The sequence below is a fragment of the Schistocerca gregaria genome, chromosome 2 (assembly GCF_023897955.1).
Source record: "Schistocerca gregaria isolate iqSchGreg1 chromosome 2, iqSchGreg1.2, whole genome shotgun sequence".
Lineage (NCBI taxonomy): Eukaryota > Metazoa > Arthropoda > Insecta > Orthoptera > Acrididae > Schistocerca > Schistocerca gregaria.
In genome coordinates, this window is record NC_064921.1 from 61,037,614 (window position 1) to 61,159,509 (window position 121,896).

The window sequence follows — 121,896 nt, forward strand, 5'->3', positions numbered from 1 at the left end:
AGAGGCAAGGCTGGAAGTGAGAAATTCCTGGAAGGTTTGGAGAAGGTGATTTTGAGGAAGAGGAGGTGGGTCCCGCTGTGATGGAGGACGGAACTGTTGCAGGCAGGGTTCAATTTGGATAGTGTCTTGGGGAGTTGGATCATTAGGAGTGGGATCAGGATTGTTTTTCTTCGTGGCAAAGTGATATTTCCAGCAGAGACTACGAGTGTAGGACAGTAAATCCTTGACAAGGGCAGTTTGGTTGAACCTGGGAGTGGGGCTGAAGGTGAGGCCTTTGGATAGGACAGAGGTTTCGGATTGGGAGAGGGGTTTGGAGGAAAGGTTAACTACTGAATTGGGGTGTTGTGGTTCCAGATTGTGTTGACTAGAATTTTGAGGTGTTGGGGGGAGTGGAGCTGGAAGTGGGAGATTGAGTAGATGGGAGAGACTGGGTCTGTGTGCAATGAGAAGAGGTTGAGGTTTGTTGGAAAGGTTGTGGAGGGTGAGTGAGTTGCCTTTCCGGAGGTGGGAAACCAGGAGATTGGATAGTTTTTTGAGGTGGAGGGTGGCATGTTGTTCTAATTTGCGGTTGGCCTGTAGGAGGATGCTATGTACAGCCGGTGTGGATGGGGGGGAGGAAACATTGAGGACTTTGATTTGGGATAGGAGTTGACGTGTGTGTTCATTGGCCGAGTCGATGTATAGGTGAAGGATTAGGCGGGTGAGGGCTATGGATTGTGCTGTTTGGAACTAGTATAAGGACTGATGGAATGAAGGATTGCAGCCAGAGATGGGAACTTTAAGTGTGAGGCCTTTGGGAGTAATGCCAAATGTCAGACAAGCCTGAGTAAATAAAATATGGGAGCGTAATCTGGCTAGGGTGAAGGCATGTTTGCGGAGGGAATGTAAATAAAATTTAATGGGGTCGTTGTAGGGATGTTGTGAGGTTGACATAGTATTAGTAGGTGGAAAGGGTAATATGAGGTTAAAGTGAAAGTAAAGAGAGATTTATATAGGGAGAGATAAGGGTGTGAAAAAAGTCAAAAAAGTGTTGGTTTGAGATGAGCTATGTTGATCATGTGCTGAACTTAGGTTGGTGAACAACAATGGGTGCAAAGGTTGGGTCGTTATGTTGTCTCCAGATCACGTTAAAGGGTGGGGAAATTCAAAAAAATTTCGAAAAAAGTTTCGAAAAATAATTTGCGAAAAAATAAAATTCGAAAAAAATTTTCGAATAAAATCTCGAAGAATATGTGTGTAAATGTATTCAAAGGACTGGTTATGATAATGAGGCTAACAATTGTTTGATGAAGAAATAATAACGTGTAAACCTGTGGGAAGCTGCTAAAAAATGATCGGTTTTGTGGGAAAAACGGGAATGGAAATAAAACGAAAGTTGTTGGAAAAAAACTGAGATGGTTGTGTAATGGGTGAAAGGAACTGAAGCTGTGAAATAGTATTCACGAGTTTACACGAAATGTTTGTAAACTTGGAACAATGGATTTTATAGCAGCGGTTATGTTGAAAGCGTTGAAAATGTTAGGTTATGGTTTGGAAGTAAATTACGTATTACTGAGTATAATTAGGCAGGATAAAATGTATGGTAGATTACGGAAAAATGGAAGACGAATACAAAGTGGAACTTCTTGTACAAACGAAAAGAGAAAGTAAGACGATAGAGAAGATTTCGAAATGCAACAGAGACAATAACAAAAGTAATTGTTGGGTTCAAATTAATGATGATGTAAATAAAATAGAAAGAAACTTCCACATGGGAAAAATATATTAAAAACAAAGATTCCAAGACTTACCAAGCGGGAAAGCGCCGCGCCGGCAGACAGGCACATGAACAAAACACACAAACACACACACAGAATTACGAGCTTTCGCAACTGGCAGTTGCTTCGTCAGGAAAGAGGAAAGGAGAGGGAAAAATGGAAGGATGTGGGTTTTAAGGGAGAGGGTAAGGAGTCATTCCAATCCCGGGAGCGGAAAGACTTCCATTAGGGGAAAAAAAGGACAGGTGTACACCCGTACACACACACACATATCCATCCGCACATACACAGACACAAGCAGACATATTTAAAGGCAAAGAGTAAGGGCAGAGATGTCAGTCGAGGCGGAAGTACAGAGGCAAAGAAGTTGTTGAAAGACCTCACCCGCCTAATCCTTCACCTATACATCGACTCGGCCAATGAACACACCCGTCAACTCCTATCCCAAATCAAAGTCCTCAATCTTTCCTCTCCCACATCCACACCGGCTGTACATAGCATCCTCCTACAGGCCAACCGCAAATTAGAACAACATGCCACCCTCCACCTCAAAAAACTATCCAATCTCCTGGTTTCCCACCTCCGGAAAGGCAACTCACTCACCCTCCACAACCTTTCCAACAAACCTCAACCTCCTCTCATTGCACACAGACCCAGTCTCTCCCATCTACTCAATCTCCCACTTCCAGCTCCACTCCCCCCAACACCTCAAAATTCTAGTCAACACAATCTGGAACCACAACACCCCAATTCAGTAGTTAACCTTTCCTTCAAACCCCTCTCCCAATCCGAAACCTCTGTCCTATCCAAAGGCCTCACCTTCAGCCCCACTCCCAGGTTCAACCAAACTGCCCTTGTCAAGGATTTACTGTCCTACACTCGTAGTCTCTGCTGGAAATATCACTTTGCCACGAAGAAAAACAATCCTGATCCTACTCCTAATGATCCAACTCCCCAAGACACTATCCAAATTGAACCCTGCCTGCAACAGTTCCGTCCTCCATCACAGCGGGACCCACCTCCTCTTCCTCAAAATCACCCTCTCCAAACCTTCCAGGAATTTCTCACTTCCAGCCTTGCCTCTCAATCTTTCTTGAAAAACCTTAATCCTACTCCCAACATCACCACAGCCGAATCCCAGGCTATCCGTGATCTGAAAGCTGACCGATCCATCATCATTCTTCCAGCTGACAAGGGTTCCACGACCGTGGTACTTGATCGTTGGGAGTATGTGGCTGAGGGACTGCGTCAGCTTTCAGACAACTCTACATACAAAGTTTGCCGAGGTAATCCCATTCCTGATGTCCAGGCGGAGCTTCAAGGAATCCTCAGAACCTTAGGCCCCCTACAAAACCTTTCATCTGACTCCATCAAACTCCTCACCCCACCGACACCTCGCACTCCTACCTTCTACCTACTTCCTAAAATTCACAAACCCAAACATCCTGGCCGCCCCATTGTAGCTGGTTACCAAGCCCCCACAGAACGTATCTCTGCCTACGTAGATCAACACCTTCAACCCATTACATGCAGTCTCCCATCCTTCATCAAAGACACCAACCACTTTCTCGAACGCCTGGAATCCGTACCCAGTCTGTTACCCCCGGAAACCATCCTTGTAACCATTGATGCCACTTCCCTATACACAAATATCCCGCACGTCCAGGGCCTCGCTGCAATGGAGCACTTCCTTTCACGCCGATCACCTGCCACCCTACCTAAAACCTCTTTCCTCGTCACCTTAGCCAGCTTCATCCTGACCCACAACTTCTTCACTTTTGAAGGCCAGACATACCAACAATTAAAGGGAACAGCCATGGGTACCAGGATGGCCCCCTCGTATGCCAACCTATTTATGGGTCACTTAGAGGAGGCCTTCTTGGTTACCCAAGCCTGCCAACCTAAGGTTTGGTACAGATTTATTGATGACATCTTCATGATCTGGACTCACAGTGAAGAACAACTCCAGAATTTCCTCTCCAACCTCCTTTGGTTCCATCAGATTCACCTGGTCCTACTCCAAATCCCATGCCACTTTCCTAGACGTTGACCTCCATCTGTCCAATGGCCAACTGCACACATCCGTCCACATCAAACCCACCAACAAGCAACAGTACCTCCATTATGACAGCTGCCACCCATTCCATATCAAACGGTCCCTTCCCTACAGCCTAGGTCTTCGTGGCAAACGAATCTGCTCCAGTCCTGAATCCCTCGACCATTACACCAACAACCTGAAAACAGCTTTCGCATCCCGCAACTACCCTCCCAACCTGGTACAGAAGCAGATAACCAGAGCCACTTCCTCATCCCCTCAAACCCAGAACCTCTCACAGAAGAACCCCAAAAGTGCCCCACTTGTAACAGAATACTTCCCGGGACTGGATCAGACCTTGAATGTGGCTCTCCAGCAGGGATACGACTTCCTAAAATCCTGCCCCAAAATGAGATCCATCCTTCATGAAATCCTCCCCACTCCACCAAGTGTGTCTTTCCGCCGTCCACCTAACCTTCGTAATCTCTTGGTTCATCCCTATGAAATCCCCAAAGCACCTCCCCTACCCTCTGGCTCCTACCCTTGCAACCGCCCCCGGTGTAAAACCTGTCCTATGCACCCTCCCACCACCACCTACTCCAGTCCTGTAACCCGGAAGGTGTACACGATCAAAGGGAGAGCCACATGTGAAAGCACCCACGTGATTTACCAACTGACCTGCCTGCACTGTGATGCTTTCTATGTGGGAATGACCAGCAACAAACTGTCCATTCGCATGAATGGACAAAGGCAGACAGTGTTTGTTGGTAATGAGGATCACCCTGTGGCTAAACATGCCTTGATGCACGGCCAGCACATCTTGGCACAGTGTTACACCGTCCGAGTTATCTGGATACTTCCCACCAACACCAACCTATCCGAACTCCGGAGATGGGAACTCGCCCTTCAGTATATCCTCTCTTCTCGATATCCGCCAGGCCTCAACCTCCGCTAATTTCAAGTTGCCGCCGCTCATACCTCACCTGTCTTTCAACAACTTCTTTGCCTCTGTACTTCCGCCTCGACTGACATCTCTGCCCTTACTCTTTGCCTTTAAATATGTCTGCTTGTGTCTGTGTATGTGCGGATGGATATGTGTGTGTGTGTGTGTGTGTGTGTGTGTGTGTGTGTGTGTGTGTGTGTGTGCGCGCGAGTGTACACCTGTCCTTTTTTTCCCCTAAGGGAAGTCTTTCCGCTCCCGGGATTGGAATGACTCCTTACCCTCTCCCTTAAATCCCACATCCTTTCATTTTTCCCTCTCGTTCCCTCTTTCCTGACGAAGCAACTGCCAGTTGCGAAAGCTCGTAATTCTGTGTGTGTGTTTGTGTGTTTTGTTCATGTGCCTGTCTGCCGGCGCTTTCCCGCTTGGTAAGTCTTGGAATCTTTGTTTTTAATGAACTAAACAATAGCACGTACCAAAAACAAAGCTGGGAGGATAGCCAGATCGATGTAAAGAAGTCCACCAAGAGGTAAGGGAAGGGAAGGGACAGGGGAGGAGAGGAACAGGGATGGTAATGCAGTCTGGAAAAAGGAAGGAGACTGCACTAGCTCAGGGCCCCATGCACGCCACACATATACCCACAAAAGGGGCTGTGTGCCCCCTGGGGGGTAACTATTTGTATTGGTGTTCATGCAGCACACTTTAAATATAAAGAAACTGATACCTAACATAAATTATCAATTGCAGCATATTAATTAAATGCTAAATAAAAGTATACATTTATCAAAATCGACTGTCTATTGGAATGCTGCAGAAATATTAGCATTGCTGTGCTCACTTTCACAGAACCTTTTTGTCACAACGAAGTCTCCAGCGGCGGTCCACAGATTTGGAGCTGAGTATCTTGCCAAAATTCTGTATGGCTATGCATTCCATCGCCATCGTTTTGCGGGAACAAATCTGTTGACATTCGAATCAGGTGTAGATACCAGAAAACACACTTTCGCAAACCACCCAAGATCTGCAATGAATGCTTCCCCCAGTGGAATCGATGCAAACAGATCTAAAGTACACAGTAAACAATAGATTTACAGTGTTTGCAAGATGCTCGTAAATTCTTCAATGATTCTGACACGTTATTCAACTCCCACTAGACACATGCATCTCGTGACAGATTCCCAATCGACTTTATTGGCAAATTAATATTTTCTTTTAATTTATATAACTCCCTTAGACTCAAAACTAACAACAAATATCACCCCTCATTTAATTCCAGGCGGTGAAGGTGCATACACAAATTGTTACTCCTTACAGCAATAAATTATTTCCCCAAAGTATTCTCAGATAAGTAGATGAACATACATCTGTCTTCCTAGGTAAGTATTGTTAATTAATCTCACCCCTCATTTAATTCCGTGCGGTGAAGGTGCATACACAAATCGTTACTCCTTACAGCAATAAATTATTTCCCCAAAATATTCTCAGATAAGTAGATGAACATACATCTGTCTTCCTAGGTAAGTATTATTAATTTTCATTTTTCCAAATTTCTCCAACCTCCATGCACCCAAATTGTTTTGACCATAACTTCTGATTTGGAAATTACAACAAACATAAAACCATCCTAAAACTTAAGCCTAACACATACATACCCATAAATAAATCCCTTCTATACTCTCAAAAATCTAATTTATATGCATACTGTGCACTGATTCTTGACTTGGTACCATTCACCAAATAATTGAGTTCTCCGACCTTCTTGCACCCAAAAGTGTGTCTAAACTATCTCTTTATAATTGCAGAGACATTACGCCCAAAAAAATATCCTTATGTGACAAAACAACAAACAAGCTACAATAAAACGTTGCTAATTACTCCTCAATTTCGTACTCGTCCACAAATAATTCATTAAATGCTTCTTTCACCCCGATTTCATTTTTTCTCCCTTCTAGACCTCTCACTATCTTAAACTTCTCTCAAGTCCACAAATGAGGCAATAACGATCGTAATGTTCTATCGTACCTACGCCAATCTGTTACAGCAAAATCACATTTCTCCTTACAATACCATTCTGTCCAAATATCACCTTCTATATTAGAATCAAACTCACTGTATGCTCCCTTAAAATTAATTATATTAGTAGCTACATCATCATTATCATTAAATAAAGCATTACTTTTTAGTTCCATGTCATTACAAACATCTTCACAAACCACTTTCGGCAGCATCACATTGTACAACTCACTACATAAAACCGCATTTACCTCCGTCGAAAAATCAGCAATATAAGAACCGTTCATAGTTTCACTACCCTCACATAAATTGTAGCTACAGCATCATGAAATTTCAGAACCAGCAGTGCCATAAATTCTGCTGTGTTTTGATTTAAACCTGAGCATAATACCTTTCCCTCTCCTACACACTCCTGCACTACATTAATTTCAGATTGCACATCAAATTCATATCCATACTCATACTCAAACTAACATTCAAGATCCACAGGTCCATCGCCATTAGTAGAAAAATGTACACAGATTCCTTCCTCTGAAGTATCAATACCAGCAGCTTCAACTTTCATAACTTCAACACATAAAACATCGTTACTACCTTCCTTCAAAAATAATTCACCAATACCTGCCAATACACACACAAATTCATAAACAGCTGACAAGACTAATGCTACGCCAACCTTATTAACCTCCTTAACAACTTTCGCTGTCACAATATCACCTGGAACATCATCACCTTCATCACTATAATCATTACCACTGGTTAGCACCTCTTTAGAATTTTCTGTACCATCTAACACCACCAAATTCAGCTTCACCTCAGCCACCTTTTGGCACAGAGAATCTTTCATTATATCAACATTCTTTCGTCTCACATTCATAAAACAAATAATTTTTTTCCCTAAATCTTCATCATCACCTTTATCGTTATCTTTCATTATCTCAGGGTTACGCCTTTCATGTATGATCTAATTTGAAAATTTACGTATTTGATTCTCGTCTCTTACTAATTTCATTTCAAAATTCTAACATCTTTCTGCCGATTTATTAACACCTATCACATTTCCGTTTACTTGCATCCTATTCATCGCTGGTTTATTTTGCTATCTCCGGACCTGAGATGCAGCGAAACCTATTTTCCCGATCTCCCATTACACTGGCTCATTTCGCCAGATGTCAGTTCCTCAGATCTACGTTCTTGGTCTTGGTCCCTGCCCTGAAGGTATCTGTTCCCATTATCTCTTTGAAATTTATCATTGGACTGTTTCCCTTATCAAAACTGCTGTTTGCGTTCTGTTGGTAACTTCCCAGATGTTTTTTCATAGTAGATACTCTGACTGTAGTTATGATTTCCACTCTGAAAATTATTTGTCTGCTTACTTTGCAGTTTAAATTTCAACGTCCATTCTAATTTTTTCTACAAAGTCCAAAAATTCGTCTATTGAGTTGCTAGGACTGTGCATTAGATCCCACAGCAAATTTTCCCGTAACTGCCTTTTCAACATCGTTATTTCAGTAAGCACTCCCAATGGATGTTTCACATGCATTAATCTCACAGTTACACATTTACAAAATTCTCGCATCGATCGGTTCCCGTATTTAAATGTTGGCCCATTCAAAAACTCATTTTGGAGTCATGTTTGCTTTGCTTCACTCCAGAACTTGTTCAGGAAATTGCTTTCAAATATTTTGTAGGTAGTAAATGTATCACTGTGTATATTTGACCACGATTGCGGCTCAGCTTCCAAATGTCTTTTCACGAATTTTATCTTCCCCTCATCGGACATTCCCCTTATAAAACCATCGCTGTGTGCTGTTAGAAAATTTATTTGGTGATATTTCCCGTCGTCTCCGAAACATTTGACTGATCCCGAGTTCATCCACGGAACATTGATCACTGTAGAGGTTTGATGTGCAGCAAAAAAATTCATTTCACTTTGTATTTAATTGATCGGCTTTTTAACTTCACTATTTTCAATTTTAATGCCAGATTCTAATTGTTCCTTTATTTTGTCTACCACTTTCTCCCCTTTACCTATTCGAACGGATAATTTGCTAATAGCCTCTGTCATTTCAGCCGTTAGAGTATCTTGCCTTAGAGTCAAGTATCCCAACTTCATTCGAAATTTTGTCCATTTCATCCCGAATGGTTTTTAATTTTCCGTCTATCAATTCCTCGATTCCACTAGCCATTTTACCTGCTTCGTCTTTCACAAGCTACTTTGGATTGAACCAAATCAATTTTTAAATTTGTCACCCTTATCGGTTTTAACAGAATCAATTTTTAAATTTATGAGACGTTTTAAGAGAATACATTTTGGATCCCAAACCTGTTATCATTTGCATTAATAGTGACATCATGTCTCCTCCAAATTAATCTCCCTTGCCTGATTTCGGACTCTTTGCCCTACTAAATTCACCACCGATCATGCTCTCCTGCTCGGGCTAAGTGGCTCGCTAGTATTTTCGGACCCACGCAAACTGACTGACTGCTTAATATTAACGACATCTATTATTGGTGATCGAACTACTGAACCATACATAATCTCGCTATCACTGGCACTTAGCTAGTTGTGTAGATCCTTCTGCCATGGTATTGCTGCTGATGTTGCAGTTAAAGCCAACGCTGAAGATGTCATAGCCTCTGCTGTGGTACTGCAACTGCCACTGCGCGATGAAGCTGCTGCTGCTGACTGGAACCACGTCCTTTTGATGTCACCTCTTCTTCCACGTTACTTTTTTCATCACTGCTAACCACTGCTAAAACTTGGTGCACACAACTGTTGCAAAATTCGTAGCTCAGGGCTCCCACGCAAACTGCCTAAATTGACACAGACTTGGGACCTAGGTCACAGAATGTCGTTAACTGTGAGAATTACAATTGTATTTTCACAACTATTAAAGAAACCTAATATTCAGTCCTGAACTGATCTCATGTTTAACTTTTGCGAGGTTCTGCCTATCAAAGTTCACATAATACCGGGTTCGGGGGTAAGAATAGGCCCGCGGTATTCCTGCCTGTCGTAAGAGGCGACTAAAAGGAGTCTCCAAAGTTTCGGCCTTATGTGATGGTCCCCTTGACCTGCCATTTTCAAAATTTCCGTTGTTAGTGTGTGCCATTTGGGGAAGGACACCTTACGTGGTGTTTTTCTATTGGTCCATCGTGCACCTCCATCTTGCATGCTATCTATTGTCGTGTGGAGGGATTTACACCCCATGTCTTCTGGGTTGCCTCCTCGTCTTGTGCGCAATCCCCTTCTTAGCGCCCACGGCAACTGTGGACCCTTTCAACACACAAAATCCAGCACGGTAGCCAGTCCGTTGTGGTGGGGTCGTCATGTACCCTCTTGGTGGTAGCCCCCTGACCACGCAGGGATCGCACTACAGATGCCAGAGCTGTTTCCTCCCCATGCATGCCAAGGAGTATGTGCCCATCTTGTCTGGGGCACGGGGACTCCGGGCAATGGGATATCGGCCAGGTACCCGTTGCTTTGGCTGGGTGGCGCCCTTGGGGAGAGCCCTCGTTCAGAGTAGGTGGCATCTGGGCGGATGTGGCGCAATGAAGCGCAATAAATCTCACCAAGCTAGTGGTCGCACTGCCACCAGCGTCTCTAAGCGAGGCAGAATTGAATTCAATGCTGCACAACATGATCCTCAGTCGTTCCCCTCGTTGGCTGCGCCGTGGGAGGGACGCAGATCTAGTGCCAAGCAGGAGCCTTATGTACCACAATACCTTGTCTGCAGCAGGACTGAGGGTGACTCCTTTCTTTCGACAAAGCCTATGTTTTTTGTGGAACACCTGGAGGATAAGTTTGGGGAAGTGGCGGGGTTGTCTAAAATGAGGAATGGGTCCATCCTCCTCAAGACGTCCTCCCCAGCCCAGTCACGGGCGTTGCTCTTGTGTGATAAGCTGGGAGACGTCCCTGTTACCGTCACTCCCCACAGTAGCTTAAATATGGTCCAGGGGATTATTTACCATCGCGACCTCTTGTTACAGTCCGATGACGAGCTGAGAGCTGACTTGGAACGACGTGGTGTGCATTTTGTCCGTCGTGTGCACAGAGGACCCAAGACCAACAGGGTGGCCACCGGTGCCTTTATCTTGGCCTTCGAGGGTGCTGTATTGCCTGAGAAGGTCAAGGTAATGGTTTACCGTTGTGACGGCAAGCCATACGTCCCTCCCCCGATGCGGTGCTTCCAGTGCTGGAAGTTTGGGCATATGTCCTCCCGTTGCCCATCCAGCGCCACATGTCGAGATTGCGGACGCCGCTCCCATCCCGTTTCTCCATGTGCGCCTCTGCCTGTCTGTGTCAACTGTGGGGAACACCACTCTCCTTGCTCGCCGGACTGCCCCGTTCTTCATAAGGAGCGGAAGATTATGGAATTTAAGACCCTGGACCGGCTTACTTATCGCGAGGCAAAACTGAAATTTGAAAGGTTGCATCCTGTCCCTCTTCAAACTTCTTATGCTGCACCCACGTTATCGTCGCCCTCGCGGGCGGCAGTTGTCGCCTCATCTGTGCCGCCTTCAGTGGGCCCTCGGGGCTGTACATCTCTGTCTGCCCCCCTCGTGTCTGGGGGCAAGCCTTCCTCTGTTGCCCCCTTAGCAGTTGGGGGCAAACCCCCTTCTGTCATTCCCCCCGCACATGCTTCGGGAGTGACATCTGCTCCAAAACCAGGGGGCTCGATCCCTCCCCCTCCCCCTCCCCCTCCGCCGGCGTTGTCTCTGCTGGCTCCTCTCTCGCGGAAGGGGTCCCTCGGGGCCCTCTCTTCTTCCGTTTCTTCTGCTACCCCGCTGGATGTCAGCCAGTGGCTGAAGGTTCCTCCACCTGCTGGTCGTAGGGCTTCTGCGTCGTCGTCAGCCTCCGACGCTCCTTCAGAGAAACTCTCCCAGCCCTCTAAGCCAAAGGACAGATGCGAGAAGAAGGAATGGAATGTGTCCAAGAAGAAGGACGCTCCGGCAGTTTCAGTACCGCCTGCTGTCAATAGTTCTGACTCTGGGGATGAGGTGGAGATCCTCGCCTCTGCCGCAGATCTCGCCCTCACGGAACCCTCGGGGGCCTCTCCTATGGACACAGCTGACTCTCGCCCAGTGGCGGCCGTTGACTCTGCGGCGCCGTCTTCCTCTTAGTCGCATTCACGCCCTCCCAGTCCCTTCCTGCTTCCATTCTCCAGTGGAATTGCGGCGGTTATTTCCGCCACCTGCCTGAGCTCCGGATGCTTCTGAGTGTTTCCCCTGTTCTCTGCATTGCTCTTCAAGAAACTTGGTTTCCAGCAATGCGGACCCCTGCCCTTCGCGGTTATCAGGGTTACTATAAGAACCGCGCTGACTGTCACCGAGCTTCAGGTGGTTTGCCTCTTTGTTCACCACTCTGTCTGTAGCTCGCCAGTACCCCTTCTGACGCCTTTAGAGGCAGTCGCTGTCAGGATTGAGCTCTCGCTGGCTATTACTGTTTGCTCTGTTTACGTTCCTCCATATGGGCAGCTCCCCCGACATGTCTTGGCTGCACTGCTGGCTCAACTCCCGCCGCCACTGCTGCTTCTGGGCGATTTCAATGCCCACAACCCTCTATGGGGTGGGACTGTCTCCGATGACCGCAGTCGCGCTGTGGAGCATGTGTTGGCTCAGCTCGACCTTAGCCTCTTGAACACCGGGGCTCCCACGCATTTCAGTGTGGCCCGTGGCTCGTTCTCAGCTATCAATCTCTCTCTTTGCAGCCCCGGACTTGTCCCATCCCTTCACTGGAGAGTGCATCCTGACCTGTGTGGTAGTGACCATTTTCCCATCTATTTGTCACTGACCCAGTGTCATTCCTCTGGGCGCCTGCCCCGCTGGGCTCTCAACAGGGCTGACTGGCTGGCTTTTACTTCCGCTGCCAGCATTGCTTCTCCCCCACAGGGTGACATTGACGAGGTGGTCCGTGTCTTGACCTCGTCAATTATTTCTGCGGCCGAGACTGCCATCCCCCGCTCTTCTGGACTCCCTCGGAGGAAGGGTGTCCCCTGGTGGTTGCCGGAGATTGCTGAGGCTATTCGCGACCGTAGGCGGGCTCTCCTGCGTCATAAGCGGCACCCGTCTCTGGAGACCCTCATCGCCTTTAAGAAGCTCCATGCATTGGCCCGTCGTCTTATTGCACGGCGTAAGCAGGAGTGCTGGGAGAGGTACATTTCCTCCTTGGGCTCCCGTGTCTCCCCGTCGCTCGTGTGGTCCCGCATCCGGCGGATTTATGGATACCAGACCCCTATGGGTGTCCCTGGAATCTCCCTGGACGGCGCTGTCTGCACGGACGCTGCCACCATTGCTGACCACCTTGCCACACACTTTGCTACGAGCTCTGTGACTGCAACTTACCCTCCTGCCTTTCGCTCTCTAAAGGAGCGCGCCGAGCGGACGCCGTTATCATTCCACACACGTCGTTCTGAAAAATACAATGCTCCTTTCAGCGAGAGGGAATTCCTCGCTGCCCTGATACAGCGCCAGGACCGGACTGCATCCACGCGCAGATACTGAAGCACCTCTCTGGGGACTGCCAGAGACACATCCTCACCATCTTTAACCGCATTTGGAGTGAGGGCGTGTTCCCGTCGCAAGGGCGAGAGGGTGTTATCGTCCACATCTTGAAGCCCGGTGCGGACCCTCTGGCGGTGGACAGCTATCGTCCCATTATCCTCACCAACGTTTTGTGCAAATTGCTCGAACGTATGGTGGGGCAGCATTTGTGTTGGGTCCTTGAGTCGCGCGGTCTCCTCGCTCCATCCCAGGGTGGCTTCCGTCAGGGCCGGTCTGCTGCGGACAATTTGGTGCGGCTGGAATCTGCTATCCGTACTGCCTTTTCTTGCTGTCAGCATCTCGTTGCTGTATTTTTTGATCTGCGGAAGGCATATGATACAACATGGAGGCATCACATCCTTGCTACGTTGCACGAGTGGGGTCTTCATGGTCAGCTCCCAGCTTTTCTTCAAAACATTTTATTGCGCCGCTCTTTCCGGGTGCAAGTCGGTGCCGCCTCTAGTTCATCTTATATACAGGAAAATGGGGTCCCGCAGGGCTCGGTGTTGAGCGTTTCCTTATTTCTAGTGGCCATTAATGGTCTGGCTGCAGCCGTGGGGTTGTCGGTGTCTCCTTCTTTGTATGCTGACGACTGCTGCATCTCATTCAGCTCAACGACTACAGGAGTCACTGAACGCAGGCTGCAAGCAGCCATTCGCAAGGCGGCATCATGGGCTCTGACTCATGGATTTCAGTTCTCTGCGGCCAAGACTCGAGTTATGCACTTCTGCAGGCGTTGGACGGTCCACCCTCATCTGGAACTTTACCTCGACGGTCACCTACTTGAAGTGGTGGACACTAGCCGCTTCTTAGGACTCGTCTTTGATGCCCGGCTCACATGGGTTCCTCATATTACTCAGCTGAAGCAAAAGTGCTGGTGGCACCTCAACGCCCTCCGCTGCCTGAGCCATGCGTCTTGGGGTGCAGATCGCAGCACGCTGTTGCGATTGTACAGAGCCCTTGTGCAGTTCAGGCTTGATTATGGGAGCCTGGCCTATGGGTCTGCATCACCCTCAGTGTTGACATTGTTGGACCCCATACACCACTGTGGGGTTCGGCTTGCAACTGGCGCTTTCCGTACAAGCCCCGTGGATAGTCTACTGGTGGAGGCCGGGGTTCCCCCGCTGCGGATTCGCCGCCACCTACTGCTTGCCGACTATGCTGTCCACGTGCATTGCTCACCAGGCCATCCCAATCATCGCCTGCTTTTCCCTGCCAGGGTCCTCCCTCTGCCTGACCGGCGACCTAGGTCTGGGCTTTCCATTGCTGTCCGCGTCCAGTCCCTGCTGTCGGAACTGGGGTAGTTCCCTCTTCTGCCGCCCTTCCGGGCCTGTGCATCCACGCCTTCCTGGTGTATGACCCGTCCGTCCGATCGCCTGGACTTGGCACGGGAACCGAAGGACTCGGTTCCGCATGTGGCCCTCCGTCACCGTTTTCTTGCGCTCGTCGCCTCATTTTCAGGCTGTGAGCCTGTCTACACTGATGGTTCCCTGGTGGATGGTCGTCCTGCCTACGCTTTTGCTCACGCTGCCCATGTTGAACAGCGCTCCTTGCCGGCTGGCTGCAGTATTTTTACTGCAGAGCTGGTGGCCATATTGCGCGCTCTTGAGCATATGCGTTCCTGCTTGCTCAGGTACGTCCATCGTCATCTGCAGTGAGTCCCTGAGCAGCCTCCAGGCTATCGACTGCTGCTATACCCCTTCTCCTCTGGTATCCTTTATTCAGGAGTCTGTTTTTGCCATTACCCGCTCTGGTCGTTCGGTGGTCTTTGTTTGGACGCCAGGTCACGTTGGCATCCCGGGGAATGAACGTGTCGACAGGCTGGCCAAAGGGGCGGTCGACGCCCCCACTTTGGCGATCGGCCTCCCGGCTTGTGATTTGCAGCTGGTGTTGCGCCGTAAGGTGCTTCAGATGTGGCGTGACGAGTGGCGTAGCCTGACTTCGCCAAATAAACTGCGGGCTGTTAAGGAGACGACCGATGTGTGGCGGTCCTCCCTGCGGTCTTCTCGCAGGGACTCTGTCATCCTGTGTCGGCTCCGCATCGGCCATACCTACCTGACGCACGGACATCTTTTGCGTCAGGAGGATCCCCCCCTGTGTCAGTGTGGGTCCCGGTTGACAGTCGCCCACATTTTGTTGGAGTGTCCCCACCTGCGTACCCTCCGGCAGACTTTTAATCTCCCGGGCACGTTGCCTTTGGTTTTATGCGACAATGCCTCCATGGCTGACGACGTTTTAAATTTTATCTGTGGTAGTCCTTTTTATGGTTCCATTTAGGGGGGACCTGTCCCTTTCCCTTTCTGTGTATCTTGTCCTCGAGTGTCTCATTGGTTGCAGATTTTAATGTGTGTATTCGGATGGTTGACTCTTTCCCAATTTTTGTTCCCATGGTCAGTCAACCAGTCTCCGTCCCTCTTCTTTTCTTCCGTTTCTTTCTGTCCGGTGTTAGTCTGTACTCTTCTTGTCTCTAGTGTTCGCTGCCACATTGGTGTTCTTTCAGTGACTGGGGGGAGGGGCGTCTCCTCCCCCCTTGGGGTTTTACTTGTTCCGTAAATTTTGTTTTGCCTGTTTTTGGAATGGGGGACTGATGACCTTAGCTGTTTAGTCCCCCTTAAACATCCCAACAACAACAACTTTGCAGAATTTGAATCCAATTCTAAAACTTTCCAGAGTTCATATTCCACACCTAACGCTTTCCAAAATCCAATCTTGTTCCAACTCTGAGAGGATTCTTATCCCTCAACTAACATTTTTCAAGCTCCTATCCCATTCGAACACTTTCCAGGATTCTTACACCTCAATTAACACTTTTAAAATTCCTATTCCGGACGAGCCCCCAATTGCGAGCTAACATCTCAAAGATGTTCGGGCTCAAATGTGGTTCCTCTGCGTCAAAATGTCTGGGCTCAAACTCATCTAGGGTTTGAACCGCACGTGTTGCATTACACCCCTAAATTAGACACTTGTGACTGTTTGGTTAAAATGTATGGCTGATGGCAAGTTTGTGAAATACAAAGTTAATATAACATATAATAATAATAATAATAATAATAAACTTGTGGTTACTATAAATATTGGAAATATACAAAGTAGATCCTAAATTGATACAGTTCCTAAACATAGTAAGGAAAAATTGGAAAACCACACTTAATATCCAAACAAATTCAAATAATATCACATCACAGCCAATACAGATTAAGCATGGAATATACCAAGGAGACTCATTAAGTCCTTTCTGGTTCTGCAATGCTCTGAACCCACTATCCAACATGCTAAATAATACAAATTATGGATATAATATTACTGGAACATACCAACACAAAATCACACATTTGATATACATGGATGATCTAAAACTACTGGCAGCAACAAATCACCAACTCAACCAATTACTAAGGATAACAGAAGTATTCAGCAATGATATAAATATGGCCTTTAGAACAGACAAAATGTAAGAAAAATAGCGTAGTCATGGGAAAACACTCTAAAGAAGAAGATTACATATTGGACAACCACAGCGACTGCATAGAAGCAATGGAAAAAACAGATGCTTATAAATATCTAGGATAGAGACAAAAAATAGGAATAGATAATACAAATATTAAAGAAGAACTAAAAGAAAAATGTAGACAAAGACTAACAAAAATACTGAAAACAGAACTGACAGCAAGAAACAAGACAAAAGCTATAAATACTTATGCTGTACCAATATTGACCTACTCATTTGGAGTAGTGAAATGGAGTAACACAGACCTAGAAGCACTCAGTACACTTACACGATCACAATGCCACAAATACAGAATACATCACATACATTCGGCAAGAGAAAGATTCACATTAAGCAGAAAGGAAGGAAGAAGGGGATTTATCGACGTAAAAAAACCTACATTATGGACATAAAATAGAAAGAAACTTCCACATGGGAAAAATATATTAAAAACAAAGATTCCAAGACTTACCAAGCGGGAAAGTGCCGGCAGACAGGCACATGAACAAAACACACAAACACACACACAGAATTACTAGCTTTCACAACCGATGGTTGCTTCTTCAGGAAGGAGAGGGAAAGACGAAAGGATGTGGGTTTTAATGGAGAGGGTAAGGAGTCATTTCAATCCCGGGAGCGGAAAGACTTCCCTTAGGGGAAAAAAATGGACAGGTGTACACTCGCACGCGCGCGCACACACACACACACACACACACACACACACACACACACACACACACACACATCCACACACATCCATCCGCACATACACAGACACAAGCAGACATATTTAAAGGCAAAGAGTAAGGGCAGAGATGTCAGTCGAGGCGGAAGTACAGAGGCAAAGAAGTTGTTGAAAGACAGGTGAGGTATGAGCGGCGGCAACTTGAAATTAGTGGAGGTTGAGGCCTGGCGGATATCGAGAAGAGAGGATATACTGAAGGGTGAGTTCCCATCTCCGGAGTTCGGATAGGTTGGGGTTGGTGGGAAGTATCCAGATAACTCGGACGGTGTAACATTGTGCCAAGATGTGCTGGCCGTGCATCAAGGCATGTTTAGCCACAGGGTGATCCTCATTACCAACAAACACTGTCTGCCTGTGTCCATTCATGCGAATGGACAGTTTGTGTTTGTTGCTGGTCATTCCCACATAGAAAGCGTCACAGTGCAGGCAGGTCAGTTGGTAAATCACGTGGGTGCTTTCACACGTGGCTCTCCCTTTGATCGTGTACACCTTCCGGGTTACAGGACTGGAGTAGGTGGTGGTGGGAGGGTGCATAGGACAGGTTTTACACCGGGGGCGGTTGCAAGGGTAGGAGCCAGAGGGTAGGGAAGGTGGTTTGGGGATTTCATAGGGATGAACCAAGAGGTTACAAAGGTTAGGTGGACGGCGGAAAGACACTCTTGGTGGAGTGGGGAGGATTTCATGAAGGATGGATCTCATTTCGGGGCAGGATTTTAGGAAGTCGTATCCCTGCTGGAGAGCCACATTCAAGGTCTGATCCAGTCCCGGGAAGTATTCTGTCACAAGTGGGGCACTTTTGGGGTTCTTCTGTGAGAGGTTCTGGGTTTGAGGGGATGAGGAAGTGGCTCTGGTTATCTGCTTCTGTACCAGGTTGGGAGGGTAGTTGCGGGATGCGAAAGCTGTTTTCAGGTTGTTGGTGTAATGGTCGAGGGATTCAGGACTGGAGCAGATTCGTTTGCCACGAAGGCCTAGGCTGTAGGGAAGGGACCGTTTGATATGGAATGGGTGGCAGCTGTCATAATGGAGGTACTGTTGCTTGTTGGTGGGTTTGATGTGGACGGATGTGTGAAACTGGCCATTGGACAGATGGAGGTCAACGTCTAGGAAAGTGGCATGGGATTTGGAGTAGGACCAGGTGAATCTGATGGAACCAAAGGAGTTGAGGTTGATGAGGAAATTCTGGAGTTGTTCTTCACTGTGAGTCCAGATCATGAAGATGTCAGATACATTATGGACAGGTAGACAATCTAAGAAAATTCTTTATAGAACGAGCAGAAACTAGCAAAATACACAAAGCAATCACTCATATAAATACTCATATAAATACATCAGCTACACCATTGCAATTTCATAACCACTTCTACAACCCTTTAGATCACATAACATCAACAGATACGAAGAAAGTAAATTGGAAAAAGAAAACACTACATGGCAAGCACCCCTATCATCTAACACAGCCACACATCAATCAAGATGCATGCAACACATGGCTAAGAAAAGGCAATACATAAAGTGAGACGGAATGATTCATTATTGCAATACAGGATCAAACAATAAACACCAGATATTATGGCAAGCATATTATTAAAGATCCCAATACCCCAACAGATAAATGCAAACTTTGCAAACAACAAATAGAAACAGTAGATCACATCACAAGCAGATGTACAATACTAGCAAATACAGAATACATCAGAAGACATGACAATGTAGCAAAAATAATACAACAACAACTTGCTGTACAACATAAACTAATAAAACAACACGTTTCCACATACCAGTATGCACCACAAAATGTACCGGAGAATGATGAATACAAATTATACTGGAACAGAACCATTATAACAGATAAAACAACACCACATAACAAACCTGACATCATACTCACCAATAATGAGAAGAAATTAACACAACTAATCGAAATATCCATACCCAATACAACAAATATACAGAAGAAAACAGGAGAAAAAAATGAAAAATACATCCAACTGGCTGAGGAAGTCAAGGATATGTGGCATCAGGATAAAGTTCACATTATACCAATTATACAATCAACTACAGAAGTCATACCACACAATATACACCAGTACATCAACACAATACAGCTACATCCAAACATATATACACAACTGCAGAAATCTGTAATTATTGATACATGTTCAATTACCTGAAAGTTCCTAAATGCAATGTAACATATACCGTACAATTAAAAGGAAGTCACTCTTGATCAAGGTCCGTGTCACTTTCCATTTTTAACCAGACATAACGTCTGAGAAAGGAAAGAAATAATAATAATATTGGGAACTAAGTTAATGACCCATAAATGATGTAGGCCACACACTTGCAATTTTGTTAGAATAAAGTTTATTCAGAAAGCAATCTAATAATGAAAGTGGTCGTATTTAGAGTTACTGCTACACTCTAGGGCATATCATTTGACACAGTTCGATCATTCACAATATCATAGCAAATTATAAGTTCGGTACTACACCTCGTTAACTATTAGAAAAGTTAGAGTTCATACCAAGCGCAAGGCTGCTCATCGCTCAGAGACTAAGTCCTGTGATACTACATAATGCGAAATTTTCTAAGTTGTTTCACTTCCTAGCTGCATAAAGACTGACTGACTGTCTGCTTTCACATCTCAATCCGAACTGTACCCTTTGGTGTCTCCAGCTGAACTGTCCCCTTTGGTATCTTGACCAGAACTGCTCTCTGCCCACCTCCAACCATGTTTTTTGTGCGCCGAACATCCTCTCTCAACTGACTAGCACAGTTCCATATCCTGAAGCTGTCTGTCTGATTGGCTACAGCTTATTCTACATTACTTTACATTTTAACATATTTAAATAATCAAAACTTGACCACTTTCACATTCTAAATAAAGTAACTATACTGTCCATTACATAAAACATGTTAATTTCTTTTACATAAAACCAATACAATTTCCTTCTTAACTATGAATGTCACGGTCAGTAGCCTTGCACCCATGTGCTTTCTGATAAATAAATAAAGAACAAAAGTAACTATTATGCACTAAACTTTACAACAAATATTCTGTTACCTAATGATTCAATAAGGTGTCATGCTGTCATTGTTCAATGTGTTTTGTGTGGAGGAAGTGATGAATTTAAATTTACTGTATCTTTTAAACAAATAAACTTACAGAGTTGATATTTACAACATTTCTCATTTTAATGATGTGCTTCTATATGAAATGTTGATCGTTAAGATCGACCAAAGTATTTAGTTTTAGCATTCAGGTCTTTGTTACAAAACTTATTAATTTCACTTTAACAGTACATCCTAAACTATTATAGATATGATCAATATTAAAGTTGTATTGGGATCACCATGAAAATTTATGAAAGATGGTAGATAAAATAACTGTGGCTTAATTCCCTGCACTACTACAGAATTAAATAGTTTTCATAAATGTTCCACTTTATGACCAATCTTACGTTTGCCATATTTAACATCTCTACGTCTCCTTGGACACAAAGCCTTCTACTGGGTTTCCCTATGACATAGGTTCTTGTCTGTCTCACTCGCACACTATAGCACTTAGGCCTCAATGGACAATAGACGCCTGTGAGTTTCCCCATCTCATGTTGAATCTGCACCCTTTGTGGCATCCAGTCCTGGACGACAGGGTTCGCTCAACAATTCCTGAATGCTGATTCTTTCGACCATATACTTAAAGGAGAGCAAATTGCTTGCTAACTCACAGGACAAATACCTTCCTTCTAGCTACCACCCCATTTCTCTCACCAGGTGTGTTTGCAAGGTGGTGGAACATATGATTCATGCTTGGCTGGTATGGTGGCTCGAGTCTTGCAATTAACTATAGTGTGTATTGTAGCGCACCATTCTGCAGTTGACCATATTGTCACTTTGTCAATCCATGTCATGAATGGTTTTCTGTGGAAATACCAGACTGTGGCCATGCTTTTTGATTTGGAGAAAACCTACGGCACCTGCTAACAGACTGGTATCCTCTGTACTATATACATGTGGGGCTTCTAAGGCCGCATGCCCTGTTTCCTTCATAAATTTTTAAAAGACGTGAGTTCTGCTTTGTCGGACACCTTTATTCAGGAAAATGGCATGCCTCAGGGTACTGTCCCGAGCATCATCCTCCTTACTGTCGTCCTTAAGGCTCTTATGACCTGTCTCCCACCGGGCAACTCCGCCTAATTTTCGTTAACGATTATGCTACCTAATGCCATTCTGCATTACCTCATTGAGTGTCGTCTTCAGCATTGTCTTGATCATCTTTACTCATGGAGCACTGACAATGGCTTTTGCGTTTCCACTGACAAAACTGTATGAATTTCTGGTGGCACAATTGGTTCCTTCCACTGCCACTGCCACTGCCTTTATATCTTGAGCCTGTTGCTCTTCCATTCATTGAAACTACGAAATTCATGGGTCTTATTCTCGATAGGAAACTTTCTTGGCCCTCTCATGTGTTCTACCTGGCTATCTGCTGTATGCGGACCCTCAGTGTCCTTTGTGTCTTCAGCGGTACTTTCTGGGAAGTGGATCGGACCACGCTCACCCATTAGTACTGTTCCCTTGTTCGTTTGAAACTAGGCTAAGGGGGTTTTGTTTATGCATCTGCATGTCCGTCCATATTACACTGTTTCAATACAATCCACCATGGTTGAGAGTCTGTATGCAGAAGGTGCCAGACAACTGTAATACCAATGTGATATTCTTCTCAGCAGATATGCGTGCCATTTGTCTACCATGCGTGGCCACCCATTCTATGTCTCCTTCTCCGATGACTCCTTTGATCACCAGCATGAGGTGCCTCCCTCTTCTCTTTTACCTTCTGGAGTTCGCTTTCGACTATTGCTCCAGCAGCTTAACTTCACACTACCTGTCATGTTCCCAATGGGTGTGAACCCTTCACCACCTTGGCTTCACGCGGTGGCCCATGTTCACCTTTGATGTCATTGGCCACCTGAGGGCACTACTCCAGCCTCACTCTATCGCCATAGGTTTCTTGACCTTTGCACGGAACTCTGTGATTGTACGTTTGTGTACACTGATGGCTCTCGGACTGATCGTGGTGTCTAGTGTGCCTTTGTTATTGGCACCGATGTTTTTCATTATCGGCTTCCGAAATACTGCTCAGTATTTACAGTGGAGCTCTTTGCCCTGTATCAGGCCATGCAGCACATCCGATGACACAGGGTTTTCCATTGTGTCCTCTGCTCTGACTCTTTCAGTGCCCTTCAGAGCCCCTGTGAGCTGTACACAATCCATTCCTTAGTGCAACGGGACCAAGAAAGCTTTCACTTGCTCACTCTCGATGGAACTACTGTGATGTTACTGTGGGTCCCTGGTCATGTTAGTCTGATAGGAAACAATGCTGCTGCCAAGGCTGCAGTCCTTGTACCTCGGCCCTGACTAGTTCTTCCATTTGTTCTGACGATTCCTGTGTTGCCATTTGTCAGCAGGTGTTGTCTCTTTGACAAGACTACAGCTCTTCTCTTCATGGAAACAAGCTCCAGGGAATTAAACCTCTCCCAGGGGCTTTGACAACCTCCTCCCAGCCCTCTCGCTGTGAGGATATCATTTTAGCTAGGTTGCATTTTGGGCACTGTTTTTTTAGCCATCACCATTTGTTAAGTGGCGATTCCCCACCAGTTTGCGCTCATTGCTCTCAACCTGTGGTGTTCATCTTTTCCTGGTGGAATGCACTTTTTTTAACCACTTACATTCTAATTTATGTGTTCTGTCAGTTATCAGCCGTTTTAGCGAACAATATGCTGGTGGATAACTGAGAGATCTGTTTGTGCACAAAATCCTGCACTGGCAACACTTTCGCAATTATGGACAGTGTAGAGGCAGCATGGCTAAATATTTCTGCAGGGATTTCCAGCTACTTGTTGAGTCTCTGCCTCATTGAATTTCTGCACTATGCTGGGCAAATCGATGTGTGACACGACATTAGGAGGTATCCGATGACTTTTGTAACCTCAGATGTACAAACTCATTTACTTTGAAAGTTTTTTCTAATTTTTTATAGTGCTATTTGCTGAATGGATGACTCACATAATATATAAAATATATTAATGCACTAACAATAGAATTCTCAGGAAGTAAATGGATTTTGTCCTTACATTTGTATTAGCATATGATGTTTTGTTCCTGTCTTGCCCTTATGGATTATGAATATTTTGCCTTTTTAGATTACATACTGCCATCAACAGGCATTTGAAATTATATTTAGATGTGTCTTTTCGTACTCTGTTGTCTCTATAGGGAGCCATGTACATTTATTGGTCCCTCTACTTAAGTATGCTGGTTTCTGTTGTAACTGAGATGGTTGGTAAATTCTGAGAAGTTCTGTGCTTAAATGTGCCCATCTGCTGCCCAAGGTGGTGAGTGGCAGTCTATTCTATTTCATTGTTGTCATTTCAGGTTGCTAGTTATATGAAATAGTTGCTGTTTATCTTCTATGTTATTGCTTGTCATGGAGACTGCTGCTGCTTACCATCAACAAATACAAGTTTTTCATCTTTTACTAGCTAATCAAATAAACATTTATCTCATTAGCTTGCTATCAATATTTTTTAAGAATTAGCAGGGATTCCCAGATTTGTTTGGTGGGAACTTGTTGAATACCTTTCCATCAGAGTACATAACTCCATTGTGAACTCTAGGTGACCAGGCAAAGTCTACATGAAAATTATTTTTAAACAAAGGGAAATACAGTATAGAATATGGAGAATATTATAAAAAGGATAGTTGCTACTCACCATATAGCAGACCGAGTGAGGTGGTGCAGTGGTTAGCATACTGGGCTCACATTTGGGAGGACGACCATTCAAACCCATGTCTGGTTATCCTGATTTAGATTTTCTGTAATTTCCGTAAATCACCTCAGACATATGTCAAGATGATTCCTTTACAAGGGCATGGCAGACTTCCTTCCCCGTCTTCCCTAATCTGATGGAACTGATGACCTACCTGTCTGGTCCGCTCCCCCATATCATTCAGTCACCATATAGCGGAGATGCTGAGTTGCAGACAGGCACAACAAAATGACTGTCAAACAAAGCTTTTTGTCAAACAGGCCTGTGTCAGAATTAGGAAAAACACACACACACACACACACACACACACACACACACAGAGAGAGAGAGAGAGAGAGAGAGAGAGAGAGAGAGAGAGAGAGAGAGAGAGAGAGAGAGAGAGAGAGAGAGAGGTGGCACAGTGGTTAAACACTGGACTCGCATTCAGGAGGACGACGGTTAAATCGCGCGTCCGGCCATCCTGATTTAGGTTTTCCGTGATTTCCCTAGATCGTTCCAGGCAAATGCCGGGATGGTTCCTTTCAAAGGCCACGGCTGACTTCCTTTCCCATCCTTCCCTAATCCGATGACCTCACTGTTTGGTCTTCTTCTCCAAAGCAACCCCCCCCCCCCCCCCCCCCCCCACACACACACACACAAACAAAACCATAGTCTCTGACTGCCAAGGCCAGACTCGAAATTATTTTTGTGTCTTGAATTGCAATTGCAGATCTCAGGTCAACAAAATGGTGTTAACTATTTAACATCATCTTAAAACAAAAGTTGGGAAAAAACATGAAATAAAACTGGAATTTTTTCTCTTAGTCTCTCGTCTTCTTGGAACTCAATGTCATTGACGAAATTTGCTGTAAGCTTTTACAATTTTCTGTTCCAAATGTATTCCAGTACTTTTTGTTTAATCATAGAACAAGGGCAGTAGAAACTTTTGACTCTTGTGTGCTGTATTGCACTCAACTTCGTGGCACATGGCCAAGGTACTAGTGACAGACAGGCATATACATCTTGCAGCTTCCTGCTTTTGGTCCACTGGGGAACCACGACTAGAAGGCCTGTAACTACAGACAGTATATTCACTGACTGATAATTAAATAATGTATATACTCCATGTAACGAACTGATATTGAAGAATTGCTTACGATAATTATTGATAGGAGACTATGTCAAAGTAACATTGGCTGACACCAGGTTTTGATTAAACATTACCTCATACATTGAAGTTCTGGTCATACCCCATAATGTGAGACTACTGTGTCCACACTATTGTCAGACCACAATAAATAATAACTGCCATCTTCTCTGTAACAGACTACAGTTTCATTCTTGTTTGCCTGATATCACATAATTGTGTATGCATAGGTAGTTTCAAGTCATTTGCTGTGGACACACATGCCATTGTGCTCGTGTAGACTTCTTTTTAGTTATATGCACTCTTCTGGGTGTTGCAACATTTACAAGCTGCAGTGTAGTTGTTTGTTCCCTCTTATGGCTGTGCCATTCTGAGGAAGACAATGAAGCATGTATCGTACAAGTGAAACTCCCCATTGCATCCCCTCAGATTTAGTGGTAAGTTGGCTCATTGGATAGACTGACAAAAACTGAACACAGATCAAATACGAAAAAAGGAAGAAGGTATACTAAACTGTGGGAAAAAGAAGCAAAATAGAAACAGTGAACGGTCCAAGATCAACATGTCAGAGAGTTTATTAATAGATATTCAGCCTTGCAACTCTTGTGATTTATCTCAGGGTCCAACTGTGCTGTGTCCTATACTTCTTTGGCATCAAACACCTTTTTTTCTGTGCAGATTTCTATATGTGAAGTGGTATAAAACAAAACATTGCTTCTTTACTTAAATAAAGTATAGATTGGTTGCTATTAACTTTGTATATTGTCACAAACTTTCATAAACAGTTATACATTACATGGAAAGTTATTACTCCCAAAACCAACTGACACTGCTACCTCAAAGACATTTCATTCACATGTATGTGAATAGTATAAAATAACAATCACTTACATACATCATACTTGCCTTCCTTGGTGCTGGACATCTTCCATGGTACCAGAGCTGCTCTGTTCCTTCTTGCTCCACAGAGATTATAAATGCTGTCCAGGAGGTAGACTCCACACCTATCAAGTGATACTTTCCCACAGTATGTGTAGTGTGCACATATCCCACGCCTCCCCTATAGAATTTAAAACACAAACCCACCAACAACACATCAAATTACTACAAAAGTTAACAAAATTTACCAGTTATGTCCTCGACACTCATGACAAAGCACATCTTGTATCCTGTTCTGCAAATTCATAGCCAACTTACTTTTTTCCATCAAGTAGTTCATTGTTTGGTCTTATTTTCCATTTCTACATTGTATAAACCTTTCTCTTTTCGTGTTGTTGGCTCTACCAAAAGTAATGCTTTGGGGTGTGGCATTCCCTTGACTCTGTATGGGACAGCATACTTGGGGGAAAGAAAGTTTTACTCATACCTTTCTTACGGTTTGAACTCGTATGATGGTCATCAGTTAGTACTAGATCTCCAATATTAAATTCCAGTATTTGTGGCAGTATGTTATATCATTTCACTCATACTGTCTATTGTGTTTTTCTGCACTTGTTGATGTACCCCTTCTATCATTCTAATTTCAGCCTGAGGCCAACTAAACAATTTTAATAAAGGTTCTACTATAAATGGTTTATCCATTATTTCCATAGGTGACAATCCTATTGTGAAATGTGGTAATTCATTAATTAACCTTTGGAATTCGGAAATTAATTGTGGCCAACCTCTATTCCCCGTCCTACACGGCCTAGCAATTTCTTTCAATTATGCATTCTCAAGGGTTTCTTTGTGGGTGGTATTTTGAGATTTCCCATGCTAAAATCTCTTTAAAGGCATTACTCACAAACTGTGGGCCATTGTTTGTCAACAATCTACATGGCTTTCCTATATCCGTGAAATATTCCCATAGACATCTAATCACCATCCCTGTGTTGGCATACTTAATTGTATAGAATGTAACATATTTAGACCAACACTCAGCTAGTATAAATATTTAAGTTAGCCCCCTCTGCTCGTTGATAACTGGCAAAATCAGCAGCCATGAGGTCATGTAATCGTTTAGGCAGCATCAGGTATAACTTACACATTATCGCTTTTTTGTAGTCTTTCATCTTTTGGCAAGTTTTACATGTACGTCGTAAAGACAGTGCTTTTTTACTTAAGTTCTTAAAGTGGGTGTATGTATTGTGTATTAAACCGGGGACCTCGAAACGACGGAGAGGCTTCGTCCTGCCGTAGCCCTCAGTGCTTCACAACCCCACAACAGGCCACAGCAGTCCACCCACCTCACCGCTGCCCCACACCGAACCCAGAGTTATTGTGTGATTTGGCCCCCAGTGGACTCCCTCCCCGTCCCCCTGGTAACAACTCATACAGTGTAACATAGTGTAACTGAGGCGGAATAAGGGGAAGCAGCCCACATTCACTGAGGTTGATGGAAAACTGCCTTAAAAACCATCCACAGGCTGGCCGGCACACCGGACCTTGATGCTAATGCAGCATGCCTTCCCGCTCAGGAAGCAGAGCGTTAGACCATGGGCAGTTCTTAAAGTAGTAAAGTTCTACCATATGTGAATACATTTTTGTGCCCCAAAGTGTCCATACCCTTCATGAATAAATATACTTAATCTCCAAATCCATTTAATTTTTTGCTTCAATAAATTGAATAACTAGGATTATTCATGGGTTGATCTCTAATATATTTCATAAAGAATCTTGCTAGTCTGACAAATGTTTCAATTATTTCGTACTTTTGGGTTCTGGATATTCTTTTATGGCTCTTATCCTGTCTGAATCTGCTTTTATTCCACTAAGGCCTACTAAGCGACCTAGAAACTTAAGTTATTCTCTCCCAGAAAATGATTTTGAAAGTCTTTATAGTGATTCCTTTAACACAAAACCTTTCTAATGTTCTAACCAGTAAATTACAATATTCTTCCCATGTCTTCGACACTAGGAGTATGTCATCTCCATAGATTATTAGTTCTTTCAATAAATCTTTAACCCAGCACAGCTTCCGATGCTCTTATGAATACCAATACTGAGATATTTAATCCAAAGGTTAACACTCTGCATTGGTATGACTTAATAAAAACAGTAAATTTCTTTGAAGTCTCGTCAAGTCTGACTTGCCAGTACCCAGATGTGAGATACATCGAGCTAAAATACTTTGCTTGCTCGAACATCTTTAATATTTTGTCTATACTGACTGGTCGATCTTTTCCAGGTTCTACATGCTTATTTAAAGAACATGCATCCAACACTATATGTACTCCCCGCCATCGCTTTACTAATAATGGATTACTGCATAAACTAGAACTTCTTTCTATTATTGCTCTTCCTAACATTTTAGTTATCTCTCCTTGCATGGCTGGTCGTATACTTAATGCTACAGGATAGAGTTTACAGAAAAAAGGCAATTCATCTTTGATCTTAAAACTATATACATAGTTACCAAGTACTCCAGGTTTATCTGAGAAAACTTCATCAGTATATGGCATAGATAATTTTTCTGTAACTCAGTTAACAGATCAGATTCATAAGCTTTCATTTTAATTAGTTATTCCAGCATACTTTGTGTATCCAAAGTGTCTTCTAAATCCATCACATGTTCTTTGCTACAAGGCAGATGTTATGTCTTGATATTAGAAATACTTGGTGCAGATATGTACATGTTAGTATCTGTGCTGAAAAATCCATTATTACTTTAAATCTTATCAGCCAGTCGATACCTAGTAACAACTGCAAGTTTACGTTAGGCACTACTAAGCATGTCTGCATAAACATAAAATTGCTTAATGCTATTGGTAATCTCACTTCGTGCTTAATTTTTCTTTGTTTGCTCCCAGTTATTCTTACTACATACACTCCAGCTACCAACAGTATTGGATACACACTCTGATGTTTTAATACATCAAACAAAGACTCAGACACAAAAGAAATCTAACTTCCTGAATCTATGTATGCACACTTTTCCTGATTGCCAATTGCTCCTGAAACTATTAGTTTAGTAAACTCAGTACCTGTTTCTTTGTCTTCTTCATTGAGTAACCAATTTCAAAGTGGTGGTACCTCAATGAAGGCAATCAATAGTCAATGAAGGCAATCAATGTTTTTTTCGTATGGTCCTACACTTAGTTGCACACCTCCTGAATCATGACCCCTTCACCATGATGTTGATCGTTTTCCATTACTATTGTTGTTTGGTTTGTTGAAAAAGGCTGCACTACTCTAGCACCTTCCCTTAGGCCGCTATTTGCAAATGTGTGCGTGTCAACACTTCATACTCCCTCTTTGTTGTTTAGATTTACTATTCTATTGTTTACCTGACAGTAATTAACCTCTATTTTTTCTGGTATTTGGGGTTAAATTTACCTCTTTCCTGGCACATATCCTCGTGACTTGGATTATTGCACTCATTATTCATCGTATCTAGATTTTCAACCTTGAATACTAATTCCTTTCTCACATTTCAATCTTACCGATATCTTTACTAGACATACTTCGTCTGTTGTGTTATCTAAATACTTGGATCTTGTTGGATAGCATTCTATATACTTTTTGAAACCATCCCATGAACTGTTACTCACGTGTAATAATTCTAGTGTCAATTTCTCTTCTAATGCTTTAGACCAATATTTAAGACTGAATTTCTCCAGTAAATTGTCCCACGAGGTAAACTGTTCAGAGTGGGTGTTTCTCCACTCGGCACAGCTTCCCCTAACACGTGGCTCATAATGAAATTATCTTTCTAGTCTTCCCACTTTTGTGGTAATGACCTGGAAAATACTTGCAGGAAGTACATTGGATGTGCTTCCCCATCTGGTTTAAACTTTGGAAAGTGCTTATAAAAGTTTATTCCACTTCCTGATTGTAATTCCTCTAATACGGTGTTGCACCAAAATGTTTACCTTTAACTTGACTTTTTGTTAATTCCCTTCTACTTTTTGCCAGTTCATCCCATAGTCTTTTAAACTCATACGTGTTATTAATGACTTCCTCCCCGGAAAGCTGCCCATTTCATACAGTGCATGAAGTCTCGTGAAATTTTGGATCTAACTATGTTTGTGTTTTTTTTTTTTTTCTCCATACCTGAATGTATCTCGTGTGTATACACGAAATCTCCATTGTCGTTTCTCTGCTTTAAAATTTCTATGTGCGTTTGCACATCTGATCTTCCATATTAACCTCTGTCGACATTTTCCTTGTTCTCAATGGGATAAATAAACTCACAAATATTACTGAATCCCCACACTACACCAACAAAACCAGTGAAAGACTGGTGTAGCTCACTGTAGTCATACTGCTTGCTGGCAATTATGTGGTCGTCAACAGTTGGTTTAGACTGTCTGCTGGCCTCACGGTGGTGTAGACTGTGTTTGGGTGATGGATGAATTGTCAACGGCTGTGTGCTGTCTGGACATCACTGGCTGCACGCTGGTTCTTGGCCAGTCACCTATGGCTGCAGCTTCGCGTTTCGTCAGTTTGCGTGGATGCTCTTAGCCCAGGCACATTAACATTGTTGTATATGGTCCCTGTTGCACTTGGCAAGAAGTCTTGTCTTTGTTGATTTATTATGGAATTTCTTCCTTTCAATTTTTTTTTTCTGCCACTTTCCACTTATAACCATATGATTACCATGCTCTGTGTTTATTAATGGTTGATGACTGCTGTATTTAGCTTGTGTGGCAATGTTTTGATTATAGACCTATTATTCCATACAGCTACACCTAACTCCTTAATACTCCCTTATTAGATTGGTGTAGAGATTCAACCTTGAAACTCTTGATTTATCTCAGGGTACAGCTACACAGTGCCCTGTTCTTCAGCATCGCACTTCTTTCTTCCATGCAGATTTCTATAAGTAAATGGCTATAAAACAAAATATTGCTTCTCTACTGAAAGTACAGATTGGTTTCAGTTAACTCGGTATATTGTCGCAAACTTTCATAAAGAGTTACACTTTACATGGGTAGTTACTACCCCCAGAATCAACTAACATTGCTGTCTCGAAAACATCTCATTAACATGTAAGTTAACAGCATAAAACAACAATCCCTTATATAGCTAATATTTGCCTTTCTTGGTGCCAGAGGTCTTCCACAGTACCAGAGTGCCACTCCTTGCTCCATAGATATTACAAATGCTCTCCAGTAGATAGATTCTGCACCTATCGAGTAATACTTTCCCACAGTATGTAACCTGATGTGCACTATTTGCAATTAGTTTGTAAACATCTTTACTTTGAGCTCTATATTTGACATATGTGATATGCACCCTTTCGTGAATGACTTGGATCTCTACAACGTGCAACACTGACTTAATTACTGTGGTGCCATTGTCATGCAGTCACAGAGTTGGACTGCAAAGTGGGAGATCCAGGTTCAAATCTTCCTCAAGCTCAACTTTTTTGCCCCACAAAACTATAAACTGTCTGTCCGGTCACTGACGTGTCTGTTCACTGTATTCAAATTTGTGTCTAGTGTTGTGTAATGTCCACTTGCAATAGCAACATGTAATGAAGGGACCTCCAGTACATGTTATGTCCCTTGTGATTCATTTTGGGATTCTTGAATTCCTTTGTTGTAACATAGTTCACACCCGTTTGTTGTTTTCATTTCTGTGAGAGGTCTAAGAAGCAGCTCGCGCATACTTTCACTGTTTATCACTTTTACCTGTGACATTAATACATTCTTGCTGTGTGACATATTTTATAACCAATATATAGTATGACAACTGAAAGTTTCTCTATGTTTTACATCTTGAGTCTGGACTGTTCACTCCTATTTCGCCGCCCCCCCCCCCCCCCCCTCCTCTCTCTCCACAGTTCAGTACACCAACTTGTTTTCATGCTTCTTGCTCTGCCAAATCTTATTGTTTTCCCTTTGCTTTTTTATTCTTTGTGGTTGGCTAGATTTCCCTGTCAGGAGGTTGGACAGGTTACAGAATGAATTGAATTGTAAAAACAATACATTTGAGACGTGATGCAACAGTGTTCAACTTATGTAATTACTAAAATGCTATGATGAAAATGGTGAAATGTTCCATGACACCAAAACAGTTAATAGATGTTACAGTAACACACACACACACACACACACACACACACACACACACACACACGTTGTTTGCTCCTGTACTGCACAAGAATATTTGTGTGGTTAGTGCCACTTTATTTGCTGTATCAACAACTTTCATAATATATAAAAATATATTAAGCCTTAGTTGTTAACGTGTCTCATAGCAGGGTATAAAATTTCTCAGTGTTTAATTGGCACACATACATTATTAATTAGATCTGAGCTATGCTTCATTTGCGATTTGAACTTGTTGCTGTGTGGACATTGCTGGTTCAGCTCTGTGATGATATTGTTTTGCTTGTGCTCACATCAACCATATTCCCACAGGCAGATATTACTGTAAAGGGAATATTTTTTCCCTCCTCCTGATAGACTGATATTACTTTAAAACAGTAGGTTTTTATGTAATACTCCTTACTTTTCAAATATGTCATTATTTATAGGAGGATACTAGTGGAGGGATACCTCATGTCGCAGAGAAACAAAAGAATAGTACAAGTGGCTTTAGATCAGTGATGACTATTCCTCTGATTCTTATGTACTTGAAGAACATCAAGTATCAGATTTAGACCATTACAGTGATCCTGAAATAGTAGTGAATGATATTCTCAACATACCCGAGAATGACTGTAGGGGAAATGACGACACCAAAATCAACACAGCTTATCATAGCAAGATTAACTGTTTCACTTGGGAGTCCCAGAGTGCCCAATTGTGATACTGAGACACCACACAAAAATACTGTGTGGTTGTAATTAAACTTTTGCTACTTGAAACAGAGTAGAAGGAAAAATATTAACCGTATGGGTGCCCAACTTTATAGGAATGATGTTCAGACTGTGCACTGCAGGATTTGCATTGTTAGTAGTGTTAGTGTCATGACTTGCCATTAGGCACCAATATTGGAATGATCACCTAAGATTAAAACAAAAGCATCAGTGTGCATAACAGTGGCAGACAGTAGGGATGGGCTATGATTGCGCTCGAGAAACGCGTGATGCGAAGGCAATTTCTTGGGTACGCTCAAGAAATTGACAGTGCCGCGCTCTCTGAGAAATTGCGCAAACCTTCAGTACACAAAGCACTGAGCCGCAGCAGTCATACTCGTCGTACGTACGTGCTCGAAAAACTTTGAAATTCTATGATTGATATCAACTGTACTACCGTTATTAATGTTTACTGAAGTATTAGTATATGTCTCATAAGACAAAAAATCATAGAATTGTTGTTTAAAACAAAGCACAGAATTCTCATAAAACAGAGGATTTATTCTTACGAAATAAATTACGTTGTACATTCTGCATGTATGCTTAAACGTAAAAGAGAGGTACTATAGCCTTTTATATACAGAAACTGCGACATGAGTTTACTTACAGAAGAAACAAAGTAAACAAAAGTTGTTCAGCAGAAGGCATTCTTACACCGCATTGCTACACTGCCATCGATTTTTGTTTAGAAATATGATTTTATTAACCAATTGGCCTCCTAGTCTGCTTCTTCATTTGTTTATTAGTAGTCCTGTTTTCGAAAATATTCTTTCACTGGGAACAGAAGTTGCAGGTATTGCAAGATATTTTTTTTGCCACGACAGATAGACCTGGGTAACTGTTTCCATTTGTTTCCCAGTAGTGTAAAGGATTATTCGTGCGTTGTAGGTACGGTTCTTCCAAATATCGTACTTCCAGGTCTATGCTATCACAACCGCTTTTCATTAGATTTTTATTGGAAACCTCTTCATCGAAAGAAGTCCATAAGGAACTACTGGCGTTTTGTATGACATGGTACTCGTGGCTAGTGTTGTTAGCAGTCGAATGAGTAGATCGTACGGTCTCTACCACGTTTGTGCACTCTGTAATTAGGCTTGCAACGGCACGTTTTGAATGAATGGGATTCGTAAATGGTAATGTTTTGAATCTTGGGTCGAGAACTGTGGCAATGGCATGTGCTTTGTTTGCTTCTATGAAGCCTAGCTGGGCTATTAGTGAGTTGTGCACACGTTGCTGTAGTTCTTGCACTGTCGTGGTAGCCCACTTCCCATTGCATACGGTTATGATTAGCTGTTTGATTATTGAAATAGCTTTCGAAAGAGAGGTGTAGTTTTCAGTTGAGATTTCAGTTGAGATTTCACTTGTTACCACTTCAAATGGCTCTAGTACACATAAACATTCGCTCAAAATTCGCCACTCGTCAGCTGTGAGGTTCTCTACACCTAAATACAAAGTTGATAAACAGGCTGCAATGCATTCCTTTTGCTCCACTAGACGTAGCATATAAAACGTACTGTTCCATCAGGTTTTGGTTTCCTGAATCAATTTATGAACAGGTTTTTTCATTAGTTCTTGGATCTCATGGAGTTTTTCATTAGCATTGCAACTTGTTTTAAAATAGCTAACCATTTTTCTGGCCTTTTCCCGCATTATGCAGAGCTCACTGTTGCTGTTCAAAGAACTTTTCACAACTAAATTGATAGTGTGTGCTAAACAAGACATGTTGCATATCTATGTTGCCACTGTGAATAACTTGTACGGCCACCGTCATGTTACTGGCGTTGTCAGTTGTGATGCTTACAACTTTGTTTTCAATGCTCCATTTTGAAATCACGTTATCTAACGCCTCACTAATATTTAGCGCTGTATGCTTTTCCGGGAAACGGAATGTCTCGAGAGCTAAAGCTTTCAGACACCAATTAGTGTTAATGAAATGACCAGTTACAACAATATATGCCTCACTATTGAGTGAGGTCCAAACATCGGTCGTTAAAGAAACACAAGTAGAGTCCTCCATGGCCAAGTTTACAGCCTCTTTCTGTTTATGGTAATCGTCCTCAATCATGAGGTGCAACTTTTTTCAATTTGGTATCGAGTATTGTGGGTCCAACAGTGAAACAAAATGTCGAAAACCAGTGCCCTCGATGATTGAAATCTGTTGAAAATCGTTTGTTATGGCCACTAGTGCTTCATCTAGCTGGTGTTGCCGTTTACTTCCCTGTATGAAGAAAAACTTAAGATTTAGATCAGTGCTCCTGTGAGAGAATACGTTATGCTCGACAAGTAGTCCAATAAAATTACATATTGTATCGTGCAAAAGCTAGGATAGTATAGGTTTGATTTTGGGGTATGTTGTTTTTTTTTAAGCGTTGCGGACCGCTTCGGACACTATCTGAACTTTTGCATGGCATTCACGTTTTGTACCACACATACCTGGATATTTTGTCTGCCTCACACTATTAGAAGAATGAACATGTGTATCCACGGACGTCGTTGTTTTATTGCTCGATAAATTTTGCAGTTTAAGATGTCTAATCATGCCTGTTGTATTTTTTGATACATTAAGGAGATTTTTACGACAAATGTTGCAAGTAATGTTATCTCCATCCTCTGTAAAGTATTGCCAGCACCATGACGTTCGTTTTAGAGTTTCCATATTGATTTGAATAACAACTTTACTCGAATGAAACCTGAGACATACTAGTTACAAGTACAGCGAGCGTGTTTGTCTAGCGGCGGCATTCAATTCATAAAACAGCGGCACGGCGTATGTTGTCGCAGCCAACTGGCGCGCAGCGGCACACGCCGCCAAGCCATTTCTCGTGAGCTTCTCGAGAATTGCTCGAGAACTAGAGGCTCGAGAAATTCTCTGTGCGCTCGAGTTGCCGTGCCTCGCCATCCCATCACTGGCAGACAGTCAACATGGGTGTGCCCAAGATGAGCAGTGCCTTACTCATAAAGATGTTTTACAACAGCAACAGTGTTGCTGCTCTTCACGAGTGTTACATATTGCTTGGGAGGTCACTCAGTTACATTTGGGGAAAATGTAATCACTGGCCAATCATTCCAAACTGTGTGGCCACTGAGATCATCAGATTTGGCTGTGGCATTACCTGAAGGACAGAGTTTATCAACTGGACACTAACACACATTGTAGGTTGAAGATGAGCATAATGAGGGAGGTAGCCAATATCCCACCAGAGATTTTTCAGGTATCAGTAGAGAAATTGCTAGTGCCGGGGGGCGGGGGGGGGGGAGGGGGTCTGCCATGAATGCAGATGGTCATCACATTAGCAACGTTAGTAACCTGGAATGTAAACCTGGTATGCAGTTAACAAATGTTATGCTCTCATGTGAAAATTAAAATGTGTTTCTTTGAATGGTTTAGCCACTATTTCTCTTCAGCATGTCCTTACAAATATTTCCACCAAGTTTCATTGTCCTACGATAAGTCATTTTTCATGGGGGCCTTTTCCAGTAGTGAAAGTTTAATTATAACCACTCTGTCTACCAAACCTACTAACCATCAGCAACACCTCCACTTTGACAGCTGCCACCCCTTGTATACCAAGAAGTCCCTGCCATACAGCCTAGCCATCTGTGGTTGTTGCATCTGCAGTGATGAGCAGTCCCTCTCGTAAAAGCCTTCACTGACCAAAATTATCCATCCAACCTTGTATGAAAACAAATCTCCCATGCCTTATCTTTTCAGTCTCCCACCACCTCCCACAGTCCAGCCACAGAGAAGCATTCCCTTCGTAACTCAGTACCACCCAGGGCTCATACCCCTGTAATAGACCTAGATGCACAACCTGTCCCATACGTTCTACCACCACCTACTCCAGTCCGGCCACTAACATCACCTATTCCATCAAAGGCAGGGCTAACTGTGAAACCAGTCATATGGTCTACAAGGTAAGCTGCAACCACTGTGCTGCCTTCTATATGGGCATGACTACCAACAAGCTATATGTCCACATGAAAGGACACTGACAAACTGTGGCCAAGAAACAAGTGGACCTCCCTGTTGCTGAACACACTACCAAACATGATAGCCTTCAATTTAATGACTGCTTTACAGCCTGTGCCATATGGATCCTTCCTACCAACACCAGCTTTTCTGAATTGCACAGGTAGGAACTTTCCCTGTAATATATCCTACAGGCCTGTAATCCTCCTGGCCTCAACTTTTGTTAGTTCCTGTCCTTACCCATCCAGCCATCATTCCACCATCACACCTAGTCTTTATTTCTCTTTTCCACTACTTGCCCCCCCCCCCTCCCACCAGCAGTACTTCACTATCTGCCACCCCCACCATACTTTCCCCTCCCCCTCCCTATCCCTCTACCTGCTCCACCTCTAGCCTCCTCCTTACCCTCACTCAGTCACCACTCCCATCATGCACTGGTGCTGCTGCTTGTAGTGTGGTTTCAATCGCCTGAGACTGCAGTCGTGCTCCTGCTCTCTCTCTCTCTCTCTCTCTCTCTCTCTCTCTCTCTCTCTCTCTCTCTTGGCTGGGAGGGGGGGGGGGTGGGTGGTTGCTATCTTTTATATCTGATGAAAAGTTGGTCCAATAGCTAATAATGTAACAGCCTTCTTTCAATGCGTCTGCCTGCCACTCAGTGCCTCTTCCTTGTGGTAAGAAGCAATCTATCCACTTCAATTGTTGTTGCAGCTTTTTTAAAAAGTATCTGTGGCTGGTTGCAATCTCACTCTACAATATTTAATGGAATAGCAGCCACAGAGTGAAACACATGATCCTGCATGGATGAAATAATACTATGAGATTGTGTAAAAGGTTAATTGTGGTGGAAGTGAAGCTACGATTCAAATCCAGAGGTCTTATTGGCCAGCCCATGTGATGATATTACTTGACATGAAGCCATTCACCAGAGTAATGTAATGTTGACGAAATTTAATCTGTGAAGAGAATGTCTGGGCCAATTGCATCTGAAAAGTTGTGTGTGGTTGCCATAACTAATCTCTCTCTGTGAGTGTACTATCTACCACTTTTCTTCCAGATATATGTTGAAAACATTGTGTGTGCAAAAGTTATCATTAGAGAACTATCTGAAGTGAGGTGAATACATTGCAGTACTCATTATCTGTGCAAGTGGGTATTAAAAGATTGGCATTTCAATATTACACAAATCCTGAATCTCTATACTTAAAAGCTTCAGTTGTGCATGGTAATATAGCATCCATACCAACCTGAGTGTGTCAAGTTCTGCCAGCAGTTGCTGATGAAAGATCCTCAGTTTTTCCCATTTCTTTAGACAGAACTTTATTCTGCCCCTCTGGGTATGTGAGCTAACAGAACATGAACTGTTATGCATAAGAAAATATGCATCAGAGTACTGAATATCCAGTGTATAATGTTGAGACTGTGTCTGGTGTGCTGCAATATCTGGGCTACTTTTATTTTGGTCTCCCTGTGTATAACTGTAGAGAGAGCTTACCTAATCAGAAAGCAAAGGATGATGTACAGAAAATTAGGCTGAAATATGAAATGGTATCACATAATTCCAAAATGACAGCCCTAAATAATGATCCATCATGAATACTTCTCCAAGTTGCAAATATTACTGCTGCTGTTTGTTCTTAGTTTGTCAACATGGTCAATGTTTCAAGCTGCACATTATTCATTCACATTTTTAAAATATTTTCTCATAATTGGTTATTTCATTATCAAAGCATACAAGAGCTGTGATCAAGCAAGACGCAGATGGGGAAAAAAGGGGGGGGGGGGGGGGGAATTGCTGTTTAATGTTGTCACAAAATCCTAAACATTTTCCATGCTAATTTTAATTAGGTAGTCTTATAAATAGATAGTAAAGCCAATGCTTCTGTCTGCTTCCTTCCCTTAACTTCTAAATGAAGTTAAAGAGGATTGTCCTAATATACAGAGTGTTTCATGTGAAGCCTCAGGAAGAATGCAACTTGCTTGGAAGATTTACCAGCTGTTGCTCACCCTGCAGCTGCCACAAGAAGCTCCCCCTGACTGTTCCATGTATGACATGTATGCTGAGACTAGGGGATTCCCCTGCCCACATGCCATGGGCCTGTCCTTTGGCAGTAGCACTGTTTTGTCGAGTGTACGGATGTTTTGAGTTTTTTTTTGTCTAGTTTCCACCTGCTAAAGTATATACATAGAAAGATCCAAGAGTATTTCTTGTGATGAACTCTGCAAAAACAATCTTGTGGAATGTCAGCTTGTATTCATATGAAAATTTCCCAGTGTGCGCGTTCCAGATGACTATGATACACAGATCAGTAAAGAAATTTTGAGAGACTGGATCAATGTTAGACAGCTAAAGGTCTAGAGAATCCAGTGTTTCAACTGAAAAAAGTGAGGTAGGAGAGGTCTCAAAGAACTCTTTGAGAAAATTGCTGCATTGTTCAGCACTTCAGACTAGTGTGTCAGTGGCATCTGCTCACAGAGATGTGGCCAGACTCAAACTGAAACCATACATTGACTGACTAACTCAGATATTGTTGCTTGACATCATTATTGCTGCTGGCTGTTACAGTCTGTGTATGCTGGGTAAGGTGATCCTGAAATACTTTTTTTTTATGCAACATGGCTACATTTGTCATGGTATGTAAATTCACAAAACAAATGATGATGGAGTTTGCTACCTCAAAAGTCTCTGCACAAGGTGAAAACAGGAGCATGGTGAGCAGCTGGTGCAATACGAATTATTGGACCAGTCTTTTTCCCTGAATTGATACCCTTTGATAGGTATGTGAACCATATACTGCATCCTTTGTTTTAAGGAACTAACACCTAATGGCAAGATCCACATTATTTCATGAAGCAAAATGCACTACGATACACTGCCAATGCTACTATGACACTAATATGAAGTGTTTTTGATAAAAGGATAGCTGACTGGTCTTCTATTTTCCATACCTAGCTTTGCGTAATTTTTATCTTTAGGGGATGTTAAAAGATATATGCAAACAATCCCGTCATTCAAAGAGTTAAAAGACAGGGTTCAGCTAGTCATTTTCCAAATTTTGACAGCTAAATGTTTGATAATGTGTTCAGAATGTGCCAGGCTGCTCTTGCCACAGATTGATATCATTCTGAGCAACTGCTGTACATAAAGGCAAGTTTAATTTAGTCACGATAATGAAAGAAGCTGAAGAAAATTAAAATTTGTGCCACTGCTGGGACTTTATCCCAGGTCTCCTTGCTTACTAGGCAAATGTGCTAGCCATTACACCACCGGAGCAGTATAGCTAAAGCTGCACGAACTACTCTAGTCCAATTCCCTCCTAAAGGAAATGAAATCATCATTGTTTACACTAAACTTGGGAAGCACACACAGCCGTCTTGTGGCATATGCAGGTGTAACAGCCGATAAATGTTCTGTGTGCTTGCTCCCAAGTGTCGTATGCGAGACCCCTGTACGTTAAGTAAAATATGTATAATGGCTGTTTATGTGTAAGAGGTCCTGATGGCCTAATTTTGCCAGGTTAAATAAAGAACTGAAAGATAATGGAATTGGTAAGTAATTTTTGATATGATATGTTTTACCATTTTATGAATGTTAAAAGGCAATATTCCAAGTTTCTGAGAACAGAAATTGACAGGAAATTACTGTGTTGCCTTAATAAATAACTTTAACAAAGTACATTATTTCTGGTGGAACTATGAAAATATTTATTTATATATATAGCATACGAATCTGCCTTTTGTATGCTGCCTGCATCACCATGTACACTTTTACTTTACAGAGTATTTTCATGATTCTTGCCTTTATATTGCAGGATTCATTTTCTACTGTTTACAACAACTTAGACTTTTGCTGACACTTTAATCACTTGTTAGCAGGTTATTTTACTCAACCACTGTTCTGTTTGTCCAAGTTCTGGTTTACTCCATTTTTTATCCCCACCATCAAGTCTAAAGTTTCATTTTCACTTTTACCATTCATGTAGATCTTTTCTACATACTTGTTGAGAGTGAATACCCCCTTTTCAAAAAGTTTTTATTGTCTGACGACTTATTTATTGCAGATTGTCATGCTAATCTGTCCTGTGCAAGGCTCTTCATCTTTGTGCAACAACTACAGTCTACATTCACTTAAATCAGCTTACTGTATTTGTCTCCCTCCACAATCTGAAACCCCCACACTTCTCTCAGTCACCAGATTTTTTTAAAATGCCTCGGGACCTCTCTTATCAACCTACCCATTTTTAGACAATTTGTGATAGGCTCTTTTCTCTGCAGTATCTCTTCATAAGCTATTCAATCTACCCATCTGATCTTCAGTATTTTTCTGCAACACCACATTTCTAAACCATCTGCAGTAGTTGGTCAAAAATATGGAAACACTGTGAGAAATGCATGCTTTAACAAAAATACAGATCCTAGCCAAGCCTGCAGGTTGCCCTGTTGTATTTACCCAGATGACATTTATGGTCAGTGTCCTCAATACGTTGCAAGTATCAGTTGTGGTCAGAGGAGTATTCTGCAGAGTTGTGAGCGCATTACATCTGAGATAAACAAATTCAAATGTGGGAAAATTGTTGGTGCCCATATGGTGGGTCCTTTTGTAACCAAGGGAGCTGAAGTGTTTAGCGTTTCAAGAGGCACCTCATCAAAGAATTATACTGCATACAGGGAAAGTAGAAAAACATTGTTCGCTGAATCTTAATGCAGATGACAGTGTGTGTTGAGTGATAACAATGGACAGTTACTTAAGAGGATGACAAACGCAAAAGCCACTTCAGAACTGTATGTTGCACTTGGGAACTGTCAGCACCAAAACAAAATGAATGGGCTAATGTTTTTCATGCCGAATTAAAGCGTGAAGTAGACGTACAAACTTCTCACTTCTTTTATATGAGATTCACAGCTGATCATCTTGGCTGGCTGGCTGCTTCTCCGTAGAATGATGCTAGGCATGGGAATGTTTAAGCCTCTCTCTCTACTTATTTCAGAAGTAGATACACAAACTTTACTTTTTGTCAACCAATGCTATATTTGAACAGAATAAAATTCTCACTTTCTACATACATATACTCTTCCAGAAACCAACTCTCTCCGTCCATCATAAATGAATTTAATTACATTTATAAAAGAGTTGGCTTAATTACTATGACTCTACTTCACATGAATCATAAAATAGGTCTTGTCTCTAACAAGGCGACCGTGTGTCACTAGTGTCGCCATAGGAGCGAGAGAGACAGCTGAGGAGCGAGTGAGACCGCACAGCACTGCTCTGAGCTGGACTGTCCCGCAGTCAGATCCAACATAAACAAAATAACAGAGGAAGTGCACCTCTGTAAAAGAGGTCGATGAGCGGTAAAACAAGCAAACCATTTTCCGTTTAGGTAACAACTAGTGTTCGTGTGGCAGAATTACTATGAAAAGCTTTAGACAACAATATCCAAAACAAGAATCAAAGAACTTCTTAGTTGTTTTTTGACCAACAGCAGAAGCCATGTTGTCTTAATGTCACAACGACATAACAGTCAATCATCCGGACTGTTGAACCTGCAACCACTGAAAAGGCTGCTGCCCCTCTTCAGGAATCAAACATTTGTCCGGCTTCTCAACAAATACCCCTCTGTTGTGGTTGCACCTCCTGTATGGTTATCTGCATCACTGATGCACAGAAGTCAACCCCCAACAGCAAGGTCCATGGTGGGTTCATGAAAGTAACTTCCCAAAGGAAGCAGAAGACTGTCTAGTGGCACAGGAAAATAAGAGCATCAGAGATTATCTAACAAATAAAAATTTGTAAATAAAATTATGTATAATCATTCCTATTAGAATGCACACTCATCATATGTACAATAGACGTCTTCTGAAAAAATATACCAGTTTGTTAAATGAACTAGTTATAAATATTCTATTTTATAAATAATTTTATGTAAGGGATATAGAGTCTCATTCTTACTGTTAGCAGTTACAAGTAAATATTTTTTGTTATACTTCGGGCTACATCTTTTTGTATCCTTTTTTCAGAGTTTAGAAATCGGATACTTAGTTTGCTGTTTTGTACGTCGTAATTTTAACCCATGAAGTTTGAAAACTTATTAAAAAATAGAATTAAGGTTATAAAGCTCTTTAATTCTTACAGTAAACATCGTTAAACAAGGGAATTAGCATTTTACACTTTTTTCTTTTTCGAGGAAACTGTTTTGTCTATGTTTGGTACAATATTCCCCGAGACTGATAACCTCAAACAATTAGTCAAATTTTTATCACCAAGTAATGAACAGTTCTTAGCTTTAGCAAGCTATAAAAGAGAGAAAAGGCGCTCAAAGATATATGTGGAACCAAACATTCAGAGAACTTCGGCCGTGTGCTTGTGCAAAAGAGGATATTTCTCTCGTGGAAGACAGCTGTAAAAGTCATCCAAAGTTTCACATATGAGAAAGCGATCCTTCAGGCGGATATCACACTGCAGACCAATCAGCTCTAGTTGAAGCACTTGCGAGACGTCCTATGCCGAAGCGAAAACGGGCGAACATATATATCCAAGGCCTATTGAAGCTCACTTATCTCCAAAAATCTGTTTTCAAACCGTTCTTGTAATTCGCAAATGATTTCATCATAATCTGAAAAATCCACACCTTTAACGCTGTCTAGTGCAGGAAAGTGTCCACAATGCTTCTTGCGCAATTGTTTTCCCACAAAATAAGGTTTTTTAAATGCTTGAATTGTCTGCACTAAATCAACAACATAGTGATTTTCGCGTTGGAGTGAAATGTTCACAGTATTTAAATGACCAGTAAGGTCACTCAAAAAGGCCAAATTTACCACCCACTTAGGATCACAAAGTAATTCTTCTGGACATCCTTTCATTTCCAAAAAAGTATTTATTCCACCCCTCAAGGAGAAAAACTGATGAAGCACCTTTCCTCTGCTCAGCCATCTTACTTCGGCGTGGTATGGGACGTCCAGGTATTCCACTTCGATATCAGCCAGAAATTCTTGGCGATGTGTGAGTCCATGCGAGCGAAGATAATTAACCGTCCGAAGAACTGTGTCCATAACAGTTTATATGCTGACAGTCTTCGCACAAAGTGCCTCCTGGTGTATCAGACAATGGACTGTTGTGAATAAGGAACAGCAAACTTCAGCCATTTTTGAACTCACGTAACAGAAATACAGTGCATATCCCTTGTAGTGCAGGGGCTCCATTCCTTGTTACACTTGTCAGGCATTCCCATTTTAAACCTATCAGTCTAACACGTTTTCCATGTCTAGAAAAATAGCCAAACCCGTGGTTGTGTTTTTTAATAGTATAAGATCGAGAAATTCTTCGGTGACAAGCAGTCGACACCTTGAATGAGTATGAAGAGCTGAGATATGTCCGCAACGTCTGCGGACTCGTCAGGAATGATAGAAAGTGAAATGAAGTTTGCTGCTCTCTCCATTAATATCCGTGACCATATCTTCGACTCTGTGAGCAACAGTTTGAGGTGAATGAGCTATTTTTTCAAATTTTTCCATGAGGTCTGGTGGGCAAATATAAGCCGCCGAGTCGACCAGGCAATCCTTGATGAAGTTCCGAGCAGCAAAGGGTTTCCCTGCTTTCCCGATCCTCAGCAATTATCTGTAACTTGCGCACAGACTTTGCCCATTTGTTTCTGCTCGTACCACGGCATAAAAGAACATACAATTAATTTTGTACAATCCTGTTTTTAAAACACTTATCACTTTAACAATTAATTGTTTCATTCATTGAAACTCAAATAAAAAACTAACAAAAAAGACTGTTTTAGATGCGTTTTCTCCCAGTTCCGCAGAAAAGAACAGGGAAGTGTGGTCGCAAAATGAATTTTTATCTATTGCAATATTTGTGTTTTAATTAATTGAAAACATATAGTAAACTACAACATATGTTTTCCCATTCATAAAAACACAAAAACAAAGAATGACTCAATGACACTTTGGTGCCAGAGAGAGCGTTTGTGACAGCTTTTCAGAAAGTGGCAAAAAAATAACACACCTAAAACTTTTTCTTGTCTGTGATATGCAATTTACTGCAACCCAAATATATAAAGTAACCGAAAAGAAACGTTCCTTGTTGCTGAAAATCTGATATTTGATAACTGACACATTGCAAAGTGACATATCAGATTATAAAATATAATTTTATTTATCATTTTTATAAATAATAAAGAGTCATACGATAGGAAACTCTTACTTCACTGTAATGCTGCTTGAAATATTCTTTCTGTTCTTCAAGCTTTGACTGGTGTTCCTCTTGTGACAAATTTTCAAACTGATCTTCGTGACAGATATTAAAGTGCCATTCAGTCGAGTACTTTTTTAAATACGTGAGGTTCCGATGACATACTAAACATTTGGCACGATTTTCGACAGCAGTACACAAGAAATTAATTTCCCTCTCGAGTTTAAATAGTACGGACGTGCCGCTACTTTTTCTTTTTGTCTGCTGCTGTTGACCATTCATCTCGATCCACTGTGGCCTTGCGTCTGTTGACTAACGGCTTTGTGTCGCTTTTGACCGCTGCCGATGCGCGGTCTGTCGTCTGTATGAAAAAAAAAAAAAAAAAAGAAAAATAGAAAAAAAAGTGTGTGAAATCTTATGGGACTTAACTGCTAAGGTCATCAGTCCCTAAGCTTACATAATACTTAACCTAAATTATGCTAAGGACAAACACACACACCCATGCCCGAGGAAGGACTCTAACCTCCGCCGGGACCAGCCGCACAGTCCATGACTGCAGCACCCAAGACCACTCTGGTAATGCCGCGCGGCCTGTCGTCCGTACGAAGCGCGCGTACAGCGGCATGGTGAGGCTCGGAGGCCGGATCGCATGGCCAGCTAAGCAACAAGGCTCAGCCACTGCGGCAACAAACGCATTTGCCCGAGGCGCTGGTCGCAGGCGCTAGCGCCCAAGGGGCACAGTTTGGACGAGCCTGGTCTAGACAAAGCACAGGTAAAATATATTTGGAACCTTTTACGTATTTTATCTTAATATTTTATTCCTGTATGAATAACCTACTGTGTAATAACCAACTATTCATCAGAAAGGATAAAGCTTGATGATCTGTACAAATATGCATTTCTGATCCCCATACTAGTGTTTGAAATATTTGAATATTCCATACAATCACCAATAGTTCCTTTCCGGTAGCTGTGCAATTTAGTTCATGCTTATATCTAAAAACAAAGATTCTGTAACTTACCAAACTAAAGCGTTGGTATGTTGATAGAATCAATAACAAACACAAACACACACACACACACACAAATTTCAAGCTTTCGCAACCCATGGTTGCTTCATCAGGAAAGAGGGAAGGAGAGGGAAAGACTAAAGGATGTGGGTTTTAAGGGAGAGGGTAAGGAGTCATTCCAATCCCGGGAGCAGAAAGACTTACCTTGGGGGGAAAAAGGGACACACACACACACACACACACACACACACACACACACACACACACACACAAGCGCGTGCGCGCAGAACAGACACAAGCTGACATATGTAAAGGCAAAGAGTTTGGGTAGACATGTCAGTTTAGGTGGAAGTACAGAGGCAAAGATGTTTTTGAATGACGTTCCGTGTTACAGGACTGGAGTAGGTGGTGGTGGGAGGGTGCATGGGACAGGTTTTACACCGGGGGCGGTTACAAGAGTAGGAGCCAGAGGGTAGGGAAGGTGGTTTGAGGATTTCATAGGGATGTACCCAGAGGTTACAAAGGTTAGGTGGATGGCGGAAAGACATCTTGGTGGAGTGGAAAGGATTTCGTGAAGGATGGATCTCATTTCAGGGCAGGATTTGAGGACGTCATATCCCTGCTGGAGAGTCAGATTCAGAGTCTGATCCAGCCCTGGAAAGTATCCTGTCACAAGTGGGGGACTTTTGGGATTCTTCTGTGGGAGGTTCTGGGTTTGGGGGGATGAAGAGGTTGCTCTGGTTATTTGCTTCTGTACCAGGTTGAGAGAGTAGTTGCCGGATGCGAAAGCTGTTCTTAGGTGGTTGGTGTAATGGTTCAGGGATTCAGGACTGGAGCAGATTCGTTTGCCACGAAGACCTAGGCTGTAGGGAAGGGGCCGTTTGATATGGAATGGGTGGCAGCTGTCATAATGGAGGTACTATTGCTTGTTGGTGGGTTTGGTGTGGACGGATGTGTGAAGCTGGCCACTGGACAGATGGAGGTCAACGTCGAGGAAAGTGGCATGGGATTTGGAGTAGGACCAGGTGAATCTGATCGAACCAAAGGAGTTGAGGTTGGATAGGAAATTCTGGAGTTCTTCACTGTGAGTCCAGATCATGAAGATGTCATCAATAAATCTGTACCAAACTTTGGGTTGGCAGGCCTGGGTGACCAAGAAGGCTTCCTCTAAGCGACCCATAAATAGGTTGGCATACGAGGGGGTCATCCTGGTACCCATGGCTGTTCCCTTTAATTGTTGGTATGTCTGACCTTCGAAAGTGAAGAAGTTGTGGGTCAGGATGAAGCTGGCTAAGGTGACGAGGAAAGAGGTTTTAGGTAGGGTGGCAGGTGATCGGCGTGAAAGGAAGTGCTCCATCGCATCGAGGTCCTGGACGGCGGGATATTTGTCTATAAGGAAGTGGCATCAATGGTTACAAGGATGGTTTCCGGGGGTAACAGATTGGGTAAGGATTCCAGGCATTTGAGAAAGTGGTTGGTGTCTTTGATCAAGGATGGGAGACTGCATGTAATGAGTTGAAGGTGTTGATCTACGTAGGCAGAAATATGTTCTGTATGCTCCCACTCCACCAAGAGTGTCTTTCCGTTATCCACCTAACCTTCGTAACCTCTTAGTTCATCCCTATGAAATCCCCAAACCACCTTCCCTACCCTCTGGCTCCTACCCGTGTAACTGCCTCCGGTCTAAAACCTGTCTCATGCACCCTCCCACCACCACCACCACCACCACCACCACCACCACCACCACCACCACCACCACCACCTAATCCAGTCCTGTAATCCGGAAGGTGTACACGATTAAAGGCAGAGCCACGTGTGACAGCACCCAGGTGATTTACCAAATGACCTGCCTACACTGAAGCTTTCTATGTGGGAATGACCAGCAACAAACTGTCCATTCGCATGAATGGACACAGGCAGACAGTATTTGTTGGTAATGAGGATCACCCTGTGGCTAAACATGCCTTGGTGCACAGCCAGCACATCTTGGCACAGTGTTACACCTTCCGGGTTATCTGGATACTTCCCACTGACACCGACCTATCAGAACTCTGGAGATGGGAACTTGCCCTTCAATATATCCTCTCTTCCCGTTACCCACCAGGCCTCAACCTCCACTAATTTCAAGTTGCGCCGCTCATACCTCACCTGTCATTCAATAACATCTTTGCCTCTGTACTTCTGCCTCAACTGACCTCTCTACCCAAACTCTTTGCCTTTACACATGTCTGCTTGTGTCTTATGTGCGGATGTGTGTGCGTGCGTGTATGCCTGTCCCTTTTCCCCCCCACAAGGTAAGTCTTTCCGCTCCTGGGATTGGAATGACTCCCTACCCTCTCCCTTAAAACCCACATCCTTTCGTCATTCCTTTTCCTTCCCTCTTACCTGATGAAGCAACAGTGGGTTGCGAAAGCTTGAAATTTGTGGGTGTGTTTGTGTTTGTTATTGTTTCTATTAATGTACCAATGCTTTTATTTGGTAAGTTACAGAATCTTTGTTTTTAGATATATTTTTCCCACGTGGAATGTTTCCCTCGATTAGTTCATGCTTATTGAGACTACGACTAGCAAAAGCTATGGTTCCGTGTTTTATATTATTTGGATACCATTCTCCTTGGAACAATTTTGCAGCAACACCATGACCAGATGCATCTGTCGACAATTTAAATGGTTTGCGCATAACTGGATGATGTAATATGGGTAATTCAAGAAGCGCTCTTAACGTTTTCAAACGTTATTTGCACGTTGATCCCATGACCACAGTACTCCCTTTTTTAACAAACGTAAAATTCTTGGGTCATTTAGCTCTTGCCCTTGCACATACGGTCTATAGTATCCGACCACACCTATAAATCCTCGTAATTGTCTTACATCCCTGGGGTGCAGACATCCTTTGAGAGCTTTGATGCGTTCCGGGTCTGATCTAATTCACTGCCCCTATAATATGACCTACGAACTTATGTTCTTGGTGCGCAAAACATGATTTAGACAGCTTCACCGTAATACTTTTCTCTTAAATTTTTTCAGAGTCTTGCACAAGGTTAGACAATTTTCCTCCCAAGTAGCTCATATAAGGACATTGTCTACATATATTATTAAATCCTTCAATAAATCTCTCTTTAGTGCTTCATCTAATGCATGTATAACTACAGACACAGATGTTAATTTTTTTTTTTTACGTCCATCCTTTTAGCAGGAGGTCTCTGGGACAACAGCCATTTACTATTATGACAAAAAATGAGAACACCTACAGCTGTCCTTATGATTTTATTTTATCGCTACCAGTTTCAATGCTTCATTGTGTCATTTTCTGGCTGTTTTTTGATGCAGTACAGACTGATATGATCTCCATGCATAACACATTGGCAGTAGATGGTTGGAGTGCTGACCCATTATCTGCTTATGAAGTAATGCTGGCAACTGATGGGTTATGCACGGAGATCATATCAACCTGTACCACATCAAAAACAGCCTGAAGATGACTCAATGAAGCGTTGAAACTGGCAGTGACAAAATAAAATCATAAGGATGGCTGTAGGTGTTTTTGTTTTTGTCACGACAGAGATATTAAGTCCGAATGGCAATACATTCAAATTATATGATTTCCCATCAAACAAAAATGCTGTATACTTTTTGGATTCTGGATGTAATTTTATTTGCCAATATCCCACAGTCAAATCTATTGTGCTAGTTTTTTCAAATTTGGATAACAATTCACCAGTATTAATCGGTCAGTCTCTTTTTCTCTATATGTTGATTTAATGTACAAGTGTCTAAAACTAATCCTACCCCACCTATAGATTTCTTTACGACAACCAGAGGATTATTCATTACGCTGGAACTTTGTGTTCTATAATATGATTTACAAAAGAATGGAGTGTCATCCTTGATTTTGAACTTATAGATATATGTCACCCGGACAGTCTGAAAACACTACTTCATACTCCAATAAAATTTTATATAAATCTTGCCTTTCTTGATCGGTTAATCTTAGGGATTCATTAATTTTGTCTTGTATATCAGTTATATGTGTTCCTTGATCTTTGGTGACAGACACTGACACTGACACTCAGGTTATTGTTTTCCAGTGTAACTATCTGTCACAAATGATGTCCAACATCTACTGTCCCTTTACCAAAGCAAAGAAGATTTTGTCAAAGATTAAGATGACTTTAAAATCTAGTAACCAATCTAAACCAAACACTACATCTTTATTAATATTCTGAACTATTAATAATGTTTGATGAAATACTATATTTTCAATACTGCATTTCACTGGAGTTTCATATTTCACAAGTTTACTTTTTGTTCTTGGTATACCAACAATGTACATTCCAGTCACTGGCAACAGCAGTAATTGCTGTTTATTCTGTATCAAGTTAAAGAATGTGTGAGATGAGCGATACACTCCTCCCTAAATCTATAAATATGTTAACCTCTGAATTTTCCACTGTCCCTGCTATTATAGGTCATGGGCTATTAGTGGCTAACCTTGGTTCTTCAAGCAGCAACCATTCCTTTGTGGATATTTTATGTGTAAAATTAACATACTTATATAGAACAAGGCCTCCTAATGTATTTCCATGACTTGGGCCCCAGCCCTGGATCCAGATCGAACAACGTTTTCCTCATTACGACTAACTACAGGTTGGTTAACGTAACGACATACTACAGTCCCATTTTATGGTTTTAGGTTACCCTGTACAAATTCTTGAGAAGTTACTAGATTTAAATTTGAATGTGGATGTTTCTCTTGATAATTATTGTTAAAATTTTTCTTATTGTAGTGCTATACTTTTGCTAAGTTTCTCTCATGCTTTTTAAAGTTATTCCCACTATTTCTTTTATAACTTGAACTATCACCTTGGTGTAAAGTTTAATTGCGGTCCTTATTTATCACATCAAGTGTGTCAACAAAAGACAACTCATCTATCATTTTCCCAACCACTACATAAGATGTCTTTCCTTGCATACTTGGGCAATCGTCTAATTAAAATATGTGCCAACCCCACCTCTTCCATTGGCTTATCTAAATACATTGCTCATGTTAAACACCAATCAAAATATTTCCTCATAGTAGTCCAAGTATTATTGTAATATTTAGGGTCCCATAGATCTGATATCAACTTTTCTTGGGCACTGGCAGACCAGTATTTCTCTTTAAATTTCTTTTGGAAGTCCTCCCAAGAGGAAAAATGCTCAATATTTACCATTCCCCAATCTGAGGCTTCCCCTAGAAGGTACCCCACAGCAAGTTCAATTTTCTTACAATCTTCCCAATTTTTTGGTAATGTCTGTTTAAACCTTTTTAAGAAATGGGTCGGATGTACATCTCCGTCTGGCTTAAATTTAGGGATTGTCTATATAACCCTGAATTAGCTCCCCATTGTAAACCAGTCACAGCTTCACTAGTTAATACCACATTAGGTGAAGTTACACTTCTTTCTACTTTGTCTTGAATAAGATTAAATTCTCTCCACAGGTCTTCTATACCTTTTCCTGGTATCATTAAGTATGGAAGAAGGAATAGGTCATACGTTCCCGGATGTCATTCTCTCGTTAACTTTTCGACCTATAAGTTCTTCAAATTGTTCCTCCAAACTACTTACAGGTGTACTGACACCTGTAATTTACAACTGAATAATTGGTATTAATTCATTATTCTTATCTACACTCTTTCAAAGTATCCAGTCTCTGCTTTACAGCATTAAACTTAACATTGCATACATTTTCAAAATGTTCCTAACTTTTCATTAATTTTGGATTCCACATTATTACATCTGCACTCTTTGATAAATTTTGGAAATTGTCAGTCTGTTTCTGACTAAGGTCAGTAAACATTTGATTTATATGAATGGTCGAGGAATTAGTCAATTCATTTATTTGTCGCTTGATTATTCAGAGTTTCACTCTGAGCATTCAAAACTTCACTCAGGACATTAACTGAGAATTTACCAAACTTAGAGTCACACTCTGAGCTTTGATTAAATTTACCAACTCAGCCCAGTCAGGTGTCTCTTTGATAAATCTCATAGCCATAGATCGTTCTTAAGTGTCTTCAATTTGTTGTATATTGTCCATGCTTTTATATGCATTAGCCCTGGTAAGCATTTAAAACAAACTTTAAATACAGGGTGATTCAAAAAGAATACCACAACTTTAGGAATTTAAAACTCTGCAACGACAAAAGGCAGAGCTAAGCACTATCTGTCGGCAAATTAAGGGAGCTATAAAGTTTCATTTAGCTGTACATTTGTTCGCTTGAGGCGCTGTTGACTAGGCGTCAGTGTCAGTTGATGCTAAGATGGCGACTGCTCAACAGAAAGCTTTTTGTGTTATTGAGTACGGCAGAAGTGAATCGACGACAGTTGTTCAGCGTGCATTTCGAACGAAGTATGGTGTTAAACCTCCTGATAGGTGGTGTATTAAACGTTGGTATAAACAGTTTACAGAGAATGGGTGTTTGTGCAAAGGGAAAAGTTCTGGACGGCCGAGAATGAGTGATGAAAATGTAGCATGCATCCAGCAAGCATTTGTTTGCAGCCCAGGAAAATCGACTCGCTGAGCTAGCAGAGAGCTGCAAATTCCACAATCAACTGTATGGAGAGTCCTACGAAAAAGGTTAGTTATGAAACCTTATTGTCTGAAATTGGTTCAAGCACTGTCTGCAGCTGATAAGATTAAAAGAATCTATTTCTGTGATTTTATCCTTGCTCAAATGGAAACAGATGAATCTTTCGTTTCAAAGATTGTGTTTAGTGATGAAGCAACTTTCCACACTAACGGGAAAGTCAACTCTCACAATGTCTGTATATGGGACACTGAGAATCCGCGGGAAACAACTCAGTATGAACGTGACTCGCCTAAGGTGAACGTTTTCTGTGCCATTTCAGCCAATAAAGTTTTTGGTCCCTTTTTCTTCGAAGGTGCTACTGTAACTGGACTACAGTATCTGGAGATGTTAGGGAATTGGCTGTTCCTCAGCTCGAACAAGAAGCACAACAATTCATATTTCAGCAGGATGGAGCGCCACCACATTGGCACTTATCTGTCCGTAACTACCTGAATGTCAACTACCCGAGGCGATGGATCGGCCACCAAGCAGTCCGTGACAGAGCAGTTCATCACTGGCCTCCAAGAAGCCCTGATCTTACCCCCTGCGATTTTTACTTATGGGGGTATTTTAAGGATATGGTGTTTCAGCCACCTCTCCCAGCCACCATTGATGATTTGAAATGAGAAATAACAGCAGCTATCCAAACTGTCACGCCTGATATGCTACAGAGAGTGTGGAACGAGTTGGGAGTATCGGGTTGATATTGCTCGAGTGTCTGGAGGGGGCCATATTGAACATATCTGAACTTGTTTTTGAGTGGAAAAAAAACCTTTTTAAATACTCTTTGTAATGATGTATAACAGAAGGTTATATTATGTTTCTTTCATTCAATACACATTTTTAAAGTTGTGGTATTCTTTTTGAATCATCCTGTACTATAATTACATAATAAAAGTTCACTGAACTGTATGTATCACATCTACTGAAGTAATGAAATTTTGTTTCACACTCACCCAGTGTAGAAGTCTCATTGAGTAGGTGAGTGGATATAGAGGCAGGTCAGCACTTGCGAACAGCAGCTGGGGCCAGCGGCATCGGATGTAGGTTGGTTTCTGCATCTGTGTCCCCACATTGGATCTTCTTGGCTGAAGTGTTCTATATGTATTTCTTCTTAGACAAATGCATCAAAATCTTGTTTGCTGTTTTATAGTTGTGAATTATCCATGTCTTCACCATTTTTCATTCAAATTTTGCTTCACTGGGTACTTTAACATATTCCAATGTCTCAGTAAAATACCTTGTTGTGTTATGTTTGATTGTTAGTGCAACGCATAACAACTTTTTCTCTAGTTTTTGTCTTAAAATTCCTGTTTTCTCAGGTCCTTTCACACAGGTCAGCATGTTATAACGTTTTTGACATTGATTTGAAGTGTGAAGTAGATGTACAAACTTATAACTTATGAGATTTGCAGCCGATCTTCTTTGCTGGCTAACTGGCTCCTGGAAAAACTCTCCACAGAATGAGGCTAGGTACAGGAATATTTAAGCCTCTCTCTCTCTACTTGTGAAATAAGCAGATAAACGAACTTTAATTTTAGTCAACCTACGGTATATTTAAACGACATACAGAATAAAATTCCCACTTTCCACATACATATATTACTTCCAGTAAGTCACTCGCTCTGTCCAATGTCAGAAACAAATTTACTTACATTTATAAAAGAGTTGGCTTCACAACCATGACCACTTCTCATGAATCATAAACTGTGTCTTGCCTCTAACAAAGCTGGATTAAAAGTCCATAAGAGTACTTTTTCCAATTGTTCTTGTTTCACATAACCATAGTCAGTGACACAATATGCACAGAGTTTCATATATGCTCCGTTGTTCTACCTTACACACGCACTAACACATCTGTGGATTGTCCAACAGGTACTACTTGATGCCGTTCGACTGCCACATCTACCTTCTTCCCACAACTGATTTTAAACCTGGACACACACGAGAGGCACAGTAGGTAGGATTTTACCATCCCACACGTGTATCTACAATATCGTGTGTTTAAGACGGTAGAAGGCTGTGTGGTTCTAGAATTTACAGAGAAATTCTACAATCACTACAACGGAGCTCCATGAACAGGGAATTGCAGGGTGAACTGCGATTCCAGAAGTACTCATTAGTGATGAAAATGCCGGTAATATGAATAGTTGGTACCAGTGCTATGAAACCTGGACTATGGAGCAATAGAAGAAAGTCATTTGGTCAGATGAGTCTTGTTTCACATGTTTATAACTACTGACTGAGTTTACGTCCCAAGAGTGAAGTGTGATGGGGCTTTGGTGATGGTTTGGGCTGCCATATTGTGGTATTCCATGGGTTCCATGATTACTCTGAACACACTCGTTACTGGCAAGAATTATGTAACCAGACTGCATGATAAGGTACAGTGTTTGTTCGCAATGATGATGCTTTGTTCCAAGATGATACGAGCTCCTTTTCTCACAGCTTGCATTGTCCAGAACTGGTTTTACCGATCTGAAGATCAACTGTTACATCTCTACTGACCACCACAGTCACCCGAACTCAATATTATTGAGCCGATGTGGTCTACTTTAAAGAGAAATGTGTGTGATCACTATTCACCTCTGCCTTTATTACCTGGACTTGCCACTATTTCGTAAGAAAACCGGACATTATTTATTTACTATACATTATTTAATCTCCCCCCCCCCCCCCCCCCCCCTTGAACCATGGACCTTGCCGTTGCTGGGGAGGCTTTCGTGCCTCGGAAATACAGATAGCCGTACCATAGGTGCAAGCACAACGGAGGGGTATCTGTTGAGAGGCCAGACAAACGTGTGGTTCCTGAAGAGGGGCAGCAGCCTTTTCAGTAGTTGCAGGTGCAACAGTCTGATTGATTGACTCATCTGGCCTTGTAACACTAACCAAAACTGCCTTGCTGTTGTGGTACTGTCAACAGCTGAAAGCAAGAGGAAACTACAGCGATAATTTTTTCTGCAGCTTTACTGTATGGTTACATGATGATGGCATCCTCTTGGGTAAAATATTCCGGAGGTAAAATAGTCCCCAATTTGGATCTCCGGGCGGGGACTACTCTGGAGGACATTGTTATCAGGAGAAAGAAAACTGGCATTCTATGGGTTGGAGCGTGGAATGTCAGATCCCTTAATCGGGGAGGTAGGTTAGTTAATTTAAAAAGGGAAATGGATAGGTTAAAGTTAGATATAGTGGGAATTAGTGAAGTTCGGTGGCAGGATGAACAGAACTTTTAGTCCGCTGAATACAGGGTTATAAATACAAAATCAAATAGGGGTAATGCACGAGTAGGTTTAATAATGAATAAAAAATTAGGAATGCGGGTAACATTTCCAGGGGCAGATGTGGACTCTGACCACAATCTATTGGTTATGAACTGTAGATTAAAACTGAAGAAACTGCAAAAAGGTGAGAATTTAAGGAGACGGGACCTGGATAAATTGAAAGAACCGTAGATAGTTTCAGGTAGAGCATTATGGAACGATTGACAAGAATGGGGGAGGAAATACAGTAAAAGAAGAATGGGTAGCTTTGGGACAGCAGAGGATCAAGTAGGTAAAAAGACGAGGGCTAATAGAAATCCTTGGGTAACAGAAGAGATATTGAATTTTACTGATGAAAGGAGAAAATACAAAAATGCAGTAAAAGAAGCAGGCAAGAAAGAATACAAATTTAACGATGTAGAAGCATGTATCACTAGGGTAAGATCGATACTGCCTACAGGAAATTTAAGGAGACCTTTGGAGAAAAAAGAATCACTTGCATGAATATCAAGAGCTCAGATGGAAACCTGGTTCTAAGCAAAGAAGGGAAAGTAGAAAGGTGGAAGGAGTATATAGGGGGTCTATGGACAATATTATGGAAATGGAAGAGGATGAAGATTAAGATGAAATGGGAGATAAGATACTGCGTGAAGAGTTTGACAGAGCACTGAAAGGCATAAGTCGAAACAAGGCCCCGGGAGTACACAACATCCCATTAGAACTACTGATAGCCTTGGGAGAGCCAGTCATGACAAAACTCTACCAGCTGGTGAGCAAGATGTATGAGACAGGTGAAATACCCTCAGACTTCAAGAAGAATATAATCATTCCAATCCCAAAGAAAGCAGGTGCTGACAGATGTGAAAATTACCGAACTATCAGTTTAATAAGCCACGGGTGCAAAATACTAACACGAATTCTTTAAAGACGAATGGAAAAACTGGTAGAAGCCGACCTCGGGGAAGATCAGTTTGGATTCCGTAGATATGTAGGAAAACGTGAGGCAATACTGACCCCATGAATTATCTTAGAGAAAAGATTAAGGAAAGGCAAGTCTAAATTTCCAGCATTTGTAGACTTCGAGAAAGCTTTTGACAATGTTGATTGGAATACTGTCTTTCATATTCTGAAGGTGGCAGGGGTAAAATACAGGGAGCGAAAGGCTATTTACAATTTGTACAGACAGCAGATGGCAGTTATAAGAGTCGAGGGGCATGAAAAGGAAGCAGTGGTCGGGAAAGGAGTGAGACAGGGTTGTAGCCAATCCCCGATGTTATTCAATCTGTATATTGAGCAATCAGTAAAGGAAACAAAAGAAAAATTCGGAGTACGTATTAAAATCCATGAAGAAGAAATAAAAGCTTTGAGGTTTGACAGCATAGGACCTGGATAAGCAGTTGAATGAAAGGCAGTGTCTTGAAAGGAGGATATAAGATGACAAACAACAAAAGGAAAACGAGGATAATGGATTGTAGTCTAATTAAACCAGATGATGCTGAGGGAATTAGATCAGGAAATGAGACACTTAGTAGTAAATGAGTTTTGCTATTTGGGGAGCAAAATAACTCACAATGGTCGAAGTAGAGAGGATATAAAATGTAGACTAGCAATGGCAAGGAAAGCTTTTCGGAATAAGAGAAATTTGTTAACATCGAGTATAGATTTAAGTGTCAGGAAGTCATTTCTGAAAGTATTTGTATGGAGTGTAGCCATGTATGGAAGTGAAACATGGACAATAAATAGTTTGTACAGGAAGAGAATAGAAGCTTTCAAAATGTGGTGCTACAGAAGAATGCTGAAGATTAGATGGGTAGATCACGTAACTAATGAGGAGGTACTGAACAGAATTGGGGAGAAGAGAAATTTGTGGTGGCACAACTTGACTATAAGAAGGGATCGGTTGGTAGAACGTATTCTGAGGTATCAAGGGATCACCAATTTAGCATTGGAGGGCAGCGTGGAGGGTAAAAATCGTAGAGGGAGACCAAGAGATGAATATACTAAGCAGATTCATTAGGATGTAGGTTGCAGTAGGTACTGGGAGATGGAAGCTTGCACAGGATAGAGTAGCGTGGAGAGCTACATCAAACCAATCTCTGGTCTGAAGACCCCAACAACAACAACAACAACAACAACAACAACAACAACAACAACAACATTTATTTATCCATTCCAAGAAGACTGGAAGCTGCTTTGAATGCCAGTGGGTTTGCTGCTCTGTATCAGGCATGGTAACATGTTGTGCTTTTGGTTTTACCATATTTTTGTGCAACACTTATTTTTTCTTCTTTGAATCTTTCTTCCATATAAATATTTCACTTCCAAATAAATAATCAGTAACCCCTCTAATTTATATCCAGTGTTAAAATATTTTTCTTTGCTTATAAAAACAAGAATCTTTGGGAAGTCCATGATGGAATAACAACACAGAGAGGGTAGACACTACTCACCACATAGGTGGTGTCGACTTGCTTACAGACATAATGAAAAATAATGCTAGAAATATTTCAGGTTTTGGACAAAGTCCTTCTGAAGAAGAAGAACACACATTAACACAGGCACAACTCTCATGCAAACGCACACAGTCATCTCCGTGCTTTAAGGCAACAGTGTCCATCCATATGAGAGTTTTTTTACTTGTTCAATGTAGCTTTTTCCAAAAGTTGAAATATTTCTAGCATTCTTTTTCATTTTTCCTGCCTGTGACTCAACACCTATTCTATGTGGTGAGTTGCAAGCTGTCCTTTCCATATTGTTATTATTCTCCTCCAGATGTTTCTTGCTGTTGTGGTTGGCAGGAGAGGCAACCCCTTGGTACTAAAGGAGGCCGAAATGCACACGCTCCAGCTCACGCAGTGTGGCGCGAGGTCTGGAACATGACAAGGGAATTAGACTTGAGAAAAACGGACGTAGCCGGTGGAATACCTAACTTCAATCCATTCATGACGAACATCGCTCTCTACGGCACACGATTCACAACATCAATAGTACGGATACTGGCGCCTTGCTAGGTCGCAGCAAATAACGCAGCTGAAGGCTATGCCAACTATCGTCTCGGCAAATGCGAGTGCAGAAGTCAGTGAACCATCGCTAGCAAAGCAAGGCTGTACAACTGGGGCGAGTGCTAGGAAGTCTCTCTAGACCTGCCCTGTGGCGGTGCTCGGTCTGCAATCACTGATAGTGGTGACACGCGGGTCCGACGTATACTACCGGACCGTGGCCGAGTTAAAGGCTACCACCTAGCAACTGTGGTGTCTGGTGGTGACACCACACTTGCTATTACCAGTCTGTAGATTGTATCCTCTCTAATTTGGCCATAAGCCATTTTGTTGCCCAAACAGCGAATTTCATACATTTTTAGTTCCTAATTTCCCAATCAAATCACCAAACCACTGTGGAGTGCATGGAACAAGTTACTTCACATTATACAACTTATTAGGGCTTCTTCGCAATCCATTTGTGTATGGAATGCAGGAAAAATGATTGCTTAAATGCCTCTGTGTGAGTTGTAATCAAGTCTAATCTTACATTTGCAGCTCTGTGAGAGCTGTATGTAGTAACTATTAGTATATTCCTACATTCCTCACCTAATGCTGGTTCTTTAAACTTCTTAAGTAGTCTGTCTCAGGATTTTGGTGCTTATGTTCAAAGTGTCTTGCCATTTCAGATACATCAACATTTCCATGAAGCTAGCCCATGGGCAAAACTGAACTGTGATCATTTTTGTTGCCCTTCGTATATGTTTACTATTCCCTAATAGTCATATTTTATATTGGTTCCAAACAGTTGAGCAATTTGTAGGATGGGTCCCATGAGTGTTTTGGAAGCAATCTTCTTTATGGACTGATTGCATATCTACACAAATTGCTAAACTCAGGCACTTGCACGAGTTTATCTCAGTTGTGACTCATTGATATTGTAGACCCAGGATACTATGTTTTCCATTTTGTGAATTACACAATTTTACGTTTCTAAGCATTTAGAGTTGCCAGTCTTTACACAGTTTTGAAATCTTCAATATCTGACCGAGTATTTGTGCAGCTTCTTTCAGACAGTATTCCAATAAAGATAACTGCATCATCTGTACAAAGTCTGAGATTACTATCAATAGTATCTGCTATGTTAATAGCATAATACTATTGACCTGGCTGATTTTATACACAGCAGCGTTAAGTACCTATGGCCAGATGACTACTGGCATAGAGTATTTTACTTGCTGGCCACAAATAAAATTGAGAGAACAATCTGAAGTAAGTGAATATCACTTATAATTTACACAATGTAAGCAACAACGCCAGAAAAGTTGTCTGGGTTGTGAATTTTGTGTGTTTCATGTTGAATCATGGGTGTATGTGTCTGAGTTATTCAATATGTATCACACGCTGGCTGAAGTGGCAAACAAAAGAAAAAAAAAATGCATGATCTATATCTTTATTTCATGCTGCAGTACTACTTTTGTGAAGCTTAATGCACACTGTGATGCAGTGTTGAGACTGGAAAGTCACATCAATATTCAAGAAAGGTAATAGGAGTAATACACTAAATTACAGGCCCATATCGTTAACGTTGATATGCAGCAGGATTTTGGAACATATATTGTGTTCAAACATTATGAATTACCTAAAAGAAAACTGTCTATTGACACACACTCAACATGGGTTTAGAAAACATTCCTGTGAAACCTAACTAGCTCTTTATTCACATGAAGTGTCGAGTGCTACTGAAAAAGTATTTCAGATCGCTTCTGTACTTCTGGATTTCCAGAAGGCTTTAGACACTGTACTACACAAGCAGCTTGTAGTGAAATTGTGTGCTTATCAAATATCATCTCAGTTATGTGACTGGATTTGTGATTTCCTGTCAGAGAGGTCACAGTTCGTAGTAACTGACGGATAGTCATCGAGTAAAACGGAAGTAATTTCTGGCATTCCCAAGGTAATGATGTAGGCCCTTTGCTATTCCTTATCTATAAAAACAATTTGGGAGACAACCTGAGCAGACACCTTAGGTTGTTTGCAGATGACGGTGTCACCCCATCTAAAGGTGCCTTGACAGCAGATCCGCACTGCCCCAAGTCCCATGATAACTCTCCTAGCTGTCTTGTCAAGATGGGGCTGTTTATAACACTGGAACAGCTGTGAACCTTAGTAGTGAAAGTGAGTAGCAGTCCTGCCCAAGTCACAGAGTATATCAAAGTCTGTGACTCAACTTTGACTATCATTACCTAAGCCTTTTTAGGCCAAAATTGTCATGAAAAGCCACCTCTTCAGTGCTAAAAGGCACATAAAGTACCTCAAAAACTGTAGCCATCGTTTTCTCAGAAACAGTCGAGTATTTGCAGATGAGCTGATACTTGTGTTCACTTATTTTGACCTCTCTTCCACTGAGCGAAGTTTCATACCTGTGTAAGTACTGCATCCAAAGGTTATATTATACTAGCCTCTGCCTCCCTACACACTCTCTCTCTCTCTCTCTCTCTCTCTCTCTCTCTCTCTCTCTCTCTCTGTGTGTGTGTGTGTGTGTGTGTGTGTGTGTGTGTGTGTGTGTGTGTGTGTGTGTGTGTGTGTGTGTGTGTGTGTGTTTTTGTTTTTTGACCGTTGCCACACTGATGATTTCTGGGTATCTCAAGATGTCCCCTACCAACTCCTCTCTTTTATTCAAGTTGCACACAAAGCTCTTTTCTCCAAAATTATTCCATTCAGTACCTCTGTCAGTAATAAATGATTAACCTACCTAATTGTTCGCATTCTTTCTGCAGCACCCCATTTTAAAATATTCCAGTATTGGCACTGGTATGTCAACTGTCTTCTGCATTTACAACGCCTCCGGTTTTCTAGTTCTCGTTGTTAGCATTTTATTGTTAATTATTCTCTTGTACTGTTCTATACATGCTTCATTGCAGGTGTCCATCCAATTAGTGAGTCTCTTCCTAGCTTTTCATTTCTTCGGTTATGATAGCTATATCTGCCACATTTTAAGTTTATGGTTGTATCTGCTGCTGTTTGGTAAGAAGTAATTTTGTTTCAAAGGAAAGTTGAAAAATAAGTAAATAAAACCTAATAAATTATGAAGTGGAATTGTTGAGGACATGGATAGACAAAAATGAAGGAGCAGGGATCAGAGAGAGATCTTTGTCCGCTCTCGTCCTCACCACAGGTAGGGCGATCTCACTGTCGGGGTTGAAGGAACTTGCCCTTCCTTTTAACATACGCCACCTCTCCTTCCATGAGGAAGGAACTATTTGTTCCCGAATCTCGCAAGTGTATCATTGTTACTGTTATAAATATAGCACTGCTACAACACATTTTCCTTTCTGTAGGTAAGTACTGGTCAGCAGAGAAGAAATTTTCTTTGTTTATATTTGAGTTTTTACACTATGGGTGTTAAATTTTCCAATTTTTTTTACCTTTCACAATATAGCAATTACCATCAGCAAGGTTTGCAATTCTTACTTACAAAAGATACCATCTCCTCAAACACGCTCTACTATGGAACACACAAACTGCTTCTCATTAGACCGATAGTACAGTCTCCCATAACACCACTGACTTTATAATGAGAAATGACTGCAGATGATATGCTACACTAAACACCAGTTTCTACAGGCTGCTAGTTATCATGATGAAATCATACTGAAATGCCTACTCTATATAAGACATGGTAATCAGATGGGAAAGGAAATGCAATGAAGTCTCAAACGTAACAAATAACATTTTTGTTTATTTTATAATTCAACATCTCAAGTATAAACATCCTTATATTAACATTCCCAAATTATAGAAGAGCCACAAACTATATATGACTTACAACTACTGCACTTCCCAAGTACAAAATATACTATGTCATTTGAAAACAAAACCTTTACCTTTATCATTTCAGTTTAAAGAGTGCAAAAAGCCCTGTGACAGTGTCAACTGACATCATCTTTTTGCAAACCCATTGTCCACAAGAGGAAAGAATCAGTTTTAATAGTAACAACTTCTTCACAGTATTTGTTTGATGTGCTTACACAACCTCCAAATTCCATGGGGGTATCACCTGCAACAGATATCACTGATGTAAAATGTGCAAATAAGGTAAAGCAAACTCTAAATACTGTCTACCACAAGTAGATTGGACAACTAAATGCAACAATCTAGTACTTTTGAGATTTAACACAAAAAACATGGATGATGATCCGAAAGAGGAGAGGTAAAAAGAAATTCACTATTTTCTTTTTTCTGAAACTTCAAGTTGTCTCAACATAATGGAACTCTCAGACAGAAACTGGAAATACTCAGAACATTATTGACCATTATCTTTCCCACATGGAGAAACAGTGCACACTTTTACAATTTTGAAGACAGTTACAACTAGAAACATTGAATTCCACAATAGTACTAATATAATAGATGTATTATATCAGAAAAAGTTTTTACAATAAATTGCAAAATGACACCATACTCCAATAAGATGTGCATGTAATTCTACAGTCATCAAAGCAAAAGCTTTGCAATGCCAAAACAGGCAACTCCATATTAATGATTACTGTGCAATTTACACTTAAGGTCTGGCAGATAGTTCATCGACCCACCTTTAAGCTTATTTCTCTGTTCCCCTCTAACAGCAAGTGGGAAAAATGAACACGTCAATCTTTCTGTGCGAGCTCCAATTTATCTTGTTTTGTTATGATGATCATTCCTCCCCACGTAGGTGGGGGTCAAAATATTTTCGTACTCCCAGGAGAAAGTTGATGATTGAAATTTTGTAAGATCTTATTGCAATGAAAAATGCCTTTGCTCTAATGACTGCAGTACCAATTCATGTATCATATCCGAGTGCTCTTTCTCCTATTTTGCGATAGTACAAAATGCGCTGCCCTTCTTTGAACTTTTTTGATGTGCTCTGTCGATCCTACCGAATCCCAAACCACACAGCAAGACTCCAGAAGAGAATGTAAAAGGATAGTATACGTACGCAGTCTCTTTAGTAGACCTGTTGCATTTTCTTAGTGTTCTGCTATAAATCGCAGACATTTGTTTGCTTCACCCACAACATTATTTATGTTATCATACCAACTCATGTTATTTGCAATTTAACCCCTAAGTATTTAATTTAATTACAGCTTTTAGATTTTTGTGATTTTTTGTGTTGTGGAAATTTAGCCAATTCATTTTGGTATTCATGTGGACAACTTCATGTTTTTAATTATTTTGAGTCAACTGCCACTTTTTGCACCATACAGATATCTGATTTTAATCATCTTGCAACTTCATCATCTAATGACTATAAGATGCTAAATAATAGCACCATCTGCAACTCACATTGTCTCCTAAATTGTTTATGTAGATCAGGAACATCAGAGAGCCTGTAACACCTCCTTAGGGAACACTAGATGTTACTTCTGTTTTACTCAATGACTTTCCAACAATTACTAAGAACTGTGACCTTTCTGATAAGGAATCATGAATCCAGCCACATAACTGGGCTGCATTTTGACCAAAAGTCACTTGTGAGGTACAGTGTTAAAAGACTTCGGGAAATCAAAGTATGGAATCATTTGACATCTCCAGTCAATAGCACTCATTACTTTGTGACAAAGGGCTAGTTGTGCACCAAAACAATATTTTCTGAATACATGTTGCCTGTTTATCAATAAATCTCTCTCAGAGATGTTGAAGGACAGTATATACTCCAAGATCCTATTGCAAATCCACAATAGATATGGGCCTGTAATTCTGTGGATCACTAGTATTTTCCTTTCTTGGGTATGGCTGAAATGTGAACAACTTGCTATGCTTTAGGTATGGATATTCCAATGAGTGATTGCATGTGATTGCTAAATAAGGAGCTGTTCTATCAGTGTACTCAGAGGAACCTGAGTGGTATACAATTATGACCAGAGGTCTTGCCTTTATTAAGTGATTTAAGCTGTTTAGCTACACCAAAGATATCTACTTCTAACTTACTCATATTGGGAGTTGTTTTTGGTTTGAATTCTGGAATACTTAGTTTGGTGTCTTTGGTGAAGGAATTTTGGAAAACCATATTTTCTTACTGTCTTAGTGACACTGTCATTAGTAACATCACCACCGTTACTGCACAGCGAAGATACTGTGTCTTTCTGCTGGTGTACTTTACATATGACCAGAATCCTTTGGATTTTTTGCCAGATTTCTAGAAAGTTTCATTGTGGAAAGTATTGAAAGTATCTTGCATTGAAGTTTATGCTACATTTCAAGATTCTGTAAAACTTCACCAATCTTGAGGATTTTGCTATCTTTTAAATTTGGCATGCTTTATTTGTTGCCTCTGCAATAGTGTTCTGATCTGTTTAGTGTATCATGGGCAATCAGTACAATTCCTTTTTAATTTACTTGTTATATGTCTCAATAGTCGTCAATACTATTTCTTTGAAATTAAACCACGTCTGGTCTACATTTATATATTGAGATTGGAAGACCTCAGGCAAATTTTTATCTGTTTTGTTAAATATATTTTCATTAATTTTTGGTGGGTTTGGACATTATGGTATTCAGTCTTGCTGCAACAATGTGTATTCGTCACGATGCTCCCTATTTGCTCAGGATTATTTGTTGCTAAGAGGTTAAATACATTTTCGCAATTATTTACACTTCAAGTGGCCTCCTGAGCTAACTGTTTAAAATAATTTTCTTATAATGCATTCAGGACAATTTTGGTTGGTTGTTTGAGGTTAAAGGGACAAAACAGCAAGGTCATCAGTCCCTTGTTTCAAATATGGCCCATTCCGCTAATGGGACATTGCAGGAAAGTCAGAACAATAAAAAGGAAAGTCATGTTGTCAATGGTAAAAAACAAAATGAGGGAAGTCGGCAAGAGAACGGTATGCTGAAGCAGCGTATGCAAGACCACCTGGGACATAAAACGTGCAACCGCTAGAGTGTAGAAATACTTATGGGAAAAGGAGACTAACCAATCCTTTAAAAATAATAATAATAATAATAATAATAATAATAATAATAATAATAATAATAATAATAATAATAATAATAATAGAGAGAGAGAGAGAGAAAGGGGAAGAAAAGAGGATCTTGGTCAGAGAGGTGAATCGGGAATCTCCAACCACGGCTTACAATGGGAGACACCCAAACACTCACCGCCCTGCCCAAACACCAGAAACAGATTAAAAACCTTAAAACTGAGAATAAAAACCAGTTTCCCGGAGGAAACCGAGAACCAGAGAGACCATCCGGGAATCATCAGCCAACATCAAAGGTAAAGTGTGGGGGAGTCTGTACGTAGCACGCTGAGCCAAAAGAAGGGGGCATTCAACCAAAATGTGGGCTACTGACTAGAAGGCTCCACAACCACAAAGTAGGGGTGGCTCATCACGCAAAAGAAAACCATGGGTCAGCCAGGTATGGCGAATGTAGAGACGACACAGTGTGGTCGAGTCCTTCGAGAGAGGCGAAAGGAAGAACGCAACAGGCCTGGTGCCACCTTAATCGCACGAAGTTTATTAGACAGGGGAGTAGCCTCCCAAGAATTGGCCCATGACTGTGCAAAAGTGGGATTTGAAGTGAAGCCGTAAATCCGCTACAGGAGAGGTTACAGAAAATGGGGGTAAGCGACTGCTCCCCCAGCCAAACAATCAGCGAGCTTATTACGTGGGATACCCACATGGACAGGGACCCAAAGGAAGTCGATGGAACAAGCAGCACGGTGAATATCAGCGAGATGGTCACGGATGGCAGAGACCAAGGGATGGCGCGAAAAAACACCGGTCAATAGCAAGAAGTCCACTCATCGAGTCCGTACATAACAAAACGCGGTTGTGTTGGGACTGTTTAATAAAGGTAAGGGACTGGGAAATTGCCATCAATTCCGCAGTAAACACCCCACATGTAGGTGGCAGCAGATGATTTTCCCTTCCAACAGAGGACGTGAAGGCATACCCAACATGATCAGCAGATTTAGAGCCATCAGTGTAAAAAAACAACAGCACCCCGAAACTCCCATAAAATTTGGCGGAAAAAGGAACGGAACACTGCCAGGGGGATGGAATCTTTTGGACCTCGGCAGAGATCCATCCGAATTCGATGCTGAGGAACTAACAAAAGGGGGGGGGGGGTGGAGGGGAGGGAGTGAGGAAAACAGGACAAAGAAGGAAGCTAAAAATCACGGCAAAGAGATGCAAGGCAGAGCCCAACTGGTAAACCCGCCTGTGGGCGGGAATCGGGTGGACGACGTCCATGGTCTGGGAACAGGATAGAATAGGAAGGATGAGTAGGAGAGGAATGGATAGTGAGTGCACAAGACACCAGAAGGTGGGACTGCCGTACAGAAAGGGAGGGGGGGTGGGATCCCAGTTTCAACCAGGAGACTATCAACAGGGTTAGTAGGGAAGGCACCGGTGGCCAAACGGATACCACAATGGTGGACTGGATCCAGCACGTGCAGTGTGGAAAGAGCAGCTGAACCATAAACTTGACAACCATAGTCCAAGTGACACAGAATTAGAGCACGATAAAGACGGAGAAGGAGGGAACGGTCCGCACCCCAAGAGGAGTGGGCAAGGAAGCGAAGGACATTGAGTTTACGGAAATATCCTACCTTCAGGAGTCTGATATGGGGCAGCCAAGTGAGCTTGTTGTCGAAAAGAAGACGCAGGAAACGAAACTGTGGGACCACAGGCAATCGTTGTGCAGCGAGATAGAGCTCTGGATCAGGGTGGATCGTAGTACGGCAACAGAAGTGGACCACCTGCGATTTTGAAGGAGAGACTTGAAACCCATGTGAGAGGGTCCACGCAGAGGCACGATGTATAGCTCCCTGGAGCTGCCGTTCTGCAGATGCCATTGAGGAGGAACTAACCCAAATGCAGAAATCATCCACATACATGGCAGGGGCGATCAAGGGACTGACAGAGGCCACAAGTCCAGCAATAGCAATGAGGAAAAGAAGGACACTCAAGACACAACCCTGTGGGATGCCTGTCTCCTGGGTCTGTGGAGAACTAAAAACAGTACCAACTCGAACTCTGAATGACCGATGGAACAGGAACTGGCGGATAAAAATCGGGAGTGGGGACCGAAGAACCCACCGATGAAGGGTAAGTAAGATGTGATGGCGCCAGACCGTATCGTAGGCCTTGCGAAGGTCAATAAACACTGCAACCAAATGGCGGCGCTGGGAAAAAGCTTGCCGAACTGCAGATTCCAAGCGAAGTAAATGATCGACTGAAGACGGTATCTCTCGAAAGACACACTGGTAAGGGGACAATAGATCCCGAGATTCAAGGACCCAATTGAGCTGGCGGGCTATCATCCATTCAAGTAACTTACAAACAACATTGGTCAAACTAATTGGCCGATAGCTGTCAACAGATAGGGGGTTCTTACCAGGCTTAAGGACAGGAACCACGATGCTATACCTCCACTGAGAAGGGAAGTCAGCCTGGAGTCAGGTACGGTTAAACCCCCGAAGAAGATGTTACTGTTGTGGAGCACTGAGATGTTGAAGCAGTTGGTTATGAATGGAATCTGGGCCAGGGGCCATATCAGGAGAAGAAGATAGAGCAGAAAGAAATTCCCATTCAGTTAAAGGTTCATTTTAAGATTCTGACTCACAAGGTGAAACATTAGGTGGAAGGCTTCAGCCCCCTGTTTTTGGTGAAGGAAAGCAACTGGATAGGAAGCTGATGCTGATGCCACCGCAAGATGTTCTGCAAGAACTAATGGGTCGGTACAAAGGCCATCTGGGAGGTGAAGGCCTGGGAGGGTGGACTGCCATTGGCAACCCTGGAGAGAGCGAAGTGTAGCCCATACCCGTGACAAAGGGACAGTACAACCAAGGGAAGAAACGAATCGTTCCCGACATATCCGCTTGCTCTGTTTGATTAAATAACGGCCTTTAGCGCGGAGGCGTTTAAAGGTAGTAAGGCTGGCTACAGATGGGTGCCTCTTAAAGTGTTGCAAAGCTCGACGGCGATCACAGATGGTAATGGCAACAGCTGTACTCCACCATGGGACTTGCCGGCGACGAAATGGTCCAGACGAGTGCGGGACAGCAAGGCTAGCAGCGCGAACAATCGCGTCAGACACGTCACGTAGAACGTCATCAATACAACGCGACAAAGAGGGAAAAAACATGACCTGTGCTGTGTGTAGAGGCCAATCGGCACGTTGGAAGACCAACGAGGTAACCTGTCCATCAGGGAGCGGGAAGGGAGCGAGATAATCAACAGGAACTGATCACTATCACAAAGGTCGTCGTGTGGCGATCAGTGTAATGAAGGGAGGAGAGAGGGAGAAGAAAGAGATAGATTAATGGCAGAAAAGGTACCATGACCGGCACTGAAATGAGTAGGGAAGCCATCATTAAGAAGGCACAGGTCGTGGTCTGCAATAAATTGGTCTATAAGAAGACCTCATCTAGATGGAAAGGCACTGCCCCACAAGGGAAGATGAGCATTAAAATCCCCAAGGAGGAGGAAGGAGGGCAGTTAAGGCAGCAGGTGTAAGAGTCCTGTCAGGAGGGAGATAAAAATTGCAAACTGTGATCGCAGAGTCTAAGTGGACCCTACCAGCAACCGCTTCCGATGTAGTTTGAAGAGGAATCCACGTGCTAGCAATGTCTGTACGGACCAATGTACAAACACCACCAGAAGCCCGCAGGGGTCCGACCCGATTTTGACAGAAAACACGGAACGGAGGGTCGGTGAGTCAGCATCAGTGAAATGAGATTCATGGATAACCACACAAGCTGCAGAGTAAGACGAAAGAAGGGATTTCAATTCTGAAAGGCGACGATAGTATCCATTACAATTCCATTGGAGAACCACAGAACGATGGTTTAAATGGGGGCTGAACATGCTCAGTCATACCGCCGTTCCCCACCCGTCACCGACATGGAGGGGGGCGACATCAATGAACGACAGGTCAGAATCCGGTTGTCTAGTCGAGGACGGGGCCTCCGGTGACACCAGAGGCTCTTTGTCCCGCGAGTTATATTTCTTCTTCTTTTTAGGCTGAGATCGAGGAGGGCTGTGTGGACGCAGAAAGAAAGACCAGGACGCAGCAGCAGCCTGGAAGGTGCATCCCGGAAGCGGCGCCCTTGACCGGCAGACGCCGAAAGAGTGGGACACTTCTCCGGCTGGGGAGGGGGAGCAGTGCCCAGAGGAAAAGGTGTGGGAGCTGCAGGGGAGGGGGGGAGGAGAGGGGTCTGGGATGGGGGTAAGGAAGGGGGAGAAAGGGGTGAAGATGTAACCAAGGTGTAACTAGATGTCATGGAGACAGGGTGAAGTCATGTATATTTCTTACAGGCCTCTGTGTAGGTTAAACGATCGAGGGATATATACTCCTGTATCTTCTTTTCCTTCTTATATTGGGCTATCTGGTGAATGTTGAAAATGACCACCATGACAATTTACACACACACAGGAGGGGGAACACAGGGACTCCCCACATGGAGTGGACGTCCACAGTCACCACAGAGAGGAGCCTGTGAACAGTGGGAAGACATGTGTCCAAAAAGCAAGCACCTCATAGGAGGTGGGATGTACGGCTTCACATCACATCAATAGACCATAATTTTTACATTCTCAGGGAGGGTATCCCCTTCAAAGGCACCAGTATCAATACGATTGTCTTTAGGACCCTTCTGAACACGCCGAACAAAGTGAACACCCCGCCGTCCGAGATTGTCCGAAGTTCCTGTTAAAAATCACACCTTGTTCCATATTTAGAGACTGATGGGGGGTAATGGACACAGGAATTGTGCCAAGATGGGTAAAGGCACGAAGGGCCGCAGATTGGGCAGCTGAAGCAGTTTTTATCAGCAATGAACCCGACCGCATCTTGCTCAGGGAGGCCACTTCGCCAAACTTGTCTTCAATGTGTTCCAAATTCGATTATAAAGGCGGAGGAGGTAATGCAGACTATATTATGATAAATTTGGCAACATTTGGATGTGGATGCCACCTGGTCCTGGGGCAGAAGAATGAGAGGAAAGAGTGCATGCTGGAGTTCGTGCACAGAGAAAACAGTATTATAGCTTTCACAATTTTGAAGGGAGAAAGCAGGATGTTGCACTTCCGCTGCACATTTCTTCGGGAGAAAGTCTGGTGGGTAATTTGAAGAGTTTGAAACCTCAGCAAAATGTTGACCCAATGAGTTATAAATGGTGACTGGGTCCATTAAGGTATCATGCATCATGGTGAGCCCAGGTATCGGGGAGAAACTAGACATGCCGGATAACCGTCAAATTCAATTCTGAACTACAGGTGGGGGAGTGAAGGTATTAAAGGAGCTGGCAAATAAGTCCCAGCTTGCCTTCTTGCAATCGCAGAAGATGCGATGGCATTGCGCACGTAATTGCTTATGCCGGATACAGTTGACCTATGTAGGATGGTGGCAGAAAATGCAAAGAGTTCGTCTCCACTTGTGTTATAGCATATCTCATTCCACCAAGGAACTGGAGGGCACCGGGGGAAATGGGAGGCATGAAGTATTGAACATTCTGCGGCTGTAAGAATAACTTTCGTAACACGAGCGACCTGACTGTCGATGCTAGGAAAACTGATGGTCATCAAGTATCACTACAGAGGAGAAAAGTGTCCCATTGGCTTGGGAAAACTTTCTAGCGACTTGCGCGCATAGATGGCAGTTGTGGCTGTAATCGAAGGACACATAGGAAATCGTCACTCAAGTGTGTATCAGCAAGAGCGAACCATTCAAAGTGCTGAGCTAGATGAACAGTACCGACTGAAAGGTCGAAATGAGAGAAGGTTGATGTGGAGAAAGACAAAAATGTAGGTTCCCCAGCATTGAGGCAAACAATAGCCACTTGGTGGAAAAGGTGAATCAATAGGGAGCCTCGTGGACAAGGCCGTGGAGATCCCCAAAGCAGGTGGTGGGCATTGAAGTCCCCAACCAGCAAATAGGGGGCAGGAGCGACAGCTTGGAAGGAACTGTTTAAGGGGTTTGGGTGATAATGGACAGTATCATGGAGAAGAATCGTAAGTGGCCAGAGTTCCATCAACAGAGGGGAGATCGAATCGAACAGATTGGAAATGAGGGAAGACAAAGCGATCATAGGGATGTAGCTTTGTTTCCTGAAGACAGAAGACAACCGGGAGTGGGATTTATCCCGATTGGAGTGAATTCCATGCATATTCCAATGGATAACTGACGTAGGGCAGATAGAAAAGGGAAAAAATCTCACCACAGTTGCCATCAACTCAATGACTGCCGACTCCTGGTGGCATATGGTGTGGAACGGCATTCTGCCAAAGGGTTGCTCAGAGGCAGCGCCTGCCACCAGCAATTGGCTGGTTGATCGGCCACCAGCGGTGCGTCTCGGTAACACTGAAGACTGTCAAGAGCTTCTACCACTGAGTGGCGCTGTAAATGAGACATGCTGTGGTGGAGAAGGAAAGGAACTATGTTTCTTTTGAGCCTTCCTGGAAGCAGGACATTTAGAGGAGGGATGAATTGATGGTTGGGAGGTTGGGGGTACATAAAAAAAAAAATCTTTTTGAAGTCCGGGCATCCAATTTTGGGGCCCGTGGTTATGCAGGAGCCGATGAAGGGTGAGCCTTAGAGTAAGCAGGTGGTAGGGCGGGGGAGGGGGGGGGGGGCACTGGGCTTTCTATTGGCTAATAACTTGTGAGGAGTAAATGTATACACCTTTACCTTCACTCGGATTTCCTGAATAATTCTTTCATCTTTGACAACAGGGCAATCTCTAGAGGATCAGGGATGGGGAAGGATGTGGGACAGGAAAGTATGCAGCTCGAAAAGGGAACAGTTGCACTAGCTCGGGGTCCCATGCTCACCGTGTGCATATTCACGAAAGAGATGTGGAATCCCTGGGAGCACTGCATTGTCTGTGACGAGACATAATGCTTGAAATGCACACTCTTGACACTGTGGATTGCAAAATATAAAATTCTCTAACGATTTCAGGATTGGAATGTCCCTCGTGAGTAGCTACAATTACTATTCCATGTTTGAAGTCTGTTAATTCCCATCATGCAACCATAATCACATCTGAAACCATCACAACCAGAGTACAAATGAAAGCTGCGCCAATGTACTGCCCTTTTACAGGGCGTTTCAAAAATGACCAGTATATTTGAAACGGCAATACAAACTAAACGAGCAGCGATAGAAATACACCGTTTGTTGCAATATGCTAGGGACAACAGTACATTTTCAGGCGGACAAACTTTCGAAATTACAATAGTTACAATTTTCAACAACAGATGGCGCTGCAAGTGCTGTGAAAGATATAGAAGACAACGCAGTCTGTGGGTGCGCCATTCTGTACATCGTCTTTCTGCTGTAAGCGTGTGCTGTTCACAACGTGCAAGTGTGCTGTGGACAACATGGTTTATTCCTTAGAACAGTGTTGTTGCAACAAGACGAAGTTTTCAATGGAGGTTTAATGTAACCAAAGGACCGAAAAGCGATACAATAAAGGATCTGTTTGAAAAATTTCAACGGACTGGGAATGTGCTGGAAAGGTAGGGTGACCGCGTACGGCAACCACAGAGGGCAACGCGCAGCTAGTGCAGCAGGTGATCCAACAGCGGCCTCGCGTTTCCGTTCGACGTGTTGCAGCTGCGGTCAAAATGACGCCAACGTCCACGTATCGTCTCATGCGCCAGAGTTTACACCTCTATCCATACAAAATTCAAACACGGCAGGCAACCCCTCAGCGCCGCTACCATTGCTGCACGAGAGACGTTCACTAACGATATAGTGCACAGGATTGATGACGGCGATATGCATGTGGGCAGCAATTGGTTTACTGACGAAGCTTATTTTTACCTGGACGGCTTCGTCAATAAACAGAACTGGCGCATATGGGGAACCGGAAAGCCCCATGTTGCAGTCCCATCGTCCCTGCATCCTCAAAAAGTACTGGTCTGGGCCGCCATTTTCTCCAAAGGAATCATTGGCCCATTTTTCAGATCCGAAACGATTACTGCATCACGCTATCTGGACATTCTTCGTGAATTTGTGGCGGTACAAACTGCCTTAGACGACACTGCAAACACCTCGTGGTTTATGCAAGATGGTGCTCGGCCACATCGCACGGCCGACGTCTTTAATTTCCTGAATGAATATTTCAATGATCGTGCGATTGCTTTGGGATATCGCAAACAGACAGGAGGCGGCGTGGATTGGCCTCCCTATTCGCCAGACATGAACCCCTGTGACTTCTTTCTGTGGGGACACTTGAAAGACCAAGTGTACCGCCAGAATCCAGAAACAACTGAACAGCTGAAGCAGTACATCTCATCTGCCTGTGAAGCCATTCCGCCAGACACGTTGTCAAAGGTTTCGGGTAATTTCATTCAGAGACCATGCTATGCATGGTGGATATGTGGAAAATATCGTACTATAGAGTTTCCCAGACCGCAGCGCCATCTGTTGTTGACAATTGTAACTACTGTAATTTTGAAAGTTTGTCTGCCTGAAAATGTACTGTTGTCTCAAGCATATTGCAACAAACGGTGTATTTCTATCGCTTCTCGTTTAGTTTGTATTGCCGTTTCAAATATACTGGTCATTTTTGAAACACCCTGTATAACTTGTGTGTGTAATACTACTGCCATCTGTATATGTGCATACAATTATTCCATGACTTTTGTCACCTTAGTGTATTCTTTTTTCCATTACTAATAATAAAATTTTTTCCTTCATTTTATCTTGTTTTCCGATAGAGGCCTTTACAACATACTTTCTTGTTTAGTGTGAGTTTCATGAAGTATGATTATTCATGACATTTTCTCAGTTACTGATGACAATACTATAATAATCCCACTTGGAGATAAATTGCATGAACAGAGATTCAAAGACACCACATGGAAACACAGATTAACAACTCTGAATGTATTGCCACACCTCTGAAAGCCCATTGGTTCCCCTTTTCAGTAAACATTTTGTTTTATCTGAAATTTTTTTTTATTAGTAATTACTATATCTAGAATGCCGCCCGGTCTAACCAAGGCTTATTTCTAGGTTTCTGTTATTTAGTTCTGAAGTCCTAATACTGCTGATTACAAAAATACCCACTTTACGACAGTTTAGATTGCTAATTATTCAACACAAATTAGCCAAATGTGGGGGGGGGGGGGAGGGGGAATCCCTGCTGGAGTACATCTAGTGTTAACATCTGATAAACAACTAAGATCTATTTGTCTACATGAAAGTCAGGCCTTGTCTAGCATCAACCGTATAATACGAGGGAGAGTCAAATGAAAACCCTAAATATTTTTTAAATATTATTTATTCTGCAGAAGTGGTACAAAGGTGTATCGCTTTTTAACATAATCTCCCCCGCACTCAATGCAAGTCCTCCAGCACTTACGAAGTGCATAAATTCCTTTAGAAAAAAATTCTTTTGGTAGTTCGCGCAACCACTAGTGCATCGCGTGGCGTACCTCTTCATCAGGACAGAACTTCTTTCCTCCCATCGTGTCTCTGAGAGGTCCAAACATATGGAAATCACTTGGTGCAAGGTCTGGTGAGTATGGTGGATGAGGAAGACACTCAAAATACAAGTATGTGATTGTTGCAACTGTTGTACGGGCAATGTGGGGCCTTGCATTGTCATGTTGCAAAACGACACCTCCTGACAGCAATCCATGTTGCTTTGATTTGATTGCAGGCCGCAATGATTTTTTAGGAGATCTGTGTATGATGCACTGGTGACAATGGTCCCTCTAGGCATGTAATGCTCCAAAATGATGCCTTTTTCATCCCATAAGAGAATAATGATAACCTTCCCTGCTGATGGTTCTGTTCGAAACTTGTTTGGTTTTCGTGATAAGGAATGGCACCATTCCTTGCTTGCTCTCTTCATTTCCGGTTGGTGGAAGTGAACCCAGGGTTCGTCCCCAGTAACGATTCTTGCAAGGAAGCCATCACATACTCGTTGAAAGTGCCGAACAAGTTCTTCACAAGCATCAACACGTAGTTCTCTCAGTTGAGGAGTCAGCTGCCATGGCACCCATCTTGCAGACACTTTGTGAAACTGGAGCACATCATACACAATGTGGTGTGCTGACCCATGACTAATCTGTAAACATGCTGCAGTGTCATTCAGTGTCACTCGGCAGTTTTCCTTCACTATGGCTTCAACTGCTGCAATGTTCTGTGGAGTCACAACCCGTTGTCCCTGACCCGGACGAGGAGCATCTTCCACTGAAGTCACACCATTTGCAAACTTCCTACTCCATTTGTAAACTTGCTGCTGTGACAAATGTGCATCCCTGTACTGAACATCCATTGGTCGATGAATTTCCATAGGCTTCACACCTTGTAACGTCTCTTAGCAAAAGACATATTATGTAATAAAGAGAAAGCATTGTGTGTCATGTTTTGTTGTTTTATAGAATTATGTACTTTTTTTATTTAGATAATATCTGTGTTGGTGAGTACTGAAACTACCACAGACGATACTTATTTAATATCAAACAAAGATGAGAATATGTGACTAGTATAAATAATACAGAACAAACATTAATTTCTCTGTTGTCTTCTTGAAGTTACGTGAGTAGGAAGAGCCTGTGATGTTATATTATACCCTTGCGTAGCATTCTTTTGTCAAGATTGTGAGAGGGACGCCATTAGACATAGCCTTGGAAAGGTGTGTAATTAATTGATTTGTTTAAATGTTTTGAATAGAGTTACTTAGTGAAACCTTGCATTATGATTTGTAATATGCTTGCCTGGTATTTTATCCCATCCCTTTAAGACATTTTCAATTATTTAAATATTATTCGTGGTGCAGAGCTGCGCTACGAACGAGCCGCTGCCGCGGTGAATTCAAACCGCATTAAATGAAATCTATCATACCACAAAGAAGCAGGCAGGTAATAGTGAAGTAAAATTATTTCTTTCAGCTTTCGGAATTGCAGAGCACAGCAGCAGATTTTATGATGTGTTTTACAGGTTGATGCGGGCTGCTGATAATATATTACTAACAGTGCACATAGATAATTTACCTTCATAACAAAAGAAATCTTGCTGTGCGTAGTTCTGGTCGGGCAAACTTTATAGTAAAAACATCTTTTTCTCCGATAATAGTCTCATGTTCTCGTGTTAGTCGTGGTACTTATTGGTGTTTTACTGTTAACAAAATTCCACTGCAAAATTTTAATGTTGAACAATCATTGCGTACTGTAACATCAGTATTGATAACGAAGTAATTTTCACTAACCCTTTCAATAACTATAAAGTAAGGAAGATATGTTTAACATTGTGGCGAGTTACAGTAACGAAAAAATGTTCATTTAATAGAAAGCCAGATCCAGAATAATACGAACGTAATATATTTTCTTTGTTGAAAATTAATGATCCAAAGAAAGTCACAGCACAGCATCACTAAAAGGTATTTCGGGGCTCTTTTCATAGTAACATATTTTATTTCATATATTAGTTGTTACGCGAGTAATAATAAAACAAAGCAAACAATAATAATAGAGCCAGCGAAAACCTTCACTATGCAAAAACTGACTAACAGAACGCTGTTCTTCCCTGGTTCAAGTCGCAAGTGGGACAGCCATCTTTATACTGATACTGTGATGGTATGTGTGCATCCGCACTATGCTGCCATGTACAGGCTATTTAGCACGCTTATAAACTTACAGGATAACGGCGCGAAATTTAGATTTGTTATTCCAAATTTAAGGTTTTTATTTAACTTCCCCTCTTATCTTACTGTCACTGCAATGAGAAATTTTATTTTTATTTACATGTCAAGTTCCGTAGGACCAAACTGAGTAGCAAATCTCCACAGCCATGGAACGTGTCAGTATGTGAAATTACAACATAAAAGTAATAATAGATAAAAATATATGTTTATCAACCCAAAAATGGCAGTCCTTAAGTTTAAGTAAATGTGCAATTAATTTGTGCAGTAACCAGTTTCTTGTTAATCTTCATAAAGTTACGCCTATATGAACTGTGACAACAAATCTGCACTTGCTATTCACACTGTTAACCCCTCTGCTTTAAATATTTATGTTACTTGCCCCCCAACAGCTATTAATATTTGACAATTTTTTTTGAACTGTGGTTTATGGAGATCTCTTCCTTAGAAACACAGAATGCTGAGTGTGTTATGGAACAGTTCACTAAGCCACTATCGAAGTTTGCTAACTGCAACTGCTAGCATGTTCTGTGTAAACCACGTATCAAGTTAAAAGGGGCTGTTTATTGCAACGTGTTTTGGATGTAATAAATGTGAAGAGATTTCATGATAGCTCAAAGGTACTGAGTCAATCACTGATCAAATCCAAACAGAGTTAGAGAGAATTTAAATGCTAGCAAGGGAATGTGGTTATCACATCACTAGATGATGATTTGGGTTGAGGGGGCACTCAACATCATCATGACCATCAGCACCCTGACAAAAAGTCAACATGCAAATCTCACGGGTGGGGACGAAGGCTGTCCCACATGCAAAACAGTTTATAACATATTAAAGTCTGCTACCCTTCCCCACCAGTTTAGGGAAGAGGCCTGACCGTTCACAAAATTTCACTACTATTAACACTGGTATCTATCTGTGAGGATGGTGGGCACATCTCAAGCAAGACCGAGGGCTGCCCTAATGTCAGTATACAGGACACACGTAGTCACAATATGTGGAACAAAGTGGCACGTCACAAACTTCACAGAATGGTGGATCCTCCCATCGGAGGAGGAAGCTATGTGTGAAAGGGCTATGCCCAATGTGCAGTCTGGTAAGCAAAACCTCCTTCCAGCGGCAAGGCTAAAATGAAGTATGCCAAGCCTTTGTGGTCTATTTGAGCAACCACAGTTTTTTTTTTTTTTTTTTCTATCACCTGCAACCATTCAGTCTCCCACTGACACACAACGCATCTGTCAGAAAATGAGATAATGGCACACAACAGGATTGGACATTGATGGACAGCACCATTTCAACATGCTGCCTCGCCAGCTTTGTCAGTCCTGTCATTACCCTCTATCCCAGTGTGGCCAGGTACCCAGCAAAACATTATCTCCTTGCCATGGTGTTGGAGCCGCTGCAAGGAGTCATGGATGAGCTGAATCAGCAGGTCTACTGTATACATCTGGTGAAGTGCCTGTAGCGTACTAAGAGTTGGAACAGACAAGAAAATTCATACGGTGATGTTTGTGAACCCTCTCCAGTGCCATCAGAATGACATAACTCTACATCATAATTTGTAAGTTGTTCTGGAAGACGCACTTTAAAAACCCTATCAGGAAAAACCACAGAACAACTGAGAGCATTCCCCTGCTGGGATCCATCTTTATAAATAACAATGAGACTACGGTACATACTTAAAAGAGACAAAAACAAAGTTGTAAAAACCAAATCTGGAGTACAACTTTTTGTATACTGTTTCAAGCTTAAAATCACTTTGGGCCTCTGAAGACACCAAGGCGGCAGTGCATTCCATTCCTGGGTGTGAATTTTCATGCCCGAGCGAGCCAGATCCTTGAGATAGTCTGTAGCACATATACCAAATGGCTGGGTCAATTGGGGCCCGATTCCTGAACAGTCATTCGAAGGTGGGTTGGATCACAGAACTAAATGCCAATGACCGAGGTGATGCTGAGATTTTCAGCGCCTGGCGAGCCAAAACGATACGTCACCGAATCCAGAGTGATAGTTCACCAGACTCTGCACGCAGACCGACTGGGCTGGTCCAAAAGGCTCCATTTGATATCTGAATGCCCTCATGGTGGACAGCACCTAACATCTGGATGTACAAAGGACGGGCTGATCGGTAGACCATGCTGCAATAGTCTAAGCGTGACCGAACAAATGCCTTATAAAACTACAGGAGGCGGGACCTGTCAGCTCCCCATGTTTTTCCGCCAAGGCATTTCAAAATGTTTTACAACCAGAAGCCCTTTGTACGTAGGTCTTTCAGGTGTGGGAGCCACGTTAATTTCAAGTCAAATAATACACCCAAAAGTGCACATTGTCTTGAAAACATAAAATATGGTCCCCCATTGTACGCTCTGGGTGGTTAAAACTCTGACAAGCATGATTAAAATTGACACACATGGTCTTCAGATGAGAACCGAAAACCAGCTGACTGGGTCAAAGTTTCCCGCCTCCTAATGGTCAGCTGTAGCTGCCTCGTCATCATCTTAAGATCAGAGGAAGAGGAGAAGATTGCACAGTCATCCACAAACAAAGAGCATTTGACAGGGCTCCTAACTACAGAGGAAATGCCATTGATAGCGATGGCAAACAATGTGACACTGTCCTGGGGCACACCATTCTCCTGAACATAGCAATCAGACATGGCATCACCAATGCAATAATGAAAACACCGGTCCTTGAGAAAGGATTGAATCAGAAGCGGCAGCCACTCATGAAGTCCCCACTCATGAAGTCCCCACTCATGAAGTCCCCACTCATGAAGTCCCCACTCATGAAGTCCCCACTCATGAAGTCCCCACTCATGAAGTCCCCACTCATGAAGTCCCCACTCATGAAGTCCCCACTCATGAAGTCCCCACTCATGAAGTCCCCACTCATGAAGTCCCCACTCATGAAGTCCCCACTCATGAAGTCCCCACTCATGAAGTCCCCACTCATGAAGTCCCCACTCATGAAGTCCCCACTCATGAAGTCCCCACTCATGAAGTCCCCACTCATGAAGTCCCCACTCATGAAGTCCCCACTCATGAAGTCCCCACTCATGAAGTCCCCACTCATGAAGTCCCCACTCATGAAGTCCCCACTCATGAAGTCCCCACTCATGAAGTCCCCACTCATGAAGTCCCCACTCATGAAGTCCCCACTCATGAAGTCCCCACTCATGAAGTCCCCACTCATGAAGTCCCCACTCATGAAGTCCCCACTCATGAAGTCCCCACTCATGAAGTCCCCACTCATGAAGTCCCCACTCATGAAGTCCCCACTCATGAAGTCCCCACTCATGAAGTCCCCACTCATGAAGTCCCCACTCATGAAGTCCCCACTCATGAAGTCCCCACTCATGAAGTCCCCACTCATGAAGTCCCCACTCATGAAGTCCCCACTCATGAAGTCCCCACTCATGAAGTCCCCACTCATGAAGTCCCCACTCATGAAGTCCCCACTCATGAAGTCCCCACTCATGAAGTCCCCACTCATGAAGTCCCCACTCATGAAGTCCCCACTCATGAAGTCCCCACTCATGAAGTCCCCACTCATGAAGTCCCCACTCATGAAGTCCCCACTCATGAAGTCCCCACTCATGAAGTCCCCACTCATGAAGTCCCCACTCATGAAGTCCCCACTCATGAAGTCCCCACTCATGAAGTCCCCACTCATGAAGTCCCCACTCATGAAGTCCCCACTCATGAAGTCCCCACTCATGAAGTCCCCACTCATGAAGTCCCCACTCATGAAGTCCCCACTCATGAAGTCCCCACTCATGAAGTCCCCACTCATGAAGTCCCCACTCATGAAGTCCCCACTCATGAAGTCCCCACTCATGAAGTCCCCACTCATGAAGTCCCCACTCATGAAGTCCCCACTCATGAAGTCCCCACTCATGAAGTCCCCACTCATGAAGTCCCCACTCATGAAGTCCCCACTCATGAAGTCCCCACTCATGAAGTCCCCACTCATGAAGTCCCCACTCATGAAGTCCCCACTCATGAAGTCCCCACTCATGAAGTCCCCACTCATGAAGTCCCCACTCATGAAGTCCCCACTCATGAAGTCCCCACTCATGAAGTCCCCACTCATGAAGTCCCCACTCATGAAGTCCCCACTCATGAAGTCCCCACTCATGAAGTCCCCACTCATGAAGTCCCCACTCATGAAGTCCCCACTCATGAAGTCCCCACTCATGAAGTCCCCACTCATGAAGTCCCCACTCATGAAGTCCCCACTCATGAAGTCCCCACTCATGAAGTCCCCATTCATGAAGTTGGCAAAGGATGTTGTACCTCCAAGTCGTGTCATATGCTTTCGAGGTCAAAAAACAAACATACTAAATGGTTTTGGCATAAGGACTCCTGCATAGCCGTCCGCAGTAGAATTAAGTTGTCAAAAGTGAAACGGTAGCACCTGAAACCACACTGGGAGCAGCTCAGGTGACTTTGGGACTCTAGCATCCAGACAAGGTGGCAGTTGACCATGCTTTCAAGAGTCTTACCTATACAACTGGTAAGGGCGACACTGATAACTCTTAGGGGCGCTATCGTCCCTGCCTGGTTTCCATAATGGAATTAATATTGCCTCCTTCCAAGTCTTGGGGTACTGTCCATCAAAGCAGATCTGATTGAAATAAGTGAGGAGTTGACCTTTCGCTTCAGGGCACAGCAACAAAGCATGGTATAATGGATCTCATTAGGTCCTGGAGAAGTGTCTCTGGCTGCAAATAATGCTGATTCCAGTTCCCACATGGAGTATGGAAGGTTGTAGACTTCAATACATGAGAAGAAATTGAGCTTCCCTATCTCTGCAATCTGATGCAATACCTGAACAGCAGGAACTTGTCTGGATGACGTTTTAACAGTAAAGAAGTGTGCATCTAAAATGTGATTCATGTCTTCTGGTGTGTCCACCAAGACCCTATTATTTGACAAGGCCGTAAGGGGATGAAATCCACTGTTTTGATTCCCAAACATGCGCAGAGGAAGTGGACTGATTAATGGAAGTCGTGAATTCCCTCCAGGAAGCCCTCTTACGTTCTTTGAATACTCGCCTTGCATGTGCTCTCGCAGACCTGAAGGCATGAAGATTATCTGTAGTTCTGCAGAGCTGTCCATCTGGCCCTGATGGCCAATCGACAGTCGTCATTCCACCAATGTACAAGCCGTCATCTGAGGTGGTTAATAGACCTGGGGATGGACTCTGTTGCAGCCCTTTGGGTCTCGCGAGTGATATGGGACACCACCTTCTGTGCACAATCCATTTGTTCAAAAATAGCTTGTCGTCTGTACTGTAACCATTTTGCCCTTTGCATCATCCGTCTTCGTGGTCTCCCATCAGCCACTATCCTAGTCAGTAGATGGATTCACATTGGGAAGTCACCTAAGGCCTTACGTCCCAGAAGCTTAAATATTTGGTTGGAATTAGCAGTTCCATTACAATGTCATTTGACACTTTTCAGAGACCCAGCAATACCTTCCAGTGCCTTGTGAATGTAAAAAGGTGATATCTTCTCACAGCTTCCTCCGTTTTGCTTGATTACAATGAAAGTGTTATGGCATACTATTGGTCTGTTGCTATTACTGTGACTTCTTTTCGGGAGGACTCACCAACCAAGTTCTCTGAAGAAAGGGTGTAGGTGCTGCCTGATTGTACACTCATCCCATCAAGATTAGTAGTTTCACGAGACAGGTCCATAGTGATCCCACGAGACACTAGGGAAACAACCATCGACCCAGGCAGAGCCCTGCATGCCTGAGCAAGCCTTGTACAACTGGGAGAGGGGGGGGGGGGGGGGCGAGGTGTGTACCTTCCTTGCGGACCAAGCGGTGAAGCCAAGACCCCCATTCTCTGAAACACACAAGATTCCATTGCTCCGTTGCATGGTGGTCGCTGACCAGAGCTTACGGCGACAGGACTGATGGCACTTACCAGACCCCAGCTCAGGAAACTGGGGACGCCAAGCCTGTACTTGGCAAACAAATGATGAGTCCCTGAGGGGCACACCACTAGAAGCTTTTGTAACTGCATTTTTACGAGAGTATTAAAAGTTTCCTCTTATTTTACTATTACAGCTCAATGATACTTCCACACTACTGAGACCAACTTGTAAACAAATACAAAAAGCCAAAAGAGCATATAATTACAACACTCCTTCAGGCCAGTTTGAAATAAATCTGAGAAAGAAGCCTCCAACAGAATACTCATTCATTTTTCACATATAACTTAGTAAATGATTCCAAAATTGTGTCCTGTAAAGGATTACCTACAGGGAAACTGTTACAGTTATCCAACAGCCCATAAATGTATCCTTAAGTTATTACAAAAAACACGGGGTTCAAAATGACAAATTAGCATAAGAATCCAACTAAACTAACAATCAGAATAAGTATATATTACAGCTAAGTTTTCCAGGCTCTGCAGTATTGAGCATCTTGTATCCTAAACCGAAACAAAAAACACTCACTCAAAGAGTTTGAAGGAATGTTCAGAATCTGCAACATCTGTACATGCTACAGGGACCAAAATTCAACCACAGCAGATATCTCTCATATGACAGCTGAGCTAGAGTTGGTATACAGCCAATAGTTTCAATTCTGACCTCAGAAAGTATCATGTCATACTATTTCAAACAAGCAAAAATCTGTTGGGACTTTAAATAAACAACTGCCTCATACAAAACAAACACCTCATGTAGCATTCACTGTAGTGCAGCAGAACAATCATCAGTAGAACAATCTCTGACAAACTAATTAAGAAACACATCAAACTTTCAAGGCTCTCTTATTGTACTGACTATAGGGCCATTCCGTGCCAAGTGGTCTAATATCGAGAAATGTTCCCACATGACCATCATGGATTTTGATGAAATTTTGTATGAACATTCACACATGTTCTCAATGAACACTGGTAAATTTTCAGTTTAAGAAATTCAATACTTTCAGAGATACAGTCACTTGTTTAAGACCATAGCACAGCTTTCTATAGTGCATCCTTCAATTTTCAGCAACTTTGAGATGAGATGTCTGTGTAAGTATTTGCATGAAAGAAACATAACTTGGCCATCCTATACAACTTTTAGAGCTCTTTAAAGTAAAATATTAAGAAAAGGATTTCTGAGCAGTTTTCATATAGATAATTTGAAGTAAAGTTGGGTGAAAAGTAGCTGTTTAAAAAAATGCTAACTTTAGTTTTTTCTATCTCCAAAAGTATTTGTGGGATGTACATGAAACTTTGCACACCGTACTCACCAACACAAGGTCTTAGATTATAAAATTTCATTCCCCTATTGCTTTCAATTATTTCACAAATCTAGGGTAAAGTTGACGATTTTTCAAAAATTGAAGGATGCACTATAGAAAGCTGTGCTATGGTCTTAAACAAGTGACTGTATCTCTGAAAGTATTTAATTTCTGAAACTGAAACTTTACCAGTGTTCATTGAGAACATGTGTGAATGTTCATACAAAATTTCATCAAAATCCATGATGGTCATGTGGGAGCCTCTAGACCACTTGGCATGGAATGACCCTATCTATATAGACAGTGTCTTATGGTGTGGACCATACGAACCATGGCTGCTTTATTTTGTTTGCAATCATTCCCTTTTGTCTCACGTAATTACTTTCAGATACAATATGGCTATTGTAAGTAATGTATTTAACAAGAAAAAGCAACTGGGGGAGAAAAAACTTAATTGTGAGATGCAGATAATTTCACATTTCTTTAAGGTCTTTTTAGTCATCTGAATTCTTTTACTTTTTAATGGCATTTTAGTCATATATTCAGTAGATAATCAGAATGTAGTTCTTATGACACTGTATGTCTCTGAATTGACATATTACTTTACATAAAAAAGCAGCAATTTTAGAGATTTTTCAGCATTTTCGTAATTCCCTCCCTTTGCACAAACAAACTTGTGACCATTCTTTGTATATATTTCCTATTCCTTGTTTGTTCTGTATGGTAAGGGTTTATACACTACCAATATTATAAGGCGAGATGTGCAACTGTTTTGTATGGAGCCATCTTTGTCGAGTGACTGCAAGTTCTCAGTACCCTGCAGAGAATCAAAGACTGCAACTTGTTTTACCTATGACTGAACTTATGTCATTGTTCAATATCATATCCTCACAAATTACTACACCCAAATATTTGTACGAGTTACTGATTACAATTGTGATTCTCTGATATTGTAGCTGTACTCTGCATTTTGTGAAATGCACAATTTATATTTATCAACACACAAAGCAAGTTAGGTTAGGTTAGTGTTGTTTAACGTCCCGTCGACAACGAGGTCATTAGAGACGGAGCACAAGCTAGGGTTAGGGAAGGATGGGGAAGGAAATCTGCCGTGCCCTTTCAAAGGAACCATCCCAGCATTTGCCTGAAATGATTTAGGGAAATCACGGAAAACCTAAATCAGGATGGCCGGAGACGGGATTGAACCGTCGTCCTCCCGAATGCGAGTCCAGTGTGCTAACCACTGCGCCACCTAGCTTGGTCACACAAAGCAAGTTGCTCATCTTTGTACCACTTTGAAATCTTATCAAGATCTGATTGAATATGTATACAGCTTGCTTCAGACATTACTTCATAATAACTGCAGAATATATATAATCATCAAATTTGCCCCCTTCAAAGTATTCCCCCTCAGATATAATACTCTTGTGCCAAGGTAATCCCACTTAGAAATAATGAACTTGTATCAGCACTTTTTCCAATCTTGCAAGCACTTCTGGAACTCACTTTTCGTTATGGTGGTCAGCTTCTTCAGCTATTATCTTTTTGTCTTGTCGGTGATGGCAAAATTTATGTTCTTTCATGATTCTCTTCAGCCTCAGGAACAGAAAGAAGTCACACGGGGGCCACGTCTGCTGAACACAGTAGCCGAAGCAACAAAGGTTTTGTTTCTTGCAAAAAATCATGCAAACAGGAGCATTATGTGATGCACTTTTCATGAATGGTTTTGCCACAATTCTGGTTATTTTCTTCAGATTGCTTCACAAAAACAGCACATAACTTCTAGGTAGCATTCCTTGTCTGTACAACCATTAGGCAGGAACTCGTTTGTTTTGTTTTGTTTAAGGCTGCAAAACTAACTAGGGTCATATGCGCCCATGTCAAAACTAGAACATGAAAAAGATAGGTGTTAAAATGATCACACATTAACCCCAATTGATGGACGAGAAGACAGCTAAAAAACAGGGACGTGGAGAAAAGTCTACAAAACTCACCATAGAGACATGGAGGTCCTGAACTAAAAAATAAGTGTCCTTCGCCACATTGCTATGATAGATAAAAAGTAAAAGGCCTGCACGTCGACTGCTAAAATGGCCTATAACTAAGACAGCAAACACAAGCAAGAACATAAGTAGTTAAGAAAAAGAGCATTCCATCAGGAAATGGCAGACTGTCAAAGGTTGGCCGCAATGAGAACAAGGTGGTGGGGGAGCACCACTTAAATGGTGATGGCTACACAGACAGTGCCCAATGTGCAACCTAGCTAAAACAATCTCTCAGAGGGCCGTGAGGAGGTCGTCCAAGCCCCTGGAACAGGTCTAATAACCCAGAGCTTGTTCTCATGAAGGGAGGACCAGTGGTGATGCCAAAGTGACAACACCTACTTGGCAGCCGACAACACAGATCACCGAAGGGAATGTAGGAACTAGTGGGCAGATGTACGAGGACTGCAACCTTGGCAGCAGCATCAGTGACCTCATTTCCTGTCAGACCGAAGTGACCAGGAACCCACACAAACATCACAGGGGCTCCTTTAAGAGTGAGCAAGAGACAGCATTCCTGGACCTGTTCCACTAAAGAGTGGACGGTGTACAGCACTATAGCACACAGAGGCTTTAAAGGGCACAAAGAGTCTGAGCAAGTAATGCAAATGAAAAGACTGTTACCAGATGTACTGTGTGGTCTGATACAGGTGAAGAGCTCTGCTGCAAATACTGAGCATAGTTCCAGGAGCTGATACTGAAACATGTCTGTGCGAGTGGCGAAGGCACAGCCAACACCACAGTCAGTGCAAGAGCCATCAATGTACACAAAGGTACTATCGCAAAGACCCATGTGAAGGTTGTGGAACTGAAGGCGATAGAGCGACGCTGGAGTAGTGTCCTTAGGAAGAAAATGAAGGCCAAGGCGAACACGGGCCACTGCATGAAGTGAGGGAAAAGTTGCAGGTAGTGTGAAATTAAGCTGCCAGAGCAAGAGCCAAAAGCGAATTCCAGAAGGTAATAGAAGAGAGATGGGCCCCATACTGGCAATCAAAGGTGTCATCGAAGAAGGAGGCACAGGATGGGTGGACATGCATGGCACGTGAGCAACAAGCTTTTCTGCCGAGGAGAAAGTAACGGCAGTAGGATGGCAGTAGTTTGGCAGCTTCTGCATAGACTCAACTAGACTAGTGTAAAAGGTGCCAGGGGCCAAACAGATGTCACAATGGTACATAGTACTGAAACACAGTAAGACATGGATATGCAGATGCATATACGAAACATCCATAGTCTAGTTTCAAACAGAGCAGGGACTTTTGGATGAGGAAAGTTTTATCTGCTCCCCAAGAAGTACCACCGAGGACATGTAGGATACTGAAGGACCACACATAGTGGCCTGCCATTTAAGACACATGGGAGGACCAAGGAAGTTTCCTATCGAGCACAAGCCCAGGAATTTTGTAGTTTCAACGAAGAGAAGAGCAACAGCCCCAAGATGTAAAGATTGTCAAAGAAACCAACTGCACTGCCAGAAATCCATAAAATGGTTTTGTTAGTGGAAAAGCGAAAGTCATTGTCTATGCTCCACGAGTGAAGACAATTGAGATGTCACTGAAGATGCTGCTAAAGGAGACAGGTCCATGGAGAAATGCAATAGATGGCAAAATTGTCAATGCAAAGGGAGCCAGTGACATTCAGCAGGAGACAGGCCATTATAGGGTTAACGGTGATAACAGAGAGGATGACACTCAAGACGGAACCCTGAGGCACTCAATTTTCCTGGATAAATGTGTCCGACAACGCAGAACCCACACGAACCTCGAAAACTCAAGTCTTCAAAATTCCTGAAGGAAATGGGTCATGCTGCCACAGAAGCTGAACATGTAGAGTACCGAGAATACCAGTCCTCCAGCAGGTGTCACTGGCTTTCTCCAAATCAAAAAACAGGGCCCGTGTGGGATTTATGCAGAAAAAACACTCATGACATAGGTGGACAAAGTGATAAGATGGTCAACTGCAGAATGGCGTACTTTAAATCCACACTGTACAGTGGTTAGTAAATTGTGGGACTCGAGCCACCATACCAGCCGGGCATGAATCTTATGTTCCATCACCTTGAAAAAACACCTGGTGAGAGAAATGGGGAAGTAGCTAGAAGGAAGGAGTTTGTCCTTACCAGACTTAGTTACGGGTATGGCAGAGGCTTCACACCAGTCTCTGAGAAACGTGTCCTCTGACCAGATGTGGTTGTAAATATGAAGCAGAAAGTGCTTGCCCACAAGAGAAAGGTGCTACAACATCTGAATGTGAACATCATCTGGCCCTGGGGCAGAGTATTGGGATGAACTGAGAGCATGATCTAGCTCCCTCATAGTAAAGGCGGTATTGTGGCACTTATTATTCTGAAAAGAGAGGGGTGTCGCTCTAGCCTCTGCTGCTCATTTCTGATGGCAGTGGTAGGAGTTCAAAATCTCCGCAAAATGGTGTCCCAAGGTGTGGGAGATTGCAATAGGGCCCACTAAGATATCGTCTGCTACCATCAGGCCAGAAATTGGGGAATGGATCTTGGTTCCAGAGAGCCGTCGCAGGTTGGCCCACATGACTGAAGAGGGAGTGGAGTTGTTAAAAGAACTAGTGAATGAAATTCCAGGTAGCTTTTTAGCTATCCTGAAGAATGCAACGACACTATGCACGCAACTGATTAAAGTGAATGCAGTTTACCATGATAGGATGATGGTTAAAAATGTGGAGAATACATACCTGCAGGTGGATTGCGTCACAGCATGCCTCAGTCCACCAAGGGACTGGAACACAGCGTGGTAAAGAGGAAGTGCAAGAAATGGAACATTGTATAGTGGTAAGGATAACATTTGTAAGATATTCTATCTGGTCAACACAACTGGGGAAATTTTGTTCACTGAAGATCACCACGGAGGAGTAAAGCTTCCTGTCGGCCTTAGTAAGCCATTTGGATGCGCACATATGTTGGGGAGGAGTCAGAAAACTCATAGGACACAGGAAATGGTTGCTCGAGTATGTGTCGGAGAGGACGGATCACTCAAGATGATGGGCAAGCTGAGCCGTGCAGAAGAATAGGTCCAAATGCGAATAGGCGTGTGTGGAGTCTGAAAGGAATGTGGGTGCTCCTAAATTAAGGCAGAGGAGATTAAGTTGATTGAGAAGGTCAGCCAAGAGGGCGCCTCTCTGATAGGTCCTGGGACAACCTCATAGGGGTATGGTGAGCATTAAAGTCATCAAGCAGCAGAAAGGTGTGAAGTAGTTGCCCAATAAGGCAGGAACTTGTAAAGCACTATCCTACTGTAATCAAGGAAACAGTGAGAAGGACCTTCAAATATGATTGAACTTTTTGAATTTTTTCAGTTTTGGCTCTATGGGCAGTTTCCACAGAGACTGGTCCTTTGTTTCATCACCATAACTGTCATGTTACTTCTTAAGTTATTTCTTTTATTGGCAACATCCACGACAGCATACATCATCCTTCTTGTCAAGCAGCCAAATCACAAATTTCATTAGGTACTGAACGCGACTGCAATTTTTTTTCAAGGTTGGTGGACTGAGCAAGAGCGGACCAAACAACATGGTTATCAGTCCCTCGATCCACGAGTGGTGTCTCCGGAGGTAAAGACATCGACCAAGAACATTTTCTTATATAGTTGGGCGAGCCATAAAAGTAAATGTGAGATGGCTAAAAACATAATGGACATCTTTTGTACTGTCTATAATAAATCAAGATGAGAGAGTTAGGGAAGTCAGCAGGTGGATGTCCCCGGAGCTCTGCACGTCACAGGAAATGCCTCACTCACAGCTGTTAAACCCCTGATCCATTACAGTCAGGAGCACCCACTATTCACCAAAGTGCCACATTCACTGATTAGAAAATTTGGTGTGCCAGAAAGGACGGAACCCAAATAGAAAAGCAATAACAACAATTGAGTAGAAGTGGGCTGAAAGAGTAGCCTTGTCAAAGACCCCCAGACCTGGCATACAGTGCAAGATGCACCAAGCCCAACTACCCAGCCCCTGGGCTGGAGATAGATGAAAACCTTATATCTGAGAATAAAAACCAATTTCTCAAAGAAAACTGAGAACCGGTTTAACCACCAGTGAACTGTCTGCCGTTATTAAAGGCAATGAGTCTAAGTCCATACTTAGCACAGAGGGTCAAAAGGAGGGGGCATTCCACAAGCACATGAGCTACTGCTCCACAACCACCAAGTGGGGGGGGGGGGGGGGGGGGGAGACACACTATAAAAAAGGAAACTATGGGTTAGCCTGGTATGACAAATGCAGAGGCAACATAGGAATGTTGATTACTTCTTGGAGAAGCAGAAGGAAGAGCACCACACTGCAGCAATCTCCTTGTGTGTGCAGACTATCAGATGGGGCAGCAGCCCATCAGATGCTGCTCCATTTCTGAGTGAGAAGGGATCTCATGTGCACCTGCAAATATGCACACCATTAGTAAAGTGAACAGGGAGTGTGTAAGTGCTCCTCTAGCCAAACAGTTTGCCAGTTCATGCCTTAAAACACTCATATAACTCAGGACCCAGAAAAAGATAACTGAAAATGTCAACTAACCCACAACAACTTGTCTGATAAAAATTGGCAAATAAAAATTGGTAGGGGCCCCGAAAGCTCCAGTCATGGAGGGTAAGTAAAATGTGATGACACCATGTCTTGTCTTACGCCTTATGAAGGGGGGAAAAAACTGCAATAATGTATAGCCATTTATAAAAAGCCTGTCCCAGTGCTGCTTCTAACCTAAGCAGATGGTTGGTTGTAGGTCATTCCTCTCAGAACCACACTGACAGGGGGGAGGACAAAGGTTCCGTGATTCAAGAACCCAGTGTAATCTAAGGGCAACCACCATTTTAAGCACCTTACAGAGTATGTTTGTCAGGCTAATTGTACAGCAACTGTCTAGACACATTAGGTTCCTGCCTGCCTTGGACTGTAACAACTATGCTATCTCACCATAGTGAGGGAAAGACACTTTTCAGCACTGATCAAGGTCCTGAGGAGATGCCTTTGGGGAACATTCAGGTACTGGATAATCTGACTGAATTAAATCACGGCCTAGGGCTGTGTTGTGGGCCAAGGCAGGAGCCTGAAGTAGCTTCCTGTCAGTGCAGTGTTCATTACAGGATTTAGCTAGGTGGGGAGTGAAACATAAGGGGATGACTACAACTTGTCACTTTTGTAGTAGAAAGGCAGCCAAATAGGAAGGGGATGCCAATGCTGTCACAAAATGGGTCACAAGGTGTTCTGTTCTGCAAGAACCAATGAATCTGTACTAGTGCCAGCCAGTACGACCAGGCGTGGAACAGCTGTTTAAATTTAGCGCCCTGTAAGATCATAGAGCTTTGCCCCCACCTGAGATTACGAGTCGTACATCCCCAGAAAAAGATACATAGCACTCTACATCTACATCCATACTCCGCAAGCCACCTGACAGTGTGTGGCAGAGGGTACTTTGAGTACCTTTACCAGTTCTCCCTTCTATTCCAGTATAGTATTGTTCATGGAAAGAAAGATTGTTGGTATGCCTCTGTGTGGGCTCTAATCTCTCCAATTTTATCCTCATGGTCTCTCTGCAAGATATACGTAGGAAGGAGCAATATACTGCTTGCCTCCTCAGTTCTCGAAACTTCAACAAAAGCCGGTACCGAGCTACTGAGCGTCCCTCTTGCAGAGCCTTCCACAGGAGTTTATACATCATCTACGTAATGCTTTCATGATTACTAAATGGTCCTGTAATGAAGCGTGCTGCTCTCCGTTGGATCTTCTCTATCTCTTCTATCAACCTTATCTGGTACGGATCCCACATTGCTGAGCAATATTCAAGCAACGAACAAGTGTACTGTAACCTACTTCCTTTGTTTTCAGATTGCATTTCCTTACGATTCTTCCAATGAATCTGTCTGGCATTTGCTTTACTGACGATTAATTTTATATGGTCATTCCATTTTAAATCATTCCTAATGCCTACTTCCAGGTAATTTATGGAATTAACTGCTTCCAGTTGCTGACCTCCTATATTGTAGCTAAATGATAAAGGATCTTTCTTTCTATGTATTCACAGCACATTACACTTGTCTACATTGAGATTCAATTGCCATTCCCTGTACCAAGTGTCAAGTTGTTGCGGACCCTCCCTATATTTCAATACAATTTTCCATTGTTACAACCTCGATATACTACAGCATCATCCGCAAAAAGCCTCAGTGAACTTCTGATGTTATCCACAAAGTCATTTATGTATATTATATGACTCGGCACTCCTCCTCATTGTGTTTCATTAAACAGCAAGCCTTAGCTCGAAGTTGCTTAAAAGCGGTAAGGCTGGTCTATAGAGGATGTTGCCCAACTAACTGTAGGCTCCTCTGCAATCCTGAACAGCTATTGGAGTGTCTTTGGTCCATCAAGGCACTGACTGACAGTGGATGGGGAGGGGACTGTAAGAAAGGGAAAAAAAAGCAGTTTCAGCAGCATGGATGATCACCAGAGACACCTTGCCCAACCCTCATCAATACAATCCAACAGACAGGTGGCAAATGTAACAGATGAGGTAAGGTCACTTTGTTCTGTGAAGTGCCCAATGTGGTAGTCTGTCTATCTGGTGCTGGTAAGGAAATGACAGGGGCTGCTAGGAAGTGGTCACTGCCACAAAGGTCACTGTGTAGCTAGCAATATAGTGAAGCTGCACTATTTGGGCGAAGATATCATTAGCATAAAGCAGGTGAGAGAAACATCATTGAGGTAGTACACATAATGGTTTGTCAGAAGTTGGTCAAGTAGAAGGCCTCTACCAAATGAAGTGGTACTCACCCACAGGGGGTGGTGTGCATTGTAGTTCCCAAGCTCCTGGGCAAGTTGTTGGATTAATATGGTGAATTCAATACAAGTAAGTGGCCTGCCTGGAGGTAGGTAGACATTGAAAATGATAATCACTGAAATGATAATGAAATCAAGACCCTAAGATGTCGACAGGCACTGATATACATCAACAGGGTCAGATGAAAATGTGTTCCCCAACCTGGGATCTCCTGCTTACGTGGCAGAAGCTCTACCCATCTGAGACACCGAGGGCACAGAGGATAGTGCGACTGCAGGGATTTACCCCTTGCATGCTCCCCGCGAGACCAACATTCCCAACTTAAAGTCCACACACGACATTCATAGTGCCCCTGCCCATTACACTCATTACTCGTGGCAAACAATCTTACTGAGTCCCGTAAGAGTTTGGGCAATGTATGTGTGTGCATCCAGCACAGAAGAAGAGGGTCACTGGCTGGTTAGCCCTAACTATATGAAGATGGTATCTGTTCTTTCAGACATCTTCTGATAGGTAATCACTTAGGTCGTTTGCACCCACATGACTATTACTTGCAATGGGGTATGAAGGGGAATCCATTCACCAACATCTGTACCAAACAAAGTGAAGATTCCCTCCAGAGGACCTCTCGGGAACAGCGAGGTTCTAACAGAATAAACGACAACCACAGAGCATTGGGAAATGGTCATCCAGTGAAGTGAGTTTCTTGGAAAGCAATGCAAACTGTAGAAGAGGGCGAAAGAAGGGGTTTTAGTTCCAGCAAGTGACAGTAGTACCCATTACAATTCCACTGAATGATCATGCGACTGACGGCCGGGTTAAATGTGAAAGAGTCAGAAGTGCTGGACTGCTGGACCACTACCTGCCACCAGTGTGGATGGAACCACATCCACAAGGACCGGCTCAAAATCCGTCTGTGTGGGAGGACCTGCCACCTTCAGTGGCACTGGAGACTTCTCCTCCTCCTCCTCCTCCTCCTCCTCCTCCATCATCTCTGGTGGGCAAGGTTAATTCAAGGGACTATCCGCACTGAACACTGGGACAGATGCGTAGACAGCCGGGACTCACAGGCAGTGGCTCCTTCAGTCATTCTTTGGCACTGGTCCTCCGGTTCAGGCGTTGCCAAGGAGAAGGATCCTAAGTGGGAGCCCTGTCACTTGAAGATGTTGAAGAAGGAGAGCTCTTCTCTGGTTGGGTACGGGAAGTGGTTCCCAAGGAAAGTACTGTGAAAACCATGGGAGAGGTGAGCAATGGGAGACCTAGTCTGGGAAGGTTTGCGGGAAAGAGGGGAGGGCGCAGTATTATTGATTATCATGTCCTCAGAATGTAGGCATTAATATTTTTTTTTTTGTGCCTCAGTAAATGACAAAGACTGTCAAATTCATATTCCTGGATCTTCTTTTCTTCTTGGAAACTGGGCAAAGGGGCAACTGGGAAGGGTCATTTTCTGTGCAGCTGACACACAAAAGTATATGTTCACAAGAACTACATTAATGGAATGATTATCTGCACCTCTTAGGCAGTGGGACACATGCTTTCCACATCATAACTGTACAGCATGACCTTGACCTTCTCTGGAGGAAAATCCCTGCATAGGCTAAGACAATGGTGCCTGTACCTGTATGTTTATCCTTAGGCCCTTTTTGTACACGTCTGATAAAACATACACATCACTGGTGGAGATTAGCCCCGAGTTCCCCCATCTGTTTGGAATGTAAGATCTCTGTGAAAGATGATTCCTTGGACAATGCTCAAAGTCTAGTTGGGGCAATGATCACAGGTACAACACATGGATGATCACATACCAGAAGAGATGTAGATTAGGCAGCAGACGAAGTTTCAGTTAATAATGAACCATCTTGAATTTTCTCCAGACACTCAACATCTGCAAATTTGCCTTCAATGTTTTCAATGAAAAATAAAACAGTAATCCCCATCAGTAAAAGCACAACAAAGTACTGGGTGAAGTATTTTACTCCCAGACATCCAGCTTGTCATCCTTCCCACACTGTAGTGAGCGAAGGAAACATTTGTGGTCATATCTAGCTGTGTTATAATAATCTTTCCCATCTTAAGAGACTGCTGGCTGTCATGCATCTGCCAGCAGACCAAAGTTTCATTTGCTTAATGTGTGAATCTTCTGCCATGGTACCACCCACCCCTACGGGTGGTTCTTCCCACGGGTGCCAGCCCGCCACAACAATAGTTTACCTGCCCAGTGAAATGTTGTCCACCATCTGCGTGCCCCAGCACATGCTCCTTGGCTTGTGGGAAGGATTCTAGCTCAGGCACCAACAGTGCGATCTCTGCATGGTCAGGGGGTTACCACTTGACACACACCCTCCACCTGAAAATCGACAGCACTTTTGCTGCTTACTACCAGATTTTAACTGAGGACAGCAGGAAGGAGGTGCAGGTTGGGGTGAGAGAATCTAAGTTTTTTTTAGTGCTTTTGTAATCATTTCTCCATCAAATAGTTTTCTGCCTCTAAGCTGATTTATCATTGGTAAACATGTACTCCATGAAAAATACCCATTTTTCAAAGCATCACTGTTAGTAAAACTCACTTTTAGTTCATTTTTTAAGCCACACTGAATTTTACTATGAACTGTCTGCAACAATTATTGTAAGTAATAGTTTCGAATCCAAACAGTATCCATTTAGTGTATAAAACTGCTTGTGAAATACAATAAAGAAGCAAGCAAGTTGGTTGGCTGGCTGACAGGGATATGGGGTGGGGTTAATGATCAAACAAGGTCAATTGCACAATTCAAGAGTGGTGTATCTGGAAGTAGAGATGTTCACTGAGAACATTTCCTGATCTAGTAAGGAGATTTGTAACGGTAAATGTGAAAAGGCTAAAACATATTGGGCATATTTTGTACTGTTAATAATAAAAGCAAGATGAAGGAGATAGGGAGGTCAGTAGGTGAGCATCCCAGAACTGTGCACAGAACTGTCTGGTTCAATGTCGCACAATCTAAGCTGAATGCATTCACTCCATATCCTGTTCTTCAACTTGGGCTGTGAGTACAAAACCAATGGGTATCTGTTGCGAGTCAACAAGATATTGACTTCAGGTAGAGCATTCATATTGCAGGTTTCATACCATTTACTGTATGTTGAAGTTGCTATCAGAAGCCTGTAGGGATAATCGCAAGGGTGGATTTCTGGAACAAAATTTGTTTTCTGTCGAACCTGGAATACCTTCATGGATGTGAAGTGCAATATACCTCATTTTTTCAGAAATATTCATTTAATATAACTTCTTGCTTTCTTAACAGAGGATGGCTAAGTGGCAGAGTGTTAGTCAGTACAGTGGAATACTTCTTATGCACCCAGAAATGATTCTCTTGGTTGCACTAAGCCGAAAATTATTTAATTGAAGGGTGTTGAACTATAGGCTTCTAGTATACTGCAACAGCTTTGCAGGTCTGAGTTTGCAATTTTACCTGTACTTCTTCACTAAGCATCTCTCTGGTGTACAGCTGTGCAAGCTCACTTTGTCTGTGATTCATGAACTAGAACAATGTTGGTATAGTTTGCTTCACATGTTAACAGAACCACGAAACAAATTTCAGTGATAAGGTTGTGTGAAAGGAAATCATCATCTCCTAAAGTACCACATCCAGAAAACTTTCTATCTTTAGACAAGTGTCATATTTTGAAGAACTTGAGATCTCTCTTTCTCAGAAGAACAGGGTTTGATGGTTAGTAAACGATTTCTGCAATATGTAAAATGTCTGTATGGACTGCAACCTTCAGAATTATAAAAACCCATCTTTTTCTAGGAAGCACAGTGATCCCAACTAACTATGAGAAAACGAATGTTGAACATGCTAAGCAGGTAGTTTTGCAAGTAGTAGTTTTGACGTGAATGGTTCTAAAAGACAATGGTAACAGTAAGGTACTAGCAGAATTAAAGCTGTGAGGACAGGTCATGAGTCATGCTTAGATATCTCTGACAGTCGAGCACATGCCCACAAAAGGTAAAGGTCCTGAGTTTGAGTCTTGACCCAGCACAGTTTTAATCTGTAAGGAAATTTCAAATCAGCAACACTCCACTGCAGAGGGAAAATTTCATTCTGGAGTGGTGCCATTCACAAGAAAGCTTTGTATTTTATTTCTTCAGGATGTACAAAAAATACATGGAGCATGTGTTCAAATGGCACACACTTCATGATGTCAGCAACGCATGACATGAACCAAGCAGTCACAATGGTGCCAGGGTACATTACCTTTAACATGACAACACAGAATTGGAATCTCTAAAGAATCAATTTCTGCCATACCTAAGACTCCATTACATCAGCGTCTGAAAAGCAATTCCTCAGTAATGAAACATATGAAGCCTGAAGACTGACTTCCAGCTTTACAGTGAATGCACAAAATATTTGCTAAATATTAGATTTCACTTTGTCGTAAGTTGCAATTTGAACAGCAATTGTATACAAATGTCTTAATGCACTGTGATTAACAGCTGGTGGTGACATGCTAAGTTACAGGGCAATGACCTTCAGTATGAACAGAATATTAAAAACTGGTTTATCATCAGTACCTTCATGTACCAACAAAGACAAAACAGCAAATTCAGTATTAAAAAATTCACATAAAAAAACCACCACCACCACTTCACAATGAAGAGGTAAACAAAAAGAAAGTACAGTTGCCTGTTCACTTTGTCAACATACTAGCTGCTACATGCTAAATGCAATTTAAGTCTGTGTATATAATAGTTATTGTCTTATGCTCCTATAATTGAATATAATATTCTTTAAAAAATTTAAATTTTCCATCACTTTTTAATAATAATTAAAAACCAATAAATTCTATATTTGAAAATTTTAAACTAAGCACACTAATAAAGTGTCTTATTTATTTCCAGATACACACATATATCAAAACGAAGTTTTCCTTTGATCATGTTGCAGCCGTGGCTACTTGTACGAGCTAACTTTTGCTTGTTGACAGAACTCTGAAGACCAGTTATTGTTGTGGAGTGAGTGAGTTGCAGTTTGGCTCTTGGCCAACACCGAGTGACCCGAGCTTAGGTAGGGCACTCATCGGCACTACTCAGTTGCCCTATTAATGCTTTTACAGCATGTTCATGGTGCGATTGGTTGTTGCTTACATTTCATTTCAATGTGGAAGCGATCATTAGCAAATTGTGTCACAGACTGAAATGCTGAATGTTATCAAAAGTATTAAAGTTTACCGAGTGACCGAGAGGTTGCCCTAAAATTCCAGGCGAAATTAAATTTTGAGATCTGGGGATATTCCTCATAAGGCGCAAGGCGCAGAGAGAGAGAGAGAGAGAGAGAGAGAGGTTGTGTGTGTGTGTGTGTTTTTTTTCTTTTTTTTTTTTAATCTTTGCTTGTTGACAAAACGCTGGAGACCAGTTATTGTCATGGCGCAAGGTAGTTGCAGTTGGGCTCTCAGCCACAATGGAGTGCACCGAGTTGGGCTAGTGTGTCAGCACTGCTTGATAGCAGTCTTAATGCTTTTACAGCAAGTCCATGCCACAACTGGTCACTGCTTAAGTTTCAATGTGCAAGTGACGAGTAGCAAGTTGTGTCATGTAGATTGAAATGTTGAATGTTATCGAAAGAGTTACTGCTTACTGAGTGTCTGAATAAATTATAGTTTGTGACCATTTAACAATCTATGTTCTCACTTATAACAGTGATTATAGTATCCCTGGAGGAACTATTTAATAAGATTAGCTGTATGGAAAGTTTGTTGGGAAAGTAAGAAGAGACTTTAACCTAATATAGCAGACCTGGAGGAAGACCAACAGGACAGTTAAAATGTCAAATTGAAATGAAATATTAGTAAAGCAGGGAGAAACATTATTGGGATGGAGGGGGGGGGAGGGAGGGGGGGGGAAGGAGTTGGTTTAACAAAAATTGTTCCACTAGATGGGGCTGGAAGTATCATAACACAAGTGGGTTCAGCTACAAATGACAAATGCATCGCAATATGACAGCTGTGATGTGTGTTGCGTATTACATCAACCGTACTATGCAAAGTAAATGACCATGCAAAGTCTGGCACAGTTGTAGCACAGTTAGGTAAGCCCATGCACCATAGCAAGGTTGTACATCACACAGGAAAAAAAATCTGCTTCTATTTGCCCTCAGGCAGAAAGCCGCATAAAAGGGAATAATTAAATCCCTTTTAATTGTCGTGAGACTTTTACACAATATGTTCAACATGCTGTTCACTGTTTTTAGTCACAAGCTGAACTTACGAAACAGCATGTTTCGCAACAGATCAGAGTCTCATGGGTAACATTCAGTATGCACACTGCAATGTGAAATTTCAATTCAGTTATATTTGTAATCAGAGCATTGAACATAGCATCTTTCAGGTAACCCCCAGTCAGAAGTATCACAGATTAAGATCAGGTGATATTGACAACCAGGATCTCCAAAATGTGTCTGTAGCAATGGCTTTACTGGCTAACGCAATGTGTTTGGAGGGGGGGGGGGGGGGGGGAAGTGTGTGAAGAGTTGGAATGACATTTGTGCACAAAAAAAGGCCCAATGATGCTATCAACTCCCATCACACAAATTACCTTTAAACAATGATGCAGTACCAGCTGATGTGCGACTGGACCTTCATTTTCCCATATTCTGCAATTCTGTATACTGACCTGTCCTCAGAGATGAAAATGGGCTTCATATGTCCACAGAATGTTCCATGGCCAGTCAATGCCCACTTCCATGCAAACAAGAAATTATGGAGCAAACTTTTGTCTAACTGGAACTCTTGAATATGGATAATTGTGTATGGGCAGCAATGCAGGATGTTTCACAAAATTTTATGCACAGTGCTTAAAGGCATATCCAATGTTCATGCAATTCACCGTGCATTGCATGTATGCCCATCACCCCCTGATCCTTCACCACTATCTACAGATGTCTGGACTACTTTCCAGACTGCTTTCAAAGCCTGCCTGACAGCATGCTACGCGATTTGACAGGGCACGATTCTGGTCAACTTACATAAGAACCCTTCTTTCCACACTATCAGAAATGGTCATCCAGGAGACGATGGCTACAGAAGTCTTTGGTTTTCTTTTCCCAGAAACGCAGCTGTGATGTATGCAGTCAGGCTTAGAACCTAGCCTGTGTAGCTCCTGTTTGGTCTGGAACATACTTATTCTACAGGGATTATTTTTTCCAGGAGTCTTTCACCTATCCTATTTAACAAAAGACTCAAAAAGCTCCTAAAGTTTAATACCACCCAAGAAGTGCTATTTGATTGTAACTTTATATTTTATCAGAAGGTCTGTTCAGTTTCAAGAAAGCAACAGCTTAGTAATTTTGAAAGTGTTTGGTAGACGTCCTGATTTTAGGACACATCTATAAAGTTTGATAAGCCATATTTTAGTGCTCTTCCCTAAAAAAAAAAAAAAATCTGAAACTGAGTGTTATCTCATTAAAACCAGGTGACAGGCCTGTCTTTACATTACATTGGGAGGGGGGGGGGGGGGGGGGGAAATCAACCAAAACTGCAGGAATAAGGTTTTATCATGTACAAGACAACACTTGGCCTATTCTCTCAACCAACATATAAGAACTCAACAATTAAACAATGAAAAATATAACTTTACAGTACACATCTAAATATAAAACAAAGCTAATCTGAAACTAGTTTCAGAGTTAACAAGTTGATAAAAAATATTAAATCCTAAAAAACGTAGCATTACTTACTTAGGTTCCACTTCAGTCCCGTAGTAGTGACTGAATTGGCCTTTCCACCAATAGGGATTAAGCCACACCACACTTTTTCTGCAACGAGATCAGGCGGGAGAGCAATTTCATGGGAACCTGGCCTCAGCAACCATGTCAGGGAGTCTGACGACAGAAGGTAGACAGGCATAGCACCTTCCACATGTGTCATCTTGAAGAGAGTATTTATGTTGGCAAATATATGGTCCATTCTTCCTGCAGATTGAACCACAGCTACAAGGGCATCCACCTATCACAATAACTGAATGACATATCTCAACAAAGGAGTCATGAATTAGAGGTTAAATTTAGAGACTAATTATTGCAGATCAAGAGTTAAATGTTGATACGTAGTAAAAACTTCAAGAAATATAATGTTAGTAACATTAGCACTTGTCCACAATGTACACATGCATGTGCAAATGCATTCATATGAAAGTCGAAATCTTTAAGCAACATCTCTGATAGACAAAGTAATAGTCTCAGTCTGAAAAATCTCTTTTTTATTTTAAGTCCAACACTTATAAGTCTCATTTGCTATCCTTTCAAAATACAGAATACCAGACTTTTAGTGTCTCACCAATTACAATGTTGGGTTAGTCTTTTTTGATGTACTAATGGATCTTCGGGTCGTTGTGTTTGCCCTTTAAGCTCATGCACAGAGAAGTGCACGTTATGGCAGTAAAATGTCATTGACCATGCTATATCGCCCACAGACAGGTGCTTGATAAGCAATCAGACACATGTACACAAGAACAAAGGTTTATTATAACCCCAGTAGATAAATTTAACAACAAAGGAAAAACTCTTCTGAATAAGAAATAATACAACTTCCCACACACATGCCTGGAACACACAGTGAGACATGAAGACTATGCCACCAACAATCCCTAACGACAAAGGTTGAGTATTCGGCATAGTTGACTAACAGGTACGTCTCTGGATAGTCATAGGTTCCACTGGGCCTCTCACTAATTGGCTACTAAGTGCCAGCACGTGGATTGGCCCAGAGCTTCGCTGAAGAGAACTGCCAACATGTTGGCTTGCACCGTACTATGTAGCTGGAGCACAGTGGAATTTGTGCTGACCCATTTGCGCACCCATGACATGGCAAAGGAAATCGGTAGGTCCCTGGCACAGAGGACCTCTGGTGGTACTTGTCCTGCCATCTGGCGTCGTCACTGCGATCAACGCAGTCTTGAGTGGCAATGCCTTGTATGTACGCAACTCCACGATGCTTCAGTGTGAGGGGTTGCCGATCCCTTTAGGCGAACATGAGGTACATCACAGACTATTTCATGGCAGCAGAGCACTAAGGATAATTGTACACAAGGTTTGAGTAATTTTGGAACTGGGAAATTTCCTATGGGTCTTTATAGAGAGCTTTTCGCCAGAATGGCACCTCCATCAGGTTTGGCATACCTTTAGATCTGCACAAAGAAAGAAGTGGATCAGAAGTCTGGTTGTCTTACATGATAGGTGTACAGCAGACTACTATTTGACTCGTGAATGCCTGGATGACTTAATATCATAACATTTCTCTCTGACAAAATGATGATTAAATTATTGTACAGAGTCACAATTATAAACTACATATTGTATTGTTAATATTGAATAAATAACCAGAATCACTCAACAAATGAGGCTTTGGAAACCCCCCCCCCCCCCCCCCCCGTCAAACACTCGTAAACAACAATGAACAAATGGCTGCTTGCTCTGTTGACATCCTTTGTTCTTTGTTTCTTTGGTTGTGTATCAGATGTTCAAGGTGTGTGCACTCTTCAATTATTGTTTTGTATGGTTCTTTACACTTTAATTAAAGAGACCAAAATGGGTGATAAATGAAAAAAAAACTTGTAGTGCCTATGATAAGAAACTATGTGCTGTAATGAGACTGGATTCTAGGGTAGCTTTGGAGATAGGGGTAGGAAAAGTACTGTTGTAGACTGGAAGATAAAACAAGGAGATATCAAAACGTCGTGGGCTTCCCAAGCTAATGGAAGTGGAATAAAACAAAGAAAGACAATGTTGAAAGAGCAGCATGGAGATGCTGAAGAAGCTTCATGTTTGTGGCATGAACATTTAAGAGGAAATGGTTTGGCCATTACCAGGCCGTATTGCAGGAAAAAGCATTGCAATTTCAGTGGCTGGCAAATAGATGGAAAACATTCAGAAATTGAAAGAGACAGATGGTTTGATTGGTGGAAGAAACTATTTTGGACTCATCAGATTACCATTAGTTGAGAGGCTTTATCTGGCGACAAAGAGGCTGTGTCACTGTTTAAAGACTATACTTAGAAGTTAATTGACGAGCAGGAAATTTCTGGTGAACAGTTGTACAATTGTGACCATGGAGGTTTAAATTACAAGATTATCCCTATGAAAACATTTGAAAGAAGTTGCAGCACCTGGATACAAGAAAAGTGAGGAATGAGTTACAATATTGGCTTGCAGTAATGAAACTGGCAACCACATATTTAAGCCTACATCAATAGGGAAATCATGAAACCTATGCTTTAAAGAACCTGCAAAAATCAGGATCACTGCCTCTACATTATACTCTTCAACAGAGAGCATTCATGAATTCAGAAATATTTAAAACCTTGTTCCAAAATTTATTTATACCAGCTGTATAGAAATATTTGACAGATGACCATTTACTGAGGAATGATCTGCCGCTTCTCAATAATGAGGCTTTATATCCTGTCAGTGATGAACTCACAGCTGAAGACATCAAGGCATTATTTTTAACATGTAATGTGATGACTTTTTGTCAGCTGATAGACCAGGGCAGCCTTGAAATGCCAAAGAAGTAGTATCATCACTGCCTTCCGAGTCCATTGATATCAGTGACTGATGATAAGATTGCAACCATTCTGAAGAGGGCTGACTTCCTAGTTGTTATAATATAGTAGGCCAAAGCACGGAAGAGAAGCTGAACACTTGTAAGATGTTGGAAAATTCTTTTAGACCAAGAAGCAGGACATTTTAACTTTGAATCCATGTGTGAAACTGAAGTTAACGATGAAAATGATACTGTTTCATTGCTCAAAAATTTATCGGGCTGTGAGGGTGTCGAAGCAGAGGACATCGCAGACTGGATGACAATGAAGTTGATGAACTTTGAATGATTTTGTGGAATGGTGATGCAGGGGGAAGTAACACAAAGGAGGAGGCCAACTTAAATGATAGGAAAAATCTCGCCCCACACTCAGAAGGGTTCAAGATGGTTCAGGTTATAGCTTGAGGAACCAACACTAGATGAAAACCATAAGAGGCAGGCTGACAGATAAAATGATTGATGAACTACAGCAATATTATGTGATGGTCATTATAAATAATACTGAGGATCTGTTGAAAATGAAGTGGGCAGCATGGGCTACCATCTTTCACAGACTGTCAACTGATGAAATACCAGTACACCACCATTGCCCTCCTGGACATGATTCATGGCAATGTTTATGGCTGTATGAACTGTTCGAATACTGGGCATTTCAACATTCCATCCCAGCAGCAGTCAGTCACAGATACCATAAAACCTATTTACAGAGACCTGGCAAATCCTCCAATTACTTCATAATCTTATACAGACTCGCTTACCAAAAAACGTTTTGTTGGAATGAAGACACTAATGTGGGAAGGGGGGCAGTGAGTGATGCTGTTATTGCTTTTAATGATGGCAACTTCGGTAGGGTGAAAGTGCTACCGCATATGAGAATTAATCCTTGAGCAAACTGCATCAGAAAACTTTAACGAATGTACAAGATTCACGTTGATAAAGCAGAGTGCACAGCACTGTTGGCCACTGAAGAGTCCAGAAAGAAGGAAAAACCTTACAAAAATCAAAATAATGATATACAGTATAGTACAGGGTGCTTCTGAGAGACTAAAAATAGAAAAAAAAAGCATATATAAGTGAGTTACATTCTTTTGAAACTTTAGAAGCCGTTTCTGAACATTTACATTTTCTGTTGCATTTTTCCTAAATCTCGGAAACCATTTCGAGTAGAGTATTCAAATCTTCAGGGAGTAATAACATACATATCCAGATCTACTGAACTAAAAGAAGAACACAATGTTATCTGTAATTACCATTATTTACAGTAACATACAAAAGTAAACAAAATTTTAACCATGTAATTAAAATTTATTTCCGAAAGCAGTGGCTGAAATGCAGTTATTGTAGCTCCGTAGACTCGGAACATACAGTTTAGTGTCCTGTAGAAGTTTCATGTCAATGGCTACAGTGGTTCGTGAAATACATGGAAGCCAAGTCACTAAATTTAACATTGGCGGGATAGGGCATTCCAACTTCCCTTGAAGGACAGAAACAGTCATCTATCAAAGTTGTTGGTTTTTTTAAAAAACCGCAAACCTTTAAATTTCAACTTGTGTGCTAAGCCTCGCTTTTAATGTGTGTAACTGTACATTCATACTTTACAATGGAGACAGAACTATGTTTCCCAGATTAATTTTTGAAGAGTACAGTATGTACAGAAACACTTAACTAGTATGTATTATTTGGAAAGTCAAAAAATGTTAATAAAGTAAGGGTTTTGTTTAAAAGAATGGCAGTTTTTAATGGTACAGCTGGGGTCAAAAGAGAGACTATCTGAATTTTTTTGTTATCTGGCTTGACCTGCCACATCAGGATGGATAGTCTAGAATCTACTGTATATAATCAAAGTTTGTACAAGAAGATACTTTGCTTTTCTCTCATTCACTAGTGGACACTCCCTTTTCATTAAGAACAACGTTGATCTTAGGCAATAAAGCATTTATGAAAGGCTGCACCATTGTGGGAAATTTTTTGTTGATGAAGCCTGACAAACATATGATGGATGGAAGTGGAGAAACATCAGTAGCAAAGTACAATATGAATACAGACTCCAAAACCATCGTTGTCATAATTATTTCCACCTCTTTCTGAAATAGTACCATGCATTAATATGTCCACAGACACACAAGATATAACCTCTATAAAGGTTAGGCTCTTGCTCTGCTCAGATCACACAGAACACAAAAAAATGACTTCTTACAACTCTACAACCTTAAAAGGGTACGCCACAATGTTAGGATTTACTTCAAACCTTTTACATATTTAGTAGGCCATTAAAACCACATAATATGAAAGTAGTAAGGTGCACTTATATGGCAATTGCGAGAAAATCGCAGGCGTAGTTTTTCGCATCTATCGTGTAACTGATTTATCTGTGCATAGGTGCTGGATGTTAGCGTTTGTGGTGGTCAAGTGGTTAGTATTTGAGCTTTACCAGATGAACGTGGATGAGGTGATGGTTTGACTCCCACTCAAACATTCATTTTTGTAGAACAAGTGTAACTTCTATGGTATAAAAAAAATGTGCACCTACACTATTCATTCTTGCATTAGCAATGTGCTACTGCTAGGCAGATTAACTGCCAAATGGGGCCTGCCTCTGTGTCTGCAGCTCAAAGTGTTGAGGTGCGGAGTAGTTCTGGGTACCTTACAAGATTGCATGTATAAGGGATTTTGCAAAGCATGACAGGCATACATTTTCAGGAAAACTGTGCTTCTTCATTTACTTGTCAATAGTTATAAATGTTTGTTCTAATAATTAAATTTAATTAAAACAATAGGTAGTCAAATAACATGAAATTCACTAAAACTTCATGCAAACACACATTTGTTTTATTATATTACCTTGCAAAAATAAATTCAACAAAATGGCCAGTGTTGAAAAAATTATGTTTGAGTTAGAGTCAAATCATTGCCTCATATACATTTGTCTTCCAAAGCTCCAACACTATCCACCTGACTGCAGCAAATGCTAACGTCCAGCACGTACACACACATAAATCAGTTACATAATAGACGTAAACCTTCTCTTAAATGTGTACAAAGTTCGAAGAAAATCTGTGATCCCAACATTGTGGCCTCCCATTAGATGTAGCTGTCCAACCAAAAATGATTTCACAAGCTTTTAGCATAATATACTCAAATACATATCAGCACTACTGTCGTCAGTGTAAGAATATCCCTGACAACTGGCCGTGCATTTGCCAGCTTTCACTGTGAAGCTGAAACGGTTGCAGGTGAAAATAACAGCAGTCTATAGAGCTGTGACAATGTACGTATGTTACCATAGAGACCTTTACAAATTACATGATGGTTGCGGTAGGTGCACAAAGCTGTTGTGCTCAACTTACAGGATCTGTCAGATCAGCTTATATTGCCTCGAAAACAGCCACAATCTGTTAGCATACTACACTGAAGTACTGTAGCCTGCCATGTCTGCTGATGTATAACTACACATTCTTCATGCCTACAGCAATTTTTGGTACACTACTTGTGAATGAATGAGTAAGTGGGCCACTTACATCAATCTTATTAGCTATAGTAACAAAACCAAGATTCCTTCACTTCCTAAATTTGGCAGACAAACTATAATTCAGCTCATCTAGCAAACCTTAGGATTCCTGTTGCTACAGCATTGCCAAGGGTTACTAGTGAACAACTAGGCCTAATATGTGTTGTGCATTCACTAGGTGCCCTACACTACCAAAAATAAGTAAGACAGTTCATTTAAGGACCAGAAATTAAATTAATATAAATTAAGAATGCACAGTTTCACAGTGATAAGTACTGATAAAATTCTCTTGAGCTTCCAGTTGTGTCAAGGGTTTAAAATCCATGAGCTTTCAGCTGAGCATTCCTCAGCCATTGTCAAGTGGTGACTGTCTTTTGTGTGCCGCCACCACACTTACATAGCTGTCTGCCTTCTCTGACACCACTGGTGCTCATTCTGCCACCATATAAGGTAATGTTTTCACTGCACACCAGCTTCAACCTTCCCATGGCTGAATCCCAAGCTGTACTTAGCTGCAAACAGTCTTCTTTATTTAGCTCAATGTTACAAATTTTTGTCTATCGCTTCTTCAGTTCCTCTATCTCAAACTATTAGTCCATATAATAACAGATGTCTCTTCAAATGCAATATAATGTCTATTTTCTAGAGTATGCTCTGCTACCACTGTTTTCTAAGTCCCAAAGGTGAAAGCATCTCATGTTCCACACAGTGCCATTCAATGGTACGCACAGTTGGTCCTACATAAAACTGTCTACATCCAAATGGTATTTTATATACTCCTGGCGTTCATGGATGTGACTGAGTGCACAAGAGAATTTTGTCAATATAAATTAGTATAAGAAGTGAAGCATGTAGTCAAATATCTAAAATATAATACCTGCAATGGCCTGACAGTTTCAATTAGTGCAAGTGCAAAACTTTAAAAAACAGATTCATCCCAAATAATTTTTCACACACCTATTACATGCCTTCATTAATTACGATAGAAAAAGTTGCAACAAAAACTGAACAACACATTTACCTTAATTTTCAACTTGCCAAGATGCTCAACAGCAAACAAAGCAGCTTTTGTAAAATCAGTTTTATTCTGATCCGGAGTGACAACAACAGGAACCCCTCTCTTCTTGTAATAGTCAAGAACACATTCCTCCACAGAATCTAAATCTCCTGTTATGAAATCAGGCAATGAACAGCTTTCTTCTTCACTGAACTTAAACCAACGGTTGGTTCCTCCATCAACTGTAATCCTCAAAGATGCTGAGGTAATGTGAAAATCAAAAGTTTAGAAACATGCATCTTGAAAAGAAATCCATTTATCTTATGTACTAAGCATGTTTTGAGAAAATTTACAGTAGTAACAAATATCCTACTAGAAGAGTGAGTGGACTCTTTTACCCTGTTGAATCAAAGATAATAAAAAAATGTTTTATTTTTCAACATTATACTTACTAACTTACAGTTTTTCACGTGATAAAGACAGCGATTTCATCACAGAAATAGCATTAAGCCATATGTACCATACAATTAAGGTACTGCACATCTCTGCAGTCCTCTTTTTCATAAGCACTAAAATTATTAAGGTAGCCTAATTAGTGATTGTTATTAGTTTCCATTACAGACAAACAGTAAAAGTGAGGGCTAAGTGGTGATATTACAACCTTCCCTGCCCCTTACTTCGCCCTGAAATATTGGTTGTTTCGAATATGCATGTAGACTGAGGTCTATGTAGTGTAGTAGTGTAATAATCTAGTTGTAACTGCATAAACTAGAACAATGTACCACTTCTCAAAAGTAAATGCAATAAGCCGTGTGTTAGCAAATACAACCTTACAGAAAATATTATCACTTTCAGTATTATAAGGAAATTTGAAGAAAGTAACAGTGCAGAAACTAAGAATAGCAGTGTGTATAAGAAAGCTATAAGATGTTTACATAAAAGTTTGGATCCACATTCCTGGGAGAAAAAAAAAGTGAACAACACTACATACGGTTATATAAACAGTGGAGGGGCTACAATGAAGGGCCAGTTGGAGGAAACTGAAAAGCTGCTGCTTTACTTTCAACCTTATCTCAGAATTACAGCACTTCGTTGTCTTATCAATAAATGAAAGAGTATGACCTGCTACCATAACTAACTTTTTTGTACGATACATGTCCCCTTTTCTATGCCTTCAAAGATGTAAAATTATTTTGTCTTAACTAGAAACATTTTACGGTGCTTCACATTATTTCCCGTGCGATCCAGATTTGTGGCCTTGAAATATCATACTGTAATAATTTGTTTAAATAAAATAGTATGACCTAAACTGATATGTCAACCTTCTCTAAATATCATTTAAAATATTTTTGCTTACCGTTCTGCCACAGAGAGAGCATAGCTGCACGACTGTGTCTTATAGGCTGATTTAAAATCATAACAACATAGCTAAATTTACTTCCGTCTGGTGTCAATATTTTCAATGTATCCCATCGATGCACACTGTGTTCCAAGTCAGTCACATTCATGTTACACTGTTGTTTGAGCTGCTACTTGATTCACACATTGTATATTTTATGATCAAATCAAAAAAGAAAAACTTGGGTTTTCTGGGTCATCTGGTATCTCAGAATAATTTCTTTACAGCAGTTGCGTTTTGTTGTCATGAAACACTGATGCACCATATGACACGAATACTCATCATAGCTTCAGATTAAGTTGACAACAAGAAAAACACTTTTTCAGAACTAAACGCTACAAACCACACGCCGGCTACGCAAGTCACATTAAGCTATCATGCTCTTGAAAGACCGCATTTATGATCAATGGTTTGTGTACGCAGGGCTGCCAATGGAGCGCCGATGAAAATCCTTACTGCTCTCCAGGCAGATACAAATTTCTTTCAGAAATAGTCTTCGTAACCATCTCTCTGTATGTCCAATGAATGGAACTTTTATAATGTCTCTTGCAATTTGCATTTGGGTGGCTATTCTACAGCAAGGCTGAGGAAGACATTAACACAGTCAAAAATTTTGGACTGTGCAGGTCTGTACAATCTCCGGTTAGCAACCGCTTAAGCGCTATTCTCGGAATAGTGCGGGGAACGCATTGGACGAACAAGGATAAACTCCTGACCAGAGAATAAAATCTGGATAAAGACCAGTTCACACTAGCCGTCACGTCACATCATGTCCCGTTCCGTCAAACTATTCCGCAATGCATTTCAAATGGCGGCATCCACATTGGTCGTCTCGTCACGTCACGGCATCGTGTGGTTTTCTCTGGAGGAAAGTTCTTACGGTTGACAATGTCGATCCGTTGCTGATTATGTGACCCACGAGCTCATTTCCTCCCAATACGCGGCCATGGACAGTTCTCCACATTTCGTTTCTTCGTGGCTTTTCTGGTTGATATCAGTTGTTTGTTGTTTGTTAGCTGCTATCAGTTGTTTCGTTTTGTAATGTATTTTGTTAAAATTTGTTATACATGACGACGGATTAACTGAAGCAGTGAGACAGCAGTCTGAATGGTACGACATGAGTGTACTGAATTACTTGCCCTCTTCTAGATTTATAAAGTTGATTTTTATAGATAACGGTTTCATATTTAATATTTTACAATGAAATGGATTGCAACATTGCTGCAACGTGACGTGAAAAAAGTACTGTTGATAGAATCAGATTGATTAGTAGGTGGAATTTGTCACATTGTCAAACATTTATAGTGTTAGATAAAGAAACAGAAGAATGCTGAAGATTAGATGGGCAGACCACAACTAATGAGGAAGTATTGAATAGAAGTGGGAAGAAGAGAAATTTGTGGCACAACTTGACTGGAAGAAGGAATCGGTTGGGAGGACATGTTCTAAGACATCAAGGGATCACCAGTTTAGTATTGGAGGGCAGCATGGAGGATAAACATCATAAGGAGATCAAGAGATGAATACACTAAGCAGATTCAGAGGGATACAGGTTGCTATAGGTACTGGAAGATGAAGAAGCTTGCACAGGATAGAGTAGCATGGAGAACTGCATCAAACCAGTCTCTGGACTGAAGACCACAACAACAACAGATAAAGAAATGCAATGAAACTTCAGACAGTGCAAGTAGTTTAATTTTTAAAAAAATGTTAAAATGTGTGTGAAATCTTATGGGACTTAACTGCTAAGGTCATCAGTCCCTAAGCTTACACACTACTTAACCTAAATTATCCTAAGGACATACGCACACACACACACACACACACACACACCCATGCCCGAGCGAGGACTCGAACCTCCGCCAGTACCAGCCGCACTGTCCATGACTACAACGCCTCAGACCACTCGCCTAATCCCACACGGGTCGTTTATTTCAAAATGTATATGTGGTAGACCTATTTATTATTAAGTAGCTCTCTGAATTGTGTGTGAAACAATTTTGCAAGCATCTGTGGTTAAAATTTATGTGGTTTCACTAGGTAACCCCAGTACAAATAACACACATGAACTATCAAAAGCCAAATGCAAGATGTAAAGAAAATCTATAAGTCTTGAAGGGAAAAATTTTGAAGCAGGTATGACTCTTGGACAAACATTTGCACTGGATTATAGAGGCTAGCTTATTCATGAAATGAGATAAACATTCGTTTTATAGATTTGAGCTGCAGTTTCTCAAAGAGAATTTGAGTTTTAACATTAATGTAACTTTGCTTGACTTTTATGGTGACTTTCTTTTTAGTGATTTTTGTAAAGCCTCAAAGGAATAATGGCTCTTGTAATTAAAATAGTCAAAACGTTATTTTGTAACTGGTGGTCGCCAGACAAGGAACCATCAGTCTTTGATATTTAAAAGACACAGGTTGCTGGTCTGAAAGGACACATAATACAAGACCACTATTAAAATGTTAGTTAACAGCATTTATCTTTTGTCTCTTATCTTCATGCTGATTGCTGGGCAATATTACTACAAAAATACGAATTGTTTTTGTCAGAAGCAGTTAGGTCCAATATACCATCATTTTAAATAAAAACAACATTATTTTTGATAACTTACTTTATCAACTAAATAATTGTACAGGGTCTGGTAGATTATGCTAAGATGTTCCTCTCAAAACTCTAACAGACAGAGCAGAAGAATAACAATTGAGTGTCCAGCTGGAGTGGCAAAGCAGTTCTAGGTGCTGCAGTCTGGAACCGTGGAACTGCTACAGTTGCAGATTGGACTCCTGCCTCAGGCATGGATGTGTGTGATGTCCTTAGGTTAGTTAGGTTTAAGTAGTTCTAAGTTCTAGGGGACTGATGACATCAGAAGTTAAGTCCCATAGTGCTCAGAGCCATTTGAACCATTTTGAACAATTGAGTGTTTTTGTCTTTTGTTTTAGAAATAAAAATTATCTGAGATATTATCTCTTACACCTATCACATATGCATATATATACATATATATGCACATATATACAGAAATTAATTTTTTACTGCTACTCAGTTTATTTATTTTATACAGAATGTTTCGTTTCCCTCAAAACATCTATTATACTGCCCCCTGCTGAGTATCAAACTACAGTCGAACTATTTACTTTTAAGGTTTGTTTACAATATTCTTCAAAAACATACATATGCCAGTTCTCTTTTACATCTATATGAATAATCAAATTTAGGCTCTCTCGCCACGCTTCTTGGTGTATTGTTATAGTCTCAGTGCGAGTAGAATGCGTCACAGCTGACGTCAATCAATGATCATATTTCAACAGTCTCTGATATGCACTGTAACTTTCTGTATACCTGTTTTTCCACAGTACAGTGTGAAAAGGTTTAATACTTAGCCATATGTGTGGCTTGTTACATCAAGATTATCAATAGAAGAGGAAATCATACATTTAACATAAAAATAACTAGGTAAATATAAAACAGATAGTATAATTGCCATGTTTGCAAAGTGCCCAGGCAAACTTAAAATCGTTCTAAGGTTAATGTTTCTGAAGTTATCTGCATATTCGACATCATTGTTAAAAGAGTCTTTTCTGATAATCCATGTCCATTTCATGCTTTACATGTAATTTTTTTTCTTTTTACAATGCTCTCGTTTTGCAGGATAACATCTGCTCTCAGCAATATCCATCTGGTTGTCTTGGTGTTTGGGAGCAAGTACCACCACACACACATCTGTTGCGGACCTGTGTGGCAGAGCCATAGAATTTCTGCATCAACCACTGTTTTGGATGCTGTACTTGCCCCGTGCATTGTCGTCGCGTTTCTGAGAACATTTCGCCCTACAAATTCCACCCTACTTCTCACGCCTGTAGTATTCACTTATTTATTTTGTGTTTGCTACTTGCTGTAGCCTTACACATGTTTCACTGAACACTACGTTCAACTTCAATGTCTGAATTTACCACAGTTTATGGTGCCTTAGAGCATTCCTGTCGTCATCTATATGATTTCCTTTGTTCTTTTAAAAGTTTTCAGTTTAAGTACTTCTGTCATTCTAAACATTCTACTATACATTACTTTATGCAGGTATTCTATGTTTCTTTTATGTCACCATAGAATTTGTTGAATTACTACTGAAACTTGAAAGAAAAGATGAGGCCCAGCACAAGCTCCACAGCAACACACGAGCTCAAGGGTATATCTGTGAATCAAATACTACAGTCAAAGTAAGAATTAAAATTGATCTAAATCTAGCTACAACATATAGCACTTGATGTCATTGGACCCTAATATGTTTTCCAATGTTGTGTAATGATATCGTTCATATACATCATTTGTCTGTTTACTTTGATATTTTCCATTATATTCTGAAAATATGTGGTTTCATTCTGTGTTTTGAAACGTAGTTCTTTTCCAGAAATGATTTCTGTTTGTGTGAGGTTCATACATGCTCAGTCTTGTGTCACTACTGTTCCATAGAAATTTCCAGAATGATTGGCATAACCTTAATTATGCAGCTTAATAAATTAAATAAATCATTTATCATATAGAGATCACTTAAATAAGAATAAAGTTTTTCTTTCTCTCCATCTCTTCTTTCTGTCTAGCTGCTGACTTGAAATAAATTATCTTAGACGATTTTGTATATTTGTAAGCTGTAGACATAGCATTGTGCTTTACATGCATGGTTTTTGATCCACTTACCTACTTCTCTCTTAATGACTTTGTTCATGCTTTTATATGAAACTTACACAAATCTCTATAATGGTATAATCCAACTATTTTATTTGTTCTAGGATTTTGTAACAAATACGACCAAGTATGTGGCCTTCAAGCAATGATATATGTGATGGCTCTTGATCTTCCACTGTAACGGAGTTCATCAACATTAGATAGAAAATGAGAGGTAGCCAAGGACGTGGAAACGTGGGTTCTGCTATGCCAAAACTGCTTGATAGCTACAACAGGAAAACACAAATAATTAGTAGGAGTACAAAATAAGAAAGTATTTATTACTTAGCTTTGTTGTAGCCCATGATCTGTTACTTGACAATTATAGAAGAGGCGACTAGACTAAGAGTCTGTAGAATGACATAATTTACAAGTCACAAATCTTGCAGTGACGAATTAATCTCTCATAATCTTGAATGTCCAATCCAGTGAATTTGAAGACTAACTTGGTACTGGGCTACAAAGACTTTATGGCAGCTATGACTGAGCTGCAGACGATGACTGACTAACATCGGCACTGGCTGACCTGTGAGCGTGGCTACGAACTGTAGACTGGAACAACTGCACTACACTCCTGCTACATATGAAGTGGCCTAGCAGTGGCCTAGCAGTACTGCAACTGGCTGTTTACTCTTTGACTAGCACAGCCGTCTTCTGTTCCGTTTATCGAGATAATCGCATCTGGCGGATCGATTTCTTAGGCGGCGGTGTGGTCGTATGACTGACGACATCAGAATATATGTATCTTCATAAAGAAGCGCCCACTTATCGTTACATCGCTTCAATGCACAAGATTTTGGGTGAACACGCAAAGGTACCTGCATGTCTTTTGTAAATTACAGAGTTCGTTTTACAGTATTGTCAAATTCGTGTTTTTTGATTCTGGCTTTATTTGCTAGGGTAATTAATACATCTCGTACCTTGTTGTCATAGGATTCCAGTTATCCAGAAATCTGCAGAAGGGGATCACTTTGATTCCTCTACATGTAGCATAATTTCTATAGGTGTATAATTGGAGTTATATATTGGCAAATTATTGTAAACATCCTCAAAAGAGACAAATAGTTCACCCACTTAAAATGATTCCACAATATGTAATTTCGCATAAAACGCTTTAGTTCCTTGAATATCCTTTCACATAGATTAGATTGAGGGCTAAATCTTGAGATTAGGATAATTCGGATGATTTTATTTTTCAAAAACTCTCCCTATTTGTAACCTGTGTAACATATTGTATTGTCGGAAAGGATGGCGGCAGGTTTGCCAACGCTAGATATATGATCTCTATCTACTCATTGTATTGGCTGTCGCGCATTTCATGGCATATAATTTCACATATTTTGAGAAAAGGTCAAACAGAGACTATATGTACTTGACACTGCCTCTACTTTTAGGATATGGTCCACTTATGTCTGTCGCTACAATTTCTTTAGGTTAACTGGTAATAATTGAATACAATTCTACTTTACAACCTAGACTCTCAGGCTTTGCCTTTTGACAAATAGTACATGTTTTGATAAGTTTGTGAATTTACCTCCACATGTTTGTGAAATAGCAGTAAGTGTTCAGTTTCTGCAGACATTTCTTTATGCTGTAGTGTTCCCAAGTAAAATGTGTATGCTAGCTTAGATTTGCTTCTGATTCTTGTGGAATACAGATGCACTATTATTACTGTCTGAACATCTACAGTAGAGTAAGATGTCCTCATATAGTTTATAATGCTTTCCAATAGGATGGTCAGGGTTGTTTGCTATTGTTGATCTTACTTTATTCCACCTACTGACAATCTTCTGCAGTGTTGACATATGCCTACACAAGTCTAAATAATACTAACGATAGTGTTCGTCCTGCATCAAACGTTGCGATAATCATTCATATGTTCCAGATCATCTACATCATAAGATAGTCCCTGAGGTGGAGTTGACAATGTGTCTGTAATTAGGTTGTCTTTACCTTTCATGTATACTATTTCGAACGAGTAGTTCAGCAATGTTGTTGCCCATTCTGATAATCGTGGATGTACGAGTTTGCATGTCATTTGCTGATAATCAGTGTATACCTTCACATATCTTTAAAAAGTATAATAGTTAAATTTCTTAACAGCCCAAATAATTCTGTAGGTTTCTAATTCAGTGGTTGAATAGGTACATTTGCACCTCTTGGTTACCCCAGTTCCTACACTTGAAAAAGACATGATGCAAGCTCTGCGCATGATGCATCGCTTGCAATACAAAATTCTGCATTAAGATCAGGATGACTCAAAATATTTGAGGTTACCAATGCTTCCTTTATTCTGTTAAAATCTCATGTATATTGTTCCATTCAAACGGAAGAATGATTCTTTTGTAAAAGTGCCAGCAAGTGTTTGCTGTTGAATAATTAGAACAAAGTGCCTAAAAATGAGGCTAAACCAATAAAAGATTTTAATTTTTTCTGGTACATGGGTAAGGAAAATTCTTAATTGCATCCAGTTTACTATAATCTGATCTAATGCCTTCACAACTGATTATTTGTAGCAAGTACTTAATGTCATTTCGCGCAAATCTGCTTATCTAGACTAATGTCGATCTGAGTCCCATTGTGCTTCTTAAAACATTTACTTTCTGAGAAGTCAATTGTACTGTCTCTCTCTCTTATTAAATCTATGTCAATCAGGCAATTTAAGACCAGGTTTTCTACAACAGAGGAAGGCCATACTGTTGTACTATTTCCTACTTCCATAGTCACAAATATTTGCTTACTTACCCTATTTGATTTGCATCCAGTTACAACCAGGATTCGGCATTTTCAAACTGGAAATCGAGCTATCGATCCTAATACAACCACTGATTATAAAAATTGTGAGATATGTCGATTATCGCCGTTCCCATATGAATGATAAAACTCGTCGTTATACCATCTACAAAACCTTTAGTCGTTGCTGGAATGATCTCTTTACTACTCAAGTAGCTCGTTTGTTTAACTTGCATTGTGATTGTACTAAGTAACATTATGTGTTGTTTGCTTACATCGCAAGTTATACTTGTGTTTGTGTACTGTTTTTCATTTGATGAGTCAAATGTGTCTGTTACTGTATCATTGTACCCCAAGCATGGGTCATTTACCACTTGGGGATGAGTTGTGACCTTGTTGTTTGTCGAATGTGTGATTGTTGGAGTGACTTCATACTGAAAGGTGAGGAGCAAGTAAAATACAATGTTTACTGTGTGTGCTTTATAAAAAAAGAATAGTGGTTAACATCTAAGAGTTTATATAAAAATAAAATATATCGGTAATGTAGGTTGACATAGCAACATATCAAGTGTGTATAGTGATTTTTTTTACTATGTGTCTATGTATGTGTGTCATTACATTCACATAAAGTTACAATAAAATTAAGATAAAAATCACAGCACTTCACTTGCGACCTGCACAATATTTCCAGTCACCGTTTTTTCGTCTTGGAGTGTATGGTGTCCTGTTTTGATTTTCTTTTTATTGCTGCTCGTTTGACCATGATTCATTAAATTACTATTTCGCTGTGTAACACTTAGTGGTGGTTCCCAAGGACTTTGCTGGTTATTAAAGCATGAAAAATCACTTTGTCCATAATTCTTACTGTAATATTGTGATTGCAGATTGTTTTGATACAGTGAGCTTTGCATCTTATTGTGTTTATTTCCACATAGATGGTTGTTGTTATTGATACTGCCTGCTCGTTTTTTGTTTGGATTGCCTCCACTTGAATGTGTGCCGTTGTTATTACTGTATGCATTCAAATATAGCTGCATGTTTTGCTGTCTCATGCACATGACATTATTCTGTGTGTATGTGGATTAGGTTGGCTAACCTGCAGTGTATGCACTTTTGCTGAGGCGTGTCGTAACTGTTATTCCGTGTACTCTGCACGTCTTCATTAGTAATGTCAAGTGAATGCAAGACCGAAAGAAACTATTCTACATCATGATCTGGTACCATTATTAACTTTTTCCTTGTGTGGAACAGTAACCGTGTTTTAATACATGGATTATGTCTCGTGAAGACACGGTATCATCCCAGTAATGTGTCATGTGTCATGTGTCATGTAACTTTTCAAAGTAACGACGAACATTAGCTTGCCATGAATTGAACTGTTCTGGTTCGAACACCATTTTTCGAAGCATCTCCTGAACCGAAGATGACCAGAATTTGTTCAGAATTGTTAATACTATGTACAAAGAATGGCAATGTTACAGGCCCATGGGGCTGCTTCACCTTGCTTGAATCCGATGACAGATCTTTTGCCTATCTGCCCATCAATAGGGAAATTATTTCTAAAAGTTTCGAGAAAAACAATTGGATGCACTGTTCGCCCTTACATGGATGAAGACTTGGAATTGCATGTATTTTAATAAACTTACATCCGGTAATATTATTGATAATATGTTTCTGCCCCCTGATTTAAAATATGCTTGTTTCCCATATACATTGGAGACGGTATGTTATTTGTATTATTACTATTGATGGCAATACATGTTCATACACTTGTTGCTGAATGGGCTTACAAGAATATCTAATCTACAATTAGCGTTGAATCATAACCATTCTGTTCACTTGCATATGGATTACGATTCGTATCTTTCACATGCTCATTAGGTATGTAAACACATGACTGTATGTGTACGTTGGCTTGTGATGGAAAATGTGCAATATGTGTATCAGTCTTCAAAACTTATTTGGCTATATCATTGACAATGGTACCCAAATTTTGTTGTAAACAACCATTGAAAACGTTATCCCTTTCCTCCAGCCAAGTGTGGAGATCTTTATTAACTTGTCTATAGTTGCTGTTGGTTGCTAATTGAAAACTGTCTGTGAAAGCACTTGCTAAGGTATGTATCTACCTTCAGCTCTGTATCACATGTTTTTACGGAAGCATGCACCTCAGCAATTCTAACTGCTTATGTGCTGGATGTATCATCATTAGATCACAACTTCTCAACAGATACAAGGAACTTTTGCTGATCTTCATATTTAAACAAAGTTTCATTTTTTACAGTTGATTAACCCTTTGATCACAAAGTGTTTTAATCTGTGAGTGTAAACCTGTGACCTGACCAGTGAGTCGAGTATTTATTTCGTTAACTTTGGAGTTTTGTGCAGCATTACTTTCTTGCAGTGTAATAATTCTGCTTTCAACTCATCATGTCCGGATTTTGAGGTAGTGAGGTCAATTTGTTCATTATTCAGCTCAGTTTGGATTGTGTAGAGTTTACACAGTTTGCTTAATGTGTCTTTCAGTAGGTCAGTGACCTTTGACCATCGCACAGAGTGTATGATAGCCGTCTCTTCTAATATTAACTTGTCAGCCCCCATCAAAGGCTCTAACGTAGCTCCATTCATCCTATCAAACATATTTCGTAACAAATTTTCATTATTGTCTACGTTTTATGCAAGTACTGTGACATTCTGTAACACACATTCGTAATTTCCGTTATATATAACACTATCCTTGTCAGAATCTGTGTATTCAATGTTATGCTCCATTTTGATAATTGTGTATTAACCCTCCCTGCACTAAAAATCTATTAACAAAATTTTATTTTGGTAGCAAATGTCTGATATTTAAACATCCCTTGCTACAATAATTCATAAATTGAAATTTAAAAATTTACACTCCTGGAAATGGAAAAAAGAACACATTGACACCAGTGTGTCAGACTCACCATACTTGCTCCGGACACTGCGAGAGGGCTGTACAAGCAATGATCACATGCACGGCACAGCGGACACACCAGGAACCGCGGTGTTGGCCGTCGAATGGCGCTAGCTGCGCAGCATTTGTGCACCGCCGCCGTAAGTGTCAGCCAGTTTGCCGTCGCATACGGAGCTCCATCGCAGTCTTTAACACTGGTAGCATGCCGCGACAGCGTGAACGTGAACCGTATGTGCAGTTGACGGACTTTGAGCGAGGGCGTATAGTGGGCATGCGGGAGGCCGGGTGGACGTACCGCCGAATTGCTCAACACGTGGGGCTTGAGGTCTCCACAGTACATCGATGTTGTCGCCAGTGGTCGGCGGAAGGTGCACGTGCCCGTCGACCTGGGACCAGACCGCAGCGACGCACGGATGCACGCCAAGACCGTAGGATCCTATGCAGTGCCGTAGGGGACCGCACCGCCACTTCCCAGCAAATTAGGGACACTGTTGCTCCTGGGGTATCGGCGAGAACCATTCGCAACCGTCTCCATGAAGCTGGGCTACGGTCCCACACACTGTTAGGCCGTCTTCCGCTCACGCCCCAACATCGTGCAGCCCTCCTCCAGTGGTGTCGCGACAGGCGTGAATGGAGGGACGAATGGAGACGTGTCGTCTTTAGCGATGAGAGTCGCTTCTGTCTTGGTGCCAATGATGGCCGTATGCGTGTTTGGCGTCGTGCAGGTGAGCGCCACAATCAGGACTGCATACGACCGAGGCACACAGGGCCAACACCCGGCATCATGGTGTGGAGAGCGATCTCCTACACTGGCCGTACACCTCTGGTGATCGTCAAGGGGACACTGAATAGTGCACGGTACATCCAAACCGTCATCGAACCCATCGTTCTACCATTCCTAGACCGGCAAGGGAACTTGCTGTTCCAACAGGACAATGCACGTCCGCATGTATCCCGCGCCACCCAACGTGCTCTAGAAGGTGTAAGTCAACTACCC

General features: G+C 41.8%; 1 protein-coding gene and 1 non-coding gene across 2 annotated transcripts; both read right to left on the reverse strand.

Moving 5' to 3' along the window:
• Positions 1 to 63,011: 63,011 nt before the first annotated feature.
• Positions 63,012 to 111,542, reverse strand: LOC126336316 (thiamin pyrophosphokinase 1-like). Its single transcript, XM_049999877.1, has 4 exons — positions 110,461 to 111,542; positions 109,128 to 109,363; positions 101,739 to 102,006; positions 63,012 to 63,349 (listed from the first exon to the last, which is right to left on the reverse strand). Exons 1-4 carry the CDS (start codon positions 110,609 to 110,611, stop codon positions 63,222 to 63,224), a joined length of 783 nt encoding a protein of 260 aa, XP_049855834.1. The 5' UTR covers positions 110,612 to 111,542; the 3' UTR covers positions 63,012 to 63,221.
• On the reverse strand, positions 86,368 to 86,440 carry Trnaa-cgc (transfer RNA alanine (anticodon CGC)). Its single transcript has one exon. It is a non-coding gene; the product is annotated as a tRNA-Ala (tRNA).
• Positions 111,543 to 121,896: the final 10,354 nt, after the last annotated feature.

Excerpts from the sequence above, each read along its gene's own strand:
- LOC126336316 (XM_049999877.1), bottom strand. The coding sequence starts at position 110,611 with ATGAATGTGACTGACTTGGAACACAGTGTGCATCGATGGGATACATTG. Across the intron at positions 102,007-109,127 it reads TTGGCAAGTTGAAAATTAAG|GTGGATGCCCTTGTAGCTGT; the intron begins GTAAATGTGTTG and ends TTATTGTGATAG. Across the intron at positions 63,350-101,738 it reads GGGACTGAAGTGGAACCTAA|GTGATACCCCCATGGAATTT; the intron begins GTAAGTAATGCT and ends TATCTGTTGCAG.